At 39.5% G+C, this 114,526-nt stretch overlaps 8 protein-coding genes across 14 annotated transcripts; 1 reads left to right on the plus strand and 7 right to left on the minus strand.

Moving 5' to 3' along the window:
* Positions 1–1,020: 1,020 nt before the first annotated feature.
* Positions 1,021–20,594, minus strand: LOC102231422 (huntingtin-interacting protein 1-related protein-like). 2 transcript variants are annotated; one of them, XM_023338595.1, is made up of 33 exons: positions 20,354–20,594; positions 18,664–18,727; positions 17,132–17,274; positions 16,993–17,049; positions 16,677–16,757; positions 15,749–15,825; positions 15,397–15,458; positions 15,120–15,260; positions 14,977–15,034; positions 14,801–14,876; positions 14,000–14,137; positions 13,801–13,923; positions 13,315–13,498; positions 13,133–13,221; positions 12,930–13,046; positions 12,732–12,833; positions 11,560–11,754; positions 10,982–11,092; positions 10,688–10,882; positions 10,462–10,609; positions 9,692–9,778; positions 9,504–9,611; positions 9,290–9,426; positions 8,036–8,146; positions 7,794–7,852; positions 7,614–7,644; positions 7,460–7,522; positions 6,273–6,373; positions 6,063–6,168; positions 4,455–4,578; positions 4,273–4,334; positions 2,996–3,562; positions 1,021–2,124 (listed from the first exon to the last, which is right to left on the minus strand). In XM_023338595.1, exons 1-33 carry the CDS (start codon positions 20,432–20,434, stop codon positions 2,089–2,091), a joined length of 3,834 nt encoding a protein of 1,277 aa, XP_023194363.1. In that variant the 5' UTR covers positions 20,435–20,594; the 3' UTR covers positions 1,021–2,088. The 2 variants fall into 2 exon arrangements, with proteins under 2 accessions (XP_023194363.1, XP_014325517.1); XM_014470031.2 differs by having other exon boundaries at positions 13,801–13,926.
* An 82-nt stretch (positions 20,595–20,676) lies between these two features.
* On the minus strand, positions 20,677–30,787 carry ccdc62 (coiled-coil domain containing 62). Of its 2 annotated transcripts, XM_005802490.3 has the most exons (13): positions 30,440–30,787; positions 30,289–30,329; positions 30,001–30,132; positions 28,747–28,939; positions 27,939–28,105; positions 26,973–27,074; positions 26,717–26,888; positions 25,932–26,033; positions 24,866–24,954; positions 23,970–24,070; positions 23,625–23,763; positions 21,270–21,449; positions 20,677–21,180 (listed from the first exon to the last, which is right to left on the minus strand). In XM_005802490.3, exons 1-13 carry the CDS (start codon positions 30,495–30,497, stop codon positions 21,115–21,117), a joined length of 1,542 nt encoding a protein of 513 aa, XP_005802547.2. In that variant the 5' UTR covers positions 30,498–30,787; the 3' UTR covers positions 20,677–21,114. The 2 variants fall into 2 exon arrangements, with proteins under 2 accessions (XP_005802547.2, XP_023194364.1); XM_023338596.1 differs by lacking the exons at positions 20,677–21,180; positions 21,270–21,449 and having other exon boundaries at positions 23,629–23,759.
* Positions 30,788–32,538: 1,751 nt separating this feature from the next.
* LOC102231940 (CAP-Gly domain-containing linker protein 1-like) lies at positions 32,539–69,807 on the minus strand. Of its 3 annotated transcripts, none has more exons than XM_023338324.1 (22): positions 69,762–69,807; positions 65,455–65,647; positions 64,556–64,936; positions 64,155–64,288; positions 63,792–63,916; positions 62,349–62,550; positions 61,405–61,602; positions 60,067–60,170; positions 59,451–59,511; positions 58,693–58,797; positions 56,619–56,876; positions 55,119–55,176; positions 54,942–55,024; positions 52,539–52,613; positions 47,094–47,200; positions 42,265–42,310; positions 42,022–42,065; positions 38,643–38,748; positions 38,403–38,568; positions 38,264–38,316; positions 38,044–38,156; positions 32,539–37,252 (listed from the first exon to the last, which is right to left on the minus strand). In XM_023338324.1, exons 2-22 carry the CDS (start codon positions 65,561–65,563, stop codon positions 37,018–37,020), a joined length of 2,763 nt encoding a protein of 920 aa, XP_023194092.1. In that variant the 5' UTR covers positions 65,564–65,647; positions 69,762–69,807; the 3' UTR covers positions 32,539–37,017. The 3 variants fall into 3 exon arrangements, with proteins under 3 accessions (XP_023194092.1, XP_014325516.1, XP_023194093.1); XM_014470030.2 differs by having other exon boundaries at positions 69,703–69,801; XM_023338325.1 differs by lacking the exon at positions 58,693–58,797 and having other exon boundaries at positions 69,703–69,801.
* Positions 69,808–71,499: 1,692 nt separating this feature from the next.
* Positions 71,500–73,937, minus strand: LOC102232198 (hydroxycarboxylic acid receptor 3-like). The gene is made up of 3 exons (XM_005802492.2): positions 73,856–73,937; positions 73,499–73,762; positions 71,500–73,325 (listed from the first exon to the last, which is right to left on the minus strand). Exon 3 carries the CDS (start codon positions 73,316–73,318, stop codon positions 72,326–72,328), a length of 993 nt encoding a protein of 330 aa, XP_005802549.1. The 5' UTR covers positions 73,319–73,325; positions 73,499–73,762; positions 73,856–73,937; the 3' UTR covers positions 71,500–72,325.
* Positions 73,938–74,037: 100 nt separating this feature from the next.
* denr (density regulated re-initiation and release factor) lies at positions 74,038–79,488 on the minus strand. Of its 3 annotated transcripts, none has more exons than XM_023337737.1 (8): positions 79,261–79,488; positions 78,053–78,165; positions 77,946–77,965; positions 77,753–77,837; positions 76,457–76,555; positions 76,094–76,210; positions 75,866–76,005; positions 74,038–74,352 (listed from the first exon to the last, which is right to left on the minus strand). In XM_023337737.1, exons 2-8 carry the CDS (start codon positions 78,153–78,155, stop codon positions 74,308–74,310), a joined length of 609 nt encoding a protein of 202 aa, XP_023193505.1. In that variant the 5' UTR covers positions 78,156–78,165; positions 79,261–79,488; the 3' UTR covers positions 74,038–74,307. The 3 variants fall into 3 exon arrangements, with proteins under 3 accessions (XP_023193505.1, XP_023193506.1, XP_005802521.1); XM_023337738.1 differs by having other exon boundaries at positions 79,374–79,487; XM_005802464.3 differs by having other exon boundaries at positions 76,457–76,546; positions 79,261–79,486.
* A 506-nt stretch (positions 79,489–79,994) lies between these two features.
* On the minus strand, positions 79,995–88,902 carry bcl7a (BCL tumor suppressor 7A). Its single transcript, XM_005802465.2, has 6 exons — positions 88,664–88,902; positions 86,293–86,374; positions 86,105–86,201; positions 85,878–86,027; positions 83,569–83,672; positions 79,995–82,304 (listed from the first exon to the last, which is right to left on the minus strand). Exons 1-6 carry the CDS (start codon positions 88,753–88,755, stop codon positions 82,230–82,232), a joined length of 600 nt encoding a protein of 199 aa, XP_005802522.1. The 5' UTR covers positions 88,756–88,902; the 3' UTR covers positions 79,995–82,229.
* Positions 88,903–92,406: 3,504 nt separating this feature from the next.
* On the plus strand, positions 92,407–101,111 carry eif2b1 (eukaryotic translation initiation factor 2B subunit alpha). Its single transcript, XM_023338752.1, has 9 exons — positions 92,407–92,749; positions 92,836–92,937; positions 93,773–93,909; positions 99,182–99,298; positions 99,388–99,500; positions 99,585–99,653; positions 100,523–100,598; positions 100,736–100,861; positions 100,956–101,111. The coding sequence occupies exons 1-9, from the start codon at positions 92,737–92,739 to the stop codon at positions 101,109–101,111; spliced, it is 909 nt and encodes a 302-aa protein (XP_023194520.1). The 5' UTR covers positions 92,407–92,736.
* On the minus strand, positions 101,046–108,437 carry ddx55 (DEAD-box helicase 55). The gene is made up of 14 exons (XM_005815541.3): positions 108,229–108,437; positions 108,089–108,139; positions 106,557–106,643; positions 106,324–106,415; positions 106,121–106,183; positions 105,293–105,442; positions 104,300–104,489; positions 104,132–104,214; positions 103,324–103,455; positions 103,158–103,250; positions 102,833–102,947; positions 102,129–102,297; positions 101,741–102,033; positions 101,046–101,285 (listed from the first exon to the last, which is right to left on the minus strand). Exons 1-14 carry the CDS (start codon positions 108,334–108,336, stop codon positions 101,145–101,147), a joined length of 1,767 nt encoding a protein of 588 aa, XP_005815598.1. The 5' UTR covers positions 108,337–108,437; the 3' UTR covers positions 101,046–101,144.
* Between the last annotated feature and the right edge of the window lie 6,089 nt (positions 108,438–114,526).

A 114,526-nucleotide genomic window follows, 5' to 3' on the forward strand; every position in this document is an offset into this window, starting at 1 on the left:
CTCAGCATTTCAATCAGGTTGAGGTATAACTGCTTCCACCAAAACTAGTTTAGATAAAACACACTTCTACCACCCTCTTTGATAGCTGGGATGCTGTGTCTGGTTTCTCGGAAAACATGGCGCTGTGCATAATATATGTTATGTAGGTCTATTTTTCTTTAAGAAAATGTGGTATATAGGAGACTAATACAATATCTGCAATGGACTGGCGACCTGTCCAGGGTGACCCCGCCTCACGCCCGTTTACAGCAGGAGATAGGGTACCAGCACCCCTCCTGACCCCAAAGTGAAATGGGTGTAAGAAAATGGATGAATGAATGTTATACAATATGGTTTTTTGGTAAATACGATTTTTTTTAGATGAAAGTCTCCATCTTAAACCTAATTAACCCACTCTCAAAAAATCTTATATTGTAGATGCATCATATACTACAGTCATCATGATAATTATTATTTTTTAAATGCCTCAACTTTCCAAGCTTGGTTACAACATTCTGCACACCCAGATAGGTAAAAACTCTTACTATGAACATCACATTTGACGCTTTAGTTTCCAGTACTTGCTGTGTGGGTTAACTTCTCCTTTGCTAATGTCAGTGCAGAAAATGCTACTTCACAGTTAAACAGAAAAATAAATAAGTGGATCACATATTATGCTCAGGTGCACATAATCTTTTGGTGATGGAATATATGATAAATATAAATGAGTACTCCATACAATATACGTTTATAGTAACTTATAGTAACATAAAATAAAATGTTTTATTTTAATGTGCAAGTCAGTCTAATTCTGCCACTATTATCAAATATATTTGCCTTTTAAGTATTTAAAAAGTACATTTTTTATTTAATTGACCAAAAATACATTTGTAAGATTTTAAAAATCCTCTAAAATATATATTTTATTGTTCAGACCTTAAAATACTGTGAGGGGTGATTATCTACAACATTTACAAGGAAATATAGTCTTATGCTTTTATTCTGAAAACAAAAATGTTTACTTCCGCGTGTATCCTTTTTAACTTGACACGCCGTCTCGATGGTCCAAGAGGCTATTTCCGTTGTAGTGACACTGTAGGCTGCACTGCGCATGATCGAGATAACGGGCGAATGAGGTCGCTGTCCTAATGTGGCACATGGAAAACCTATTATTGATATTTTTAATGAACTGTTCCGCAATAGAAAAAATACGGTAGATAATAAGGGAGGCACTGTTATTTCTCTGACTTTTCCTTTCAAACTCTGGCAAAAGTAATCCTATTACCATGTTTTCATGCACACACATTACAATTAGGAATAACGGGGCAATTTACACTCGGTAGTGACTTTATTGGGTTCACCTGTTCAATTGCTTAAACACAAATAGTGAATCAGCCAATCACATGACAGCAACCCAAATCATTTAAGCACAATCCACGTCTTCACTGTCAATGGATCCCAAAAGTACAAGAAAACTGCATCCCAGTGTAAAAGATCTACCCATGCTATGCTTTGAAACAGTCACTAAATAACAAAACATACAAAACTGATAAATATTATATAAATAAAAATGATATATTTTGATTCATGATTGTTCATAGTGTGATTAATCACTATAATCAGTATTGCACAGATTAGTAAGAAAAGGCTCATAGAGACGTGTTTATTGCAACAGCTTTGTTCATTCATGCTGTCTTTTCCCATTCCAGTTGTTTCCACTTTTTTAATATTAGGAAAAATACTACTTATTTACAGGCGCTCTTAAGAAAAATCTTGACGTCATCTTATGCTATAAGCAAGTGTTAAAAACAAACTGGACGAGATAAAAGAAAACTGAAAAAAGTAAACAGTCAGTCTTGAAAACAAAGTCCAACAAAAATGAGCTGAAGTTTGTTCTGATATCAGTGTGAAGTGTTGAAACAAGACAAATCAAAACAGAATTTAAACCATTTCTTTTTTTTAGGGAATCAAGAAATTAGAGCAGGTCTCAAAATGTTTACAAAAATATTAAATTGAAAACGTGTTACAGTTTTCAAACTGTGACAGGTGTATCCAATATCCTCCAGCGAAGGCTAACGTCACAAAGTCTGAATCGTCGTCTTCAGCAGACTAAGACTCTCCAGTTCCAGTTTCACCTCGTTTGAACTGTAAAGAACAGAGAAAAGCAGATTTATGTATGCAGCATCTACTCACACAATCCTCTTTGTAAGCAATTACAGTAAGAACTTACATTACCAAAGAACTAAGCATTTGCCCCATTTCTGTTTTTGCTTTTTTTTTTGTGAAACTTCAGTGTTTCAGATGACCGAACAAATAAACAGTAAATGTTCCTTGAAGTTACGATGTTTTTGTTACATGTGAACAGGGCCTTTGTGATCTCTCTGGTCAGAGGAGGGTTTCACCTTGGGGCTTTCTCATGGATGCCAATTCATTCAGTCGGTTTCGTTGCTGAATCATGAACTCTGACCTTAACTGAGACATGTAAGGTCTGAAGTGTTTTAGATGTTGTTCTGCGTTTCATTGGGACCTCCTGGATGAGTTGTTGACCTGCTCCAGGAGTAAACTTTGGCTCCTGGGAAGGTTCACCACAGTTCCATGTTTTCTCCCTTAGTAGACGATGGCTCTTCCTGAAGTTCACCAGAGGCGTAAAGTCTAAGGAATATCTCTGTAACCCTTTGAGACTACACTTTGTTTCTCATCATTCTTTGGATTGGGGGCTTTTTAATGTCTTTGGACTTATTACATGTGGTCAGATGTTTTCTGTTCAAGGGATTTCTTGATTCTACAAACCTGGTTGTGAAAGGTAGAAGAAGGTTCAACACAAGTCCAAGTTGAACCTTTAACCTCAATAAGTAAAATCATTATTTGAAAATGTTTTTTTTTTATTTCCTCAGTTAATCTTGATATTAAAGTGTGTTTGACAACCTGAAACCCTGAAGAAACTTTTGAGGGCAAATACTTTTTTTTTTTTTTTTACAACACTGTAAGACTTCAATCAAGAAGAGTTGGAACTTACCGCATTTTTCAGCAAGTTTCCGGATTTAACAAAGATGTTTGGTTTCTTGTAGGCTACTTTGTGTGACTCGGTGTTGCTCTGCTGCTGAGACGCCGGTTTGGTCTGGGCGGCGGCCGATGGGAGCGACGACAGCTGTGACAGCGAATGAGACTGGGGCTGCAGGTAGCTCTGGGTTGGGCTTGAGGTGTAAGGCATTGATGAAGTGTAAGGTTGGGCTGGGATGTAGGGCTGTGAGGGTGCGTACGTTTGGGAGGGGGTGAAGCTTTGAGGGGGGGTGTAGGGTTGGGAAGGCGTGAACGGCTGAGATGGGGTGTAAGTTTGAGAGGGTGTGTAAGACTGAGGCAGTGAGAAGCTCGGCGTGCTCGTGAAGGGCTGCGTGTGTGAAAAAGACGGAGGCGGTGAGGTGGCGTCCAGCAGGGTAGGCGGTGGAGGGGGAGGGAAGCTATCATCGTCGTCGTTTTTGGCGTCGGGGGACCCCGGGGCTCCGAGCTCGTAGTGCCTCTTCCTGAGCTCCCCAAGGCGGACTCGCTCCTGCTCCAGCTGGTTCTCAAGCTGCAGCACTTTCACCTGACAGGTTCAGACAGAACGAGGTTCTCAAACATCCACTTAAGCTCCGCCGCTCCAACAATGAATCCACACGCCTCAAAAACACAAACTGTTACCAAGTGTTTTTTGGTCTAGTTTCTAGTTCTTAGTACACTTGAAATAAGACAAAACTAACGAACAAGTAACTTTTCAGCAAGATATAATAACTCACTTTAAGCCAATAATTGCTTAATATTGATAGAAAAAGTACTAGTTCCACTGGCAGATTATTTCACTTATAACATGGGAACAATGTCTCATTATAAGTGAATAAATCTGCCATTAGTTAAGCTTGTATAAAATTTTTTCTTTCTTTATAGCTAAAATTATCTCTTGCTGAATTTATTGTTCTTCAGCAAATCATTTTTGTCCTTTAAGCTTCAGCTGTGAACTCCCAAGCTTAAAGAAGGACTTTTTTTATCATTTACTCATTCTTATATATGCTTTCAACCACTATAACGCTAAGCTAATGTGTCATTTTCTACTCTTTAAGGTCCAGTGTTCTTCATGTTTTAGATGAAGGACAATATAAATCATCACTAAACCTCTAGAAAACTTATTGACAAGCATAGGAGCTTATTCCACTATTTAATTCAGGCATGTCAGGGACACCACTATGCTAGTGTTGACAGAAGATTCTCCTTCCAGTGAGCATCTGCAAGAAAAATGGTATTTTTCCTCAGATGTCTAACCTGAGCTTCCATTTCCTCTTTCTTGAGCTTGATTAAAGACATGCCAGAGAAGTCCATCACACCTGCAAAGACAAAAAAAAGTTAAATGTAAAAGTGTCAGACTACACTAGATAAACAATAGACTGAGGCAGGTAAAGACAGGTTATGAAGCCAGTTTTTTTTTCCTGAGCTGTTTCTCTGACCGTGGTCGGAGATCTGCTGCTGTCCGTGCTTGGTGGAGGTGACGACTACGGCGGCCATGTCGTTCACATGCCGAGAGGCCTGCTGCAGCGTGTACAGCTTCTTATTGTTGCGATCAGCCTTCACCTGGAACGGCGGCAACATTTAGTGTTAAATCCTCAGAAAATATGCCAAGACTTTCATTTTAGTCCCTGCTGGTGTGATCTTCAAATACAGATGTGCACAAAGAAATAGACTGATTATCGGGACCTTGTGGGTCAAAAACACAAAGATCCAATCTCTTTCTGATCAGTCAACGCAGCATGTCTTAGTGCTGACAACAATCTTCTGTGTGGAAGCTCTTACTGTGTGATGAAGACTGAAATGTAAGCTGTATTTTTTTAAAGGTCTTTTTTGGCTCTAGTGGTCTTTATTTGAAAGTGCTCAGACAGGAAGATAGGTAACGAAAGAGGGGGAAGACATGTGGCAAAGGTCACCAGGCCGGGAATTGAACCTGCGACGGCCATGTCAAGGACTAAGGCCTCTCCGTATGTGGGCCGTGCTTGACCCCTGTGCCACCACAGGACCCCACACAAGCTGTTTTCAGTGTTTGTTAGGCCTGAAAATGAAGTTAGAGCCAGGCAAAGAAGTAAGACGATAAGGAGTCTGCTTTGAAGTCTATGCATCATGCAGGCTGTGTCATGGAAGAAATTACTTTAACAAGAGTCTGGATGAGATGACATAAGAAATTCATTAAAACCTTGCAAGGTGAGAACAGAAATACAGAGTCAAAGGAGTCTGTCAAGTCTGCTCTGACCAACAGTGGATTCTGGCTTCCTTTTGTATGTGCTGGTCAGCAGATCATATAGCAGCAGGGTGTCACCGTCTCTGGGTGATTCCCAACAGAGAGAAGAGAGACCTGATTGGATTATAGGTGTGAATCCTTGATTGTTATACACCAAGGATTCTGTGGAGCCCAACACCGATGGTCTTGCCATTTGTCTATTGTTAAGCAAAGGGGGGTTGTTACTTAATGCATAAAATGCAGCCTATGTTCTGGGTTGGGGAAGTAACACCTAGATGGTCTCCTGGATCACCGACATCCCCTGCTGTTATACGGCACTGTAGACGTCTATAGGAGAGCAGCTTGATCAATCTCATGATAAGATCATGCAGATACAATCTAAAGCACAGGAGGGGTGAGGCGCACATGATAAAATTTTCCATTACAGCTGCCAGGGAGGGAGAGACAGCAAGACATTCAGGAAATAACAGAAAACCTATCCAGAGTACACACTGGTTGCTCTCTTTATTCCCTCCAGCTTTAAGCCTCTGTCTGTCATGCAATGTGCTGAGTTTAGAAAAGATGTTTTAGTTTCAGTAGCGACGCTGAAGTTTCTAGAAGCAGTTTGAGTCGTCTCAACTCCAAATATAAATAAATAATGACCGTTGACGGAAAATAAAAAGAAAAAAGTGTTTAATGTTGCTTTTTTAAAAATCGTTTTATCTACATTTATCTTTACTTTAAGTTATGTTACAGTTCTCTGCATCTCTATTTCAATGTAAAAGTGTATCTTTCAGAAATGGGTGTTCTTTTGTAAAATGTCAAAACTTGGATCTGGTGTTCGTACCTTGGACGCAGCAACCAGCTGTGCAGTGCTGGCAGCGATCTCGTGGGACGAGGCAATGAGCTCCTCATAAGATCCTTTTTCCCCCACAACCCGGTCGGCCGAGTCTCTGGAAGCAAACAGGCGACCACGGAAAACCGAGTCAGCAGAAAACTCTTCCCACGTTTCTGTAACCTGTCTGAATCGGCAGCTTCAGTCGTAGTTCATCCTTACAGGAGCTGAGTGGCTCCCCAGCCCACAGCTTTGGACGCTGAGATGAGACCTTCAGTCCAGCGAGAGTTTTTGGCGTAGAAGTCGGTAACAGACGCCGCCCCCTGCAGGCGAAGTAAGAACATAGCCATTTAAACATTTCAGGTGGAAAAGCATCGCTTTATATTTCATACAGCATCAATTTCCATCAAATCAAATGTAAGAAATATTTAGTAAAAAAAAAAAACAAAACAAAAAAAAAACAAATGTAAATTTTTTTTGTTGTCATAAATTTATAAAAGAGGTTAAGATCTAAGGCTATTTGTAAGATTAGAAATCAGATGCCACAGACTAAAAAGAAAATATTTTATTTGCAAATGATTTTCTTTATGGAGATCTAAAACCGACAGGAGCTGAAGATAAGAAACTGGAACCGGGATAAAACTTCACTTCATTTTCAAAAGTTACAACAAAATGAGAAAAAATATATTAAAACAACAAAATAAAACAAACCTTACGTTCCGAAATACTAAAAATAATTAAATGCTAAACTTAAAAAGACCTGTTTCTCTGCAGAGAAATTTGTTTATTGTAAAATTTTACATTTTCAAATGAGTTGTGTAAATTTCATCTATTGTTCCATCTTTTGTCCTTATAAAGGAGTGTAATAAAATAAAAAAATAGTGATAATAATAACAGTTGTAATTAAATAATAAAGAGGAAATTGCAATAAATAATGCTTATTTATTGCAAATTATTATAAAATAATAAAATTATTTTATTATTTTCACAATAAAATAAGATTTTATTGAACTCTTTGGGGTAAGGTACGTTCTAGGTACTATTCTTTTTTCTTTAAGCTTTTCTATTCCAATCAGTAACGTTTGATTTAATCTGAATTATAATTATCTCTAGATTACAATACAAAAAAAAAGAAAAAAGAAAAAAAGAGTGTTGGGAGCTTGAAGAACTACATTTGGTCTATTTGTTGGAGAAAAAAAAGAGAATAAAAACATTTTATCTAGCCTTTTTTCTTACATTTCAGACCATTTCTTTCTAAACTTTTATGGGGCGAGAAACCTTCCTCGGATTTTTCTCTCATAATTAACCGCCCTCCTTCCGGTTCAAAAAATAAAGACATAAGAGAAGAGAGAAATGTGTTCAGTAGGTATTTACAGGAAGTCTAGCTTTAAGGTTTCTCTCCAACTCACCCTGCCTCCTTCCACGATGTCCTTCTGTAAGTCGGTAGCGGCCGTGACCAGGATATGAACGGCCTGAACGTGATAAAATAAAATAAAAAATTAAATATCCTGTTAGACTGTTTTTGTTAAACTGAGTTCACGACGAGCAGCAGAGATGTGTTACCTTCATCAGATCTGAACAGGATCCCAGGATGCTGGGAGAAAAACAGACAGGTGACGTTTTTTCTTCTTATTTATATATTTACAACTTCAGCTCATTTTATTCTGTCATGATTGTTTTTGTATTTGCTTAAAAATTATGATTATTATGAAGGAGGAAAACTTTTCCTTTGCATCTTCTTACCTCTGGTTGACTTCCAGCTTCAGACCGTTTGTGTCTTTCTTTGCTTGGGACAGAATCTCCTAGAAGACACAATTTCCATAATCCATATTAAAATGTGGGAGTCCCATCAGATTCTACAAACTGATTCAACACTTAATCTTCTGATTAAACACTGAATACTCTGAATATGCTTTATTTCAAGCTATAATTATTGGCCACCAAGCCCGGTAGCTGAAACAACATTGTGTAAACTTTGTCCGTACGTCCATCCGCAGCACAGCCTCCTCGATGGCGGTTGACGTAGCAACCATTTCTTTATCCACCATGCTTCCCAGCTCCTCCTTCAGCACATCCTGTCCTTTGGGCCGCAGCTCCTGAACAACAAATATAAGGGTAAAGCCTTCAGCAGAGCTGCAGCAGCTCAATAGGAAAACAACAGAGATACAAAAGCTACGTTAATTGAATATGATAATATATATTATATTATCATAATATTGATAATATTGATATGATATATAATAATAATATTGACGAAAACTGCACAAGGATCGTCTTATCCATAAAAACATCAGTAATTTCATGTGTACAAGGTAGTTTTTCTGTCAATTGCAGTAAAAGTCCCTCCTTTCACCTGTTACATGATCTAGTAAGAAAAAAAAATTCTTATCAAACTGATTGGAACGTGATGTTTTCTGTCCTTTTCCTGGTCAAAATCTTAAATTCATCACCTCGTCTGAAATCCAGTTTAGCTGTGCTATAATTCCTCATGGGCCGGCATGAAGGTGTAGCAAGGGTTTAAAAAAAAGTGACAGTTTTAAATCTGCAATTCTGATCAGATATTTGACAGAAAGTTTTAACGTTGCGTCAAATTCTCAGATTTTCTCATTCTAAAATGAAATAAATGCGTACAAATAAATAACCCAATTACAAAATACAGATTCATACAGAAGAAACGTTTACACACACACACACACACACATATATATATATATATATATATATATATATATATATATATATATGTGTGTGTATTTTGCAATATAAAACTTGTGAACCTAACTGTTGCAGTGAAAGTGCTTCCAGTGACAATATGGAGGGTTTACTGTGTATTGACTTGAACTCCGAATGGTGTAACAGGCTCAGCAGATATAAAATAACATTAAAACAACAAAGCTGGTGTTCTAACAAGAAGTCTCACTTTAAAATAAACTGTAGCCGTCTGTGTTTGGTAGATTTTTGGTTGAAGCTGGGTGAAATTACTCACATTGGAAATATGATATCCAGTGAAACATTACATCCAAGCTGTCCTTCCTCATCGTGACTTAGAAAAAACTGATATAGCAAAAACAACTGAGATTCAATATATCGCGCATCTCCACTAAGACCAATAAGTTTTCAAATTTGCCGTTATGTCTATTAACACCTGATACTTGCTATCAAAACACTACAGTTGTTACCACAGCCTGCATCAGAGCTGTATTAGTTTTGTTATTGTGATGAATCTCGTTGCCTCTCACCTGTCCCATGGCGAGGATGCGCTGGACGGTGTAGCGTATGGCAGACGGGTTGGCTCGCTGCAAGTTGGCCTGAGATTTCAGATCATTCAGGTACTGCAGGCAGTGGCCGGCACATTCCCGACAGCTGTCCGTTAAACCTGGACGAGGGCAGAGAACAGCTGAGCGCACAGGCAGCAGCCTCAGAGAGGACCGGGGCGTTTGCAGAGCGTCTTACCGTTAGCGTGGTCGACGGGAGCCGAGTGCGACGTTGCCGAGCCGTTAACGATGGTGTCGGCGGCCAGGTGGGAAAACTGGGTGACGGCTCTCAGCAGGCCACTGGCGTCTGGAGAGCATCAAGAAAACCTAGTCAGGCTCAACGTCCGAGGTCAACATGGAGGCTAACTGTGTGTGTGTCGGACTCACCGTTCCTGTTTCCCAGGTAGACCATGTGGCTCTGCTGCATTTTATCAATAGAGCCCAGAGTGATTTCAGCTCGGTTTATCAAATAATCTGGAAAAACAGAAGGACAGGTGATTTATATGTGGTTCAAAAATGCAAATGGACCGTTAAAGGTTTGAAGAAAGGGAGCATTTTATGTCTCTGTGATTTTTAATAGGGGTGTTACGATACCGATACGATACCAATACTGATATCAGCAGGAATCATACACACTTTTATTACTTATTTTTGCAGTGCAGAAAGTTAGAAAAGCTTGATCTAGTGATATTACTCAAACTGAATACAACAGTCAACAACAACAGATATGAGAAGAACCAATGCATTTATTATTAACCAGTTGGTCTGCATGCGGGAGGCAAATGGATAAAAATGCTGGGGAGAGTAACATGCTGGAGTGGATTAAATTTTGATGTGAACTAAATAATAAAAAAGTGATTCTGAGAATGTTTTACAGTAAATATAGACCTCATTTCAATGGTCTTTACTCCTTTACTCTTGATTTTACCTGGTGAATCTGTTAATGCTGCATCAAACAACAAGACTCGCCAAATATATTCCAGGCAGAGAGACCTTGACTCCATAGCACTTAAATAATTAGCCAGCATCTCCTGCTACCAGGCAGGTCTTAACGATACCTGTATTGGATTTTGTGATTGTGCGATATCGATAAACTTGCAGCCCTATTAACAGATGCGTTTTAGTGTTGTCCCTGCTTTTTCTTTTGTTTTTGCTACCTGGAGAACTGATGCAGCGGACATGTACGGGGTCGTCCAGTTTGGCCACGGCGTCCAGTATGATGCCCTCGGCCTCCACCACGGCACACTGAAGCAGACAGAACTGCTCGTCCTGCAGCTTCTGGGTCAGCTCGCCCTCCCGACAGGCCTGGGTCACAAAACACAACCCTCACAGTCACCGACCGAATCGGAGCAACAGAGCGCGGCGAGGCGGACGCTGCGGGACCTGCTGCTGCATCTGGGAGAGTAAGCTCCCCAGCTCCATGCTGCTGCGCTGCCTCTCCTGCTCCAGGGTGCTGTGGTGGAGCAGAGCCTGCTGCCTCAGAGAGCTCAGCTCCGCCTCCTGGTCCCGGACCGACCGCAGCAGCGCATCCTTCTCCGCCTGCAGGCCGGCCAGCGTGCTGCTCAGCTGCGTGCCGCTCTAAAGACGGGGGGAAGAAGAAAAAAAAACCCACACACACGCATATGTATAAACTGCAAACAGGAGATCATTCAAAGGAGTTTCCAGAAATCATCTCACCATTTCTTTGCTTTGCAGGAGAGTGTTGGCTCGAGTCAGCTCTGCTCTGGTGGAGTCCAGCTCTCGCTTCAGCCGGTCGATCTCCAGCCTCTGCTCTGCGTTGATGGCGAGCTACGGAGCAAAAACAGGAAGTCTGACGCTTGAAGAGTGGAGAAAAGTGTTTCTGATGTTTCTCTCTGCTGGAGCGTCTGCAGACTGAAGTTCACTAAGCGTGTCAGATCAGATTTCATTCTCAGAGTTTTCCCTGAGTTACAGAAACACCGGAGAGCACCGGCATGAATTTATGGAGCTGTTTCTAGAAACAGACAGGAAGGATTGAATTAAAGACGGAAAAAATGGAGGGAAGGAAAGAAAAGACAGTTCAAAAGAAAATTAGAAAGAAAGTTCAAAGGAAAGTTAGAAAGAATTTTTGAAAGAAGGTTCGAATTAATCAAAGTTTGAAAGAATTTTCAAAATAAAGAAAGAAAAATAGAGGTTTTCTTTTTCAACACTTGAACAAAACAAACTCCGGCTGCTTCCAGAAGTTTCCGGATGCGTCGGACCTCCAGATGTGGTGGTGTGACGCCAGCGGCTGGTACCTGCTGCTGCAGCTGGGCTCTCAGGGCCTCCAGCTCTCGGCTCAGCCGCTCCTTCTCCAGATCCACGGAGCTCTGCTGCTGCTGGGCCAGCTGCCTCAGAGACGACAGCTCTGCGTCTTTCTCCACGGCGGAGCGCAGCAGCAAGTCCCGCTCCGCCTGGAGCGCCGTCAGGCTGCTGCTCACCTGAGTCCCCTCCTGGAGAGAATTCATTATTAACATAAAAAGCCATGAGGCTAGTGATTAAAGAAAATCACTCCTTAAATGTTTGATTTCTTCCAAAACTCCCCGATCTAAATGATTAAACAGGACACAGATTCTCACATTTTACAAATCTGTTGTTTTTGACGAAAGATGTAGAGATACAAGGAGATGCATCACTACATCTCCATCCTTTATTCTGCATTAATGTCTTTAGAGAGAAACAAAAAAATGTTTTATTATTTAGTGAATAATTGTAAAATATATATAAATGCACCAAAATGGAAATAAATATCTGTTGTTGATATCATCAGATCAATACCTGTCCGTTAAAAAATGACTTATATCGTCTGATACTGATGTTAGTGCCGATATGTCTTTCATCGCTACTTGCTACATTTTGAGGCAGTTTCTGTGATGAAGAAATGTACAAAAAATGTCAAAAAGGCAAAACTTTATGGATTAAAATATAATGTTTCAATTATTTTTGAAGAACCATTTTAAAAGAGGTTTTGGTCTGAGTGTGACAAATATGACGGCGTTTTAAGGATAATTATAGACAGAAAAAAAAAGAAGAGTACACCCCCCCACCCGCCCCCCACCACCACCACCCGCCCCGCCAAATTTTCTGAGTTTCAAACGTGGAAGTCTTTGACTTTTTGAGCTCAAAAATTTATTTATTTTTTCTAGAAAATTTCAAGTTTCTTCTCAGACTGAACTCAATATGCACTCTACGCATTTTCCAGAAAACTTCCAAGATTAATCTTAAAATTCTTTAGCTTTTTTCTCACACACGTTAGACTTTTGAGGCTCAGAGAATTTCCACATTTTTTTCCAAGAAAATTTCTGAGATTTTTGGCAGAAATTTTACTCCGTTTTATGTTGTTTTTTTTTTTTTTTTTATCTACCGTGGCTCTGATACGCCGTCGAAGATGCAGGAAGGTTTTGTGCAAAACGCAACATTTCGGTGTTACCTTCTCTTTACTCTCCAGAGTGCTGCGGAGCACGGCCATCTCCGCTCTCTGCTCCAGCAGCTCTTTATTCAGGCGGTCGACTTCCTGCTGCTGATGACTCGTCTGTTTGTTCGAGAATAAAGTCTTCAGTCCAAATCATTACAATCATTTTTTGTGATAGATAATCTTAGCAGCAGCAGCAGTCAGGGATGTTCTCACCGCGTTTCTTTTCTCCAGTCTCAGGTTCTCCACCTCGCTCTCCAGCTGCTGCTTGGCCCTCAGTAAGTCGTCCTGTGCGACCTTTGTACCCGACAGCATCTTAACCGTTTCTGCATTCTGCAGCAGGACATAAAGAAATCCTGGGTTAGAGCCAAAACACCAAACGGTCTGAGAGTAAAACCAAACAACGCCTTCAGTTCGACCTTTTTCATTAGGTCGGCGTGGCTCGTAACCAGCTCTGCGTGTCTCTCTTTGAGCTGCGTGAAGCGAACCTCAGCAGCCTGAGCTCTGCCTGTTCACAGGTAAAAAGACAAAGAAGAATTTTACTGACGTCCAACTGATTCCGTTTGTAGTCTCAACACTAAAAAAAAAGCTGTCCACTCACTGTCCGCCTCTTTGTATCCAATCTGAGCTCCGACGTTGGCCACGTTAGCGCTGCGTAGAGCCTCCACTTCCATCCGCAGGTGTTCGTTTTCGACCAGGGCGACCTGTTTGTGGGAGCGCTGCTCCTCAAGCTCCGCCTCCAGACGGTTCACCTGAGACTTTAACTCTATCATGCATTTCTGAGCCTGAAGAAAACAGAGGGGAAAAAAAATCCTAATTATGCACCAGAAATCCATGTAAGATGCAAAGTATTCACACAAGTCATGCTTCCGCCATTTCTTTTTGTTTTACAGTGACAGCCTAATAGGGCTGGTGTAGAGCAAGTTTTCAAGAAAAAACAGAAGTTTTTTAATTAATCTCAGATATTTTCTAGAAATAAAAAAACGAAGGACATTCTGACTTTGAAAAGTCAAAATTTGGCTGGAAAAAAAAGCTTGATTTTGATTCTGGGTTCTGCACTCCCAGTGCGTGATGGGCCTCATCTCACCTCACTCTTGATGAGCTCTACCTCCGGTTTCAGCGCCTCCGGCTCCCTCTTGTAGCCTTTGCCGTCGGTGTCTCTGTAGTCCAGAGACGCCTCGGGTCCTCCCATCTGGCTGACCGAATAGTACTGCTGGAAAAAGAGACACGTTTTAACACGGATTACGGGAAAACGTGTTCTTTCAACTCGTACAGAAGCGGCGCACCTGTGACATCTGCGTCGTTTCTCTCAACTCTGGCTGCGTGTCCGCTTCGTCCTCCTCTGGACGATCCTCGCCAGGCATCAGCACCACCGGCTTTTTGTACTCAGCCAGGGCAGCGGCTCGCAGGAAGTTTGGAGGACCCTGGGGAGTGGAGATCAACAGCTTACTGACCGGAAACCTGATAAATGAAAGGGTTATAAAGAAGGGTGCACCGATGAATCGGCCCTGATTTCCTTAGTTTTGGGTTTTGGGTTTCAACCAAGACTCACTTGTGAAAGCAGCTTTATCCATCGATCTCATCTACATATGCAAAGGTAAGACCATCAGGTGACTATTGCTAGCCGAGCGTGCTAGCCTAGCAATAGTCACCCCACTGTTACCGACTTAGCAACTTTGTCGTTACATTTCACAACTTTTCTGAGGGAAAAAAAATTGGCATTGGCCAAAAACCTGTAATTGGTGCAGCTCTAATTAAAAATTGGTCTGTTATGCCTAAAAGCCATGTTTGTTTATTCTTGTGGGAAATTTTTAAAAAAAAGCCCACACTTATAATAAATCATAAAATGGCTACAACTTCTGTATCATTAATTCTCACAATGAGTGAATTGATTTTGTGTTTCAAATGCTGGGTTAGCAACAGTCACCCCACTGTTGACTGTAGCAAATCTGTCGCTACATTTAGCAACTTTTCACACAAAAAAAGTTGGTACTGGACAAAACTGGAACTGGCGTGTCAGGCTTTTTTAAATATCGCTGATCGGCTAGAAATCTTCAATCGGTGCACCGCTGTTCGTCTCCACTTACGTCTGGGAGGTCTGGGATCTGGATGATACTCTTAAAGAACTCAATTTCTCTGGCTCTGTTGAAGAACTGTGTGAGGCTGCGAAAGCAAACAAAAGCACAAGTAAATACAAAAAAACAGTCCTGCCCGTTTCATTACATAATGATTTTAAAAAATAGATGTAGTCGTCCTGACCAACCTCGTGAAAAGGTCACGGAATCTCTCTCTGTGTCCGAGGAGTGCATCCGCGGAGATACCTGGGAATTTTGTTTTGGGATACGGTTAGAGCTGAATGTGACTCTGCAGAGGTCGCTGAGGTCACAACAAAAGGCTGCCACTCACGGCTGTGCAGCTTGAACAGCAGCCGGACAGAGAAGTGGTAGAGGTAGCTGCAGTCCAGGATGAGCGGGATGAGAGGCGTCAGCCTGCACTGACCGGCCGGGGTTGTGGATTTGGCCCCGTTGGCGTCCATCTGACGGAGAACTTCAAACACAACATTTCAGTTTCAGTAACATAAAGTAAACCTGTGTTTTAGATTTTTATGTACGCATGATAGATCCTTCCCTTTATCTAACCAACACGTTTTCCCATATGAACGGACTGAATATGGAAGTCTCACCCGTCTCAGCCATCTTCAGTCCAGCATCCAAGTAATCCAGCAGCTCCTGAGTCATATCCAGCCTACAATGCCATAAATACATAAAAACATGATGACAGTCAGCTGATAATTCAAAGTCCTTTTATAGAGACAAAAGGAGTACATATAACAAAATATTAGGCAGGCTCTATTGTCATTCAGCTGCACATATTGAGTGAAATGTTGTTGCAAGGGTCCAATAATGGCAAATAACTAAATTAAATTTTTTAAAAAAACTATAAAGACTGGGGGGAAAAAAATATCCTCAAAAGACAATAAAATTGTTGTGGCACAAGCTGATCCCACAGGAGAAGCCAGGAAGAAGGAAACTTACACTTTGGTCATGTCAGTTCCTGCTTCTCTCTCCAGAGTGTCGTCCGAAGCCTCCAGGTTACCTGGAATCACCTTGTGCTGTTGAAGAACGTCACACGTTACACGGCATGCTCCTTAATCTGTTTTTCATTTCTTAAAGGGACGGTATTATTCATATTCCAGGCACATAGTATAATTTTATACCAGAATCAAGTAACTGTGTTACCTTCAGTTGCTATAAGAATGCTGTATATTTATCAAATATGACTTAAAAGAAATTTGATTTTGCAATTTGACGCCTTGAAATTCTGTTTTCTTTTTAAAGAAACTCTTATTATTTCCAACACTCCACCTTCAGGAAGTCTTTAGTCCTGTAACAACGTTCTGAGGAGCGTTTCACTGAGACGAAGCATTTATGACAAGCTCAGCAGACTCCCAGTTCTACCAGGTGTTTGCTAGCTGCTGCTGCCGCTAGTCTGAAGGAGCCGAGTGGAGGAGGAGCCAGGGAGGGTTCTTTCTCTGGACCTTTAATCTAGCAGAATAAGATCATTCACATTCTGGATCAATATATGATCTATACTGACATGACATGTCGTAACATTACATTTGGAGACAGTGTAGCAATCTAAGGATCATCAACTCCAGGATGAAAGATTATTTTTGGCTCAGTTTACTCTCAGGGTCCGATAAAGACATTGTGCTAAGTGTAAGGTGTCTTTTTTCTTCTGCTTAATTGTGTAAAAAGGAAAACTCCAGACACATTTAATTTAATTCCCCACTGGGATTGATAATAAAGTATTTGATTTGTGTTTAGGTTTTGTCTTTTCACCCTGCTGTCTTCTCTTCTCAAGCATAAACAGAATCACACATGATAAGCACAAACAAACACTCTCACTGTAAATAGCAGATCATTTCCATCTGAGTAATTCGGCAGAATGAAGATATATCACCTTTGCATGAAACTCCATTTTGAGGTGGAGATATTTAGCAGACAAGGCAACAATGTGACCATATCGATCATGCAGGTTTCCCTGGGAAAACACAAACAGTGGGTTAGGAGTTTAGCCGCTTATTTGAACCTGGTAGTTGTTCTTAAAAACAATCCACTGATGAACGTTTTATTAAGAGCATGTTGGGATTTTGTTAAATTTGCTGACTTTACTGCATACTAAAAGGTCTTTTGAAATTTCTGTGTGATTAAACGTGCAGATTAAATGCATTGGACATGATCTTATATGATCTTGTATCTTATATCCACTTGCTCACCCACAGGACTCCCATGTCTCTTATACTGCGGCTGTGTCTGTGAGAATCTGTAATGACCTGGGGGGGGGGAGACAAACAAGGTTAAACGTAATGGATGTGAACAGGAAGTTACACTGAGCAAATGTAGAGATTAACTCACATTCCTGTGGCCCTCTCTGAGCACTTTGTGCAGCAGGTAGCAGACCTTCCAGCTGACCAGGGATTGGCTGGACAGAGGCAGGTTGGGGACGTACGACCAGAAGGTGGTGGCTCCGCCCTCTTTGTGAGTTCCCAGAATTATATCTGTGTAGATGTTAGGGAAACTCCCAATGCACAAGACGGACTAATGCAGAAACACTTTGCAGAGATTCCACTGAAATTATAGTCATATCAGGGCATATCTATTATTTTTAGATCTACGTAAACAAAGTCAAGTAGATCTGCAAACCTTTTACAGGCTTTCAAGGTTACAAGTCATAATAATTTAGGTGATTTCCCTCTAAGAAACCCCAGAAAGTGACATTTTTTGTCATCACTTTGTACCGTCTCAGCAGCAGTGAAGCTTAGGATGTCTGACATTGCTAAACAGAGATGCGTTTTTAAAAACTGAACTCGTTTTGAAATATAATTTACAAAGAGTTTGTATTTATGAGTTTTAAATGCACAATATATTCAAATTTGCACATTCAACTCTGATATTAGAAATTAAAGCTATTAGTCCAATTGAACAAGCTTAAAATTACTGATATTCATAATCACAATGACATTATGTAAGCATCTGATAAGAACTGTTTATGCACACTGCTGTAACAAAAAAATAAATATTTTTCCTCCTAACAAAGTGAAGGTTTTAACACCTTGCCAGACATAAAAAAAAGCATAAACTTTGTTTGACTGCAGAAAATCCCAGAATCATTCAATAATCAATTTATGACATTAACAATCTAGTGAATTTGGATTGTGAAAGCAGGACAATTTCCCAAAGTACAACAGCTGTTACCCCAGTGAATGTTCACAAAAGAACCAAAATAAGGCTTTGGAGTGGCCTAGTCTAAGTCTGGATTTCAGCCCAGTTATGATGCCGTGGCCTGAGTGTGGACCAAAATGACTCAAATGTCTCACTGTCATTTGTGACAACCAGTTATTGGGTTTAGCGGGAAATTAGTTTTTCACACAGGCTTTAGTTAGTTTGAATAGTTTTTCTTTTAATTACGTAATAAACTCCTAAAGTAAAAACTGCTTTCTGTGTTTACTCAGGTTGATAGTGAAATAGTTTATCAAAGATATTTCAGAATGAAATAAAGCAAAGACAAATTTACTATTTAAGACAGCAAAACCCTTTTCACAGCTCTGTGTGTATCTAATCTTTAGCCCTCACAAACCTTTGTATTTTCTATATTACTCTCAAAAATGAGTTGCTAAAATAGCTTGTTATGTTAAACTATTTGGGGAAGTTTTCACCTGAAGCACTAAGTATTATAATTCATGAAAAAAACGTAAAGCAAAACTCAAATTCCTGCTTTTCAGCAAGAAGCCATTATTTTACACCAAAAAGCTGCTAGCTTTATGTTAGCATGCTAGAAGTACAGCGCTAAACTGTCTTCAGCTTTCCTTATTAGTTAAAATAATTTCCCATTTACTAGATTAAAAGTCAGCATCTAATTATTTTTTAAGTACAGTTTTAAAGGATACTGCGAACATACTTCTCTTTAGGTGCAACTTCAGCTGTGGTGGCAATTTTGCTGAGGCTCTGGAGCTGAAAAAAGGACAACAGAAAAAACACTTAAAGCCTGAAAAGTTAAACTGACATTAACAAAAGACCTCAGTTAGCTTCTGTTCTTTACTCGGTGTAATCTTTAAAAAAAATATTCTGAATTATTTTACATGCTGAAGACTCTTGGTGTACCAGTTCTGGATGAAAGCTAGTTTTTTTCACAGAGCTGAAGCTAACAGCTAATCAAAGGGGGCTAAGGTAAAATGTTCAATCATTAGGACTCAGTTGTCATATTTCATAGTGGTCCGTGAAAATGCTATTTTAGAAACCTAGAACTAAACTAGAAGGGCCGAAGGTAGTCCAAGTAGACAACACTCCTATTCGGTCTAGAGATGGCCAAATGGCCTAAGTACCCTTAAGTACCCTTAAGTACCCTGGTAATGGCCTCAACGCATCTCACAGTTGCACAATTGGCTGAAGGTAGTCATTTTATACCCTCTTAGCTTTATTTCAAAGAGAAACATTACTAATTTCTTTTAGAAAAACCTAGAAAAATCTTTAGAAAAACCTTTGCACATTTCTTGAAACAGATTGTATGTTTTGCAAACTCTATGTACATTTGGCAAAAGGTCACATCTCTCCAAAAACACTTCATGTATGCTTCAAAACTAAACTGACTAGTTGTAGGTATCATAGATACCCACCCCCAACATGGACTATTCACATCCCTACCTTCTGGCCTGACGGTCAACGACCACATGTACAATAGAACAATAGAAGAATAGAAGAATGGATGAATGGAGGCTAATTTGAGCCATCAGAGTCGTCAGTTTGGACAGGGTCTTGTGGCCCTGTCTCGGCCCGTCTGGGGAGAAATCGAAAACCTGGCCCTCCTAGTGTAAAGCATCATCACATTTGTTTTTGTCATTTATTTTTATTAAAGCTGTGGTTATTTAAATAGAAGGCGGTGTTGGTCCATGACTGGCAAGAATAACCTTCCAATGTGAAACACCAAGGGAAACAAACCCAGCCATGTTTTGTGTATCAGATTGGAATGACCGTGATGAAAATGTATGTAAAATAACAAAAAAAACAATAAATATGTTATTTTATGTTCAGATTTATTCAGTATAGCTGGATTAACTTAACACTTAGTTTGCAATGTGAAGGTCAATGATAGAGACAATGGACCAACTTGGTCATCTAATCGAAATAATCACATTTCCATTTAATTTACAATCTAACAATTGATGGTTTATTTTAAAAAAGTACTGATATGAACTTCTAAGACATTTTAAAGGCTGTACTTTTTAGCATGGCATAAGTTTGCTTTTATTCTGACTAGCTGTTAGCTTTAGCTAAAACAAGTCTATTTTTATAGAATGTAAGATATGCAACATATTAAAGCTAAAATGTTACTAACCACTTATTACGACTCAATAGAACCCAATACAAAAAACTGAACCAACTTTTAATGAGTCAAAGTGAAACATTTCATGTCTGTAGTCATGTTAAAGTTTAGCTGTAGGACATACATTCTGATTAAACAATACTTTTCAACCACATAATATTGCGGCAACGCACCAAGCTGAAGCCAAACCACATTTTGGGAAAATAAAATTAAACAAAGAGAAAATTCCTCTTTTGAGTAGCAATTTTAATTCTCACCTGCTGCTTGCCAAACTGTTGTTTCTCAGCAGCCAAGGCCTTCTCCGTTTTGTCGTCATTTTTGTTCTTCGTTTTGCTCATTTTGTCAGACGAATAAATCCAAAGGCGACTACACTTGTACGTCCAGTGATCCTGGCAGACAGAAAACAACTGAAGGTGCGTCAGGTCGCCAGATCACTCCTGCTAAACTTGATTTTCACTTGTTCCAAACGACATGGGAAAATTTCTAAATAAAACCTTAGAATGGAGAAAAGATGTCTTCAGAGCACAAACAACCACACATTAAAAGTAGATCAACTAAATAAGAACAGGGGATATGGAATGTAAAAGATAAATCTTTATTTTTTTTTTTTTAAAAAGTAGTGTGAGATCATCCAGGCAACAAGACGTAAAAGCAAGACAGAGCTTTAGGTATTTCCTGTGAGTCACCATGTGAAGGCAGTGGAACTGGACCGACCGCACAGGACTCATCAGCCCTGCAGGACCGGTTTCACGTCACCCCCACTTCACACAACACTTTATGTAAAAACGACTAATGGTTAAAAGAAATACTCAGTAAATCAGATTTACAATAGATTATAAAATTGTACAAAATATTGAAAATATAAGATAAAAAAAACACTGAAGTCATTTTATTATAATTTTTTTTTCCTGAGGTAAAAGCAAAAGTCTCTTCTTCTCAGACACAACAACGCCGTTATTCGCTGCTCTGATTGGAGAAGTTGAACGTTCATGATTCATAGAGGAAATCCACTCTTTGGTCAAACCCCTCCGTCTCGCTGGCTGACATTGTGATGGAGGCAGGCTTTGGGTGGAGCGTCACTCGGCTGTTGGGGAAAACAAAGCGGTTTCATCTTTACACGCCCAGACTTGGAGGAGCTTTTACACCATCCAGGTTGCCACAGCCTCTCTGTACCGCGGGTATCGTGGTGTTCGGGTGGTGGTGGGCTGAGTGTGGCTGAGCGGTCCCACAGTCGGGTTTACAACCTGTGGAGACGTGACGTCTTAAGCTGCTGCTGCTTTCGGGAGCTCCTGGAAGCAACCTGGAGTTGCCCAACGCCTGCTGTAGAGAACATGCTGACAGCTGATCGGCAACCTGATGAGACGCAGACAAGAGACTCAGTCGTTAGAATGCATAAGGCTCCAGAGTAGCACTTCGTATGTTATATGTTCAGTTTAAATCCCTTGAACATTTTGATCTTTCACCAGATTCCCAGTCCCTGTTGAAGAAAAGCATGATACTGCCACCACCATGTTTCTCAGTGGGGATGGTTTGGTTGCAGTGATAGTTTCCCGTGAGAAAACATCAATATGATGATCTGGGCCGATATTGATATCTGATATAAATATCACTGATTTGGCCGATTACCGTTATTTACCAATATTATATATTTCCGTATATCTTTCACTATCCTTTCATCACCGATTGTAGTTTTCTTGCCAATCACTGATTACCAATCTTTAAAAAGCCCGACCTGCCGATACTGATTTTGGCCGATATTCATTTTTTGGTCTGAAATGTTGCTAGATATAGCAAGATCTCCCAATCTCTTAAAATCAAGGAAACTGGGGCCAATTTATCAACTGGTTGATTTATCAGCTGGTTGATTTATCGGTGCACCCCTTCTTTTGGCACCTAAAAAAATTTTATTAAAAGAATAAACCACTCTGCTGACTTCATCACTGCTTTTCTGGATTAGTTAAACACCCTGCTATCACTGTCACATGACCAGTCCCCTCCTCCTCCAACAAGATGGAAATAAGTATCGTTTGTTGATATCGGCCCGGTTTTATTTAACTGACCGATATATTTTTAAAAATGACTAATATCGGCCGATACCAACGTTAATGCCGATATATCATGCATCCCATTTCCTGCTACACAGACCTTTTTTGGGGGGGAACTTTCTTACTGGTCTCATCGTGACCAGCCCACCATCCTTAACACATGTCTGCTGTGTCTCCATGGCAACTGGCTTTCTTTCAGCAGAGGCAAACGTCTTGCAACTCTTGCATAAGATTAATTAGTATCAGTAACATTTGTTTCCTTGTTTCCATTGGAAATTAACAGCATGTTTTGTTTACATAGTTTTCCACAAATAAGCATCTCACAGGGGAAAATGTATGTTTGATTTTTGTAAATGTTTTATGTTTTGCTTTATTTTAAAAATAAAGAAAAAACGAATAAAGCGGTGGCTCATTTAAAATGACTATAATTTTCCTATAGTAGGTTTGTTTTTTTTTTTACAAAAGGTTATGTAAGTTTGCAACTCTAGTCCGACGTTTTATGCAGCCGGACTGAAGGCGAAAACAGTTCTCTAGGATCCCTGGCCTTTCACATTTAACATTATAAACAATGTGACAAAATGTGAAGCTGAATATGTAAAACCATCATGAAGTCGTCGCCTTTGGCTGTGAAAATGTTTCAGTAAGGTTTTGAGGGTTTGGTTTGTTCCCTTTAGGATCGAGACAAAGACTAAATGTTGCTTCCTGTTCCTATAGTCTTCATACCAAGCCTTGGTTTACTCATTCGTACAGATATTAAAAACACATTCTTAACACAAACACTCAGATTAGAATAAACCAAAAATACTACCTGTACAGTGTAAAAAATTTGAGTTTGTTGTTTATTAAAGGGGCAGTATTATGTACATTCCAGGCATATGGTATTACTTTATAGCACAATAAAGTAACTATGTTAACTTCAAATATTAAAAATGTTGTGTATATACATCAAATATGACTTAAAAGAAATTTGACTTTGTAATTGAAAACCTTGGAATTGGGCCTCTGTCTCTTTAAGAAGCTCCTGCTCTTTCTGAAACTTCAGGAAGTCGTCACAACATGGCTCCTCTTTTAACCCTTTAACAACGTTTTTACCAGCTTTTCACTAAGAAGCAGCTCCTACAATGAGCTCAGTTCCAGCAGGTGTTTGCTAATTGCTGCTGGCTAGTCTGAAGGAGCTGATTGGGGGAGTCGCAAGGGGATTGGTGCTCTCTTATGTGAAAGTTGAAGCTTGGACACAGCAGCTCAGAGGAGGAGCTGCGTCTTAAAGGTGGAGCTAGGTCCACCCAGGCGTCTTTGCACAGCTGAGTGGTTGCCATGGGAGATTACGGGATTTATCAAACAGGCATGAAAAAAATCAAAGCAACACTCCAGGTATGTTTTTGATGAGGGAATAACATGACATGATGTAAAACTGAAAAAAAAAAATTTAAATCGATTTTACACAGTACTGTCCCTTTAAAACAGGTTTTATCAAATATCTTACATCCGTCATGTTTGCTGGAAAGCCTCCAGGGTTTCTGTTGGAGTCGTGAACGCCAGCAGCTGCTGGTGAGGTTTCAAGATCAGGTCTCAGGTTCTGCAGGGACCGAACGTCCGCACAGTCACAGGCCGATTCGTCCTGGCTGGGACACAAAGCTCGTTAAGGCCGGTCACACCTGCAGGATTCAACGCTCCACCACATTCACTGTGATGTTTCTAACTTTGAGATACATTCAGCAATGATTGTCGTCTTCTAGCAGATCAAAACTTTCTCTCAAAAAATTCTCTAATTTCAGATTTTTTTGTTGGTCCTGGAGGTATGAGGAAAGAAAACTGATTTTCTTGTCACCTGCTCGGTAATCGCTGATGGTGTGTTTCCCTCTGAGCTCTCTGTGTGCTTTCTTGGTTCAGCCGCAGCAGCTGCAGGTCACTCCTCTGGTTCTCACACACCTGGAAAACACACACAAGCAGAAAGATCTTTGCTGCTCCTTCTTGTGGGGTTCGCGATGAGAAGTGCAGCACGTTTCTCCGGTCAGAGGTAAAGTTCCACATTTCTCCAGGCTCAAATTTGAGTTTTTAATCTACGCTTAGACACTGATGGAACATTCATATAAATATGTGAAGTTTAATGTTAGGTGTTTCTTAATGTATAAAGTTTGGCAGACTAACAGATAGATGGATTGTTTTCAATGGGATGCAGGATAAAGTTAAGAATTACGACTCTAGTCCATATTTTTTCCTACATATTCAGACCTGAAAAAGACTCAAATCATATTCTTAATATGATTTGACAAATCCAAAATTTGCTAAAAATCCCAAAAACTATCGCAAACTTCTGGAGGGACTGAAAAGATGTTTAATATTATTTAATTTTAAAAATGTGTTTATATTTTAGCAGTTCGTTAACGGGTTTTAGAAATGGATTCTGGCACAACCGGCCCTTTAAGAACATTCATGATCTAGATTTGGCCCAAAATTAAATTGAGTTTGACCCCCCCGATGTAGAGGAAAAGACGGGATTTAATTTGTGTTTGTACATTTAACGTCACGCCTGCAGTCGCGGCCTTAATGTTCGCGACAGCGTACCGGAGCCACGCAGTGAGAGTGAGAGCGCCGCAGAAACACAGCGAGGCATGCAGACGAACAGGAAAATCACCTCCAGACGGGGCAGGAGGAACGAGGAAAAGACACAAGAGCGCTTCAGTAACTTTAGCGGCGGCTGCTCTCTGTCATCCGGCGCCGTACCTGCTGCAGGCAGAGCAGCTCCGACATGATGCGCTCCTGCTTGGAGCGAGACAGCTCCAGCAGCTCGTCCTTCCAGCTCTCGCCCTCGCCTGTCAACAGCAGAGATCAGCAGGTTGGACTTTATCTGACAATCTGAGGTTTCTGACACGGCTGCTAGAGATGGAAATCACAGACCTGCTGAAAACTGAAGCGACAGAACCATAGAGAGGAATTTTACTTTAGCTCTATATTGACCCTTTTCACATTTTATTACATTACAACTGCAAACCGCCACATGTTTTTTGTGGAGTTCATGCGGTTGCCCAACGAAGAGCAGTGCAGAATTCTGAAATGGAAGAGAAATAATACATGGTTTTCAAAATGTTTGAAAATCCAGCTACATGAGGAAGGTAACACATACTGAGCTATAGAATATAAGTACTTAGCAAAAAAATTGGATTTCACTCTAAGACATAAAACATAGAAAACACAACCACAGGAAATGTTTAATTTAATGGTAATAATGAAAACAACAGCTAAGAAAATGAACTTTACAGATTACACCGGATGATTAGATATATGGAAAAAAAACGTTTGTAGTACGGTTAAGTTTAAGCTAATATATGCAATGTTAATGTCATAATAATGAACTGATGTGACTAAATTTAACATTTAACTATGACAAAACAATAAAAAAACACTGAAACGAGGCTCAGCAAGGTCACATTTAGATTGGGGATGCACGATGTATCGGCGCTACATCGGTATCGGCCATTTTTAGTCATTTTTTAACATCGGTATCAGTGAGTAAAACTGAGCCAATATTAGTAGCCAATGTTTATTTCTATCTTGTGGCCATTTTGTGAGTGTGGTTGACCATTTGGTATTGGCAGCATTATAAAGTGTTTAACTGAAGCAGCGAACAATGTGAGCCAAAACTACAATGCTATCGCGATAAACGATAACATTGTAGCTTTGAGACCACTTTCAGGTAATATATTGATGAATTGAAATCTCTCAGATGAGAAATATTAATCTGCCTGAACCTGAGGGGTTTATAGAGAAAGAAGCTGGTCATGTGACGCACCAGTCAGGGCCAGGTTGGTGTGGAGCAGCTGGAGCTCCTGCTTCAGACGGATGATCTCCTCTCTCTGCCTGCTGCTCTGACTCACCTGCTGCTGCAGCTCCGCTGCAAACACAGCGACACGCAGATTAAACACAAACATCTCGGTCAAGAAACATGCGGACATACAACTGATCCGTTTATGGTGTCCGGCACACAACCAGCCTCTAGGTTCATCCTTTTAAAGACAAAGACTCTCAGATGTTCTGGATAATGAGATGAAGAAACTACAGCTTGTAAAAAGAAATAAACACATTCATCCGGATCACAGTTTTTAAAACCTTCTTTAACAATAGTTCAGCTTTTCGAAAGGAAAATATCATTTGTATTCATTAAATGCATTTCCACACATTTGTGAGGTTACTGCTTTTTATTTACTTGTTCACGTAAAAGAAACCAGTGCACCATTAAAGCATAAAGGGCAGTTAACTCAAGGAATAAAAACTACGTCCACATGTTTGATAACTTAGCCCAGAAACAGCTTTTTCATGTTATTTTCTTCAACACTTTATCAGCATGAGCCAGTTGCAAAGTTACATTTTGTTCTTTGATGATCAGAAAACGTCATGTCAGTAATGTCGCATCATTACAGATGTGAAAGAGTCCACACACTGACCAACATGCTTGAAATCATTGTCTTCTTTTTTCTGATTGGTGATCGGCTCGTCAAACACTGGGAAATCTGATTAGTTTCTCCTATAAAAACTAACAGCTCTCACCGTTTTCTGACTGAAGTCGTAGTTTTTTACCTCTGAGCTGGGAGACCTCGTGCTTAGCTTCTCTGTAACGGCGCTTCATTTCCTCCAAGTCTCTCAGCAGCTTGTTCTCCCGAGAGCGACTCTCTGCCAGCGACGTCTCCAGGTCCTGAAGCCTCGCCGACAGCTCCAGGTTACGACCGGAGGCTTCGATCGCGTCTTTGTCCTGACAGAGACACACACGGAGTAGTAATAATAACGTCACATGTGTGAGGAATGTTGGATTAAGTTGTGAGTCTGAGGGATTTACTTTTAGCTTGAGCATTGAACTCAGTTCTTCCTCTCGGACCTGCAGAGAACCAACTTGTGTGGACAGAGCCATGACAGCGGAGCTGAGGCTCTGGTTCTTTGCCTGGAAAATATCACAAACCACTTAAAACCAGGCCTCATTCTTCCAGCCTCTCTTTTTCATTGGCTGCCTCCAAAAAATTTTAAAAAATATTTGTTTGAATGGGACTGAGGTTGGATAAGGGAGGGAATTGGAAGTACAACAAAAACGCAGCATAAGTCACAATTTTTCCAAACTCTTGTAAAATTGTGAAGGTTCACCATAATTTGATATTTTCACATTGACAGAATATAAATTAAAAAAAATTTAAGGCTATTAATTACATATACATTTTTTTTTACATGCAAACAGTCTGGCCAGAGTCTATGTGTTTGCACATTTCTGGTACATCCGCTAATCTAACGCACGAGCAAAATCCAGCAGCAATGGATGACAGACACGCTCCCATTGGCCCACTGGGGGTTAGTTTTTGCTGCAAAACACAATCTGATTGGATACTGGAAAAGACTACTGTCATGTTCAAGCTGTGCTGAAAGGAGTTAGCCCATCAGTGAAATTATTCAAGCCTAAAATAGCACATCAATGCTAAACATGTAGCAGTAGCACAGACACCTCCAATGCTAATGTTAGCATCCACAGTCCACATTTCCAGAGAAGTTTCCTTCCAAATAAGTAGAATACAAATTTTTCTGATGGTTGAATAAAATGAATAACAGATAAAAATAACAAATATATTTGTTCTTGAGTCTATTTATTCAACAGTAATGCAGAATAAAGGGCTTTCTGAATTGAACACGTTTATTATTTTGTCGATATACATGTTTTGATGTACCACAGACGTCGTAATTAACTCCGTTAAAAGTTTTAATTGAGTCCCGCCACTACTGCGAATACAAGCAGCTGTACAACAGGGCGGACAGACGTTACCTCGTAGTCCTGACACTTTTGGCTGACTTGCTGCTGCTTCTTTTCCAGCTCACACAGCAGCTGCTTAGCATCACCAAGCTCCGTCTGCGCCTCTTTCTCTCTGCTTTCCACAACCCACACGTGTTTAGTCAGGACACCCATCACCTCGTTGCACCTCTGCAACTCATCTGTGAGAAACACGCAACACACACACACACAAGTGCCGTTTGCTAAATGCCATCAGGTGAGACAACATTTTTTGCATGAAAACAGATTCATCTCTAAATAATAGTGACTGGTCTCAGAAGATTAACGCTTGCACAATTTCTTAGACTTAGACTTAGAGACTAATTTCTCATTCTGCTGTGTGTTGGTGTAATTCAGTTCATGCATTTTTCAAAAGCGCCTCCAGGAAGTCATTACAACATGGCTCCTCTATTTTTACCAGCCTTGCACTGAGCAGCAGCTCGTATAATTAGTTCGGCAGATGCTCAGTTCCATCAGGTGTTTGCTAGTTGCTGCTGGCTAGTCTGAAGGGGCCAAGTGAGGAAGTTGTGGGAGAGGGCTGCTCTGTGTGGCAGAAGCTTGGAATCTGTCGAAGGAGGAGTCGCGTCTTGAAGGCGGAGCTAGGTCCACCCAGGCATTTTGCACAGCTGAATGGTTGCCATGTATGAAAGAATCACGGCAACGCTCTAAGCAAGTTTTTGAACATAAAGCAATCCGATCCTCCAATCAGATTGCTTCATTATAACATGATGTAAAGAACGTATTATGTAAAAAAATCAATTTTCCACAATACTGGCCCTTTAACAGCATTCTGTGCTCTCACCGTCCAAACGAGAGCACCTCTGCTCCAGCACCAGTGCAGTCTGGCGGTCTTGTTCCCAGGCCTGGTGCTGTCTGTGATGGGAAGCCGACATGGCGTTCAGCTCTCGCTCTCTGTCCTTCAGCTCGGCCATCAGGAGCTGGAGCTCCCTCCTCTGCCTCTGGATGGTGGAGCTACTCAGGTCTTTCACAGGAAGCTTCATGGAAAACATCAAAAGAGGACGGAAGCAGTCAGGTTTATTAGTTTATTAACCAAGACCGTCCGGGTTTCTGAGCAGTCTGGAAAAGAACTGAACTTGATTTACTGTATGTGTTTTAAAAGGTATGGGTAAATATGGAAATATATTTCTATTTCCAGATGTTGTACTGGAAAGTTTTTTAACCATCCATCCATTCATTCATCTGCTAATAATCCCACCTTCTGTCCATCATCTAACTATTCATCCATCCATCTTCTCTTCCTTCTCTACACTCTGTATGAAATTGTGTCAAGATATTTACAGAAACAGATCACTGTCCCAGAAGTTATTGCGATAAACGATAATATTGTTGTTTTTAGATAATTTCCAAGTACATTACTGGTAATGGCAATAACGATCTCAAAGATTAAATAAGCTTTAAATTCTAGTGAACTTTTAACACTGGAACTGGAGGACAGTTAATTATCCAAAAATAAATAAAACAACAGAAACAACAAAGAAAATTAATGATGAAATCTCTGTAAACAAAACTGTCCTTCAAAAAAAAAAAAAAAAAAAAGGTGAAAGTTGAGACCAAAGCTCCAGACTGAAGACTTTTATCACCCAGAGAGAAACAATAAAACATTCAGATGGAAATGTTTTGACTTCAGTTTAATTTATCGCGCAATTAATTGATTTATTATTTATTGCAACCGGCCTAAAAATAGATATGTACAACTATATAAAATATTCAATTTCTCTTTGTTACCACTTTTATATACATACTCCATTACTTTATTCGGAAACTAAAATCTAAATGGAATACATTTGAAAATATAAGTTTACATGCTGCGTGTAGCGTTTTTCCTTTCATTCACTACTGAACTTTCATGACATTAGCTGTTAGCTCTCCATTATGTTTTTTTTTTTAATTCCTCCCATATTTGGTAGAGACATATCCTTAATGTTTTAGTCTGAGTATATGTTCTATTTAAATTATCAATAAATTTTAAAAACAACAACTTGTCATGTGTTGTTGTGATAAATAAGATGTAGACAGAAGCACGTTTGGACCTCACCTCAGCACCTTGCACATTGTGACCACAGCAGGAATCTGTTGGGACTCCAGCAGAACTCTGGACCCACTGTGTTGGCGAACCTCTGCTTGGACCACATGGCTGTTTGCCATCAAGTGGAGAACCACCACCCTTCTGAAAACCAGTAGAAAACACACTCCTTCTGGTCATCACCAGGAAACACAACCCAAAGACACAATCATTTGGGCCTCTTAAGAAGTTGTGCACATTTTGAATATGCCCAGACCGGAAATGGCACAAAATTTGACAGGGCAACAATAAAAGCCAGACCTCTTTAACTGGAGTGCTGTGCCACAGTGAAGCCGGGCCGTCTGAAACAAACAATGAAAGTTACATGGCTGGAAAAAAAAGTCCATCATAAGCGGCAAAACGCTGCGGTGGAGCCGCAGCTTCAATGGACGGGGACGCGTCAGCTGGTTACCGTCTGCTCGCAGAAAGGCGCTGTCGCCGGAGGCAAACAGTCTTCTTCTGCCGTCCATGATGTCACAGCTGATTCCTTACGTCACATCCACGTTCAGCCCGTGTTTATTCTCCCGCGGCGTCATTCTCGTGGTTGAGCTTCGGCTGACGGCATAGCGGAGAGGAAAGGCTGACAGCAAACCTGACTGTGAAATAATCTAGATTAAACCAATGCAGCGGCTTAACAGTATGAAGGTGATGGAGCATAAATATTGTAAATGTAAACGAAGTAGTAGAAATAATACGACAGGTTATGTTGCTGCCTTGAGCTCCACGAAGCGTCTCACCAACTTTTGAGACAAATGACGTACAGATGCAAAGACGTGACGTCATTAGCGCTCGTCCAGCCTGGCATTTCAGAGTAATACCGGGGACATTTCAAAATAAAAGAACATTTTCTCTCTGACTCGTCAATATCGTCACTAAAAAATAACGGCCAAAAGGGATTTTGGTAATAAATAAATAAATAAATAAATAAATAAATAAATAAATAAATAAATGGTTAGCATAATAACATTTGAACAACATACAAAGACGTAAATTCATAATGTATCAAGTAATACTGGATATTTACTGGGAAATAATAATACGAGAACATGGCGGGAAAGAGACTTGACAGCTGTGAAAAGATCATATTTTCAGAAAAATTACTATAATGGATTTATTTTTACTAATGTTTTGCTTTGAAAAACATGTTTAAAATGATTTATCTGTGGAAATCTATTTTATTTATGACTACGGACCAGTTTGTTGCATTTTTCCACTGGTATTTGAAACAATTACAACACCAAGCCAATTATTGTAAATGAACTTCATGTCTCAAGGATTACTTTATGAAAGATTTGCTTAAATCAAATTAGATTTTTTTTCTGAGCTTCTTTCATTGAACACAAGAGGGCGCCATTTAGAACAAAATACTCCATAGAAACTCTGGGGACAACTGGGTTTGTAAATTCCACATTAAATAAATGTCTTCACGTTTCGTTAAGGCTTTGTAAAATAGTTATTCTCTCATAGTTATTTATGTATGAGCATATGTTCACGCTGTGACAATCTACAGATACATTTTGTACCTGCTTCACATTTTTATTCTAATTTCTATTGGGAATTTGCTAAAACTCAAATGGGACCACAGAGCATGACGCTTTGGGATTATTGTTTCTGCCATGACTTCTCATTGTATTTATTTGAGAAAAGAGCATCTATGCGTGCCTCCATGCCACGCTGCACTCACTGTGAGTTTTTAATGGAAAGGGTTACCGCCTTAAACGCTAGTAAACATTGCAGTGTACAACTTTTATTGGGGAACATGGTCATTTAGTGTTTGGACACACATAATGGAGAGAAATACCCTATCAGCTGGAACCGCTACTCGCCTTTTAACGTAGGGCGGGGGAAAAAACCAGGCTCATTATTCCTCTCCACTTAAAATTGTTGCTGATAGTTGAGGTGAAAGGTTACGATGCTGCAAATGCAATGTTTAACATGTCTCATAAATTATAAAACGGCTAAGAAGTGGCAAATTCAATTATTTAGTACAATCAGGAAAATGTGTTTGAACAAAATGTCCTTTTTTGAAGCATTGATGCGCTTTAAAAAAAAAATAAATTCATTTGATCTAATGAGGTCAGAAAAAACAGTTTACAGATAAGTCTGATCGAGGGATTGCAAAGAATCACCAGAATAGCCGTAGAAATAAAAAAATTTAAGAAGCTGTTCAGCAGGTATGAGGATTACTCAACGATAAAAGAAAATAATTTTGATCTCTGAAAAACTGAGAAGAGTGACAGTTGTTGCTTGAAATACAAAAAGAAAATGTGTTGCTATTTCTGTGTTACATTTGTGTCGATTAAAAGGAAAATGTCAAACTAAACTATTATTGATGCATGCCAAATATTTAACTGTGCAGAAGGTATGTTATGAGAGACTTAAGGGAATTACCCATGTTTAAATTTTCTTTTTAATTCAGACTCTTGTTTAAAAGCTAATCTTGTTCCTGCAGACTAAAAGATGCTAATGGATACGGCCGGAAAAACTAAAAAGAAATCAGGACAACAGAAAACCCGTCGTAGAATTTCTATTGGACCGTTCAGGAATATACAGTACATAGAAAACAGTGACATTTTACATCATATCCACGTCTGTAAAATACTTGTCTGTGCAGATGTTACATATATAAAACATTACACCAACAATTAGAGTCATTACTTGAAAAGTACACAACGCATAGTTTTCTACAAACCGTTTTCCCACTGGGAGTGTAAACCTCTAGACTTTCAGTTTTCTTAACTGGCAGAAAAATAAAAATGCAGCACACGTTAAAAGCTGTATTTCTGTTTTATGGCACCGTGTACACATGCGTCAGAAGGAAACCTCTGATTAGTATTTACAGAGACTAGTGCCAACAGTTCGCTGCATCACTTTTACACGGGAAGGTTCAATATGATCCAAAAAATTTGTGCTTTAGAACAAAACATGTCCAAAGGTGGTTGCTACAGGAGTTTAATTTAAGAAAATTAAATTCCACCTTAGAAAATCTGCATGTGCACGTGAAGCCTTCAACAAAAAGCTCAAGCTAGCAGCTTGTTAGCTTTTGCTCAGCTAGAGCACAGAGTGAATATTGAACTCCAAAGCTAAAGCTCGTTTATGATGCCAATATTTATAACTGGAAAATAAATATAAACATGACATAAAGCAAAATAAAAAAGACAAAAGCATGCTTAGGAAAAACAAAGGCTAACTGTTCCACTTTTGATACTTTCTTTTATGTTCATAAAAAGACTATTTTTGTTGAGCATTTGTGGTAAATATGACAACTTTCCAAATTTCTACTGTGCTGGTGGATGGGAGCAACACACACTTTTATCTGGAATGTCAAAATGAACAGAAGATGCTTTCTGGGTAAATTTTAATGGAAGGAAAATACCTGCAGCTCCTCATCCACCTTCATTTCCAACCAGAACCACAAAGTCTCAAACAGCCCCTCTGTCATCAAGCTGCTCATAAAACCATCATGATTTGGACTTTTTTTAAGAAAAGGACATTTTACAGCGACAACAAAACTATGAGCGGTACACATAAACAATCGTATTATTTGCATTTGTGCTTTTGTGTAGCACATGTTTAAAGGTTTTTTTGCTTGTTAATCTAGGCTCAAACAAGTCTACATTTAGACTCCTGATAAATATCGAAAAACCGAAATTAGACATAGAAAATTTTCAATTCTAGATCAAATACATACCAATTTTAGTCTACATATGTATGGGCCATATGCATATGGCCAGGAGCATTTAGATATTGCTTAGGTGTATTTTTAACTAAATAAATGCTTGTTGGGTATTAATCCCATTCTATTTTAGCTAAATTATTTATATATGTACTACTTAATTAAAAAACATTACAATTTCAGTTCCAACATACACACACCGTCTCTAACCATCATGTTCATGGAGCATTATTTCAATTAAATCATCATAGGTGTCTGTGATTAGCTGAGGCAAGACAAAAAGCATTAAAGCTCCAGTATGTGAATTTTATAAGAATTACACATTTACATATTTGTTAAAACTATCACTATTAAAAAAACCCAACAGATAATCTGTAAAAAAAAAAAAAAAAGAACACTTCTGCCTTCTAGTACTAACTACAGAAATACACCGCTCGGTCAGAAACAACCAATCAGGACCAGGAGGAGGGTGTTAGCGCTGTCAATCATGCTCGCATATGCACCGTTCACACTCCCCTCCTTAATCTTTGCTACACTACAGCGTCTGCCCGCCATGAATGCTAAGGCTAGTTAACATGGCCGCCAAAGATGGCTGATAAAACGTTTCCTGTAACGGTGAGCTCTTTCTCTGCCACTGTGGTGCGTTCACACCAAACGCGTTTTGAGCATCAGGCTCATCTGGGTAACATTAAAAGTCTGTGTGGAGGCGGCATTTGAACAGCTTGGAGCGTTTGACGCGTCGAGCGCACCCAACACGCCCGACGCTCCACGGAGACTTTGAATGTAAACCAGACGCGTCTGACGCTCAAAACGCGTTGGGTGTGAACGCACCATTAGCGCATTTAGCAGCGAGTACAGGAATTTGATTGACAGCGTTAAGACACTCCTACTGGCTCTGGTTGTTTTTGACCGGGAGCTGTGCATTTTTGGAGATCGCTATAATAGCTTAGAAAGAAGTTGGATGAGACGGCAGATGATCTGTCTCATACCATACAGTCAGGACATAGTGACAGTTTTACCAAACATGTAAAAAAACTGATTTTTATATATAAAGTTACATACTGTAGCTTTAAGGGCAACGTCGAAATACGGAAATCTACAAATCACAACAGGACGAACAGAATGTCTTGAATTTTCTTCTAGTTCTGAAAGTGAATAAGCGTTACAACCTAAATGTCGACTCTTAGCTTTGGAGAGCAGTATTCCCAAAAACAAAAACAAAAAATGTCACAACTGCAGACCACAGCCTGCTTAAACACCAAATCTTTAAAGTGGAGAGTGCAACACCAGGCTGGACGCCACGTCCGTCTCCTGTACTACAGTAGTCCTACTGCAGGCGTTAAACTTCACCAGTGCTAGCTTATTTCCCTGTAAGAACGGTCGCTGGCTTTCAAAACATCAGGAGACAAATAAGAAAACGTAACTTCATCAAACCTCCCGTCACTTTCACCGGCAGCGGGCAGGAAGGCGAAAACGCAGACATGTTCCTCCCTGGCCTAGAAGACAAGAAGCTGAGGAGACGCGTGTCGGACTAGAGGGTTGAAATCTTAACCTTAAAGCAAGCTCCGACAAAAAGCTCCCCTTAAAGCTGTCGCAGAAATGTAAAGCATTAAATGTAAAGTCGTCGGTTAAGTTTTTTTTTCCCCACCCAAATGCGTTCTGCATCTACTTTCTACAGGCCAAGAGAAGAACATCACCCATCGTTTCCATCAGGTACCATTCGGTGCCGACGTCGGTCAAACTACAAGCGTTTCAAAAAGTTGGTATGTTTTTATAAACACGTTGTAACATTGCGAAAAAAAAATACGCAGCCGTTAATAAAAAAAAATATAGAATTTAAATCGTAATAAGTCATAGCTTCCGAAATAAAAATGGTTAAATAATAAATCTGTGCTCAGAGGATACATAGAGGATCGCTGATATTTTGATCAAAATATGTGCTATGAAGGTATATTTAGTGGATAAAGTTGTAATATTTCCAGAATAGGAAAATGTTTCAAGATAAGCATCATTACGAAGCCTGATTTGTGAGCTGAAGTCTTGCAAATTAATTCATATTCCTCACATGTTCTGATGTTATAACCACAAATCTTATCATATTTTATTGGGATTTTATGAAATGGAGCAAAAAACAAGAAAAAAAGACCTGGAACAAAAACCGACATTTCTTATTCTTATAGTAGAAATCTATATTTGTATTCAAATCTCTTCACTTTAACGCCCCAGAATAAAATTCACTGCAGCAAATTGTCTTTACATGTGAAAAGGCAAATATTTACAAATAGTTTCGTATTCAGCCTCGATCGCTCCGATGCCCCAAAATAAAATCCAGTCCAAGAGATTCGCTGATACGAGAATAGAGTCCATCTGTGTGTTACTGAGCCTCAGCATAAATAAAGCTCCTGAGGGCCAGAGGTTTGCTAAAGAACATTAACGTTTGTGGTTATAACGTAACAAAATGCGGAGAAGTTGTAAGAATATTCTTCCAAATTGACAACAGCGTATGAATTTATGAATCTGGTTTCCTCTTCTCCATAAATGTTGTCGACTTTCCCTTTGTGCTCCAATTATTGTCTTCTTGTAAGAAAAATTAGATATTCCTATTTAAGATTTTTACACCGATTTGCTGCTGCTCTCTTGAAACAAAATATCCACATTTCAACTTTTAATGTTACATTTGTTAGATTTTATTTTTTAATGAAAGTTTTTCCTCACGTGTTTCAAGGAGTGTTTTATACGCTCTTATGTATCGTGTTTATTGCAGATGAGAAAAAATAGGCTCGACTCACCCTCGTTTAAACCGGACCAAGACGTTAACTACAAAAACCGAGCATAAATCGTTTATTTTATGCGTCATGTGGCAGTGCTGCTGATTAGTTAACGGAAACAGTGCAGATCTTTGTTTCCCTTCAGTTTCAACTGTGCGCCATTAAGTTGCATCACCTTGTTGCCGAAAACAAAAGCCTAGAAACGACACGTGGAAAATCACTTTCACTTAGTAAAAAAACCCAAAAACGTCTAAACATGTAAAAAAAAAAAAAAAACAACAACAACAAAAAACGAGTGCAGAAAGCGAATTTCATTTGATAAAAACATCAATATTGCACCGACGAAGCGTATTCTGCATCGCAATCAGAACCCCGTCTTTCAGAGGACCAAACGGGTTACGTCAGGAGAGTCGATCGCAGCTCTACGCATCAACACGGTATAAAAATACATTATGGAAATAATCTGAGGAATTTATTGGAGCAGGAGCGAAAGAAATGCAATCAGGCGAAGGAGCGGGAGGGCGGCGGCGGCGGCAGAGCAGCGCCTCAGAAAGTCTGGTCGTCGTTACACGACTCGGTGGCGTGGCCGAAGACCTCGCAGATGTCGCAGTAGGGCCGCTCGTCGGCCGGGTTGCCGTGGTAGGCGGTGTGAGGTACGGAGTCGGGGCTCTGCGCCTGCGTGGGGCAGTCCTCCGTGTCGTGGAGGTCGAAGCAGTCGCAGATGTCGCAGAACAGTCGAGGAGCCGACTTCTTTTTACGCTTTGGTACCGCTTCCTCGAACCTGTCAGAGAGAACAACGAGAGAACCGACTTACCGTTTAACAGATTTATCGCTGGAGATGCTCTACGGAGTGATGCTTGCTTCATACGGTTTTTTTTTTTTTTGAGTAGGTAGTAACTTTATAGAGGATAATGCACTGTTTTTAAATTTTAAACGTTTACCTCAGTCACTTATAAAAGTCTGGATAACAACATAAGAACAGTGAAAGGGTAAGTAGGTTAGGAGAACATTTAGACTTTTACATTCTGTCTCCACTGCTCTGCTGCCTCAGTTTGTTTTCAGTGATCCGAGGTTCACTTATTTTTTAAGTTCTGCTTTAAGCTTGGCAACAAAATGAACAAAATGTTTTAGGGCTTGGTGATACGGCGGAAAAATAAAATCTTTAGATTTTTTTTTTTTTTTTCCACACCAGATCCAATTTTTCAAATTTTTTTTCGTTTTTCTTTTTTTCTAAAGAAAGAAATTGCAAATATTTTCAAAAGCGGCTTTTATTTCAATCATCTCTTCTAGGATTTGTTTGAGGGGAAACTTTAGGGCAAGGCTAAGAAAATTCATGTTTAATTACAGGAATATAGTCAGAATGAATAATAAAGATGCAATTTACCAGTAAAAACGTCTTAAAATAACAGGAAGAAAATTTGTTTTTATGAAGATCTGCGGTGAGAACCTCAGTCTCTGCGGTTTATCCAATAAGCTTTAGCGTGACATGTTTTTAGTTTTTAACCAAAAGGATTTACCTTCAAATTTATATCCACAGTGATATTTAGCAGCTGAGCTGTGTTTTTTTTTTACCCGTCTGTGCCGTCGTTTCCGTTGAACTCCGACAAGACCAGCTTCTTCAACTTGATCTTCAGCTCCTCGTTCTTCCTCTGCAGGTCCACGATCACGCTGTTCAGGAAGTTGATCTGACCGAGCCAAACGCATAGATAATTATTTAAATCACGCCTCATAATATGGCACAAGATGAAACGAATCTTTTTGGATCTATTGAAGTGTCTGCAGACGGCCTCACCTGTCCCTCAGCGAACTCTTTCTCTTCTCTCAGCTGCTGCAGGACAGGATCGCCTGCGAGAGCGTCCGGACAAAAAAGCGATGCATTTTTGATCTGCTCTCAAGCTACAATCCAAAACCTATTAGAAATATTTGCTCACCTGATGGGGGAGCCTCCTTGCCCTCAGAGTCTGAGGTTTGGCTTCCCATCAGCCTTTGTTCTAGAGTGCAAACTCGACTCTGCAGCTGAGCTTTGTCCTTCTCCAACGTCTCCACAGCCGACTGCAGCGTCTTGGCCATGGCGTTCTCTCCGCGCAGCATGGCAATCTGCGAAAGGCGGAAAAGACTTTCCACACCTGCGACAGAAAAACGACTGACAGGTGGCATTCTGGTGGGAGTACCTCGCTCCTCAGAGTTTCCAGTTCTCTGTCTTTGTCTGAGATTAAAGCTCCCGTGGATTTCTGAAGAGCCGCATCTCCCTTCTTGTCTTGATTTGAAAGAGCTTCTCTGTAGAGAGAAAAAAAAGAAGTAGTATTATTACAAAGCATGTTAAACTTTGAGCTTCGATTAACCAAAACCAGAAATGATTCTTGATTAACAAAATAAAAACACACTGAACAAAGACATCGGAAGCGGTGTTTGCATTGGCCATTTAGTATTTGCTCAATTTGAAATTTCGAAAATAAATGAACAATTTTGAAAAAAGCTCTCGATCTTCTATTTAAAAAATGTTTGGATCTAGAATGAGCTCTTTTTGTTTTTTGGCCGTATCAAAATTGGTTTATTTCATAAAATTGCAATGACAACACTTTTTTCGCATCACGAGTCACATGATCAACAACTGGATGTTGCCACTGGCAGAAACCACAAAAAAGACAACAACAGGAAGTAGTTGGAGGATTATGGCGCAGCATGTTTTTTAATGACTTACCATATGTACAAACGTTTGCAAAATTGTGTTTTTTTTCCAATGTTAGCAAAATATTGTCAAAGTTTTGCGTACATTTGTAATGGAAACTGTTGGGTAAATTGTGTTACTAGTATTATCAAATATTCGTTGTATTATGTAGCCTTGTAGTTACATTTAGATAATGTTTACTTATATGTTTTTACTCTTTATTCTTAGTATAAGTAATGCTTCTGTGTGTTTAAATAATTCTGATTCTTTCCTAAGGCTTCCTTGAGAGAGAGAGGTGATAGATATTCTCAGCAGGACTCCCTGGGAAATGGAGGTGTTAGTTGCTCCCAGCAGAGTTTTACAATCCTGCAATAAACTCTGCTTTGTGATACAAAGCCGTTGCTTTGAAGCTATACAACGTGTCCTATTCGACGCCGTGCCTGGAGCAAGAAAGATTTAGAGTATAGATAACATGTGTCTAGATAGTGAATGTCATTAGCGCTGCAACTATGTGATGAATTGTTTTCCCCTCCACCCTTTTAGAGTTGCAGCGCCCCGTGTGGCAGGGTTCCTAAAATCAATAAAACAGAGGAGCGGGAGATGTGTGTTTCAGAGCGGTTGGAGATTTGTAACTGAAAGCACATCTCTGTCTGCTCTCCTCGCGAGAAACAAAGAATCTAACTCTCTTGTCTTTCCTGTGTTTGTTTAATAGGTATTTAGACCTGACAGAAACGCAGCTGGTGCAGCATGGGCTGGCTTTCTGTAAAAAGGTATACTGAGGTTTTAAGAAGTTGACATTTTCCTAAACCACTACAGTTTTCCATGACAATATTCCTACATTTCAATGTGTGCGATTCCAGAGAAAGTGCTGTTGAAACATCGTGGCAACAACTAGTTGCTGAAAGACGACTACTACGTTTTCCCTTAGCTTACAAGAAAGACCCAATCAGGTTTTGTGAAACATTTACAGTACAGTCATGACAAGGAAATACATTTACATCACTCTTCTTCTAACTGTTTTAAAACTACAATATACAAGCTATGATTGGCATGTATGCTAATGGGACAGTAGCATATATTTTCCAGGCACATAGTGCCATTTTACAGAACTATGTTACCTTCAGTTCTTATAAAATGCTGCATATATCAAGTATGGCTTAAAAGAAATTTGACGTCTCAATTGGACCTTGGAATTGGGCCTCTGTCCCTTTAAGAGGCTCCTGCTCTTTCCAACACTCCACCTTCACGAAGTCATCACAACAACGTTCTCCATTAAGCCTTTAACAATGTTCTTGACCGGTCTGGATTAAGAAGTAGTTTGTATGATGAGCTCAGCAGATGCTCAGTTTTTGTAATTGCTGTTCATTGTAACATGATGTAAAGCTTAACGATGTCAATTTTAAATAATAGCCACGGCCCGTTAAGTGGTTGTTAACTGTGGGTTGATTATCTGAGCAGATTCTCTGCTTATTAGCTACTAACTGAGTTAACTTCTCAGTTGCAACCATGGTTACTCACACAGCTCTTAAAAAAATCACTAGTCCATTCCTGATCCAATATGTTGTCCATTAAAAGGTGTAAGAAGTGAAACGTTTTTGGTAAATAATTAGCTGCTGGAAGTTTGTCTCACCATCACATCACCACATTTTCATCTGTTTTGTTTGCATAAGTTCAAGCTTGGTGACAGGAAAGTTAGACTGTGACATTATGAGACTTGTAAGAATCCAAATTAAACTGTAAAGTGTGAAGCATAGAAAATTATTAACCCAAAATATGGTGATCTAATAATGCAGATTTTTTTCCAAAAGAAACTCTCAATCTAAATTTATGAACATTAAATAATACCCCCCCAAAAAAATGCATGTACAGGTTTCTATACTCGGCTTAAAGCTGAGTTTCTTCGCCTCACCTCCAGTCGTCTGGAGAGTCAGCTTCAGATTTGATTTTATATCAAAATGAAGCATAATTTATTTATCTTTAACTAACTGCTTAATGCTTTTGCTTTCCTTTCCTTAGGTGAAAATATGAATTTGAACATGAAGTATAATCAGCTTACAGCTGCGTTGCATTTGTAAAGCAAACTACAAAAAAACAAAGATTATGCCTGAATTCCAACAAGCTTCATCCAGCCAACTCTCCACAAACATCTCTGCTCCAGTCATCCAAACAGGTCGGAGTGAAAGCAGAGACGTTGTCTCACTGAATCACATCCACCTTTTTCAAGTCCGCTTGAATACACCCTCTGCCTCGCCATCTGTTATTTCTGCTCCGACTATAGCTTCGTCTTTTCCCTCTGGTCGATACAAACGCTCGTCTTCACCTGTTCCACTCAGATCTTAAACTACGTACTCACCTCCTGCCGTTGATCTCCTCACCCATTCTAAAATATTCACTTTATGAGGTTCTGCGTAGAAGCTTCAGAAACCGTTTAAATATTTTGATTACGGAGCATAAGTTTCTCTTTCTAGCTGACGCAGAGCCAATGTTCACAGCTGCTTTGTTTTCAGATGTTTTCAGTTTTTGTTATGGCTTAAACAAAAACCAAAATTCAGCCCATGAAAAAAGGCCGAAAAAAAAAATCACATTTAAAACTGAACATTTTACTCTTTATAAATAAAGATCTTATTCGAATTCACAATTCCTCAAACCTTAAGATGATAACATTATATGCAAAGCCACAATAGATGTTCCCTCAGCAAAAACAAAAAGCTCAAAATGTGCAGAACATGCAAAAGGAAACAGCATAAACAGATTAAATCAACTATTTGCTGTGCATCACAAAAACATTAAGACGGATAGACAACAGTGTTGTTAAAGCTCTATCGATGCTCAACTAGTGAATAAACCAATAAGCAAACATGAACAGCACATTTGTTGCTTACCTGGTCTTCATGTCTGGCTGTTGACCGTTGCGGTCCACATTGCGCTGCGAGTCAAACACACAAACATAGACGTATTTAAATAGATCGTAAATCTGTCTCGGCTCGAGCAGTTTATTCGCGGCAGAAGCTCAGGCCAAAGCCCATTCATCAAATCTCCATTTCAGGATTAACAAACCCCCTCGGATCCATAACAGGATAGAGGGAGCCGCTTACGTAAGGTGGAATTTGGGAGAAGTTCGATACCTCGTCCAGGCGCTGAGACTTCTGGGAGGCCAGCTTCAGCTCCTTGCTGAGGGGGAGCAGACAGGAAACAGAAAAGGGGGCGACACGTTTAAGCGCCACGTCAGAAAAACAGGACAGCAAGGTTTATGTGGCATCTGTGTCAGTGTTACCGGTAGACAGATGCTCACGTGTTCAAATATTTAATACACACACACACACAAACACACACACAGTGCATAAGCAAATAAATACCTTCACAAGTTGTTACGTGTACAGTCACCAAAAATTAAGATGACCCATTAAATTTTCTGTTCACAATAAACGCTCATCAATCGATGTTTAATGATTTTATATTGATCTGTGAGGAAAAACATATCGACCTGAACTCAGCAAAAATAACTTTGTCTTACTCGAGCAACAGCTAACAAAAACATCTTTTCTACCCAACAAAAAAGTTAGAGCACTAAAATATTTTGCAGTTCCAGTGTTAAGTGACCTTTACAAAATTAAAATGTCTTGGTCTGTCAGAGGGTGAACTGGCACTGCTATGACTTTATCACTTGAATGTTACGATAAATGATACCAATATTATCATTTATCGCAATAATTATTGGGACAATTTAGAGTCTAGTAAAATTTGTTATCATGACAGGCCTAAGTGAATTTTTCTTTACAGTGATGCATTCTTTTGAGACCTCTTTAATACCTCCTCCTAGCTTTTCCACTGATTTTTTTATTTTTTTTACACAATTCTGCTCAGTTCTCATCTCCTTCACCAAACTACATGAGGTTTAAGCAGGAAAAACCTTTTTCAAACTACTGAGTAGTGATGTGGACCTCATGCAATAAGCCTTTGTGTCATGTTAGCCATTTCAAGTGGTAGTAAAGTAAGATTTCTACATTGTATTTCACAGACAAATTAAAAGAGTTGTTTCTTCAGCTGGACTGTTTTGAACACTTGAATCTTCCAGTATTGTTGGAATTATTATTAAATATTCATAAATCTAAATGTGTCACCTGTGCAGACACTCATCAGAGCTGCCATGTGGAGAGTCTGGATTGTTAACTACTACGGTACCATCAGGACAGTGGTAGTTTTCATGGTGGCAATGTAACGCAAACATTAACATAGGAGAATGACTGAGATGCAATTTCATAGAACTGATTAGAACAAATGATTGTAATTACTTTTTTCATTAGGATTTTAAAAGCAGAATTACCCCCAACAAGAAGGCGATATAGAAAACTAAATACTGCATGACAAAAGAAACGAGAGAACAAAAAATCCAATCAGAAAATGTAAAGTACTCGCTATATTGACATGGTGTAATCTCCTTTAGACTGAGACGCAGCATGAAAGGGCCGTTTTGTCTGCGAACGTAAATACCCAGATATTTTTAGATACCGGAACCAAACGATTTCCTGCGCAAATTGAGATTTGTTCCCGTGTGGGTCGCTCTATGGATTTGTGTCAGAGGCAGATCACTGGAGCTACGTGAGACTAATAACATGTTCTGGGTGCCAGCTGGGTGAAGTATCTGGCTGCATGACGTTTAATCACATCCATCATGCCTCTCCCCAATCCCTGCGCTGTACCACAGCAGGCAGCACGCACACTCAGTAAGGGAAATGTGCGCCGTGCTAAATATGCCTTTCCAGGCTCTGTAATGTGCTATCCACCCTGCATGCCAACTGACTCGGACGGATAAACAAAATTCAACCTAGATCTGTTGCACACCAGTAATTGTGATATCTTAAAGCCCGTATTTATCCTTTTGAGGCTGCATGAATGGCAGACAGATTCTTATGGAACAACGTGGAAAATAAAGACAACCATCAAAATGAGGTTGTTGTGATCAATAACCAAACACATGAAATCTCAGCTGCCTCTCCTTGTTCCTGAAAGCACCAATCAGGTCAAGATCAGATCATTTTCAGCTTTTATGCTACTCTCAACAATATGTCTATTAACTAGTATTACTACTGACAGACACATTATGTCAGATATAGGTTTTGATTTTGCAAGTATGAACCATAATAAGAAAAAAGCTTATGGAATGCAATGTTGTCATAATATGTTATCCAACACACAAACCTGCTTTTTCTGCAACAGAAAGAGCAACAACATAAAAGTGCTGAGGAATTACATGAGTTAGGAACTAAGACTTGAAATACATGGAGAGTAAATATGTCTTCTTTCACACCATCAATATCTGTTTTTAAGGAATAACTCAACCAAAAGGTAACAGTTGGTTTTCACACGTCTTCACCTAATCAGTGGGATCCCACAGGGCTGTGTGCAGAGTCCCCTGATCTTCTGTGAAATCTGAGTCGTCCAGTATTAGAAATTACAGTAGGTGGCTCTCTACCTCCCAGATTCAAGGCGTCCACATTGAAGTTTAGATCAGGCCTACAAAATCCAACTCAACTAATTAACTTTAATCACAGGCCAGGGCCTGAAGTAAACCTCGCAAACTTTTATCGAGTTTAAACTCCTTTTTTTCGGGCCACCATTTAAGTAAGCAGAGTAACTTCTCCCGTTTTTAGCTCCGTCTTGTCGCTTGTTGTAACTGCAGGGTGAGTCAAGTGCAAATCATCTGGGATGTGTGATTGATAGGATCCTTGTTACAGTCTGATAAACTTCTGCACTCTGCTTACTTACTTACTTTATTTCCTCAACAGGTTAAGCTACTCACTCCTTGTCCTGCAAAATTTGTCATAGTGTCATTTGTAAGTTCAATTGTGTACAAAAATAAAAACTGTAACTAATTGCTTGAATTATTGCAGAAACTTAATGACAAAAATATGTCCAATGAAATTCCCTTTCAAAAACCCTTTTTGTGTCAATTCCTGAACACATCAACCTTTCTTGTTGTAAACAAATGCTGTCACAGCCAGACACTTGGCTACAAGAAGACACCGAATAAGTTGTAAATACTTTTTTTTTATCTATACTTTTATTATTATTTCTACAAATACTATGAGATTTTGTTAGGTCTAAATCTCCTGTCCCTACTTTGGACCTCTTGATGTTCATTAATGTGCCTCTATTGATAAAAACAGCTAAAAACATCCAGTAAAGCCAAGTTTAAATGTGAATGTTAACTGCTGTCTTTCCTTGTGTAGACATTTCTACTTTTTCAACCACAGCAGAACTAGTCACACACAAACACAAAGCCCACATGTGAGCTGCAGTGCACACCGCCGTTTTTTCAGAAAGATGAAAGCCTCATTGTTTCAACACCAACAAACAAATGCATAGTAACACACACTCTCTCTCTCTCTCATACACACACACACATGGCGGGAGAAGCGGCTGTGCCGGAGCCAGGCGGTCCTAGGAGGAGAGCGGTTACGTAACATTAAAGAGAGGAAGGATGTGGAAAGGATGGAGGAGCACATTGTTAGGACAAGTCGCGATGGAGGAAGAGAAGGATGGAGAGATTCAACACGATCTGTCCATTTAAACATTTTACTTCATCTAAATTATTTAGACCTACTAGAAGCTGACTAGACGACACCGCCTTGTTACTGGGCTGGTTTTGTCGAATTGCTGTGTTTGCTTCAAAATTGATGGCTTTGAGCGAGCCAGTTGCATCAATCTGGAGCTCTGACGTCGCAAGCTCGGGTTCCTGATGACTAAGAGAGGGGGCCTTGGGAGGGGGGTGTGGCAGGATGGGGCACATGAGCACACACACACACACACACACACACACACGTGGGGCACATGACGGATTCACATGAGCAGAAAAATCTAAAAATAAACCTCTGCGTCAGGCTGGAGATCAACAGAAACATGAAGCAGAGTAAAAATAAACGCAGTCCAAGGACACTTCATAAGTGTTGTCACTGATCCAAACGCTGATTTTTAAGGTTTTTTCTTATTTATCCAAAGAAAGAGCAGAGGAAGGAAGCAAGGAAGGACTGATGTACGGATGGATAGATGGATGGATACTTTTAGCAGATAACAGGAAGGCTGAATGGTTCTGGGGGAAAACGAATGCAGAATGCTTCTTATACTTTAACCCATAAACAGAAATCATAGAGGATGTGGAACAGCATTAAACTTAAACAGAGATCAAAATTCAGCTAAAATTCAAATTGTTGAATTTCCAATTGAGAGGCCAAGACCTAAACGTTACAGCTGATGTCGATGAGGCAAAACCTTTTTAAAATATAATTATATATACAAAAAAATATATAATTATGAAGCTTTTTATCAGTGATTTTAGTGAACATTTTCTGTGTACTTTCTTCCACTCTGGTTGAAGTGGCTGTTTTTAAACAGAAAAACATAATTAAAATGCTTTTTTTGACTAACTTTAACAGGTCTGGATGACCTAATATAGTCAGTGCTACAAAACTAAAGAAATGTAACTTGGACATGAACTTATCGAGACACACACATGTGAAAGGTGCCTATAATTTCAGTCGGTTTCAGTGACAACACAGACTGGCAGTTAATAAAAATAAATGTAAAGGTAGGAGAGCTACGCTTTATTATACTTCATTGCTTTTATAATCACATAATAGTGTACTCTAGCTTATTTTATAGCATATTTTCAAGATGGATAATCTCCCCGGAGACCTACAGCTACAGCTGGGGCTGCTTTATAAAACATTTGGCATTAGTAGAGCTAATAAAGGTTTGTTTTTTTGTATTTTTAAGTTTGGTTGCATCACATTAGCTGAATTCTTGGCATAATATGAGTTAGCTTGAAAATCCAGATACGTTTTTCATCGGCAGTTTAGACCCTGGAGGTAAATTTAACAGCTCCAGCATAATGAACTCGCAGGCATGGGGTCACCGACAGAGGCAGGAAAAAACATCAGCTATGCTGGGAACTCACATTTCCTTGCAGAGGATGCCGATCCGCAGGCTCTCGGCGCCGCTGCGCTCCTTCGACAGGCTCAGCTCCTCCTGGTATTTGGAGTTCTGATGTTTCAAAGTGTCGAGCTGAAGAGGAGACCAAAGTAGAGAGAATTCGTTAACTTCGGAGGCATCATCCCCGCTGACTTAGATTGCTTTCTATGGTGGGAAGGGCATGATGCAACTATTACACTTATGGGGCAAAGAAGGTTTCTACGACTGTTAATGCCGCTGTGAAAGTAATGGACCGCCTCTCCTGCTTAGAGAGGAAAGAGCAGCAAGTTAGTGCGAAGCAAGCACATTTTTCCAGTGTTGGCACACTTTTCCCACTGAATTCACGCACTTTAAGAATTTTCAAGGTAAGTTTTCAAACTTTTCAGCACCTCACTTTGGAGAAATAAACACAAATGAGCTAAACATGAGTTTCAGTTAACTATTTATGATATTTATTACTGTCATCAATAATGTCTTCAAAGGTATTTGACATTCAACAGCAGGGAAAAACTAAAATATATCAAAAGTTTATGTTTTGAAGTGACAAAAAAATCCCCCAATTTAAATAAGGTTTAACTTATAAAATACAAGCCAACCTTTATTTCAGCTATTAAGTTATTAGGGACAATAAATATTAATCACATTGAAACAATCCCAACTGTGTTAAGATAAACGGCCTTTGTGATCAAATTAAACACAATATAAAAAGAAAGTTACAAAAAAATCTAGCAGAGATCTGGATGCAGTGATGAACTCTGACCTGAACCTTCAGAGCCACATAAAGATGGCTACAAACACAACCTTCTATCACCTGAAGAACATCTCCGATATTAAAGGACTAATGTCCCAGCAAGAGAAAATCATCCATGTGTTTATCTTTAGTCACACTGATTACTGTAACAGTGTCTTCACAGGTCGGCCTAAAAAAAAGAAATCAATCCTCCAGCTGCAGCTGATCCAGAACGCTGCTGCTGCTGATGCTCTGACTAAAACCAGGAAGATAGAGAACATCACCCCAGTCCTAAAGTCCTAATGTTGCTGAACCTATAATGACTTCAGAACTGATACTCAGATGCTCTTCAGACACTCTGACTGAGCTTTAGACATTTTACACACAAAAAAATTGCAAAAAACTAAAAGTGTTGAGCTGGTTAGTTGCAGCTGCGACTTCATCGAAAAGGTGATTTTTACAAAGTATAAACGACGAGGGTGAAAACGGTTTTCATTCGCATTTTCCAAAACGTTTGTAAAGCCTTTATGCTTTATTTTATTTGAATCTTGCAGCATTTTTGTGTTTGCTCGCCAGTGAAAGTGAGTTGAAACAACGTGGAAATAAAAATAAAAGCACCAGCAATATCCTCTCTTGATAAACTTTTTTTTTTCTAAAGGAAAACGTTCTGCTTCTCGACTGAGGCTCCAAACACATTAGGAATCACTCCTGACGAGACACGTGCGGCGCAGCATCATCCACAGCGCTACGAGGGCATCAATAATTAATTAAAAGCTTTAAAAATCAATGCTTCAGTTGTACAAAAAAATAACAAATACAGTATGAAGAAGCCAACACGCCAGACCTCTACTGTATGTTGCACTTCATCACATCATGAAGTGTGACATCAACTGTGCAGGGGGAGTTTCACGCTGCTCATTGCTTCAGTGTTCATCTCCACATTCAACCTGACATCTGCTCAACACGCCGAGCTCCTGAACATAAATGATTGCATGCAAACTTAGGGACAAGTATGCAGTAAAAAAGCAATCAGAGTTTGTGTTTGAAAATGAGGAGTTTGAGGCAACAACGACTCGTCCTACCTGGTAATGATTTGAGTAGATGTTGCTGGAGAAGCCCTGATGCAGAGCAGCAATGTCCATACCTGCTGGATTTTTAAAATGTTTTTTTTTTCCCTAGGCAAGTCCGCCTGCTAAGCAGCGGCTTGTTTTTTGTCGCCGGGTCGCCTCCGCTCTTGTTCTGCCCGTTTCACGCGCCAGCGAACAGAAGCTGAGCATCAACAAAGCATCGGTTCTCGTCTCCCCGCCGAGCGCGGCTGCAGGAGGGAAACAGAGAGAGCGTGTTGCCTGCTCTGCCTCTCTCTCTCTCAGGGTCGGGTCAAACAAGCAGATCACTTACATAATGTAAGCCTGCAGAAGCTCCTCCCACTTCTCATCCCTGCCTCCTGGCAGCTCACTTTTAGATGCTCTTATAGTATGTACACACACACTTCTTCACAAACCTTTGCTTACCATTCACAGGGCATCGTAGCACCTATTGTCTCCATTTTCCGTGTACTCCTCTGTTTTCAATAACGACATGAAAAAATCTAACAAATTTATTTGTTTAATTAAAATATTGCACGCTTCCTTTATTGCTGAGCAAGTAAAATTTATTATTTATAATAATAACATCATGTTTTGTAATATTAGTCATTATTTTTTTAAATAAATTGTATGCTTTTGGTCTGCCAAAATGTTTGACCTGATAATTTTTGCCCATGTCCCAAAAAGTTTGGACACCCTTGCATAAGGAAATTGCATAAGTGGTGGCGGTGGTATCATGCTGTGGGACTGGTTTTGTTGCAATTTCTACAGGTCCAGTAAACTTAATGGGTGAAAAAAATTAATAAAAAAATTCAAGACTACCTCCACTTTCTTCCACTTCACCTCAGATCTACGGCTAACTGGACCAATTGAGTTTTTCTGCAGAATCCCAAACACATCACAGCTTATTTAAGAATTGACAAAACAGGAACTCTAGGAACAGTAGAAACCTGGAGCCTGATACGAACTAAAAAAACAGCTTCGTTTGTCCTAAACTGACAATTCCTTCAAAAATAAACCAGCTTATCGGTTTAGGGGAAACGTTATTCATCTGATGGATCCTTCTCAGTCCAACATGACAGGTCAACCTCAAGTCAGCTGCCATTAACTACAGCAGTGTTCTGCCCAGCACCACAACCCACACACACACACAGTGACATGTGCAGGATTACATCACAGCCTCATCAGGGTAGAGCAGAGCGAAGAGGCAGCTGTAGAAGCATCCCTGCTGAATAATTGCTCAGCAACTCACGCTTTTAGTTTCCCCTTCATAACTTCAAAGTTTCTGCTCTCCCATGCAGCGCAATCAAAACACTTCCATTTTAATCTTCTGCTTTGCCTCTCTGATTCCTCTATGGATGGAGGGGGGGGGAGGGGGGGAGATTTCCCCTCTTTTGTCATTTCATTTCCTGATCTACAACCTCGACAGATCTGTCGAGGTTGTTTCCAATTTTTGTTTTGTCTCATTTCAATGTTTCAGATTGTCAAATAAATCGGAATATCACCCAAAATCCTTAAAATGGTGGCTTTATTCTTTGGTTCACTGCATACAGCCATTTAGAGAAAAAAAACCTCTAAATGATAAGTGATTGTCCCACCCTTGGTGGCAACAACTACCATCAACTACCAAACCGTCTTTCAGTTCGCTGTGGCAAATTTTGGACCACAGAATTAACTTAATCAGCCACACTGGATTTTCTGTCACATGCCATCAACTTATAAAGCATCAACTTATAAACCTCTGACAACAGAAGTGAGTAGACCCCTTCGTGAAAATGTTCAAATTGTGCCTAAAACATATATTAAAGATCTGCATCTGTTGCATCAACCTTGCAAACCACTCAAGTCTTTTTGTTCTGTCTGCTCTGCATCTCCAGAACCAGAACCAAACACAGAGAAGCAGCGTTCAGCTTCTATGCACCACAAATCTGGAAGAAAGTTTCAGAAAACTGCAAAAACACAGAGTTCCTTTAAATCAGGGATAAGACCCACGTTTGGAGCTGCCTTTAGTTAATAATATGTGGATACACATTAAAATATCAACATTTTGATCATTTTGATGGCGGCATTTGACAAAATGTAAAGTTTTGCCTGTTTCATAATTAGTAATTGTATTATGCTTTTATGGTGTAAAGCACAATGAACCGGCTTGTTGCTGAAATGAGCTGATCACAGACAGTGTTTGACAGCGGCTATCCGCGTCTGTTTTCAGCTCTCCTATTCTGCAGAAAAGTAATTTGTGTCTCTGGTTGATTCTTTGCAGGTTAGGACCTAAAATAAACCTATCAAATGTGTAATACTAACATCCCGAAAAACGACTCCAACTCTCATATTTGGTTATTAGGGTCAAATATTAAAAGATATTCCATATATATTGGTGAAAGATATTCACCAATATATTTGGTCAGTGGGAAAACTCTTATTTAAAATAGTCTTGAAATTAAACATGTAAAGTGAGTTGTTATGAATGGCTTAGCAAAGAGTGAATATGAATGCCCAGTAAGAAAGCTAGAGGGCGCCAGAGAGCTGCAGACAGACTGAGCAGCAGTACTCGGTTAAAATAAAAAATAATGATGATGATGATGATGATGAAAAAGGATGATAAAAATGTAAAGACAGAGATAGCAGAGGGAGTCAGCGGAGGCTGCAGGGTTTCATTCATGGTTAATTAAATGCGAAGGCAGCGGCTGACTTTCCCCCAACAAGAGCAGCTTGTGTAGTGATGCAGTCAGCGTGAATGTACAACAGAAACCCTGCAGGCTGCAGATGCTGAGCTCATGCATGTACATGTGCAAAACCTTTCAGAGGGCCGTGGAACACACTAAGTAAAACACATGCAGACAAGCGGAAAAGGTCTCACTTGAAAATGTTGCAGTTACAATGAAAAAAACAGCTCAGCAGGGGAAGGATGGTGGGGATTTAAAGTGAGCTGTGATTGGCTGAGCTGTTTTAAAGTCGCACAAAACTTCAAAGTCCAACACCTAAAGCCAACTTCGCTTTACCAATTTCCACGATCATCAGTCTACTGCTCTCAGGTTTGTTGACTAACATTAACTCCACTCAGTTCAGTGTGTTATGTTAGCATTTACACTAAAATCAGCTAAAATGCTTAGTTCTGATAAGCATTGCTAAAGTTATCATAAAGGCTATCATTAGAGTTGTAGTAACATATTTCACTCAGCATGCAAAAAGCATTAAACACAAAAAATATTAGCTAAAATCCTCAGTTTTGATAAAATGCTAACTCTAGCATAAAGGCTATCACTAGCATGGAGACCAACAGTAACATGCTTTATTCAGCATGCAAAAAGCATTAAAAACGCAACCAAAATTAGCCAAAATGCTAACGTTAGCATAAATGTCATTTTTAGTTGCCAACAGTAGGACGTTAGCAGAGCCAACAATGACTTACTCCATGTTTTATTTTAAAAAGGTATTTATCTATCACCTGCAAAAATCAGATATTGACAAGTTGTTCTTGATGAAGAACAGGGATTGTTTTCTCCTGTCAGAGTGATGCACCATCATTGTGTAGCACATGGGTGTGAAAGGAAATGAGGAGGAATAAAGAAAACAAAGACCTGCCTGCAGCATTTCTCCATCAGCCTCTCCTTACCTGCGACTCCAGAGCTTTCTTCTCTATAGTCATCTGCACTAAGGACACGTTCGTTCTGTCCAGCTTCTCCGTAGTCTGCAACACATAATGAGGAAACTTTAAAGAATCCACACCCGACTACAACGACAATGTTCAATGTGTTCTATTGGGACTTTATGCAATAATCAGCCAACAAATTGTGCAAAATTGTGAAAGAGAAGAATAATTATACAACGTGGTTTGAATTTGTTTCCAGAACTTCAAAGAACCACTTTTTTTCCCCTGCAGTTACAGAACTACATATCTGGACACTGAAAGTTCTCCCCATTGTTCTTTGTAAAATTTCTCAATCTCATGCAAATTCAATGGAGAGCATAAGTATATATATTTTTAAGAATTGCCACATCAGAAGCATGTATCATTTTCCTTCTATTTCCTAATTATGATTACTTTATGTTGGTCCAAACCATAAAAATCCCAACAAAACACAATGCAATGGTAGCGCGACATGTGGAAAAATGTAAGGCACTGTAAATACCGTGAAACATAGAGGATAAAATCTTCCTTTAAAAATGATTGATATGATTTCAAAACATTTTTTACCCAGACTGTATTTTTTTATAACAATCCAAAGAGAAGTCTACCTGCATGCATGTCTGCACTTCTACAACTGTTTTTAGTTGTTTACTTTTAAAAAAAAAACCTCAAGTCTATAATTATTTTCTAATTATAGAAAAATAATTACATGATTATATTGATGAAACCATAGTTAGTTAATGTATGATGCTTAACCAATGAAAAAAACAGAAAAAAGCCACTCAGTTCTTAAATCATCACTCACCAGAGCATATGTGTGTTTTTAATACACACTGAAAAAAACTATAGAGTGCTCATGTAAATAAGTATAAAAGTGCTTATCTGCACAGCACACAGACAAGTCCCCACATTTGCATCCTTGTGAAGACAACACTACTTCTTCTTGGGCTTTACAGTAAAATCATATGTGGCAGCCGTCATAAAATATACATAAAATATTGAAAAGAACCTGCGCAGCACAGACGACTAGACAAAGCAGAATTTGAATATGGAGGCTGAATTCGATTCCTCACGTATGTAAATCTCCGTTCTGCTCTTTGGGTTTTGGTCTTCACCAACAGAAATATATCTGACTTTTAAAAACGCTTCCCCACTTCCACCTGTGGTTGTTTTAACATGTATGTGCTGACCTGCAGAAACAAAGTCATGTAAACTCCAGAAAGATGTTTGTGCATCTTGGATCAAGACTTGAACAGGGATTTTGCTTCAGGAAAAAAAATATACGAGCTCAACACATTAAAAGTACAACAAGCTACAAAACGTAAAGCCTCGGTCTTGTTCTGATTAAGGGACAGAGCAGCAGACATTATTTCACTTCATCATCCAATTGGAATGAGTTTCACAAAGCGAGAGCCGCAGTATAAAAGCTCTGGCTTTAGGGAAGAAGAACGCCTCACTCTTTAATGCAACATTTTCTGTGTAGAAACCATAGAAGCAGAAACTTCACGTTTGCATGGCAACGGCAGCTCAGAGCCTCCACTTTCAGCTTGAACTGCTTTTGTTTATCGACTCTTTCTCTCTCTGCACCTGCAGCAAGAATGTCTCCCATCTGCAGAAAGCCATAATAAAAGTCAAGATATAAATAGTAAATGAACCGAACAAGAGTGCTCTGATAGTTTAGAGTTTATGGTGACGGAAACGCTCGCTGCAGCTGATCTGAGTCTCTGTGCAGAAACGTTCGAGGCAAACGCAAATTCTCTCCTCTTCATTCTGGTCTTTAGATGTCGTGGAATACAGAACAAGTTTTGCTTTTAGGACCTTTTTACGGCAATTGGTTTCATCTGACCTTTTCGACCTGAAATCGGCATAAAAAGATGTCAAGTGATTGGATGATTAGGTTCCTTCTGTCACATGTTGGTATATTGCTTTGACTGTGACGTGACGCAAACTGAACTGAAATGTGTTGAATTACAAATGTATTTGATAACTCTGCACCAGTAAAGAAAGAGAAACTGACAAAAACAATATGTTGACTATCTTGGTCAAACTTGTGAAAATAAACTGGATCAAACCTTCTTTGCAGTGGTTCAAAAAGTGCAATTAGTCATTTCAAATATGTCAAATAAATAATATAATTCTGAGCTACAAGCATAGAAGTAGACATGGATATGAGAACATGCCATTCAAGTCATGAATTGTACATTGTCTCTAGAGATGAAACACCACAACCAAAAAGGATATATTTTTTTAAAGTGGCTCATAAATTAGTAGCAAACAAATCAAACCCAGAAAAAAAAAATCACTTAAATTTTTTGTTTCTTTTAAATCCAGGATGCTGGGGGAAAGTAATTGATTTAATTTTCCCACCGAGTCCATGTGCGGTGCTACCTTTGTCAGCTGGGACTTCAGCTCCATTTCTCTGCTCTGGGTTTGGAAGTCCTTCTTTGACTGCTCCACGGTGTTCTCCAGCTCTGTCAGGGAACAAAATGCAGCGTCAAATGAGACAAAGAAGAAAATCAACAATCGCATACTACAACCAGCAGACAATACAAGTGGTATCTTTACCTTTCATGGTCTTTGCTATGGCCCTGTTCTCCTCCTCAGCAACCTCCAGCTTGCATCTCTGAAACGCAGAACCATCAGCAGTGATTACATGCTAATCACTTACACAGCAGCATTCCTGTACCTTGAGCTAAGCGGGGGAAATAATGACAAAAACAAGCGAGATTGTGGATAAAATACCTTTGTTAATGAGGCTACTTTCACAATGCCCACAAGCAAAACACCTTATGGTAATAAACGTAGGTCTGGGCAAAGATTCAGTTTTTCGACACACAAAAAAAAGGCAGTGCATTAACGTTTGCTTGCTAGCTAATCAAAGCAGACAAACTAGAGTCGTACTAAGTTTGTGGATCAGTTCTTATTTACTTCAACCATATATTCGACATGTTCTGGTTTCTAATAGATTTAAATGTCAAACAAAATGTTAAAGCTGACTAGAAGGTGCTCAGATGATTACAAAAGAGGGCTGCATATTTTAGGAAGCACCGAGAAGTCCAGCCCATGGTCTCAGAGCAGACACCATACATTTTACTTTTCCTCTTTCTGTTCTTTTTACTTTGCAAACTGTTTGTGTTTTTCTTCCACGGCTCAGTGGGGAGCACGCCTCATAATTGCTTGGTATGGAAACTGTTCAGCAGCAGCAGCTGTCGAGGGAATCCAGAGAACCATCCACATGGAGAGTCCAGTAAGACAAAAGGATTACTGAGAAATGGAGACCACAGCGTTGTTGAGCACTCCCATCTCCCCAATGTAATCCAGATTTTGGGATAAGAGAAGGAGAGGATTCAATAACACCAAAGAGGCTTAAAGGGGAAGTATTACGTGTCTTCCAGGCATAAAGTTCCATTTTATAGCACATTCAAGTAACTATGTTACCTTCAGTTGTTACAATAATTCTGTATATATCAAATATAACTTAAATAAATTTTACTTTGTAATGTAATGCCTTGAAATTGGGCCTCTGTTTCTTTAAAAACTCCTGCTCTTTCTGAAACTCTGTCTTCAGGAAGTCATCACAAAATGGCTCCTCTATTGACCCTTTAACAATGTTTTTACCAGCGTTGTACTGAGATGTAGCTCATATAATGAGCTCAACAGATGTGCATTTCCACCAGGTGTTTGCTAATTGCTACTGGCTAGTCTGAAGGAGCTGAGTAGGGGAATCACGGAGGAGGGGCGCTCTGTGAGGCAGAACCTTGGAGACGGGGTTAGGTCCACCCAGGCGTTTTGCACATCTGAATGGTAGCTATGGGAGATTAAAGGCTTTCTCAAACATGCATGAAAGAATCAAGGCAACACTCCAGGTTTGTTTTTGATGAGGAAATAACACCATAACATGATGTAAAGCTTAAAAAATTCTAATTTGCACGTCAACATGGACACGTCTGAGTTACATCTGGGAGACGCTGCTGTAAACTCCTTTTTATGAAAATAATCACACCTGTTTTCAATAATCATCAACATCTCCAGAGGTTCGTCACTACTTCTTCCTCTTCTTCTTACCAGACTGGACAGCTGCTGCTGTAAAGACGTCCTGTCTTGCAGCGCAGACTGAAGCTCCTTCTGTTTGCGCTCCAGGTCGACGCTCAGCTCACTGATCTGCTTCTCCTGGCACTTAACCTGGGTGTTGAGACTGCCAACCTGCAGCTGCGACAGAGACACGGCATCCTCCTTCTGCTGGGACGCCCGCAGTCTGAGCTTGAAGTCCGCCACCTCCCTCTCCAGCTCCATGATCCTGGAGCGCTCAGACACCGTGGCAACCTGCGTGGAGGTCGCACAGGACGCACCACTGAAGAGATTAAAAGCACTACTGCCTCTTGACTCAAATACGTCTAAATGCTCGAGTCTTTTTGGGTTTTGCTGTTTTGTCTTTTATTCTGGAACATCTATGAAATAAAGATTTCGGTGTAAAAGAGCAGTCCTCATTAAACCACAAGATTTAAAGCAGGAGACGATTAAAAACGTTCCAGTCTAAAAAGCTGAAAATCGGATCATGCCTTCATTAAAGCTGCAGGATGTAACTTTTATTAAAAAAGTATATTTTTACATATTCGTTCGTACGGCATGAGATAGGTAATCTGTGAAAAAAACTGAGCTCCTCTGATTTTACTTTAAAATATAACTTTCTGAAGTTTTAAAAATATACAAGATGAACAGTATCAAAGAAAACTTCACAAATACAAATCTGAGTTACTTGATTTTCAGAATGAACTGCCATCTTGATCAGACAACCAATCAGTAAGTAGCAACAGGTCAAAGGTTTCAAAGCATAAAAGATGTCGTCTACATTTGTCTTAAAGCCACCAAGTTCCACATAATTGTTTTGGAGATCTCCAGTGTCATTAGTGTCATTAGAAAAACTTGATCTGACCAGTAGCTGCATAGACACAAACTTCCATCAGGCATTTGCTAATTGCAGCCGGCTAGTCTGAAGGGGTTGAGTGGGAAAGTTTGGAAACTGCAGCTCTGAGGAGGGGCTGTGTCCATCCAGGCGTTTTGCACTGCTGAATGGTTGCCACGGGAGATTCAAGTATTTCTCAAACATGCATGAAAGAATTAGAGCAACACTCCAGATATGTCTTTGATGAGGGAATAACATCATAGCATCATATCAAGCTCAAAAAAGTCGATTTTCCATAACACTGCCCCTTTAAAGGTTCTGAATTGCAGGTTAAAAAAATATTTATTTTCCTATTTTTTTCTTTTTCATGTTCATATATACTTTTATTATTTATTTATTTTTGCATTGTTACATCAAAGCAATTTCCCTGCCTGTGAACTTGTTTACTGGAAATGGCAATAAAGTGATTCGGCTTCCTACTTTATCTTCTTTTATTGTAGCTCCTACAATGAATTCAGAATCAGTCAAAATTGTTATCAGCAGATCAAAGTTTCTTCAAAAGCTAGAGATCGGAAATCAGACAAAATTCTCACCGGTGCATCTCTCCGTACACACTCTAGCGCAGGGGTCTCAAACTCCAGTCCTCGAGGGCCGCAGACCTACAGTTTCTAGATGTGCCACAGGTACAAAACACTGGAATGAAATGGCTTAATGACCTCCTCCTTGTGTAGATTGGTTCTCCAGAGCCTTAATGACCTAATTATTCTATTCAGGTGTGGAGCAGCAGAGGCACATCTAAAAGTTGCAGGACTGCGGCCCTCGAGGACTGGAGTTTGAGACCCCTGCTCTAGCGCCTTCTTGTGAATTTGGTTCAAAATCAGATAATTATTTAACATAAAATAGAGATAATTAATCATTTGTGGAGGACCTAAGTTCTTATGTAGGATTTGCTGGCAAGAAGAAAATGCCACCAGCCAAATTTCTTGGCTGATCTTGCGAAGGTCATCTCCAAACAATATCAGTTTAGACTCATGCACACATGCATATTGTTCAGATAAACCTGGGTTATAAAGAGAAGCTACATGCAGATGAGTTGTTAATGTTTCTCTGCCACAGCGGTGGACAATATCCACAGGGCCTCGACGCTGCAGCTCTCCTAGCATACGCTGTGCATCATTAATAAACCCGGTGGGGAAAGGGCTGTGACTCAGCCCTGGTGTGGGACTGCAGCATTACCCTAGTGTCCTCTAAATCCCTCTGGAGTTTTTCAGCTTTGGTCTTTTCAAAGAGCAGGCTCTGCTCAAGCTCCTTTATGTGGGCATGCTCCAGCCTGGTCTGCGTCTGTTAGTAAGAGAGAGCAGGAAGAGAAGGAGAACAAAACACCAATGCAGCGCTGACATGCCAGCTTTGTGCGACACAGAGAAAAGTATGCTTTTAGGACAAAGAGCAGAAAGTACAAAAGAAGATTCTTTTGCAGCATTTTGGGTTTTCTGTTCTCGATTAGAGTCACTTATCTGCTCAATTTTATTTATTTATCCTGCATTCAGCATGGGAACCCAATTCAATAAGGCACTAATTTATCTCTAGTGTTAAACAAAAAGAATGCAAACAGCAACAAGCACAGCTGAGGATGAAGGCAAACAGGAGTGGTGAAAGCAAAAACTTCTATGAACAGGCATGAGGATGAACAGATGGCGGAAGGACGACAACATCAGTGAAACATGGCAGAGACATCTGAGAAGAAGAGTAACCCAACTCTGGGATGAATAAATAAAAGGGATGGTGAGTCTGAACAGGACTGAAAGGGCAGGATTCAAAGAGTGTAGGAAAAGGAGAAACTTCAGTCTTACTCTTTTTATTTTTTTTCTAAGGAAAGTGAAACCTCAGGTGGACATCCGTTAAAATAATGTTTAAAGCAGAGCTAAATGACACAGGCTTCTAAAAAACTCTGACATATTGTCCCACTCTGCCATGTGAAGAAGTACATTGTATACCTCGAGGTCTCCTTTGGTGATGCATGCCTCCTCTACACGAAACTGCAGGTCCTCCACTTTCCTGTTACAAATTACAATATTGTAAAACAAAAACAAAACAACACCAGGCAATCTGAATTATTAGATTAACAACCTTAAACTGAAACATCATTCCTATCTAAAATGTGTTTTAAGGGGTGACTGACATTCTCATCATTTTTTTGCTTGTTTAATTTACAATATGCTTTTTTTTGTGCCAATGTTCTCCTCAAACTCAGATTACATCGAAATAGAGACAATGAATTGTGACTGAGACGTTATACTAAATGTGGACTGAATTTTATTGAAGTTTTAATTTTTTTTTTTTTGTACAGTAAAACTTCCAAGGCTGACATTTCTCATTAAGTTGTATTTGTTACATAAACTAAAATGTGACTGAACGCTAAATTCAATCACTGGCTAACTGCAGCACAATTAGCAAGCTAAAGAGTTAAAACATTTCAATTACAGGATAACAAACACTGAGAAAAGACTTTGCTTTGATTAGTTTGGCAAACTGAATACTTGTTGTTGCTGCTGTGCATTTAACATCATCCATAAACAGCTGTAATAATGTGACGAAGAAGGAAGGACCCACCTCTTCTCCTCCTCTAGTTGGTTGAGTAGCTCCACCTTGTCTCGATCAGCGGCCTCCACCATAGAACGCAACTGATCCAGCTTGGCCTCCATCTCCAGTGCGTACTGTAAAATACACGATAAGCTGGGAGAATGCCAGATATTGAACAGAGCACACTGAGAAACCACAGACAGCACACAGTGTGAAAAAAAGCCAGCTGTGCTCGAGGAGGACTGGGACTCCTCAAGGTCGTGTATTCAGCCCACTGCTGTTCACCCGGTTAAAACATGACTGTAAATCCAAAAAAAGTTTGAAAAATCTGATTCTTACATGAATCACATGATGCCACAGTAGTGGGATTCATTCATTGTGATTTTAAATGAGTGTGTTGCGAGGAAGTCAAACACGAATCAGGTGCAGAGGCAGTGACCAGGTGCTTAATAACATGAGCAAAACAAAGGAAATGATCATCAAATTCTAGAGAATCGGTTTTCAGAGCTGCACTGGTTGGTGTCTACAGTTACAGCTAGATAAAAGATAATAACTTTAAAGGCAACCATTACTGGATTCTAAAATGCACAAGACAAACATGGCTTAGTCAGGACTGAAGAACATGGGGTTTTATATTTAAAACTGCTATAAAATGATGAGTACTTGTGGTTTACTTTGAGTTAATTAGAATTAGATACTGAGGACATTTTTATTTTAAACCAAAGAGTTTCATTTGAGGATTTTGACCGCTAAAATATTTATTCTAGTTTGCATTAAAGTAACCAATAATCTGGAGTTATGATGGCAATTAGTCTGGTATCCCTCTTTATCTATTTAGGGCTAAAGAGGGATGATTACATATGCACATCTCACAAAACGTTTGGGCTTACTTTTCCTTGTCTGTCACATAAAATCCCAGTACAATCCAATGAAGTTAGAGGTTTTTAGTATGAAAAAAATTAAGTCGCTAGAAAACTTTTACAAAGAACTGTGTATTACTTAAGATATTAAATGAAGTTGGATTAAGATATCCTTATTTTTACTGTCAGGTAAACAATATCAGTATTTATATTGGGATCAATATGTTTTTGTAATAAAATCTACAATTAATTTTCTTTAATATTTGTTCTTTAGTAAAAGTGCTCAGAATTTTTTTCCCAGACAGCCACCTTTGCTCCGTGCTCCCTCATTACATATCACACCTCAGGAAGTAAACATGGATGCTGCTTGTTTTTATAACCCCCCAGTTAAAGGCTGTATTACTAAGCATAGTAAACAGGCAAGAAAAGCATTGAAGCTATTTGTTTAAGTCATGCGTTTATTTTTCAGGTTTCTGAAAATTCTTTTGATCAAGTGCAGAGAGCTCACCTGATCCCGCCCTTTCCTCAGCATAGCCAGCTCCTGCACCACCTCTCCGGCGCGGCTGGTTGCCTTGGCGACCTCGCACCTCTCCAGGTCCCTCTCTGCCAGCAGCTGTTCAATGTGCTGCTGCTTCTCCTTCAGGGCCTCCTGCAGCGCCGTGGTGCTCGAAATCTTGCGAGCGTACCGCACAGATGTTTCTGTCAGCTGGAAGACAACCCAAACGCGCCTCGTTTTGTGAGTCGGTACACATTTGTAAAGCCAACTGAATAAAGTTTTTATTTATTTATGTATTATTTTTGGTAAATATTACAATTTAAAGTCATAAAGTGAAATAACTGTTGCACAGGCCCAATTAAAACCATTTCTCTGTGCAAGCTTTAACAAGAAACTGGTATCTATTAACGTTTTAGTTAGACAGATAACACCTTTACACCTTTTTTTTTATACCAGACATTTAAACTGCGTTCCATTTAACTTTCAGCTACGACACATGGTTAACATAAATTCTACATTACACTGCAAAAACATAAAAATCTTACAAAGTATTTTTGATCTAGTTTATAATGGAAGTATCTTAAGCTTGAAATAAGACAAAACTGACTTACAAGAAACTTTTCAGAAAAATATAGGAGCTTGTTTTAAGTCAATAATTCCTTAAAATTGATGAAAAAGTACCAGGCAGATTATTTATCTTATAATATGGGAAAAATGTCTTGTTATGAGAGAAATAATCTGCCAATGAAACTAGAACTTTTTCATCAATATTAAGAAATTACTGACTTAAGACAAGCTCTTATTTCTTGCTGAAATGTTACTTGTAAGTTAGTAAACTTACTTAGTAAATAAACTAAGACATTTGAACTGGAATCTAGACCAAAAACACTCAGTAAGATTTGGTGTTTTTGCAGCGTAGGTTTGTAATTCTGCTTTAATATCTGCGTGAATATTACCAGTCCCGCCCGGCTGGGTTTGCCGCTGATGGAGGAGGTTGCCGAGCTGAGGGAGCTGACGGAGGACGCGCTCGGACTCCTCTTGAAAGTGGAAGTCCTGAGGGAGTTCTTCGCCTTGGTGGGTGTGGTGCAGGGGAAGCCAATCCGTGTCACCTTATGGACGGGCGCAAACAGGCCATACCTGGACAAGCACTGAAAATACCTGGGAGGAAAACAAGTTGCGCCTAGCCGTCAGTTTGGCTACGCTGGATGAAGTTGTTGTGCGTCGCCTGATTTTCTTTTATGTTTTGTTTGTGGGTAGATAGAAGCAGACAGAAGCATTTTGTTGGCTGGTAAAGATGTGTGTGAAGTCTTTAAATGAATTGCAATTAAATGCATGTTAACTGACAGAATAAGCAAGATTATAAAAGACATTTGTTGTTTTTAATCTATTGTTCTTGACTTTATCCAACCACCAGATTAGTGCAAAGTGCTATTATATCGACAGAGTTTTCAAGTGTTTCAAGAAACCCTGATCATTCATGGAAGTTCTTTGAAAAAATCTCCTTCTGTAGAAATGTGGCTGCTGAAATTAGCGTTGGGGGCGTCTGTGCTGCTGCAAAATGTTTAGCACTGAGATGCTATTTTAGGCTTGAATAGTTTCGCTGATAGGCTAACTCCTTTTAGCACAACTCGAACATGACAGTAGTGTTTTCCAATGTCCAATCAGGTCGTATTTTTTAAGCAAAAATTAATTCTCAGTGGGCCAAGAGAAGCTGCTTAGTCATCCATTGTTGTTTGCATGTGTCACTTGTGCGTCAGACTTACAGGTGTACCAGAAATGCGTGAATAAAAAAAAAAAACCGCATTGATTTCATTTAAAATAACTACTTTAAAGTCCCGGTCGTACTTTAAATATAATTATATTTTAATGCAGCACTGGAAATGTAAGAAAACTATTTAAATACTGGGGTTAAAAGTTTTTACCAAATATATCTTTGCAGTTCTTTGGAGCTGAAAGCATTGCAGCAAATGATCTCCCGGCTCCATTACGGTAAAGAGAAGACAAGTCCAAAGAAAAGAAGTTTCATTGGATAAAATTCATTATAGGCCAGAATAAAAGCGATCAGCTCTATTTACTTATATGTATAAAGTAGTATCAAAATACTAAAATCAATGCACATATTTACATTAGAATTTATTTTTTCTAATTGCACTAATTTGCAAGAAAAAATATTTACAACATATGACTGTGCTAAAAGAAATTATTTTTCATTTTATAAAATCAAATGGACGACCTGTGCATCTGGGTCCTGTTTGTTTGTCTGTATGTTCTAAACTTTGAAAACTAAAAATAAAATACATATAAAATCAAATGGACTTTGCATACCTGCTCACTGAATGACTCATCAAACACACTAGTCGTAAGCAGAGACAGAGTTCCCATGCATCAGTCCTCCTCACCTGGTCCCAGCTACAGCTCCGTCATTCTTGCCCAGAGGTTCGTCCAGCTCCACGCCACACCACTCTCCCTTCGCGAAGTCTGTTTCTCCTAGAAACCGCACCACTCCCGCCTTTGTTCCACCAACCTGCGCACGGAAGTTGTAATAACTGAAGTTACTTTTAGAATGAAATTATACAAAAACAGATATCTTTGTGTCAGGATAGCTTAAGCAGTACGTGGAGAGGAACGTCCATGCTGTTTACGGTCAGGTAAACAGCATGACCTTTTATCTGTCATGTTTACATTAACAGCAAGATACCAAAGTATCTTTGGTATCTTTCTTACCAAAGATGCTTTCTTTGGTAAGAAAGATACTTTCTTACCAAAACGCGGTCTCCCAGCCTCAGCTCCTGTCTGATCTTCTTCAGGGAGTCGGGGTCAGACAGGTTGGACACAGACTCGGTGGAATTAACCGTACGGTTCAGGACACCACTGGCCTTTACACCGGTGACTGGAGCTGAAGGAGAGGAAATACTTTTCAGCGGCAAGACAAAGGAAAGTAATAGAGAAGGGATCTTATTAGCTACGTTTGGCTCTACATTTCCAGAAACTCTAAACATACAGCCATTACTAAAATGGAACAGTTTATGTCAAAGTTTATTCAAAGTCAAGTTTAAAATCCAATTAAGGGCAAGGCTGTGAAATGAATGTTCAAAGAAGCTTGTTGTAGTTGTAGCTTAACAAAATGTGGCAAAGAAAAACAAAAAAACACTCAGTCTGTTACCACTAGGGGCAGCGACAGCCGGTGTAGCCTTGCTTGTTGCGTGGGCTGCTTGTACCGGGCTGGCCTGCCCTCCGTTGGCCTCCTTCTCCGGCAGCGGCGTCCTGGATAGCTTGGAAGATCGTGTGAAAATGCCCCGCCCATTCTCACACTGGAAGTAGCGCACGCCCGCTACCGACCCGTCGTTCTTTCCGATTGACTCGTCCAGGACGATGCCCGCCCACTGTCCGGGAGCAAACTGCGTGCCTCCGACAAACTGAACGTAGCCGGGCTTGCTGCCGTTCACCCAGACCCTGTCGCCAATCTTAAAGTCCGTGTGGACATCTTGTGTTGGGGAGGTCACACCTGACAAGGACTTTTCAGGAGGAACTGGCTTTGAAGCTCCTGGAAGAAAATATTGAAGAAGGTTATAATTAAAACGGATGTTTTCCTCTTTTAAAGCACTTTGAATAAACTTGTTGCATCACAACTAAAGCTTCAAAATGTGGGTTTTTGGTTGATACCCAATCGCATTTGGCAGCAATGACCCAATAATAACGTCTCATGCAACCCCACGCAAACACTTTGTCTGCACCGATGAAGATTCACCCACCGCCTGATGCTTACATGTAGAAGTGTAACTGATGGCTTTTTGATTCATTTGACCAAGAAGTATCTAACTGCTTGGAGGCACTCGACAAGCATTAAAATATCATTTTCAGGTGAAATTTATTCCAATTAAATATGGGGGGAAAAAAACAAAAATAAGACACACAGTACAACAAGACTGTAACAGCAGGACAAAAAGTCATTTGATCATCTCTAAATGTCTTCCAAACTTGGTATTGTGCTAACATACTTCTGAGCCTTTATGGTTGGAGAATTATTTGATCAGCATCACTGATATTCTGAAAAGCTCTTACCAGATGACGGTGAGGTCCTAGTTGGTACTGCAGATGGACGGGCTATTTTACTGGGAGGCTTTAGCCCACTTGATTTGCCTGGTGTAGTGACGGGGCCCTGTTTGTCCATGGTTGGGGGACGTGATTAGGATGGGGGGACACGGCCTTCCCCCACCACCCCGGCCACCCTGTGTCTCAACGTGACTGAAGAAAGCTGGGAAAAACACACAAACCCGAGCATGAAAAGCAACCCAAAAAGTGAATATCAGCTTTCAATGCAACCCACTAAAAATAATAACAGCAGTAGCAAAAGTAATAATATCACTATAATCATATTTGAAGTGTAAGTTTTTAATGTGCAAGTTATGAATTAAGGTGAGCATGAATTTGGCCATTTAGCTAAAATACTATAAGGATGCAAATGACGATTATTTTAGTAATTGAATATTTTGACGTTTAATCGTATTTAAAAATGGCACTTTCTGCCATTTAACTACTAAAGCCTTTTTACACAATATTAGAAATAAATGTTGCAAATAAGCAAATCAAATGCATCTTTGAATAAGAAAACTAAAATTCTGCAATGCAGTCACATAGCTGATTATTTTTTGAATTAATAATTGGATACTAAAATGTGCGTAATAGAATTTTAATTTACAGAATTTGAACTAGATGAAGCTAAAACTATGCCACTTGACAAGTTCTGGGCAGAACATATTTACAGACAAAGAAGTTTCTACGTTGTAAAGGCAAAAATTTATATATTTTTTGTACAGTTTTGATTTAATTACTGTGTTGTTCTTTCAATAAATGGCCTTTTTTAAGAGTCTATGCACTCTAGTCAACAATGAATCAGTCACTGAACTAATCATCAACTAACTTAGTGTTTGATTGATCATAATTTATTGGATTAATTGTATCAGTCTTAAAATATTTACATTACTCTGCTAAAGTATCCGTACTTCTTGAAAGTTTTCATATATTTGTGAAGCAGAAGGAAATGCTATACATGGTTTTTAGCAACTTTACAAATAAAATTTTTAAATGTGTGCAAAATAATAATGAATAACAGTAATTTACAACATGAATAAAGAAAAAATAATTAAATAATGAATTATTTTATTCATGTTTACTGTGTTATTTTATTTTAAACGACTCCGATTAATTATTCTAATATCTATATGTTGAACAAGACTTTGGTTAAACTTGTTTGATGTAAAGTCTAATAAAAAAAGACTTAAATAAAGTTGGCATTGCAGTAACAGCTGCTTGTGTTTTGCCTCTACCAGGTTTTTACTTGCAGAGCGTTTTGCCTCTGTACATTTACTGAGATTAAATCACACACAGGTGAAGCCGCTTTACTAATTGGGTGACTTCTTCTAAAGGTAATCGCTTGCACTTGATTTTTTATCCGACTTTTACCTGAAAAGTCCTTAGAAAAAAATGAAGAAATTTACCTTCAACTTCATGCTTACTTCACTACTTTGGGTTGGCTGATTTTCAGACCTTTGCGGTTTAGTGTTGTCCGATATCCCAAAATTAAGGAAATCTGGGCCGATTCATCTGTGCGCCCCAAGTTATCCTTATATTTTACTTTACTGTCTAAACACGCTGCCCGATGAACATTGAGCAAATATCTTTATCTCGTCAATTTACCCTGAAGATGACATCAGAAGGTACATTTGCACATTTTCCGTATTAATGTTTTACTGTACCAGTTAAAAACCATTTCTGACAGTCATGTGCTACTTTTAGTGCGGTAAGCCAGATACGCTTTTGACTGTTCAACATCAAAAAGCTTTATTGAATTTATTTGTATTTATTGCTAACGGATAATAATAAAACCTCTTTTACTATCCTCTCTTCACAGAGCGATACATCATGCCAGTGTTTCGATGCCAGCTGCTACACAAACTAATGTACTGTAAGAAAAAACATCTATTTGCAATAACCAAGGTAATAACTGTGAGGTCCTACAGGGCTCGTGCCTGGTGGCCAGCTTGTTTTTTTTGGCTTTTTTCTTCTTTTTTTTTTTTGCATACAGTAGGTGGTGAACAGAAGCCTTACCACACAGATGACTCACGCTGGCTGAAACAACACACACTCTGTTTCACACACAAATGGATTCAGCATGGATTACATTTAAGTTCAAGGAAATTTTGAACCATTCGACACTTTTCCCACATTCAAGTGCTCTAAAGCCTTTAAGGAGAGATCGCAAGATATAAATGCCAAAGACATAATCATGCACGAATGGGAGTTTTAGTTTGCACAGCACTGTAGCAAGCTTATCTTTCAAGTGTGAAAATGTTTTACTTGGCTCACTTCTGAATCTTAGTCATTGTATTTTAATGCCCAGGGAGACGCGTCACTGATTGTTTTTATTTACATTTGTTCACACCTTGTCAGAAATCTTCCGCAAGCAACAGAAAAGTCTGAAAGGTATGAGCATTTCTTCCGTTAACTTCTTTACCAACTTTCGCTTCAGTGTGAAAGATCTGCCTATCTTTAGTTTTGTCATCAGAAAGTGAAATGAAACACCATTCAGTTAGCACCAGCAGACTGAAATGCTTAACTTCTCAGCTTCCAAAAGTTCTTGAATTGACCCGTCTTTAAGGTATAGTTTGGATTACATTTGCCTCTTGAAAAGCTGTCCAATTTTGTGGCAAATGTCTGAATTTGAGAGTGCATAAATATGTATGAGACATAATGAGACATGGTGGTGTCAGCATCATTGGGCAGTTGGGGCGCTTTTCTTCAGCAGCAGCAGGAAAGCCTAGTCAAAGTTTTTTTTGGCAATCTCAATGAAACTTAATACAGGGCAGTCCAGAAGTGGGAAGAAAGTCTGTATAGGTTGCAAAATGCATGCAGACTGGGGAAGATGTTCACCTTGCAAAAGTAAAACAACTGTAAACATACAGCAGGAGCTACAATAAAATGTTTCAGATGAATGCAGGCGTTGAACCAGGGGTGGGCAATCCTGGTCCTCGAGGGCCGGAGTCCTGCAACTCTTATATGTCTCCCTGGTCCAACACACTTGAATCCAATAGCTGAATCACCTCCTAAGTGCAGTCAGGTTCTCCAGAGTTCTGCTAATGACCTCATTATTTGACTCAGGTGTGTTGAAGTAGAGATGCATCTAAAAGTTGCAGGAGACCGGCCCTCCAGGCCTGGAGTTGCCCACCCCTGCACGGTTAGACTCTCTAAGAGAGCAGAGTTAGCAGATCTGTACGTAGCTGTGACTGCAAACTACAAGCAGAGTTGAACTGAATACCAAGGATACCACACATTTTTAGTTTAGTTTTGTTTCAATTTTTAAAACCAATGTATCCTTTCCATCCCATACCTTATTTATGCCCAACTTTTTGTTTATCACATAAAATCTCTTAAAAATGAAATATGATAAAGCTCACGTTGTGGTGTGAAGTCTGCATCCTTTTTATTTGGGTTTCTCAGTCACCCATTACATCGAACAAGTATCTTTGTGGGGGGGTTGCAGGAAGATGTACAGCTTTTTCATAGATTTATATAAATTTTAGCTATATTTATGCAGTACATTTTGTGAATGAGAATGACTGCGTCTTATTATGAGTGATACAACTGATTTTTGACTGAAGATGAACACCCAGTCCAGTCTGAAAGAAAGGACTGATTCAGTCACATCAACAAAACTATGTTGATGTGTTGGTGATGTACCATCACCAAGGCGGGTCTGTCTCCCCACCCAGCCAGCCGGCCGGCGCGGCCAGACCAAAAACAAGCATACCTGCAGCTGTCAAACATCAGCACGAGACTTCCAGGTCTCACACACCCACGCTCTTCTGTCCCCATCTTCACATTTTTACCCACAAACGAGAAGCATAAAGCGCCAGCCAGTGGACACATAACGAGGCTCGCCCCGCGTTGTTGTTGTTGGTTACATCTGGGCTGGGCTCTGTCTGTCATTAAAAGAGCTCCAGCGGGATAACTTTGATGCAAAGCGCTACATCACTTCCAATAAGCTCCCCACGTATTCACTGAAACAGGTTACCAGCGTACAGTGGTTTAAATAAGTCATTCGGCAGTTAACCCGCGGCGCAAACTGTAGCGCTGTTGTTATGTTTCTGTAGCTAAAGCCAGAATTCCAGCCTGCTGGAATGCCAAAGCTAGTGGCTAGCCTCAAATGAAGCGCCGACTACTAGTTAATGTGAGACAACTAACCGCCCGGTGATGGAGATGTTCCAAAAATTCAAGCAGACAGCGGTAGAAAAAGTCGCTCTGCAGACTTACTTGGTCTGTTTTTGTGAATTGAGTCTCTGTTAGGGCTGTGGAGGGAAGGTGCGGCGTACCTTGCACCGTTACATGTTTTCCCAGCGGCTCCCGTTTCCCTGCCCAGCCCCGACTGTCACAGTCTGACGTCACCCTGAGAGATGACGCTGCGTTTGAGGACGCACACAGAAAGCTCGGAGACCTCAGTTTCAGGCCATTTTCCGAGTAATGGATAAATAAATGACGAATGAAGGCGACGTGAAGCTACATTTTTAGTTTCCAGAATATAGCAACACCAACAGCAACACAGCTGCCACTCTGGAATAAATTTTGTTAAAGTAGAAAGAATTCGCTTCTGTCACTTCTGTTGTCATTCAGTTTTAGTCCACTCCACTTTTGTGTGTTTTGAAACAATCATGTACTTTACATAAAAGTCACATAACAGGGAGTTTTACTGTTATTTTGGAATTTTTAATATAAAATGCAAGTTTTGGAAACATATGACGTTACAGTCATGTCCTTTGGGAACACCATGTAGTTATTGGGAAAGGGACATAACCCAACTGTGAATGAATTAATGCTTTCTGGTGTATCCTGTGAAGTTTGTCTGACAGATGTTGGGAAAAAAAATAAAAATAAATAAGAGGTAAAACTTTGTTTCATAGGTATACACACTCTTAAATTAACTTTGAGTATTTTTTGATCGTACTTCAGCTTTCAGTCTTATGCCAGCAGTTTGTCAGCATCTCACATCTCGTCTTGGCAATAGTTTTCCAAATTTATCAGCTCTCCTGACCAAACCTTCCAGATTTTCTGTCAGACTCAGTTCTTGACTCCCGATAGCCTATTCCAAACTTTAATTTTCCTCTCTTTTGCACCTCTTTGATTCAAAATATGGTATAAAGTAACTGCATATCACATATGTGAAGAAAGATTTGATGGTGGATCATATTGTCATTTTTTTAGTTCACAAAAACCTGGCATTTTAACATAGGAAGTAAGTTCATTTAAGAACTTACTTTATTTTATTGGTACTTATTTTTACTTGAATTAAGGATTCCACAATTTGATTAAATTTATTTTGTGAACATTTTATTTATGTTGGTAGAATTCCCTGCAGGCAAAGTTACAATTAGGACAGTTACATTGGTCTTCATCCGCCCGGGATATCGCTCTTTCTTCAACAAAACTATAATAGAAAAGAATTACAATGAATACAACGATTCACTACTTCTCTCTGTTTCTGTATTTCAGCACAATTAAAAATTAAGATGGAAAAGTGAGACCTTCATTTCTTCCTCACATTTAAAACAAGTAGTAGATATAGCAGGCAGGGAAGGGGAACAATTCACACTTCAAAATATAAAACTGTGGATCTATTTCTTTAAAAATTAAGAAACGTAGGCTTAGTGAAATAAATAGTCACAGTTTAAGCAGTGTAATAATGAGTGACATTTATTTTTGGAACTGAAATGAGGGAGAACGTGAAAAGAATAACTTGTCAACAATTACTTTACTGACCCAGCAGCCATAATGAATCTCAATGTTTTCTTATAAAACGAAAAACAATCATTTTTAGCACAAATGTCATATTTTACTCCCTCATACCACTTTCAAAAAGGATGTATCCAGGGTGATGAGCCATATTATATATATATATATATATATATATATATATATATATATATATATATATATATATATATATATATTTTATTTTATTTTTTTTTTTTTTTTAAATGACACTGCCAGTCATTAAGTCACTGTTGATTCGTTTCTCATGTTTGCTTTACATTTAATTTTTCACTGGTAGGAGACTTAATGAAAAGCAAAGTCTTATAACTAGACTTTTATAATTAGAACATACGTACATATTCCGCTTAAGTTTTTAGTTTTGTTGCAGCATAATGACACGTAGCTTCCTCAGTCAAATGTATAAATATAGCCTATACGCATATATATATATAAGCTAGTGGCATTTATATATGTATATATATAAAAATCAATGACAGTTTCAGAAGACTTGATTTAGAAAATATGTGTATTTGAGACCTAAGGCGTGTTATTATAATTAAGAGATTTAATTTTTTAAAAAAAAGCCTAGCACAAAAGCTGAATAAATTGTTGACGTTCAGGAGGACGTCTGATCAGTTCTCCACTTGTGATTCGCGAAGAAGAAAAGTTACACTTCTAAAGAGGTCTGTGGTCATTTATCGAGCACGTCCCACTTAAGCTTCACTCGTGCTGAATGGAGTCGATTACTTTCACCAAACAGAACCATCCAACACATTCTTCACTTTGGATCTTATCGTCAAACGCTCTATGAATTGCTTCATATTTCCATTTGCTATTAGGATTAAGAGACTTCATTTTTTGAAAATTAAGTCAATTTTTTGACTTTTAGGTTTTCAGTGGCTGAAGAAAGAAAGCACGCACGCACACGGGGTCAGGACCGCGCCTAGGCAAGAAAGCTCGCGCGGGTCCGCTCAACGCCGCCTAAGAAAATAAAAAATAACCAAAAGTTTGCTACATATGAGGTGCGCTACTTTTTTTTTTTTTTTTTTTTATCTTTTCTACCTTTTATTACAGCTATAAACGTGTAAAACACGTTTTCACTCATTGCTGTTTCCCCCGTCCAGTGGTTTCAGATGCCGTCACCGTCAACGGTGGAAAAGTTGCTGTCGGTCGACTGCGTCGGCTCCTTGTCGTCGCTCCTTCCCCGCAGTTTGTTCAGCGCCTTTCTGAAGGAGCCGCTGAACGACGGACTGGAGAAATAGTACACGACGGGGTTGAGGACGCTGTTGAAGTAGGTGAAGCACACGGACGTGTAGAACGCCAGGTTGGCCTCTTCGAAATGTCTGCATTCGTCATACCACACCTTTAGGATCCACACGGCGATGCGAGACATGGTGCTGGGGAAAAAGCAGGTGATGAAGATGAGGGCCACGGCCGCGACGAACTGAACGGCGCGCTTGATCTTCCCCCGTTTGTCCAAAGTCCTGTTTCTCAGCTGCCAGGTGATTCTGATGGTGCAGAACGCCACGATGGCGGTCGGCAGGAAAAACTGGATGACGTAGAAGGCGTTGTGCCAGGTGGAGAGAGGCGTGAAGCCCATGCAGATGTTGAAACTCTCGCACTGTGTGCGGTTGCTGTTGTAGAAAAAGTGCTCGCTGGCGAGAAGATACCCGGTGGCCAGAAAAATCAACCCCCACAGGCCGACTGAGACCCACAAAGCGTAGCCCAGGCCCAGGCGGTTGATGGGGTTCCGCGGGCGGACGATCTTGAGGTATCGGTCGACGGCCACGGCTGTGAGGAAGAAGATCCCCGCCGCACGGTTGGCGGCCAGCAGGAAGAGCAGGATGCGGCACGGGATGTCACCGTAGATCCAGTCCTTCCCACGCCGGTAGTAGTCCGCTCTGAAGGGAAGGCAGAACAGTACGACGGAGTCCGCAACCGCTAGATGGGTGAGGTACACGGAGTTGGGCTTCCACGTGTCCATGTAGAAGGTGAACATCCACAGAGCCAAGAAATTCCCCAATAATCCGAACACGAACTCCAGGATCAGAACTGGAGGCAGAACCCGGTCCAGGATGGGAGAATCAAAGGCACAACAGACGTCTGAACGGGAACTATTCATCTTCTGACTGTTGAAACAATTATGTTTTGTTATCATTCTTACATTAGTAGGTTTACTAGTTGTTTTCATTTAAATGTTTAGTGTTCTAATTTGTTAAACCATGTGAAACACAGTACTAGCTTTTTCCCTTCACCTTGAACATGTTTTTTTTTTTTATATATCTACCGGAATACTCCTTACCTGTTAGACTGTCCGTGTATAGGATGTTAGTTTCTGTGTTCTTTCTTCCTTGTTCAGAATAACCCTTCCTTCTTTGATGTAGGTTGAGCAAACACCTATCACTGACCCATCGGTGATGAGCAACAACCAGCTCTGAGTGATTAAAGACGTGGTGCACCAGGTGTCTTTAGTTGAACAGCGAATCATGTTTGCACTTATGCAAAAGGGCTCACGGACAAACATGCTAATTCCAAAGTGGAGCGAGCATCTGTGCACCGGCGTTATCTGTGGGGAAGTGGTGTTGACCCAAAGGAGCATTATAACAACTGTAAATGTTATCTGCCTGGGGATGGGAGCTTCATTAGAAAACTATTATACCTGGGAATAGGTTTACTCTTGGGTGAGCAGTAAGACGCAGGAAAAACAAGTAACCCGCGGCCATCTACGGGACTCATAAAGTAGGCGATGACGACAAAGCCCACTCTGGAAAAGAAAACACTTAACTCGTCGAACACATAAATGGAAAACCAACCTGGAATGAAGAGCGGAACAGCAGAACAGACAGAGGAGAATGAAATTTATTAGCCTACAGATTTGCTTGAGTGAAGAACATTTGTGAAGGACTTAATTCATACCACGCCTTTGGCAAACAAGAGAAAGCAGCTATTGACTAAAAAAAAGAAAAACTGCCGCCAAGTGAGTGGCCAAGTCTGCACCTTTTTATGTACAGTAAATAAAATAGGTATAAAATGACATAATGTGTACATTTGGCCAGGTTGTTCTTGATGTTACAGGTCACATCCATCCCAGTGAAAGTGCATATTTGGTCTTTACTTCTTGACTTCACCCAGATCGTCGATGCTGTCATCATCCACCTACAGAGGGAGAAAGAGGCTGAACTCAGAAATGGGTGTGTCGAGTTTGCAGATTCGTACACTAACCGTTTTCTAAAATCGTAGTTTTGTTGTGTGAAAGTTTTTGCCTGATCAAATCCTGCCTCTGAAGTTACAAACTAATCACAAAGGCTTTACTTTTCCAGATTTCTAATGGCAAGCCAACAACTTTATCAAGCAAATAATAAACACCAACAAAAAACCCCCACTTTGGCTAGGCCACGAATATGCTTTGATCTAAACTATTCAGTTGTGGCTCTGGACATATTTAATGATCGTTGTTCTGCAAAAAGCTAAACCTCAAGTCTCTCAAGTCTTTTCCAAAGCCTTATTGTTATTATTCACTAATCTTGTCTTAATGTACTTAGGCCCCGCCCACACAGAGAGGATTTTAGATGCATCAGCAAAGAGGGTTTTTTTTTTGTCGTTTAGTCTGTGCGTCCACACGGAGCTGGCGTTTTGGGAGACCAGAAATTATCATTCTTTGAAACCGAATTCCGGCATCTTGGTTAAATTTCAAAATGGCGGCTTTACGTATCCTTGTCGCCAAGTGAGCCGCGTGCTTTATGAAGCGACGCTGTAGCTCTAGCTCTCTCCCACAAGCGTTTCACTCTCACAAATAAACATGGCGCCAATAACGGTGTTTTCTGTGGCGCTGCGTCCTGTCGTTTACAAAAAACGTACCGTGTTCATTTCAGTGTAGACAGGGTCCAAAGTTTGGCCATTTGTTTCACTGGCCATTATAAAATCAATTTATTGTTTCTCTTCCAATGCAGAACTGTTCACTACGATGCGTTTGTCTATCATGTATAATACCAGTAAAATACGTCAAAGTTAGTAGAAAGTCATGGAAACGTTAGAAAACTTTTGCCAAGGAGCGTTTCAAGTCAAAGACGACAGAAGAATCATCTGCTGCTCAAAACTGTTCATGTTTTTTTCCCCGTATAAAACGTCTCAAATAATCATCAAGGTTTGCTTAAACTATTCTTCTGTTGCACATTTTTCCCTTTTTAATCAAATATCCTTCGTCTCAACTGTCAAGGTAATTGTGACTAATGAAGTGCTTTACATTTTAATCATTTAAGTTTTTAATGTAAAGCACTTTACATTAAAAACTTCATGTAAAGTAAGTTTTTGTAAAACAAGTTTATATTTGCTTTAAATCCTACCTTTTTGTAACCATTTCAAATCTAATATTCTAAAATACTATTTTTAATGATTTTCAGTGTATTATTTAAGTATGTATGTTGGGTTTCTTTCCTGTATAGCCACACACATTTTTTATTTAAAATGCTAAGTTGAAACAAATCTAAACACCAAACCAGCCCTTTATGAATTATGTTGTTTGAAATCGCAGTGCTGCAAGGTTTCAATCAAATATTCATAACCAGATGTGTTTGAGTTTACAGATAAAGATGGAAAAAAAGTGCATTTTACCAAACTTAACGGGTATAAAAAGTCATGAAACTTTTTCCATGAAGACTGTTTGTTTTACCTCAGGCCACTTTTCTTGAATGACGTCAATTATGTCATCTGTAAAATCTCCCTGAATGATTATTTCATCCTCGGCTGTAACTGAGGCACCACAAGAGAACTTCTGAGCAAAGAATCGCTGAGCCTCTTTAAGATCAATGTCTGCAACAAAGGGATCAACATTTAGACAAACGTGCAAAAAAACCCAACATCACCATGCGTAGATGGAGGGGGACGGCACAAGTCTCACCAAATGTTGCCAGGCCACATACTCGTGTGACATATTTCTTCTTTGCTCTTGGAATTTTGGCTATTGTGACTTTCTGAGGCACCGTCTTCTTTTTCTGTTTAATTTGGCCTCTACCACCTAAAAAGAAGAAAATCAAGCAAGATTTGAGTCACTGGCATCATTGATCTCCATGCCGACAGCAATGGTGCTGAGAGATGGGGAAACTTCGGGAAAAATAAACCTACAACTGCATCATATCCAAAAACAGAATCAGTTTTATTGGGAAATATTTTGCACACAAACAACTAATTTGACTTTGGTGGCAAGCCTTCACAGCGCACAGACATTAAATATGAATATATAGACTAATATGTAAAGTCATACCTCGTTTTTGCTTCTTCTTCTCCTCCTCTTCTCCTGAAGGAGGAGCTTCTCCAGTGCCGGATTCCTGTTTGGGAGCATTTCCTCCCGGACCAGAGGGACCAAAGAAACAAAAAGAAGAATTACAACCAGTTTTGCAAAAATGATATTCATCTACTGGAGTAAATATTGGTTTACTTTGAGAAACCTGATTACAAACAAGTTTTTTTTTTTTTTTTACTTTGCTACTCCAATTGCTGAGGAATAATAATGAATATTTGTTTTTTTATTATTAGGGGTGCACCAATAGCTGTAAGGGGACCTTTATGCAAAATTTACATATTTTGTAAATTTTGTTTCAAAAGAACAATAAAATAATCTTTAGCTGTTTTTTGGTAAGAAGTTTTATTGTGTCTGGAAAATGAGCCGTTTCAAAAACCTGAACGGTAGGTCAAAAATCAACATGCACCGTTACCTAGCAACATAAGAGAGGCTCCAGCATGTTTGGTCAGCTGGTTTTACCACTGTATGCGCTGTACAATGGCTGCTGGAAAAGACAAATGCATTGTTGTTGACTTACCCTTCCGAAATCACTTGCTGCACGCAAGAGGCTCCACTACTGCTTTTCAAAAATGTATAGTGGAGAGTCTGTTTGCAGCCATTTTCATATACGAGTGTAAACATTGAGTTATGGGGGGCGTGACCAGCAGCAGCTTATTTGGATTTAAAGTGACAGGGGGCCCTAAAAAAGCTCAACACAAGCAGAACTGCAGAACTGAGTAGACTAAAATCTACAAAATCACTTTTTGTGATTTTGTGGAAAAAATGTAATTGACTTGTTTTGCATAGCCAACAGACCTATCCTAACTTGTCCAGTGAAACATAATAGGTCACCTTTACTTTGGACTGAAAAGCCAATACAAGAAACAAATTGTATTTACCTCCACAAAGGTCTGAAAAATCAGCCACTGTCCAGTTTTGCTCTGTTGTGGCAGAGCTCTGACTGGCAGATTCATCCACCAGGGCACATCTGCATATGCATACTTCAACTTGGAATTAGATTTGCCATCCAGATGTGTCTAAAAACACCATCTTGCTCTGTATGTATTGGCTCTGTAGCTTAAAAAGTATCCAATGACAGAACTTCATTCCTATAAAGGCAAGAGATCCTATACAGACCAAGCCAATAATTTAGCTTTTAAAGTTACTGAAAACTGGTATTTACACAGACTTCTAATCTCTCTAACCACTATTAACTAAGCTCTTTAAATTGTAGGGGAGTGAAGCAAAAAATCCACAGAAAACCTTGAAGGTACTCACCTACAGTCATCTTGGCAAACACATCTGGAAAGTTCTTCTCAAGCCACTGCCTACATTTGGCTGGCTCGGGCATGTACTCGCAGTACTGCGGAGACATCACCGGTTTTTACAACTCTCGAAAGAAATAATCTGCAGGCGCTTGTTTATAGTCCACACAATGCGAGTGCAAAGTCTGTCTAATGATGAAACTCACCTCTGTAGGTAGGGAGCACACTGTAGGAAGAAAAACAAAAAAACTCGGGTTAGAGGCTGTCGAAATTACGCCGCGATTACGCGACAGATTGAGTTTATTGATCGTACCTCCGCAGTAAAGAACTTTAAGTGGGTACTTCGAATCGGGGTCCAACGATCCTTGCTCAGACCTGCTTTCTGTAGACCCAGATTCCATTTCAGTAGTAGCCATCACAAATGATCTGGGCAAGGTGAAGAGAAACAATAAGAAAGTTTGAGAAACAAGAAAACAAAGTAGCGTCTGCATGGCAGCTGATGTTTCACATTGTGTTTTTGTCCACCCTATCCCTTCACCATGTCCTTTTTCTTTCCCTGACGTCACAACGTTGTCATTTTGGTTGAGCATAAAGCCTCCATTTATGAGAAGACTACAAATGGCTGTTGAAATAGTATCACTGTTTCACTGATTGAAATGAAGCGTAAAATTAGCTAAAAATGGTAACCTTTACTGGTCAGTGAACGCATCATAGTTTCATAGTAAGCTATGAAAGAAAATGTAAATGGTTGTGATCTTGTGAGATTTTAGGTCACTTCTTGCATATTTCGATATAAATTGAGAATCTGCCACACGGTTTAGAGAGCCTTCCTTAATTTTTAACCCGACTACATAATCCTGGCATCATATCAAAGTTCATTTAGGACAATATCAGGTTGAAATGGACAAACAACTTTTGAACATGTTGCTAAAATACCTACTTTTACATGCAGGCATGATAATGTTACGTGTGTAAGGTCATGTGTCCGTTATTTAAATGTCACAGCTCGTAAAAAAAACAGATGAGAAGAAATATCCGATTTCCTCCCTACACCAGTCTGAATGAAGTCTATATTTCATCACTTTAACCACATAGTTCAACTTTTTTTCTTCCTGACCCTCTGCTGCTTTATGTAGAGATTTTTTTATTATTATATTTGTTTAGCTCTCAGTTTAATCTAATTTGCTACACAGCTGAAGTAGCCTTAGCCGGCTAACACATGCGGCTGCTTTATAGGTTGAAAGCGCTGCTCAACAGAGCAGTGTGCTAACATATTCAACATCAAATTGTACAATTGAAGTCATAAATAATGTTGCCACTCCGGTCACTGCATACACCGAGCTAAAACAAACCCCCACATTTCGCTTTGAGCGCTTTCATTCATCAGGTTACGTGGACTCGCCAGCTGTCACCGTTAGCACCTCGATTGAGTTTAGCAGGCTAGCTAAGCTAATGCAGTACAGCGACTCACTGCAGCTGAAAAAAGTGAATTAAGACGCGGAAAACGGGGCCGTTCCCTACCTCGCACAGTAAACTCTTAAAACTGCTGGTTCAGTAGAACATCCGCTCGCATTATTAGGGTCAGTTCCACTTTTAGAATATCATTTTCACTGAATAAGGTTTAGTTGGCATACTTCGAGCACGCCTTGTTACGCCTCTTGTGAGAGGAGTCTAGCCAATAATATATAGCTGCAGCCGTTCGCACCACTCTCAGACCCAACGCCGCTCCCAGGCTCCGGTAGCCGAAAACCCTTCCTGGTTCATGCGAGAATTTGCTTCCGGTTGGCGCATGCGCAAAAGCCAATTGGTGTTAGGGTTCACTGACACGATGTGAAGCCATTATTCAGCGAATGCGTCAGTGTAGTTTCGTTTAAAGTGGGATTTCAAATATGAGGGATAAAGATTGGGTTTATGTAGCTGGGTGTTAAGGTCATGTGAGAATTTGCATTCGGTTGGCGCATGCGCAAAACCCCACTGGTGTTTATTATGGTTCACGATATCAAACAATACTTTATTAACCGAATGTGTGTAGTTCGAAGACGGGATTTAAAAGATGTAGGATAAAGATTAGGTCTATGTGGTAGGAAGTTAAGGGTAAGTATAAAAAATCATTAGGATAATGAAATCCAAGGACATCAACTTGTAGCATTCAAAAGCATGGACATAAAATTTGACATTTAACTAAAAAGTAAAATACCAAATGTGTTCTGAAGCGTCCTCCATTTCCAGAAGTTTCCAACAGACTGACACAGACAGAGCATTTGTATGACTTTTATTAAGAAAACAAAACCACTGGACATGATAAAAACAAAACCAAGCACTACTGATGGAATAAATAAGTCAAACCAAACCATAAATCTGTACACGATCTAAAGAAAAAAAATGGTCCCAAGGGAAAAAAAAGAAGTTTTTTTTTCATCTCACAGCTCTTTTTTTTCTCATTTTTCTTTTTACACACAGTTATGAGCAAACTATAAATCAATCGGCTCAATCAAGTGAACGCTACAACATAAGTGAGAATTTGTTTTTCTTAAACTGAGTGTATATGTAATGCTGTTTATAACTGTTAATGTCAATACAATAGCATTTTTAAAGTTCCAGCTCTGCTGGACTGGGAATGAGGTATATGCTAATCCACCCTCTGAACCGAGACAATGTTTTAACTCCTTCCTCTCCATCCGTGTGAATGCTGATTTGCTGAAAATCTGATTCTGGGTTGTAAAATGCATCGTAGCCCCGTCCCGTCACGGTTCGCAGTAATTCAGTTGATCTAAATTCATCCAGGATTGATTAATGAAAGTAAATCTTAACATGAGAGAGTTTTTTTTTTTTTTACATTAGAGGTCGTAGGTCTGAATCCGTACTTTAAAGTTCAAGTAAACTGCACTAATCAGCACACAGTCAGGGGGCACCATGCCACGTGCGTATGGATTCAGCCGACAGACAGCACCTTGAAGGAGGATCAGAACCAAATGTTTGAGCGAGAAAAAAAAAAACATAGAGAGAGACTGGACCTTTAGTGGCGAGCGGCACCAGCATGTGTAGGTCACAGACGAGTAGTGACACGGAACCAGTACAGGGAAATAAGACAATAGAATGCGAGTCGATGGTGATGTGGAAAGAAACCGGAAGTTCTGATGGATGAATGAGGTTTGCAGGTGCTTAAAAGGAATGAACATGATCAACTTCTGGGTAGTGTTAAAACCTAATTTTGACGCATTTTATAGGAGTAGTACACGTTTACTTCCTTGCTGGGAGGAAAGCGAGCGGGCGGATGCCAACACGTAATGATACCTTGCTGCCCAAATAACTGCCTGGATTTACGTACAGCCGACTTGGTGTCGTTCTAAATCACATTGTCTTTTTTTTTTACCCGCAGCAAGGAAGCAAATATCTCCCAAATCTTTTCCTCAGAGAAAATATCCTAACAGGTGGAGTTAAATATAAATAATTGGAAAAACTAATTAGTGACAGTTATAAGGCAAAAAAACAAAAAAAACAAACCGAAACAAAGCATGGCACCAAAACGTAAGTCCAAACCTGCTTGAACTAAAACTTGTATTAGTCGTAACAACTCAAGGCACACACCTCCGGGACGCGCTCTAACCATGTCTGTCCTCACTACTTATCCAATAGTCCGTCTCGGCGTGCACCGTTGCCCTCTTCCTCTACGAACCGCGAGCTAATTCACTTTAGGAGAAAAATAAAAACACAAACATGGAGAACTTTTCATGGATAGAGATAAAAGACATCCACTACAGCAGCAAATCTATCTGTGATCGATTGTGACATACCATAACAGTGCATTGACCCTCCTGAGGGAGAAAAAAAAACAAAAAGAGAGATATAACTAAACATTCCCTAAACAAAAGAGAACATTAGTCTAGCAGGAGGCGAATCGGGAGGATGGAAAGCGAGACGTGGCCTTGGGGGTGGGGAAGGGGAGGGGGGGCTGCCACAGCCACTGATCTGAGACCAGGTTAGCCCCTTGACTTATCCTGAGCTAAACCGCTAGCAGTGAAACAAAAGAGTGATCTCAGAGCAGCGTCTGCGATCGGCCTCGTCCTAATCTCAGAGCTCTTTAAGTCACAGAAGCGGGTCGGGGTTTGTGTTCTGGTCTGGCGGTGGCTGGGGCTGAGCTGCCGGCGCTGTCCCGAGGCTTGAGTCTGGCGCTTCTCTTGGCAAAACAAAATGTGGAGGACTGGAAGGAAGCACGGAGGGGGAACCACTGAACAAGAGGTAATATCCATCCTCCCTCAGTGGCAGTATTTGGGTAGAGGTGGCGAAATGGGAAGTGGGAAACAGCGATAAGGAAGAGAGACGTCCGTTCTCCCCTTGGTTTAGAAGAGCAGGGAGGGGAAAAAAAAATAAAACAATCTAAGAGGAGAGCCGGTGTGTCCATTAGCCCTAAATCATCTAGAATTAATGGGAGGAGGTACAGAGGAAGGGAGACAGGAAGGTGAAGGAGAGAATGACTCAGCCCGAAACATTTAGCTCTCCTCAAAGTCCTGAGATGAGGACTCCAGTTTGCTTTTCTTGCTGGGCGGGGTCTCCTCCTGTAGATCCTGTAAGCAAGAAACAACAACAAAAAAAATACAAAGCATGATTACATCTGATGAGCAAAGATGCACCACGAAGTTAGGATCAGGCAGGACGTTTTCACCTTGTTCAGCCCCAACCAGTGACTAGCTGCGTTTCCATTATCTCTATGTTCAAAACTCTAATGTCAAAAAACTACTTTGCAATTGCAGTGTTTCCTTTAAATAAGAAAAGCAATTAAAAACACACGTGAATAAGCTTGTTCATTAACAAACATGACTCCTCCGGCCACTTCCTGTCGTCTTCTTCTGGCTGTCGATCACGTGACTTGTGTGATGCAAAAAGAGTGTCTCCATTTTGCAAAATAAACCAAATTTGATAATAAAAAAATAAAAAATAAAATCACTTTATCCTAGTGTCAAACCATTTTATAAAAAAAAACAACAAGTGTTTTTCAAAATTGCCATATTTCCATTAAGCAAATTTATTTTCAAAATATCAAATTGCGCAGTTATATGATAAAAGGAAACACAGCTAGTGAAAATTGCAGAAGGATTTGTAGTCAGCTGCAGAAGACAGATATTGGGTGCGTTGTGTAAGCTAAAATGCAACAGCTAGCTAAAATACTAATGACAGCATGTATACTGCCAGTAGCAGGTTGACCTATACTCCATTTACTATGACAAAAACCCATTTAAAAGCTAGAATTAATTAAACTCCTAATGATAGCTAAAATGTTCTTAATAGCATGTGGGCTATTACAATGCTTTTTTTCAAAGTGAGCTAAAACACTAACTAGGATTAGCATTTTAGCTAATTCTAATTAGTATTTACCAGCAGCTGCTGGAGGTCAAAACCCCCACAGGGGTCCTTTAATGACTGAGTGAGAATGTTACAGATGGACTTCTAAAGGGACGCACATGCCTCAAGGGCAGCACGTCCACACTAGAGGTCTTTAAATATTCAGTAACCGTTCAGTGTGTGCCGTAGGAAATCACTGTTCAGGACTGTAATCTGAAACACGAGTGAAACAGAAAATGTTGTTTTGGTTTTGTTAGACTTTTTATGAAATGAGTCATGTTTTCAAGTCACAGAACAACTAAAGGTAAAATCTCTCATTCTTTCAGTGATTTATTCTTAAAGAGCTTTTGCTTTATTAGCCATGTTGTTCCTAGAAAGCAGGTAGAACAGAGATCCGGAGGAGTGTGTGAAAACGTGAACACTTTGTTTCCTGCATGGGTTGCTGCTCCTCTGAGAAGTTTGCAGACAGACGTGCAGACATGTTCATACCTGAGTGGCTTTGCTGTCTGAGGAATCCTTCTCCCCCGAGGACAGACTGTCTCTCTTGGCACTTTGTGCTCGCTCTGAGGTCTCTGATGTAGGGATGCTCTTCCCTGAAATCACAACACAGTATTAAAAAAAATAATAAAAAAAATCTCAGACAAACTTCTCACTTCTTCATCTGGCAGCAAATACAGACAAGAACTCTTCAGTGTGTGTTTGGCGCGACGGTGTGCTCTTTTCATGGCCGCTTTTTCGACACATTAGTGACCCCAAGTGGTTGTTTGGGGTAACTGCAAGATCGGAATCATAACCCAAAGAGCTGAAACTAAAATTATATTAAAGTCATCTACTAAAATGTGACCCCGCCCCCCGTTCTTTATTAATTAAGTTTGAACAAAGCCAACAGATGTAGATGCTCTGACAAAAGGGAAAATATACATTCTGCAATGCTAGATTTCTTGCACAGACTGAAAAAGTTTACACTTAAATTTGTACTGCAGCCCTTTTTTTTGGATCTGATTCTTATTCTATGTCATTCTTTTACTCTGTTTTTATAATATTTTATACTTTATCCATCTGGTTTCTGATTGAAACAAATAATCAAATCAATTACACTTTATTTCCACTTAAAGGATTTCTGGTAGCAGTCAGTTTAGCAACAAATCTGAAGAGGCCTCTGACTGAAGATGGTTGCTGTCTGTCATGACATGAAAACAGCTCAATTTCAGGGGAGCAAACATATTTCACAGTAATGGTGCGTTCACACTAAACACATCATTATATGTCGGACGATTCAAGTTCGACGCGTGTGGACTATGAATGCAGATGCTTGACATTTTGCTCTACAGTTAGCGTTTCGAACATTTGGTTTACCTTCTAAGACTATGTGGAGGCACGTCAAAAATCGCTCTAGCCGTCGTTTTTCGATGCTGGCCTATTTGTCGGACGTCGGGTGCGATTTGAAGCGTCTCATGCTTCAAATCGCGTTTGAACCATGAGACGCTTCAAATCATGCTAGAGGCAGGAAATGTGTCACAATGGGTGTTCAATGCGCCTTTGAATGTAAACCAGACGTGCAAAATGCGTTTGGTGTGAACGCACCACTACACTTCATGGATGACATCATCAGCTGTTGGTCATCACTGCTAATCTGCCTCATCTGCTTTTGCTGCTCTTTGGTCCTACTCTGCATCCATAAAGTCTCTTTTTCAAATCCTCTGGAATTTGGGGTCAGAGTTCAGGGATTAGTTTAGTTTTTGAGTCGCAAAAACAATAAGAAGTTGTTGCCACGGTTATGCATCATAAATGTCTTAACGCTAAAAAAGCAAAAATCCTTCCAGCTTTGCGGCATCCAAAACCAGAGTGAATAATTGTCCAAAAAAGAAACTCCTCAACCAAAAAATAATAAACATAAATCAGAGCTACTCTACCATTTTCTATGAATATGTTTAGAAATGATAAATGTATATATGTTTCCAGAGATTTGTTTTCAGAGTATTGAAATAACTTTCTTAAAGGGGCAGTATTATGTAAAATAGATTTTTTTCCCCCTAGCTTTACATAATGTTATGTTCTTCCCACATCAAAAACCTACATGGAGTGTTGCTTTGATTCTTTCATGCATATTTGAGAAATCCTTTAATCTCCATGGCAACCATTTAGCTGTGCAAAAAGCCTGGGTGGACCTAGTTCCGCCTTCGAGGACAAAGCGCCTCATCAGAACTGCAGATTCTAAACTTCCAAGGTTTCACCTCACAGAGTAGCCCTCCTTCACAACATACCCACTCAGCTCCTTCAGACTAGCCAGCTGCAATTAGCAAACACCTGGTGGAACTGTACATCAGCATTCACAGTGGAACGCTGGCGAAAACGTTAAAAATGCTAAAAATGTTAACGTTTTTACCAGCGTAAAAACAGAGCAATGTGTGATGACTTCATAGTCATATTTGATATATGTATATATAGCATTTTTTATAAAAGAAAGTTAGCATAGTTATTTGATTGCGCTACACGATGGCACTATGTGCCTGGAAAAACATAATACTGCCCGTTTAACCTGGTTATTTAGAGCAACAGATTAAATAAGGCTAACAAGCTGAAACTATTTGTCTGTTTGTGTTGAGATGAAAGAAGTGAGACAGAAAAGTTGACGGTTAAATTCCCAGGAGGTTGGATTGGGGCAACACAGGTGTGCAGTGGTTTTATCAAAGGGGAAGTGGTTGTTTTAAATTGAGGATGAAGACAAAAACAGCAGACGGCATATACTGGTACATACTGGTGTTTACTGGTATATATTGTGTCTGTGACGGTCTGACCTCTCTTGCTGTCTGGGCTCTGGTCAGTCTTGGCCTCGCCGTTGTCGCGGTGAGACGCGGCGTTGGACTCCGGGGCGGGGCTGGTGCTACAGCTGTTTTCCTGCTTCACTGGGGACGAGTCAGCGATGGAGCTCTGGTTGCTGTTGTCATCTGGCACAGGGCAGACCGAGAGTCAGAAAACACACGGCCAACGAGCACAAGACAGAAAACGTGTGTAGAAACCCCACCATGCATGTCCATCATCCCTGGAGAGGAGCTGTTCTCCGGAGTCGTCACCTCGGAGCCGTATTTATCGTCCTTACCCTTCTTCTTATTTTTGTTCTTCTGCACCACAGGAGACACAGTGAGCTACAGTCTGTGCTTCGCTTACATGTGACATTTTCAGCAAACGGTCTGCTAATAATCATGAACTCACGTCGTCTGATTTCGGCTCCGTCACCGGGACCCACTTGTAGATGCGAAGAGACGTGTCTCCGACCGTCACCCATTTCTTCTCCCTGATTGGACAGACAAACAAGCAGATTCAAAGTGTCCTCTGGTGGAAAGGCGCTCTGAAACGTGGCAACCTAACCACTTCCTAGTATACTTATACTAGTATAAGTATACTTATACTATACTAGTATTCTTATAAGTATACTATACTTATACTAGTGTAAGTATAATAAGTTATACTTGTATAAGTTAGTATACTAACTTATACGAGAAAAACTAATAAAACTATTAAAATGGTGATTTATTATGAATGTCCTGTGAACATTTTAAGCTTTTCATTGAGAGTTTTCTGAGGTTCTCTGACATGATATTGCATGTTACGTGGAAAAATCCAAAAATGTTTTAATTTATTGCTGCCATTTGAAACAGCTAAATAGTACTTTAGCTGTTTAGGTTACTTTTAGACATCAAAATGATTTTTTTATTAGTGTGTATTAAAGATTTACTTTATTTTAGTCACAAAGGCAGTTAAGTCATTATTAAAATATTTTTATATTAATTACGCTTATTCTAATCAATGTAACTCACCTGAAACCCGTAAACATTAATTCAGCGATTTATTATTAAATCTAGATTTTAAAATGATAGTAATCAATTTAAAATCTGGAAACAATTCTATTATATAAATGTCTATATTATGTGGATGTGCTTTTCTGAATAGAATCAACACGACCATGAAGTAAAATCTACATAAAGGTTGTCAAGACAACAACACAAACAATAATCCAGTACACACACATTATTTTATTATTGTATCTGGTACTCTTTAACTAATGTACAATATTTTCCCCAGGTTACTATTTATGTAAACCTAAAAAATTTTAATAAAACATCTCTGAAAGTTTCATCTGTGATTAGAATAATTTTGATTAAACATGTCTATGTGTGTGGTAAACAGGTTTACCACACACATTTAAAAGAAAGACAAATGTTAAGAAAGAAAGGAACAAAGGAAGAGGGGAGAAAAGAAAGAAACAAATTATAAGCAGCTTCTTAATTTGGTTATAGTTTTTTTTTTCTAGCAACCTTCTGCTGCTCAATCGAAAAATAAGTTCAATATGCCAATGTTGGTCGAATAACTAGTCGATCTAAGTTTTAAAACCAGTGTTGGCTAAAAAAAAAGTTTCCCTTTAGTGTTCATCTTTAATGCAAAATGACAAGTTTAGAATCAAATTTCTTTAAAGTAAGAGAAAGGTGTAGAAACCTTAATATTCCGGTTTAATATTCATGTAGCTAGAAATTATTGCGCTAGAAGTAGATCATGAGAAAACAATGTTAAAGAAAAACCTGATATAAAAACCGAAATTAATAAAATAAATAAATGCTTTAAAAAACAAACAAAAAAAACGTGTATTTCCAACTTATTCAATCTTCAGATGTTACCTAGCTGATACAAAATAAGTTATTACAAAACTGAAAAGGACATAAAAATGAACAATATCCTAAAATATAAACGTCTTTATATTTATTTTACATTACACCATCGTATTTTATGTTGCTTTTATTTTGTGAAACAAAAAAATACTAAAGTTACAACAAAACCAAACTTCTGCCTTTGACCCGGGGACGTTTGATTAATCCGCCTGAATAAATGAAAATCAGATTAAATTCCGCCACCGAGCGGAGTCGAACAGCTGCATCCATAAATGTCACGTCCTCCGAACAAACATGTGCTTCTGCGCTGTTTAAAGAGGACAGAATGTGATTTTCTGGTGTAAAAAGATAAGCCTGAGTCACTACGTGTTCAGCCATGCACTACAGTAGCCTACTTCCCTCTCCCAACCCCCACCGTGTCTTATTCTCCGGCAGACCTAAAGGGCGACTCAAAGCGCTTAATTTAAAACTCCACACGGACTAAAGTGCTCCGACTCAAGAGCGCCGTCGTCAAAAATGTGTCAGCGTCCAAGACTTATCGGCCGTTTCGCCGCAAACAGCCCGCCGCCTGCGCTCGCAGCTCGGCAGCAATGGCTTCATGTGACTACATCGAAATGGCTTCTGGGCTCAACCCTTTTTTTTGCCGTTAAAAACCAACGGAAAAACACCGGCTCTGTGCTGTGAGCTTCCCCCGCGAGCGGGCTCGCGGAAGCCGGGAAAGGCGCTCCTCGCTGGAGCGCCCCGGTCGCACCTGAGCCGCAAGTACATCTGCTGAGAAACCGCCGTTCAAAAAGCTGCCCTTTATCTTTCTATTTCATCCCTCTCTCCGTCTCGCTCCTTCCCTCTCCTCCCCCAACAAGCAAGCCTTTCTCGTGTTAGATAACGAAGCCTGCTTTTTTTTTTTATCTTGTTCCTCTTACCATTTTCGTACTTTCTCAATAGCGGCCATAACCCTCTTGATGTCATCTTTCGCCCTGCTCCGGGTCTCAGCTCGGACCGACCTGCCCGACATTGCCGCGGTGGGTATAATATTTTTAAAGCTCGCCGGCAGTTCAGACACAATGCAAACAGTAGAGCGCACAGAGGAGCCAATGCGCCTGCGCGGCCTGTTGGAGCAGCGGGGGGAGGAGGCCGAGCGGGGCCTGCCGGCTGCAGCTGCACACTGAACAGAGATGTGTTTGCCTGCTGAGCTGAGAGAGCAGCAGAACAAAGAGTGCAGCCCGAAAACTCCGAGCTGGAGTGGCCACTGAGAGGGAGAGGAGGAGAATTCAACTTTACTGTGTTTTCTGAGGGAATCTGTAGATTTTGACAATAATATTCGCAATTATAAGTCGTTAGGAGATCGTAAGGTATGATTTTAGATTAGTAAACTAAGCAAGGCTTAACACCTCACAATCAGGCTGATACAGGCAAAGAATCAGGGGCGCAACTACATACTTTCTGAGGTGTATGCGAACATGTCATCGCCCTCCCCCAACCCCCCACGGCCCAATGACATAAACTTGTACAACTCATTTGTAATTAAAGTATCAATAATAATAAATGTACATATATGTGAATAAATTGCTGCCTACAGGGCAATTAAAAAAGGATGAAACAAAAAACTGTGCAATATTTCATCATTTTGAGCCAAAGAGCCGCTTCTGTTAGCCTGTAGGCTGCAGGTCTGAGGCTTTTTGTTAGCAGGTTTTCTATCATTCTTATAGCTTGACAGGAAACCTGATCCAAACTGGCAACCCACATTAATAAAATGGTGAAATAATATTGACCACTTATAAAAGATATCAACATTTTTCCTACACAATCCTAACAAACGTTTTTAATGTTTTCTTCACAATATTTATTAATTTATCTATTAATCTATTTGTATGATTTGTTCTTTAAATTGCCATTCATATTATTTTTCGGTCTCAGGAAATGACTGAGGGATGAAGAGACTGATGTTCTGGTTCTGTAGGTTCTTTAGGTTCTGCCGGGTCTGCGGTTCCTGATCCATTCTGTCTGATATCAAACAACCCACTGAATTTTTAAAGCCCCTGTTAAACTTCACTGTGGTTGTTTAGCCTGTTTCTTCCCACCACCGTCTGTATTTTTGCCAGAGGTTTAATTTCTAAGGACGGTGTTTTATCGGGTGGACATTTTAAAAAGACGCGGGTTGATAGCAGCTCACCGCGGCTGCGTAGCAACCGTCTCTAAGCAACCGTGACAACAGCGTCAGTTCGTGTGGTTTAGTGGGGTCCTATTTACCCTAAACGACAATCTAGCTGACCTTAATATTTCCCGTGTTTTATTTTTGTGGTCGTTATTATTACACTTATTGTTGAGGTGTGTGATAGGTACCTCAGGGCCACCGTAGATAGGTGTGTCTATCAGACATTTATAGCAATACGGAATAAATCGCGTCCTTATTGGTTCAATAAGGGGCGGAGACAAAAACAACCACCTGTTATTTTAGCCTAGCTTAAGCTAACCTGAATATTTACAACTCTCTGGTTGATACAGTAACGTTACTTACCTTCTGTCTTTCAACCACTTTGAAAAGCTTTTCTTTGTCTCTCTAACATCTTTATCTTTCCCCCTCTTCTGTTTTCTGTTTTGTGCCCCGGAGTTTTTTCTGCCGCCCATCTTTAGCTCCCTGTTGTCGAGGCTTTAATACAATTCAAATTTAAAAGAAAGAAAAAACGCGCCTCAGCTTGTTCTAGAAGAGACGCTGCCCAAGCTGCCTGTATGGGAGGGAAGGACCGCCTAATCAGTGCTGTTCCTGTTATTGATCATTTCATACACAAACATCTGTTAAGTACATAAAATGCTGACAAAAAAAATAATTCCCCACATCGTTTTTGCGCCCCCTCTAGTGCAGCGCCCCTATGCGTTGCATGCACTGCTTACCCACTTTGCAAAGAATAAGCACAATAAAACCTCTTTTACAATGTCTGCTTTCCCTGATTTTCTTCTTTTCATTTGTTTTGATATTTTTCTTTCCTTTTCGATATTTTGAAGTTATTCTGTATCTCTTCGTTGCTATTTTAGAGTTTTGCTAAAACGCAGACTGACTTAAATTTGACATATTCTTTCCATTCATTTGTTTTTTCCCTCCTTTCTCTCTTTCTTCACACGTATATAGTTGTAGTTATTTTATGACTGTATGTGATAGATCGGTGCCTTTTAGAAGTTATATAATTTGTGAACATTGGTGAAAAACCAGAATCAGAAAGACCAAGAAGCCAAATACAATCCTGAAAGAAAACTTGTTAGAGGCTGTGGACGACACGAGAACAGGGTGGAGGTTATTGCTTCAGCAGGACACCAACCCTAAACAAACATGAAAAGTGATTAAGCAAAGCATTGATTTAGGAAGGTTTAATATAAATCCAAAACACTTCTTTCATGTTTTTCTTGTAAATAATTTTGAATCCAATTTATTATTCCCACTTTTCAGATGTGGACTACTTTGTGTCAGTCTAATCAGCACCAAAAAGCAACAACTTTTGGGGCAAAATGTTAAGAAAAAAAAAATCTCAGTAGTGTTGTTCCTCTGAAAATCTTCATTTTGATTGGTTACTTTTCTCATTGGTTTGTATCTTTAATCCATCTGTTTATTTCCGAATGCCTTCATTCTCATTTTACAACGAAGGTTTTGGCAAGTCCTTTGTTTTGTTCACTTTGAAACCTTTGAAACTTTGAAGCATTTGTTCATATACTTTTAGATCGTCACATTTTTAGTTTTATTGTCTTCATACTTTCATTTCTCACGTTTGAAATCAAATTAAAAATACATTATTAATCCCAAAAGGAAAGTAAATGTAACTCATAATATCCAGGACCTTTAAAGAGTTGTTGTAAAGGCTGAGGCCTGTGGGGACGAAGGGTCGCCTCTGGAAGTCTGAAGAAACCTCCGACCTTTGACCTCAAGATTTATATTTACTGTAGCAAATCTTTTTTCTGTTGCTGTTGACTGTGTTATTATTTTACATTTATATTATGCAGATTAGGAATAAGTCAAATTAACAATGGAGAAAATTCTTGTCGGTAAGATGAATGAGAGGTTGAAGAGGGTAAAAAAAAAATAAGACAATGTAATTAAATATGTAATTGTTTCTCTATTTAACCCAACAACTTTGACGGGTATTGTTATTTTATTTTACTATCCTGTCTAATTTCATTTTGTGTCACTGCTAAGTTAGAAATGGTACAATTTAAGAAGAATAAAGAAGAAGAAAAAAAACAACCCGAGGGAAAGTAGAAACGGAAAACGTCGCCCTCTGGTGATGGAAAAATAGAACTGCAGGATGTACCAGCTTTGCTAGAAACCTTAGAATCACAATGTATTTACATTTAACTGAGAAAATAATCCTAAAAACATCCAAGAACGCATGTTAAAGACTATTCTGTGTACCTAAGATAATAAAGTCTTTGTGAAATGCTGATTCCAAATTGATGTTCCTCTCCTTTGTGCTGCTTTTTAAACGTTTTTCATTTGATAGCTTTTCACCGTTGTCAAGTCAGGTTAAGTGTTTTTGCTGAGGCGCTCCGCGTATCTTTGTTGCTCTAAACTAGGCAGCTTTCTATGTCCAAATTTGATTTCCCCACCACCTACATTAAAATGTGTCTCCCTTTAACTCCCAAGTTTTATTTTTCTGAACAGTCCGTGAAGCTGACACGAGGTTTACGTCATCACTCTGCGACACGTCAACAGGCAGAACTTTGCATGAGCCAACAGTGTGTAATTCAGCAGAAAGCGACTGGCACGTATTTCTAGACCAAATTTTCCGTTTTTAACTATTGCTGATATTATTAAAGGTTTAATATTTATACATTTAAAACATTCATAGGTAATTTGATTCAGCAACGTCGCGGTGGGTTTGGTTCTGGCAGGTGACAGACATCTGCGAACTGACTGGTCCTGTAAAACAATATCTATAGTAAACAGTGATAAAGGTTTCGGGGTTTGTTTTGACCTTAAAGTGTTTTTGTCTCCATTTTGGATTTGAAAATGAACGAAGAAGGTGAGTTTCTCCTGGAGTCCCGTCCCCTGCTCCGTGTGATCCTCGGTGATGCTGAGTCTGTCTGTCTGGTTGTGGTCTCTGGTCAGAACTGGTGGAGTACTTCAGGGCTCAGATGAGGAAAGACCCGGACATGGCCTCTGCCGTGGCAGCCATCCGCACCCTGCTAGAGTTCCTCAAGAGAGACAAAGGTGGGTTTTTCAGACGATCACTGGAAAAGTACATTTAACCAGTAAAGCACTTTGAATTGCATTGTTGCTGAAAATGTGCTATATGATTAAAATGACCTTACCTTATGTAATCATTAAAAAAACCCTTAATGCAATCAACACATTCAGGTTAGTTTAAGTCAGTCAGTTTGTTTCACTTTAACAGTTATTATTATTTTAATGGGGAACTATTGTGCAAAATTCACTCTTTGCATGTTTTTATGCTTCCATTTTGGGTTTCCACTGCTTCTAAAAAAACAAGTTAAGTCCTTAAAAAAATCCACCCACCCGTTTTCTGCCAGTGAGTTCATGTATTTTGATGTCTGGAAAATGAGCCGTTCCAAAAACCTTCAGATAATGAAGTTATAATCTGAGGGTACTGCGATGTTACCTAGCAACCCCAGCAATTTTAGCTTCTTTTGGCTTAAAGTATGTTCAAAAATTTATTAAGCACGCTTTGCTAACCATTTATTATTATTAATAATAATAACAATGAACAGATTACAGTATTTTTTTTAGTTGCAGATGCAACCTTTGCTACAGATGATCAACCTTTCATGCAATGTTTTTGCAATTTAAGCAATACATTTTTTTTTCTTATTTAAAAACTTTGACTTATATTGAATTATGTTTTGTTGTGTGTATTTTGTTTTATTTCTAATGTGTAAAAAAGGCTTAAATAAAAAAAAAATCTACAAAGCGTGCCAATTTTTAATTTTTTATATCCGATTAATCAATTGTCAAAGTCATAGTTAGTTGGAGCCTTATGTGATGTGAATGTGTTTGGCTCGGTCTGATTGTCCGTCTGTCCGTCCAGGTGAAACCATCCTGGGTCTGAGGGAGAGCCTGACGTGGGCTACAGACTGCCTGAAGGGAGAGGACTCCTCTGTGGCCGTGTCGTCTGGAGGAGAGCTGTTCCTGCGCTTCATTAGCCTCACGTCCCTGGAGCATCAGGTGACGCATGTTTCACTTTTAAAAAAAAATTTTTTTGCATCACCAACAAATCTGATCCACCTGCCATCATGAACTATGCTGTGGAAATACATCCAAGTCAACAATTTTACAGCGATGTAAAATGACCTGCTTGCAGATTTCTCCTGTTTTTTGCTCTTAATTCAGTTTTCATAAAAGATAATCCCAGTTAATACAAACCGTAGTTTGAGAGTGATGATTGGGGCCTGCCATGCAAAGCAATGGCAGGAACCTATTGCTATTCTCCCAAGAAAAGTTTCTTTATTATTATTATTCTTTATTTTTCATCCGTAACCGTTAATGCGGCTCATACCGCTGCGTGCACACCTACAAAAGAGGTATCAAAACGTGCAGAAAATTCACGCCATTCCAGCTATTACTTTTGGTGGGATTCGGGATTAACATGGCGACATAATTCGCAAAAAACTACGAAAAAAACCCCATTATAACTCAATGGGAAAAATCCTAGAAATACCCTATTTTTGAGGATTTGCTGTGTCGTCACAAATTCACCTAGAAATGCCATTCAAATTTCATTTTGTAGATACGTCTGTGATCTCTTCGAAAGTGAAGACGGCTCGTCGATACCAGTTATGGTTTGTCCACAATTTGCCTCTAAGCGACCCAAAGTTTCTCATTTTTGCTCATATTAGAGTGACAGCCGACCTCGGTTCATATCTGGGCACAACATTTCTTTCTCTCATCACTGTAAATGCTCTGAGTGAGGTACAGATATGAATCTCGGGACTATCGCAGAAGACACATTGAACTGTCATACGCTCGAAACGCTTTTCGAATATGTATTACGGTTCCCGAACAAGAAGGATTTGTTTCCAATGCTTTTTTTCAGTAAAGTGTGTTTGCTCAAACACACTTGTGTGTTTGAGAGCTCACAGCTCAGAGCTCACACCTGCTGAGACCATTATTTGCCATAGCAACGGAACTCAAGAGGCTATTGGCTGCTGGTTAGGACTACGAATACGCATCGTTGTAGTTCTATCTATCCTCAGTTGAAACAGATCAGGACTGAGAACTGGCCTTTACAACTACTTGCTGCTTTGGGCTGTATATAACTGATTTAACTCAGTAACTGTTACACATGGGATTAGTTTTACACTTTAAAATTAAGCATATTGAAAATTTCACAATAAAAGCCCTGAATATTTTTACATGACGTAATTGCTCTTTTTTGGCTTTATTTGACTTTTTCATCCAAAGCACTGTTACACATGGTATTAGTTTGGCCCTTTAAAATGAAGCTTAACAAAAATTTCAAAATAAAAGCCTTGAATATTTTTACATCAGCTACTTGTGTTTTGAGCATTATATAACTATTTTAACCGAAGGACTATTACGCATGGGATTAGTTTGGCCCTTTGAAATGAAGCATCCTGCAAATTTCAAAATAAAAGCCTTGAATATTTTTACATGACGTAATTGCTCTTTTTGGCTTTATTTGACTTTTTCATCCAAAGCACTGTTACACATGGTATTAGTTTGGCCCTTTGAAATGAATATTAACAAAAATTTCAAAATTAAAGCCTTGAATATTTTTACATCATGTAATTGCTCTTTTTGGCTTTATTTGACTTTTTCATCCAAAGCACTGTTACACGTGGTATTAGTTTGGCCCTTTGAAATGAAGCTTAACAAAAGTTTCAAAATAAAAGCCTTGAATATTTTTACATGACGTAATTGCTCTTTTTGGCTTTATTTGACTTTTTCATCCAAAGCACTCTTACACGTGGTATTAGTTCAGAACTTTAAAATGAAGCATACTGAAAATTTCAAAATAAAAGCCTTGAATATTTTACATGAAGTAATTGCTCTTTTTGGCCGTATATGACTTTTTCATCCAAAGCAATGTTACACATGGGATTAGTTCGGAACTTTAAAATGGAGCATAATAATAATTTCAAAATAAAAGCCTTGAATATTTTTACATCAGGTAATTGCTGTTTTTGGCTTTATTTGACGTTTTCATCCAAAGCACTGTTACACATGGGATTACTTTGGAACTTTGAAATGAAGCATACTGAAAATTTCAAAATAAAAGCCTTGAATATTTTTACATCAGGTAATTGCTGTTTTTGGCTTTATATGACTTTTTCATCCAAAGCACTGTTACACATGGGATTAGTTTGGAACTTTAAAATGGAGCATAATAATAATTTCAAAATAAAAGCCTTGAATATTTTTACATCAGGTAATTGCTCTTTTTGGCTTTATTTGACTTTTTCATCCAAAGCACTGTTACACGTGGTATTAGTTTGGCCCTTTGAAATGAAGCATTCTGAAAATTTCAAAATAAAAGCCTTGAATAATTTTACATGACGTAATTGCTCTTTTTGGCTTTATTTGACTTTTTCATCCAAAGCACTGTTACACGTGGTATTAGTTTGGCCCTTTGAAATGAAGCATACTGAAAATTTCAAAATAAAAGCCTTGAATATTTTTACATCAGCTACTTGTGTTTTGAGCATTATATAACTATTTTAACCCAAGGACTATTACGCATGGGATTAGTTTGGCCCTTTGAAATGAAGGTTAACAAAACTTCCAAAATAAAAGCCTTGACAACATTTTAAATCGTACCGAACGGTGCACGTCCGCCTCGCTTAACGTTCTTGCGGTTCTCCGCGTGCCACTGATCACGTCGCGGCGTCCTTTGGCGTCGACGCCGATTTGTGGCGCGACGACGCCGGGCCCATGCCCGACGGGCGCGCCTTGGCAGGCCCCGGCTAAATTTCTTCCGAAATTTTCTAGTTTTGCTTATTAAGGCGTAAATATAACTAAGCAGTAATGTCGGCCATTGAGTGTTTGTGATGGCTGACAGCATGAAGCAGGTTTTTAACGTCACTGTGGAGTCATTTTGAGCCACGTTTTTTAGAGCATGCCCACTTAAGCATCTGAGTTGGAAACAAATTCAGACTTTGATTAGGCCACTCCAAAACCTTTACGTTAGTTGTGGATAGGCCTGTCGCGATAAACGATAAATCGATTAATCGTACGATAAATTAAAACTATCGACGTCATTTCAATTATCGGCATTATCGTCTCTTCCAGCCTTTTTCTCTTTCTGTTGATGACACCGAATGAAAAAAGGCTCAACTCCGGTGCTCTCCACTGACTCCTCCCTTCCTCATTTCCTTAGTGTAAAGCCCAGCGCACACTACAACATCTTAGAGCTGTCGGCCCATTTTCAAAACCTGACAGACCACACATTAGCCGACAGAAATCCTAGGTATAACGGTTCGATCGTATTCGGTCCTGCCGTGTGGTGTCCGACAATGGGCACAAAATAATGGCTGCAAGTCCAGTGAACTAATTTTAAAACCAGACATTAATCAATGCTTTACTACAATCTACCTGCAATGCATGTGGCTAGTGTCAGCGTAAAGTCCTGACTGAATGAAAATCATTAGAACCTATTTACGTCACGTTAACGAAGAACAGCTGAAAAGTTACCGGGTTTATCAACTGCGGTAGCAATTTCGCTCCAACTCCTCCTCTTGTCATTTCTATATTCTTTGCATGTTGAATAAACATTAATGTTGTTTCCACGTCGGCTGGACTTCGGGTTGCGCCGTGTCAGCTGTTTGGGATTCCCCGACGTAATTTCCCATCAGAAAGCACAGAGGAGAATCCTCGCTTTCTGATTGGCTGCCTGTCACATTCAACAGGCTGCGTTAAGATCCCAGTCGGAGAAAAACCCCTGATTTAGATCGGAGCGGCAACGATGATCTACAGTAACACACCACACAATCTTAGGAAGACCAAAGGTCTAAGATTGTTGTATGGGGAAAAATAGAAGCAAAAAATCATGTAGTGTGAACTATTGTATCAGGTAGTCGATGTGCCCATTTTCTCTATTTAAATCTAATTATTACTGAAGGGCAACATAATATGCAGACTTCATAATCTGCACTCTTTTGGTTGAATGCAGTATTTATTTCCACTTTGGCTTTATGTTGTTTAGTTTTTATCAAGTACATTTTTTGTTAATGGAGACTGAGAATCCATTTTGTGTTTGGTTGTTTTGTTTATTTTGTTTATCAGTTCCAGTGTTAAATATTCTTTTGAAAATAAAGTGTATCTATCTTTGGCAGGAAATCACATGCATTATTACATCATTTCCATTAAATCTGTGTAAAAAGGTCTTCAGACAATATTATCGCTTATCGCAATAATTTTTTGAGACAATTAATCGCTCAGCAAAATTTGCTATCGTGACAGGCCTAGTTGTGGAACTCAATTGAAATTTTTAATGGAGTTAATGGCAGAATCTGTAATTAATCGCATTTTAATCTAAAACCATATTGACAAAATAAGCAACATTTTAAATTCAAAACCCCACTTTGCTGCTAAATTATTATATATATAGACATATGAGCTCAACAGATATTTATTGTTTTTAATCTGTTATTTGGGCTATTCAACCACCACATTGGTCCAAAGTGCTATTATACCCATTCAGCTTTCAGAATGATCATTTATGGAACTTCTTTGAAAAAAAAAATCCTTCTTTAGAAAATGTGGGCTGTGGACGCTGATGTTAGCGACGTCTGTGCTGCTTCTGCTACGTGTTTAGCATAGAGATGCTATTTTAGGCTGGAATAGCTTCACTGACATGCTAACTCCTTTTAGCACATCAACAAGTGTTTTCCAGCATCCAATCAGATCATTTTGAAATAATCCCCCAAGTGAGCCGAGAGAAGCATTTTTGTCGTCCATTGCTGTTATTTGCGGCTGTGCGTCAGATATATGGGCGTTCCAGAAACACCAAAAATATAAAGATTCCTGGTAGAATATTTGTATGCTTAATATTTTTAAGACATTATAATCTATGATATTTTTTTGTTTTGCTTTATAGCCACTTGATCATGTAGGACTCTAGAAATAACAGAAGGTTGTGACTACCTCCACCATGTCTGCTGTCTGCATGATGTTATTTTTCTAACATGCTGTTAATTTGTCATCTGAACTCATTGGCGGACATCTTCCAAGAAGCTTTGCCTTTGACTCATCAAGATGTTTTACAGAAAATGTGAGATGGGTTTTGGGTTTGGCCTTGCAAATATCCAATAAAAGGTCATATTTTCCAGTCGCCATTTTCTTCCATATTGTTGTGGTGTGATTTTAAAAGGCCAATAATTCCTCGTACAGGTCACCACTGATCCATGATTTTCCAAAATTTAAAACTCTTGACCCAGACCAGTCTCTGCGCTCCATAACAGGCGTTTCTTGTCTCCAGGATTTGTCTCGCTGTAAGAAGGTGATGGAGGAAAGAGGAGAACTATTTCTAGAGAAGATCTCCATGTCCAGGAACAAAGTCGCTAAGCTCTGTCACACCTTCATCAAAGACGGCGCTGTAAGTACCGGTACCGTCTCGTCTCCTTGCTCTTTGCGCTCGCTTCACCTCGTGCCTTTTGTTTCCCCCCCACCTGCCAATCCTCTCAGAAAATCCTGACTCACTCGTACTCCAGGGTGGTCCTGCGGGTGCTGGAGAAAGCCGCGGCGGAGAAGAAGCGCTTCTCCGTTTATGTGACCGAATCGCAGCCTGACGCCGCAGGGTGAGCGAGCGAGCGAGCGAACGAGGACTAGTGTCTTTCTCAGAGGACACTAAACGATGCTGTGTTTTTCTCCTTTTGTTAAAGACGGCAGATGGCAGAGGCCCTGAAGAAACTCAACGTTCCAGTAACAGTAGTGCTGGATGCAGCTGTAGGGTAAGCTACTCTGGGGTTCTGAGCTGGAGGGGGAAACACACATGGTTTATTGAGTCAGTCTTTCATCTCTGGTTGGGTTTTTTTTATTGGAAATATCCAACTGGAAAATACATTTCTAAGATAAAATAAACTACTTCAGTTCCATTATGAAACTAAAGCTGTTAAAAAAACAAAACAGATTGTTGATGGTCAGTCAGTGATAAATGTGAAAATAACACTTACTTTTTAAGTGTTATTTTCACATTATATACAATATTGTTTAAAAAAAAAAAGGCCAGGTAAATTTTTTTTAGTATTTTAGAAATCATTTTAATGTTCAATAAATTTCTCCTCAGTTATCTGGTTCATGACGTTCCTCAGCCTGAGCAGGAGATTTTCCAGGGAACAAAGTTACTGATGTAAAATGTTGCTTCCTTAGTGACACTTAAGGCCTCCAGCTTCTCTGATGTGCTCTTCTAACTGGAGTTTAGCTTTTTTTACAACAGTATTACTTGTTTTTTTGTTTGTTTGTTTCTTTTGCCACAAAAAAAATTTCGTGCGCAAATTTGTCGCTAAATGTAGCGACAAATTTGCTAAGTTGGTAACAGTGTGGTTCAGTCAGGACAGTGGCCGAGTTTCAGACCTTGGCAGAGAGATAGAATCGGTTTCTCAAGTAATTATCGTCCCTTCGCCCAAAAAGAAGAAAATCTGAGCTGATTTATTGATGCACCACTAGATAATAAACTTTATCCTGGTATTTAAAATAACAGATCAGACAGTTCAAAAAGAGAACGAGCAAAAGTTGAGGAAAAATGCGTAATATTTACGTTCACACTGTTTTATTGAACCTGTTTTTAAAAGCTGCTCAGTTTCAGTTTTCCATCTTCCAGGTATGTGTTGGAGAAGGTGGACCTGGTCATTGTGGGAGCAGAGGGAGTCGTCGAGAGCGGAGGGATCATCAACAAGGTGCGTTCCCTTCTTGGCCCCGGATAAAACTCAAACTCGAGGGAGCTGAATACACAGATCAGATCAGGTCTGTGTAAACACGGGCCAGGTATACGTTTCCAACAGAATCCAGAGTGTGTGTGTGTGTTTTTCCCCAGATCGGCACCTATCAGATGGCTCTGTGCTCCAAGGCTCACAACAAGCCCTTCTACGTCGTTGCAGAAAGTTTTAAATTTGTTCGTCTGTATCCGCTGAACCAACAGGACGTGCCCGATAAGTTTAAGGTGCGGCTTCCTTATTTTGTGTGTTTGTTTTTTTTTTTATGATTTTCCGTCCCTTTATCCAGATTTATTGACTTGTGCTTCCTGCCCCGCACAGTACAAAGCCGACACCCTGAAGAGCATCCGGAACCTGTCGGAGGAGCACCCGGTCATCGACTACACGCCCCCCTCCCTCATCACCCTGCTCTTCACAGACCTGGGGGTCCTCACCCCGTCGGCCGTCAGCGACGAACTCATCAAACTGTATTTATAACCGCGTCCCTTCGCCAAGCAATAAAACAGACGTTTATGGTCCGCCTGCTTCCTGCTTTGAGTTTGTGAGCTGTTGCTCGAAGTCTTCCTCGCTGATCTGGCCTTTTTTTAGTTTCTTAAGGAGGCGAGTGTCTTCTAAAAGCTCCTTCATGTATTCTTCATCCATGTCGGAGTCCTGCAGAGGCAGAATAGAAGCCATGAGAACGTCCCGTCTTAAAGCTGCAGTACGTTGCTTTTATGAAGAGTATGTCTTTTACATATTTGCTAAAACTGTCACTATGAGATAAGATCGATCTCTTCCACCTCCTCCCTGAGCTACTATGGCTGTCTGAAGAAATGCAACATTCCCCGTCAAAAACAACCAATCAGAGCCAGGAGGAGGGTCTTAGCGCTGCCAATCAAGCACGTGAACGCGCTGCTAAATGTGCTAATGGTGGAGAAACAACTTACCCTTAAAGAAAAACTGTTTATCTAGTGGCCATGCTAACTAGCCTTAGCTTTCACAACAGACTATGCTAGCTGGAAATTAGTAGTTTTAACAAATATGTAAAAGAAATCTATATATATTTCTTTTATAAAAGTTGCACATTGCAACTTTAATGCTTCATTTATCCCCCAAACAGAGTTTACCTCGTCGTGTTTCCTTTTGGCGGCGCGTTTTTTCCTGCGCTCCTTCTTGCACTTCTGCTTGGACCAGGCCTTGTTCTTGACGAAGTTCTTCTTGGGCAGCTCCGTCTTCTCTCTGTCCTTCAGCTCGGCCAGCATCTTCTGCCTCTGCTTCTGTCTGTTTTTGTCCTTGTAGCGGATGCTGTCCGTGTCCACCGTCGTCTCCACAAAGTCGGGAAACGTTTTCCCCTTCAGCTCGGGCATCTTCGGCAGGCGGAGCAGCGCGAAGCCGTTGGCCAGGGACACGAAATCCAGATCTAAACGAAATAAACAATATGAGAAGGTTTCATTTTTTTGTTGTGTTTGGCGATAATACAAAAAAAAAATACAGTTGGCTTTGAGGATCTGTCACCTTTTACTCTGAAGATGAGGCTGCATTCGTGTTTGGCGTAAGCCTGGACGTACGACACAAAGGCCCTCATGCCTTTATCGAACATGGCGCGGTCAGCCAGGGCCATGGCCTTCACCTTGGGCAGCACGTCCACCACGTCCTTTATAGCAGACATCTTCTGCAGCGGGCACTGGTCAGGTCACAAGAAATACTGTTAACCCCATCACTTCCTGACCAACGTCCTGTAGAGGTGCACCGATTGGTTTCTTTTAAAGAACTTTAATATCACGAAATACAACAGGAATACAAGATTTTTGCTAGCTTGCCATTGCAATTTTAAACAGACACTTGTGTATACAAAATAGACCAATTTATTGCAAGAGAATGCAAAAAAAACCTTATAATTTTCCCTATGTCCCCAAAGGGGCTTTGTAGCAGATCACCATTAGCAAGAGAAAAATAGAGAAAAAAAACAGTTTAAATCTCACTCAGAATTTGAATTTGTGCCATTTTCTGAGGATTTCATATCACAGTGGCTCTGATCCTCCTTTGAGTGACTTTATGCTGAGCAATATTTTAGCTGGATTATCTGAGTGAGTTCTAGACGATTATTTTAAACCATCAATTATCAGATTAAGCAGCGTATGAACTCCTGCATGGCTGATCCAAAAAGTCTTGTTGCCGACGGCTACGAACACTGCTGAAGGACCCGACTTCACACTCACTTTCTGGTTGATGGACAAGAAGTTGACATAGGGTTCCTCCATTGGCAGCAGGAAGACGAGGGCGTTGCCATGGTTACCGATACGCGCCGTTCTCCCGCATCGATGCACAAAGGCACTGAAGGAAGAAAAAGAATGAACGGCTGAGCAGACAGGGAAAAATGGTTGGAGCCAAGTAGTCAGAAAAGCAATAGTGTTTTAAAGTTTAAGCTAACAGGATAATTCATTCTGCAATGTATTAATCCGCCTAAACAAATAGTCCCCAACCTCAATTTAAAAAAAAAAAAGGGCAACTTTTGTTCGTATTTTTTAAACTAATTGCACCAACCTGGCGCTGCTGGGGGGATCGTACTGCAGAACCCAGTTCACATCGGGGATGTCGATGCCTCTGGCCATGACGTCGGTGCACACCAAGATCCCGCTGCAACGTCACGACGCTTTTAAAAACAAACACGTGATGGTACAGATTTACTGCAGGGGCGGCGGATTTCTACCTCTTTAAGGCCCTGAAGTCTGAAAAAATGCTGCTGCGCTTATTTTTCATCTTGCCGTGGATGCAGTGGATCGTGACCTTCTTGACCAGCGACTCCAGGGCTCGGCCGAAGTACTCCACACAGGCGCAGGTGCTTTAAAAAAAAACAAAGAAAACAAGTAAGAGAAAACGTGTGCATACATAACCAGGAACAAAACAATTAGCTTACCATTACTTTACTGTTGGGTAAGAGTGAAAAGACGTTAACATTTATTTAATCCTACCCCTTATCTCAGTTTAATGAAATATGTTACTTACAGATGCAGTAATTATTAGAAATTTGTCATTAAAACATATATTGGTATTAATATGTCTGTTCAATTTACTATTCTGAAGAACCTACAAATAATAATATTATTATTAATCACTATAATAATAACTATAATAATAACTGCGCATACAGCAACACCTTGACAATGTAGACCATATAGTGTAGTTCATAATCTGTGTTGTATAACAAGTAAAAAACTTGTTATATTATATATACATTATTGTCATCATTATTGATGACAATAATGATACTAAAATAATATGACAATAGTAAAACAGAAAGAAGGATGAAGACGACTGCTAAGTAGTGCGTAGATATCAACTGGTTTCTTATAATTCAAGAACTGATCAAATGTGTATCTGTACGAGAGCTGCAACTAACAATTGTTTTAGTAATCGATTAAACATCCTAAGTAAAACACAACAACCAGAATTTTTTTTTTACAGAAATAACCAATTAAACGAAAACAAAAACCACAAATAAATAAACCCAATCTAACCTGAAGAAGACCAGCTGCTTCTCATGCTTGTGTTGCCTTAGAAACGCCACCAGGTGGTTGAACTTGTCGTCTGCTCTGCAAGTCTGAAAGCACAGCACACGCATGTGTTTTGTCGTTGCCGTCTTCACTTCGTGGGCCGAACGACGGGCCGTTCGCTCCGTCACTCACGGTGTAGTAGTTGGAGAGGCGGGCCGGGGTCTTCTGGGTGGCCGAGGCAGCCTGACCCTTCTCTTTGACGGTGATGCGGACGGGGTTCCTGAGGCCGGCCCTCACCAGCTTCTCCACCTCCTGAGTCTGGGTGGCTGAGAACAGGCCTGTCCGTCTCTGTTTGGGCAGGTAGCTCAGGATGCTGTTCAGGCTGCACACATGTGGGAGGGAGTGGGGTGAAATACAGAACATCCAAACCTGGAGCAGATTTAGCCCAAAACTATGGTTACTGAAGGTTTCACCAACTCAAACTTAAGACTTTTTAAGACCATTATAAATTAAAGACCTGCATCGTGACAGAAATGTAATAAAGATGATAAATTTTCAATAAATTTGCAATTGATGGGCGTAAACAATTAGCTAGGGGTATGTTAGCAGCTAGTTACTGGTAGCTTGTCTGGTAATCTTATAGATGATGTGTGCAGACCACTCAAACTTTTGCCTGACAGAAATGTTGATTAACATAATAAATACCAACTTGCATTTTTTAATATCCACACTGTATTATTAATACAAGGTTACTGCAGGTTTCATCAACTCAAATTTAAGACTTTTAAAGACCATTATGAATTAAATGTAGGACCTGTATCACGACAGAAATGTACAAAAGACGATAAATAAGAGATAAACTTATACCTACCCATGATGAGCTTTAAAAAGTTAGCTTGGTAGTTAGCAAGGGTGTATATATTAACAGCTAGTTACTGGTAGCCTCAACCACAGAACACAATGAAAATGTGTGCAGGCGACTCAAACTTAACCTGACAGAAAATTAGCGCAAGAAACAAAAATACATAGAATATAAAAGATTAAATAGTCCTGCCACGACACATTAAATGACTAAGAAATTTTAAGGCCTTAATTTTAGTCTTAAATTTACGCACATCCTATTCCAGGATGTGCGTAGACATCCTGGAATAGGATCTTGCCTCCATCTTTCCTGCTGATTCATACCTGGCCTCAAAGCCCATGTCGAGCAGCCTGTCAGCCTCATCCAGAACCAGAACATCCAGGCTCCGGACTGCGCTGGCCAGTTCCAGCCCCTCTGACTTCCTCCTGAACATGTCCTCCAGGCGGCCGGGCGTCGCAATCACAATGTTGCCGCTGAAAAGAGACATAAAACGGACGTTACAGCACGATAATCGCTTTCTAACATGTTCCCACCTAATACTGAGGACAACAGCACTAATCATAAACATTAATTCTGCTAACACTAAAGTGCTATAACAAGATGGTATTTAGCAAAAGTGAATGCTAAAGTGGTATAACAGGATGATATTTAGCAGAAGCTATTGCTAAACATGTATAACCAGATTTAGCACAAGCTAATGCTAAAGCAGAAAAACAAGATGATATTTAGCACAAGCTAATGCTAAAGCGGTACTACAATATGGTATTTAGCAGAAGCTAGTGCTAAAGCACTACAATAAGATGGTAGGTAGTGGAAGCTAATGCAGTAAATGCTGTTACCCGACTGGTGTTACAACACACTATCATTCTCAACAATGAGCGATAGTTGATGCACAGGTAAGTGTGTATCATGACACACCTACCTGTACGGTTGCTCTTGAGAAAGTGATTCTTTGGAACAAATGTTTTCAATGTTAGCAAAACCTCTAAAGAGCTAAACAAAAAAATAGCTTGCTATTAGTGGATTAATGGTGTTGCCACCACTGGGATACAACTTTCTTTTTAAAAAAAAAAATATATATATATATTTGTAAAGTCTATTTATTGCCAGCTTTTCATCCTGTTAAAGCAGGACTGAAATCCGTCACATACCCATGCTCTTTAAACTTCTCCACGTCTTCTACTGGGTTGCTGCCACCAATCAGCAAAATCTGCCTGAGAATCAAAAGGTGAAATTGATTATTGAGTGCAAATTGATTTGTAAAAAAATGCTTGTAGTTAAATCTGCCTGCTCAGTTAGAAACAATTCCAATCTACAACATTTCACTCTGTGAAGTTTTTTTTTTTATACTCACGTGAACTCTGGAAACTTCTGGATAAACATTCCCATCACTTCACTGATCTGCAGGGCCAGTTCTCGTGTGGGAGTGATCACCAGAGCACCGACCTGCACAAAACACCTGAACTTTTCAGCAGGTCCTATATGACAGCAAACCTCTCAGCATCCACAAAAAACAAACAACAACAACAAAAACAATACTACAGAGACTAAAGTAGCCATGTTTTTTTGCTTCGGTGTCATGGTTACCTGCTTCTTCTTGAGTTTCTCCTCGCGTTTCAGCAGCAGCTCTATAATAGGAATGACAAAAGCCAAAGTCTTCCCGCTGCCGGTGACCTGAAGCAAAACAGCCAACACCTTAAGAAACAACTGGTTGTCATGGCAGCACAACTTCCTGATCTTTTCCAAATAACTGTTTTTGCATAATTTTGTTAATTACAACATCTCTTTATCCTCAGTTTTGATCATCTATCATATTTAATATCTACTGTTGGATCCAAGCTGTATATTCATTCAGCCGCCAGCAGAGGGAGCCAAATCAATACGTTAAATATACAGAGCAACTTCAAAGCACTTATACCTCTTGAACGTTTTTATATTTTGTCAATGTAATAACCATAAACCTTTATGAAATTCATTCACATTTCAGTTAGATTTAAAAAAGTCCATAATTATGAATTTTTACAGCTACAAATCTGAAAAGTGTGGCATGCACTTATTCATCCTGCTTGAGTTAAAACTTTGTAGAGCAATAGCAACTGCAAGCCCTTTAGAGGATGAACCTGTCAGCTCTGCACATGTGCAAACTGAATTCTTCTGATTGGATACAGAGCGTCTGCAAACAGGAAGTGATGGCGCTGTCATGTTAATGGCGCCCCCTATAGGGCTACACACAAAACATTTATCCGTTTCATTCAGAAGTGACTTTCTCATTGCCTCTCTTTCACAAAAGCTAAAAATGTGCACAAACTAATATTTTATCTGATGAAAGTTTCTCCCACCTGAGCTGTAAATCTTTGCTGTTCTTCCACAGCTACCCTATAGAGCTGAGGTCTTTAAACAACAGAATTTATTTCTTACTGTAATTACTGCTGAATTGTATTGAATAACTACATTACTTGCTATCACTGTAAGTGTATGAGTAAAAGCCACAATAAATAAACAACATTTAGCCTGGCGGGGACATAAGTAAAGCCTGGTGGCCCACCAGGCTTATGATCGACAGGGGGACAAATGCAATGGTAATTTTATCCAGAACAACCAAAGGGGATAGAAGGTGTTGCTGCAAAATGGAAACTCTGTGTATAAAGAATTATTATTATTATTTTTAATAAGATGGTACCCTAAAAATATTAATCGGCAAAGTCTGATGGATGGAAACAAAATCCCCAAACCAACACTTTCACCACTGTGCCATTAAAAAAATAAGAAATAAAAAACTCACTTTTTTCATCCTATATAAAAAGTTTTACTCTTTGTCCTGTTTGGATACCATAAACCGTTTCCCTCACACTGACTTTTTTCATTCTGATTTCATTTGTAGAAAGAAAACATCCTTATCTTAGCTGCAGATGTTTTTGGTGCCTTGTACTTATTCTTTTGTCATTTTTGTAACTACTAGCTCAACACGAGATAAACACATTTGACCGTTCAGCGTCTCCTGGATTAGTTTGGATTTCTTCGTGACCCAGAATCAATTTGTCAGTAAATCCCACTAGTTCAGAGTTCTACGTCTTGCTCCGTCTCAGCCTCTTTAAAAAACTTGTTGCAAAGACACTCACCGCCTCAGCAGCGACGTCTTTATTGTTCATGAACAGTGGAATACAAGCCGACTGTAACGAAAAGAGATCAGTCAGTCAGACAGGTGGAGTTTTAGGGCAGCATGGATTGAAACAGGGATTTAAGGTTAAAACAAAGTTACCTGTACAGGTGTCATGTAAGTAAATTTCATTTCCTCAAGTGTTTGTAAAATCTTCTCGTTTAGTTGGACAGATAAGGTGTCCCATGTCCCGTCTGTAATGTTCTCCATGTTGGAAAGTAAACCGAGAAGACGTAGCAGCAGAACGCTAACGCCTTTAGCACATGGTCAGCCTTTCTGCACGATGGACCTTCTTCCGCTGCGTTCCGTAGTTGTTTACACGCCGGGGGGAAACTGAAGCCGACTCGCATGTTTTGGTTCCGCTTTCCACTCCATTTGTTCTTTCTTTCTTCTTTTTCTTCTTTTGCGTTTTATTGGCAAATGGCAAAAAACTTAAGGTGCATTTACCGCCACCTACCGGACTGGAATGTTGTCACCAATGATACTCAGAGGGAATTTAACAATACGCACCTCAATGGTGTGTATGCGTGTTCAAATTCATACACACACGCACATACATCCATCCACACACGCACACACAAGCACCCCCACCCCCCCCGCACCCCCACCCCCTCTCATAAACACACACACACACACACACATATGTATATATATATATATATATATGTGTGTGTGTGTATATATATATATATATATATATATATATATATATATATATATATATATATATATATATATATATATATATATATATATATATATATATATATATATATATATATATATATATATATATATATATATATATATATATATATATGTATGCACATGCATAAACACATACCCACACACATACTTTTAAAAATGATTAAATAACCTAGTAGTTTTTAAAAATCTAATTTATTTATTTCTGACAGATTTTGATTCATTTCCTAAAAAACATGATCAGAAAATCCCTTTTCCTCTCTTTTTGGTATTGACTTTAAATGCTGACATCCCTCTGAATATTTATTGCATTCTAAGAAGACATGTCCCACTGTCTCCATCTGATTGTGCAATAATTACAAGCCCCCGTTTTATGTTTCCCGGTTTGAAAAATAGAACTATTAAATCCTGTATGGCCAATTCGTGATATGATTACTTCTTTCCAGCTTCCCCATTTGTTCTTCTTCTCCATTCTAACTCTTTTTTTTTTGTTGTTTTTTTTTACGCAAGCATTTCTACATCTAGGCTGCTCTAAAGGCCAAACTACTTCCTGTGGATCCTGGGATGCTGATGGAACCGACTCCATAATCCTGGGCTGTTTTAGTTTGATTAAAATTATTGGGATCACGTTGTTATGGATAAAATTATTCTGTCTCTTTCTATGCTGTGTCTTTGCTGCATGCTTACATAACCATATCATATAAGACTGACGACAGTCACACATAAACAAAATGCAACTTTGCTACAGTCTTTGCTTCACGTGTTTAAGACCATGATAGATCATGGTGCTCTGTTGCTTAAAGCCTCAAAAGATGAAAGGTAAGGTTCTGTGAGGTTTAGATCAGCCCTGTGTTGCTATTTTGACATGGACTTCCTGGCAGTGCAGATTGTATCTCAACTACATATTTCTAGCTAGCTCAGATAAAGAAATCCAGAAATTTAAAAATAAATGTACAGCTTTTAAGTCAAAGGCACAATTATAAAATGTTTTAGCTTTGCCGGAGAGATTCATGAAGCTAAAACAACAAACTGGTAACCTGAAACTACGGTAGTTAAAGTTTTCCATTGAACCTTGAGATACATTAAGAGTTATGCAAATCCGGACATCGACTGCAGCTCGTACAAATGCAATGTTTGGTTGATCAGCGTTCATAATAATCCCACAACAGAAAAGTGCAACAACTTGCTGTTTCTGATGGCTTCACGACAGCAGTGAAACTCAGTGGAGATGAAGACTGTGTCTGTCTTCAGGGCAGACACCTGGTGATGCATAATGTTTAGGAGTTTCAGTCTGACCCAGATGTTACCTGACAGCCTCAGATGAGTTTGTTCTGTCACTTTTTGTCACTTTTACTCTTCCAATTAAACCTTTGACAAATAAACTCCTCAAACAATGGAATTTTATTTATTTTTTGTTATACAAGGCTTTTTTTGTCAGTGACATCATAGTGTTGTTTCCCCCAGAGTAGTATAAGCCTGGAGGCCCGCCATTCTTTACAAGCCCCTCGCCAGGCCAAGCGTTGCTTTTTTTTGTTTTGTTATTAGAACAATTAATAATGCAAAAAAAATAATAAATAAAAATAATAATAATAATACTTTTTTTTTTTTAAGTTAAAGCCGTATTGCCAGCATCTCTATTGTTTCACTGGTGGAGCAAATTTATTCCTAAAAGATTTATAGTTTATGCATTTAAAGCCGTGAGAGCGGACCAATCACCGCTGGCGCCTCTGCGCGTGGAAGCCAGCGCTGCTGCTGCTTGATCTCAGCACAGATCGCGCGCGCCTCCTTTCACTCAAACTGGACTTGTATGGACATTTACATCAAAGCCCCTGTGAGGAATTATGTTTCTTTGGAGTAGCCAACTCCACATCAAGGTAAGAGTTTAAAACCCACCACTTAGCTCTGGTTTTCGCAGCTCCACTAACTTGTAGTCGGGCTTCCAGAGGTGCGTTGAGCGAGCGGTGAGAATGATTTATCTTTCTGAACAAAGAATTATATGCGGCGTTTCAGTGTTGTATAGTAACGAAGTAAAAATACTTCACTACCTTACTTAAGTATATTTTGGAGTACTTCATACTTTCCTCGAGTATGAAAATTTTTGATGACTTTCACTTTTACTTCACTACATTTCCGAACTTAATTGCGTACTTTTACTCCGATACATTTTCAGTGTGTGGTTTAGTTACTCGTTACAAAAAAGCGAGAGAGAGAAACAAAGTGTTTTGATCCCACCTACTGATTAGCAAGTAGCAAGCAGGCTACCGAACAAAGTCCGTAGCCTGCTTGCCTGGGCTTGTTCATCACCACCAATAGGATACACCTGTTTCGCTTCTCCCATTAAACACAAAGCAAGTCTCGCAATCAGCAGCAGCCACATGGAGGAGGAGACGGAGACCACAACGACTGCAACTACGTCGGACACGGCTCCAGGGGAACCACCAGCTGGTGATGAGAGCCCATGGCCTTATTTAAACACAATATACTCTTTCGTGGGTGTTAAAGATTCGTCGTACCGCATGCAGTTTATGTTATTCCTGCCCGAAGATGTGGAAATTCTATCTTACAAAAACTCCCCGTCCAACTTGAAGAAACACATCGAGATAACTTCTTATGAAATGGTTATAATCCTCCTGTTTCAGTAACTATAGCTTGGTCACTAGGCACTATTGTGAAATCTTGAGCATAACGTTACCTGTATAAATTAACTTTGTTTGGCATTGTTTCAGTTCCATACGTGGTGTATTTAGCTTAGGCCTAATGTTGACTGTAGCAGGCTACCTAGACTCCTCTGTTCAAGGGGGACAGAAGCCATAGCGATAGCAATTTAGACTAAATTTAACGAATATAGGAAAGGCATGCAAGTTCAAAACCAGGTTTACAGAGATGCCAATAAGCTGCATTTCCCTCCCAATTCTTTTTTTCTTTTGCATAATGACCAGTTGTGTGCACCACCTACTGACTGTAGCATTGACTGATTCACTGATTTGTGAAGTAGAGTAATCGTAACAGCTCTTTTTCTTCATGTTGGCCGCATTTTCTGTACTATTTATTTTTCTCATTTTCAGCACTGACCTTACTTGAAGGGAAAACTTAAGGCTTACAAAAACTTTGTATTTTCTGTCCTGGAGGGTTTACTAAGAAGCTGGTTCAGTTGTAAAGCAGGTTAAGTTAACCTTGTGCTATAGGTAAAGCACCTAATTTTCTTAACTAAATGATGCCTGCAGGTATATCTATCAGCAGGTTTAATTTTGCCTGCACTTGGTTGGGTACATTATTTTAAGTGTATTTGACAAGTTTACCAAAATATAAAAAATGTCATTCAAACTGCATTTGCTTTGTTTTACTTTTTACTTGTACTTTTCATTACATTACTTGAGTACATCCATTTTTACAGTAATTTCCATACTTAAGTACAAGAAGTTTCAGATACTTTAAGACTTTAACTCAAGTAACATTTCAGTCAGTGACTTCGACTTTTACCAAAGTCATATTTTGGAGAGGTACTTGTACTTTTACTTGACTCTGAGATTTCAGTACTTTATACAACACTGCGGCGTTTACATCTTAACAGGGCTCTGTCTTCCCTATAAAGTTTATGTCTGTGTTCCCGGTTGCTCAGAGTGTTAGTGAGCACTAACCTCATCATGCAGGTTCAGTCCGGTGAGGAGCTTTCGCGCTCTCCTCGTAAAACACTGGTTTTCTATTATATTATTATTATTTTTAGTATTATTTTTTCCCCTTTATGATGTGGTTAATGCACACGGTGGCGCGAAGATCGGACAAACTCGTCCCTAAAAGTTGGGCAACCACAACAGTTTCTGTGTATTTAAAAACTCAGCAGACATGAAATGGAAGAGCTACTAAAGCCACATTAGCAACATTTAATTAAATCTCCCATTTGTTGGGATTCCTGCTCAGTGCAACAGATTTAACTCATCATGCTGGGCCGGTCCGAGGCTGCATGAGGCCTTGAGCAGAATTTGACTTAGGGGCCCCTTTTGTTACTAAAAACATCAGCAACTCTAACAGCTTCTGTGTTAGATTTAATCTGGGAGAAGGGAGCAGTTTAATTGGCCAACCCAAAAAGCAATAAGTTATAATTGCAGTTTACTAATTTGTATTTGTGAACAAACGGAGCTCAAACTCAAATAGAGATTAAACTCATAGCATCAGAGTGTAGCTATGGTAACAATCTAACTATGAATATTGTTCTTTGAAGTTTTACAAAGTAAACTTGCCAGCTGCTTTAAATCTTACATTTAAATGTTAAACAATTTAAAATATTTTAATTTGTGTATGGTGAAGCCACTAAATCAAATTTATCATCTCAATAAATAAATGTTACATTTATACATCTGTGGTGTATGTTAAAAATAATAGCATTTATGGGGACCTGAAGGCCCCATAAATGCCTTCATGGCCTCATGGAGCCTCTGACTTAATTTGGATCAAACAGAAGTGCAAATAATTGATATTCATTTTAATTGTATTTTTTGATTTGATGTTTTTAAGACTAGTTGTGGGTACAGACAGCATTTCACTGGAGATGTCTTCCTGAAATATTTTTACATTTCCTGTCAACTTAAAATCTTTTAATACAAAAACACGGTGGACCGCCTCGCTGCGTTGACCACTGGGTTTAGCAAGTTTTCTGGGGGAAACGCTGAATAATGTTTGCTTAAGTACTAAAACCACTGAAACAGAGAAGACGAACCCAAATTAGACACTGAATAATAAGTTAAAGACAAAACAGGAAGTGTAAAAACGACATTTGAGCAACTTTCAAATAATTTCTTCCTCTTTTTCTTTTTCTTTTCCACTTCTTAAAGTCTCTCTATTCGCACGTTAGGTAATCGGTTGGTGGTGTTTCCTGGTTTCAGATATATGCTGTCTTCTCATCACTTCTCAGTATTTAAGACCCACTAGAGCAGGGGGTCTGGAACATTTGCACCCCAATGAACCAATTTCAATCTCGGTTTATGCAAATAAAACTTATTTAGAGTCATAAATGTTACCTGACATTTGGAAAAAAGGCAACTTATAATTTCTGATACAGGAAAACTATGAGAATAGAGCAAAAATTGTCTTCCTATTTTTAGGTTTTAAAATACAATGTGAACTTTTATAAAGGATGATGAATACATTTTCCTCTATGGGATGTCAAACTTCATTAGAAATTATGTAAACAAATAAACATGATTTTCTATCTGTCAAGATTGTGAGATCCTTCCATACTCCCATGTGCAATACAAATGCAAAAATATCTAATTAATCTATAAAAGTATCTGTCCTCTGCTCTGAGGACTGAATAATGGAAGGTCCGAGGCCGGGGCATTTGCAGCAACAGTTCTACCAACTGCGCCACTGTGCAGCTCCTGCAAAGAATAATTTTTCATAAAATCAAGGAAATTATGAACAGACTGATGCTTCATCAGTCTGTCATCAAAAAACGGTTTCTTCAGTTAGAGGCTTCTTCAGTGTTGCTGTAATGCAGACTGCTACAGGAGGCAGGTCTTTCCTGGCCATACCCATCACCATCTACAATAACTCTTTGAAGAAAACTGTTTTATATGAATTAACTGAATTGAATTTAGCCATTTTTATTCACTCCTCTCTTTCCCCCAGGCCTCCAATTGCCACACCACTCATCCCCCCTTTGACTGAACAGATTGTGTGAAGCTTTTATGATAAAGCA

The sequence above is a fragment of the Xiphophorus maculatus genome, chromosome 8 (genome assembly GCF_002775205.1).
Source record: "Xiphophorus maculatus strain JP 163 A chromosome 8, X_maculatus-5.0-male, whole genome shotgun sequence".
In the NCBI taxonomy this organism is placed as follows: domain Eukaryota; kingdom Metazoa; phylum Chordata; class Actinopteri; order Cyprinodontiformes; family Poeciliidae; genus Xiphophorus; species Xiphophorus maculatus.

What these genes read in the sequence shown, in the direction of transcription:
- LOC102231422 (XM_014470031.2), bottom strand. Translation starts at nt 20,434, where the DNA reads ATGAGCAAAACGAAGAACAAAAATGACGACAAAACGGAGAAGGCCTTG. An exon ending in TCAGAGAGGGCCACAGGAAT is followed by an intron (nt 17,050 to 17,131) that starts GTGAGTTAATCT and finishes CCCCCCCCCCAG; the next exon opens with GTCATTACAGATTCTCACAG. An exon ending in GACTGGAGAAAAGAAACGCG is followed by an intron (nt 12,834 to 12,929) that starts GTGAGAACATCC and finishes TCGAACAAACAG; the next exon opens with ACGAGTCATCAGCAGCAGGA.
- ccdc62 (XM_005802490.3), bottom strand. Translation starts at nt 30,497, where the DNA reads ATGGACGGCAGAAGAAGACTGTTTGCCTCCGGCGACAGCGCCTTTCTG. An exon ending in ACAATGTGCAAGGTGCTGAG is followed by an intron (nt 28,940 to 30,000) that starts GTGAGGTCCAAA and finishes TTTTCCATGAAG; the next exon opens with CTTCCTGTGAAAGACCTGAG. An exon ending in CGAGGTCTCCCAGCTCAGAG is followed by an intron (nt 26,034 to 26,716) that starts GTAAAAAACTAC and finishes CTGTGTTTGCAG; the next exon opens with CGGAGCTGCAGCAGCAGGTG.
- LOC102231940 (XM_023338324.1), bottom strand. Translation starts at nt 65,563, where the DNA reads ATGGACAAACAGGGCCCCGTCACTACACCAGGCAAATCAAGTGGGCTA. An exon ending in TAGGACCTCACCGTCATCTG is followed by an intron (nt 64,937 to 65,454) that starts GTAAGAGCTTTT and finishes ATTTTCTTCCAG; the next exon opens with GAGCTTCAAAGCCAGTTCCT. An exon ending in TGAAGTCCCAGCTGACAAAG is followed by an intron (nt 52,614 to 54,941) that starts GTAGCACCGCAC and finishes TATGTGTTGCAG; the next exon opens with ACTACGGAGAAGCTGGACAG.
- LOC102232198 (XM_005802492.2), bottom strand. Translation starts at nt 73,318, where the DNA reads ATGAATAGTTCCCGTTCAGACGTCTGTTGTGCCTTTGATTCTCCCATC.
- denr (XM_023337737.1), bottom strand. Translation starts at nt 78,155, where the DNA reads ATGGCTACTACTGAAATGGAATCTGGGTCTACAGAAAGCAGGTCTGAG. An exon ending in ATGTGGCCTGGCAACATTTG is followed by an intron (nt 76,006 to 76,093) that starts GTGAGACTTGTG and finishes CCTTTGTTGCAG; the next exon opens with ACATTGATCTTAAAGAGGCT. An exon ending in TTCAAGAAAAGTGGCCTGAG is followed by an intron (nt 74,353 to 75,865) that starts GTAAAACAAACA and finishes CTCCCTCTGTAG; the next exon opens with GTGGATGATGACAGCATCGA.
- bcl7a (XM_005802465.2), bottom strand. Translation starts at nt 88,755, where the DNA reads ATGTCGGGCAGGTCGGTCCGAGCTGAGACCCGGAGCAGGGCGAAAGAT. An exon ending in ATTGAGAAAGTACGAAAATG is followed by an intron (nt 86,375 to 88,663) that starts GTAAGAGGAACA and finishes CTGTCCAATCAG; the next exon opens with GGAGAAGAAATGGGTGACGG. An exon ending in AGGGATGATGGACATGCATG is followed by an intron (nt 86,028 to 86,104) that starts GTGGGGTTTCTA and finishes GCCCTGTGCCAG; the next exon opens with ATGACAACAGCAACCAGAGC.
- eif2b1 (XM_023338752.1), top strand. An exon ending in TCACGTCCCTGGAGCATCAG is followed by an intron (nt 93,910 to 99,181) that starts GTGACGCATGTT and finishes TCTTGTCTCCAG; the next exon opens with GATTTGTCTCGCTGTAAGAA. An exon ending in GCGGAGGGATCATCAACAAG is followed by an intron (nt 100,599 to 100,735) that starts GTGCGTTCCCTT and finishes GTTTTTCCCCAG; the next exon opens with ATCGGCACCTATCAGATGGC.
- ddx55 (XM_005815541.3), bottom strand. Translation starts at nt 108,336, where the DNA reads ATGGAGAACATTACAGACGGGACATGGGACACCTTATCTGTCCAACTA. An exon ending in GACTTCAGGGCCTTAAAGAG is followed by an intron (nt 103,251 to 103,323) that starts GTAGAAATCCGC and finishes GTGACGTTGCAG; the next exon opens with CGGGATCTTGGTGTGCACCG. An exon ending in CCTCATCTTCAGAGTAAAAG is followed by an intron (nt 102,034 to 102,128) that starts GTGACAGATCCT and finishes TATTTCGTTTAG; the next exon opens with ATCTGGATTTCGTGTCCCTG.